Raw genomic sequence first — 110882 nt, 5'->3', positions numbered from 1 at the left:
TTTGAAGTGTACATCGACATTTGAAAAAAGCCATAATTTTTTATGCAGATATATATGGTTTCTGTTTCAATCACTCTAACGTCAATTCATCATCACTAGAAAAATTTTACAATTTTGTTGCAGACTGCAAGCATCATGTCTTCAAGTATCTATCCTCTTCGCATGTTATCTTTGCTGGTGAGTTTTTTAATCCGTTTCCTTCATTTTTTTTATAATCCAGTTCAAAAACTAAATACCCATTGCTTCTGAGGATGTAATATATGGTGTCCATTGATGTGACAGAAGCATTAGCGTGGGCTCAGTTGAACATAGAAAATGGCTTCCTCGGTAAAAGTCGTCTTACCTTCTTCCTTTGTACATTTCAACCTTAGTTAAGAGAAAGTGATATGTAAGTAAGTGTGTTCATATATCCAGCTCTTGAAGGATTATGCTGGCAAATACTCCGGTCATACGAAAATACACATTCAACAACACATAAAAAATAACGGTTGTGTTTTTACTTTTAACACGTAGCTTAAAAAATCCGTTCATAGACAACTGTTTCTTTAAAACCGTTGTCTTTGATATATCTACGACAACGGATTTTGAGCATTTTTTTTGGGCTACGACAACGGCCGTTGTATATGAGCTGTTTTTTTGAGGCTACGACAACTGTTTTTCTTTAATATATCTACCTATAATTTAAAAACTGCATCTACATGGTATTTTCTTTAATATTATCTACATATTTATTTCTGAATCTTCTGATTACAAATGTTATTTATTAAGATTTTATATGGCCATCTTTTTTCTAATGATGCACAATATCAATTTATAATATTATTCAAATAGTACAGATTAAAGAACAGGTAACACCCATAAAACAATTATTTAGCAGCAAGAACCAAGAAAAAAATATATAGGTACGATAATACATGTTTATTGCACGAGGAGTCTGACAAATATTGAAACTAGAGGAAACCCTTTTGTTTGCAGGATTCAATTGCTCCATCAAACATTTCTTCAAGCCCATTCTCATATTTGAATCCTGTTTCCAACAGCTTCTTTGAAGAAAGGCCAGAGATTTTAAATGCTTGAACATCTTTCCAACAACTGCATTCATATGGTGGGAAAATTGTAAATTTGATCATTTATGTTCGTTTTTTTGTGATTTTAGTAATATGTATCGAGATTTCAGTTTTGGTCCATTATTTTTTTTTCAACTTTAGTTTTTTTAAAGGAGATGATTAAAATTTTCAAAATGGTATGAATATAATAGGGGATGGATTAATTAAACTTACTCAGGAGTGGGGATTTGAAACTGAGGATATCTGGATGATATAAACTGAGAAAGCTGATGAATCGTGAATTCAACAGCAGAGCAAATGTATCTCCCCTTGGCATTTGGGTACTCAAAAAGATAAATATGGGCTCTAGCCACGTCATCCACATGCACTAAACTACTCTCCATAATCATCGGATAATGATTTTTGTCACCTACAAATCAAACAAAAAAACACGATATATATGTGTGTGTGTGAATCTTTCATTAATAGAAAAGATAATCTTGAAACTATATATGCTTACAGTTGATACTTGATAACATACCAAAGATTAACGCCATGGATATGTTGACTGTGTCAGGGATCTGAGGACAGATAAAAGGGCCCGTAACCCACGTAGGATTCAAAATCACGACATCGAGCCCCTTATCCTCGGCGAATTCTTGCACAGCTCTCTCGGCCAAGGTCTTGGTCACAACATACGCCCCTCCAAAACCTTTCACACTTCTGACAAATTCTACGTCCGTCCAACTACTCTCGTCTATAATGCTGACAGCATTTTTGTTGAAGACCACAGACGAGATACTCGATGTGTACACGACCCGTTTCACGGTTTTCGAGTCAAGGCATGCCTGCAGAATGGCCCGCGTTCCATTCACGACCCGTTTGATCTTTGCTTCTTCGGGTTCTTTCTCCTCGAAGTCTAGCGGGTGGGCCATGTGAAAGACTCCGGTGCACCCTTCCAGGGAGGCTGCAAAGGTTTCAGGATTGTCGAGATCGGCGTTGTATATGTTGAGCCTCTCGGATGCACCGGGGAGGGTTGTGAGGTAGCTGATGTCCCTTTTTTTCCCTGCAAAAGCAGTTGAGATAGCTAGCTTGTTGAGTGATCACTCTAACCGCATTTTAAGTTCCAAGTGATCAAGATTATACCAATATAATTTTTTAGGCTTGGTTGATATATACATGAATGTTATACACATGATCATAATAATAGTGAGAAAAAAAAGAAGAAGCAATTCGATGGGCTGCTGAATCTGATGATAGACCTGGATGCATCCGTATAGTTGCATTGACGGAATAGCCATCTTCAAGAAGCCTTTTGACCATCCAAGATCCAAGAAAACCCGTTGCACCCGTCACACATATTCTACCCTTCTTTATTTCCTCTCCCATTACAAAATTTCTCCTTTCAATTTATTTTCTTTGATCTGTAGTAGCAACAGAGCCATCACTCGGTACTTAAATAAGTTCCAAAGCTGGTGGGGGCTGTGCATGCAATCATTTTAGATCTCCCCAACTGCATCCATTAATCAAATTAAATCTGTGTCATGAAAGAAGTCCATTTACCAAGAATCCCTTTCTCTTAGTGTAAAGAGGGATATCTTTAGATAAATCTCCCATCTCCCATCGTAATAAACGGGACGTTGAGTAACTCAGATTTACGTTCACTACTCTCACAAATGCATTATTAGTTTTAAAAAGCTTGAAACTTTAAACAAGTAATCCAAGAGGTAATTAATGGGACTTAATTGAGATGCTCACATGCACATGCATATATAGTCTTCGTAGACCAGACTAGCTAGAAAATTTCTACGATAATTAAATTTATAGTTGATTATGGGTTAATCACTAGATGCAAGATATATATTTTAATTTGTTGGAAGAATGAGTATTACAAATTTTTCAAAATGTCATTATCATAATTATAGTTTTCTGATAAACAAAAAAAATAACCAATGCTCAAGCCTGTTAAATTGTTTCGTGCCAACTTTGCTTTCGGTCACTGTTATCCAACTGTATACTGTGCTTGTCATCATTAATATTCTCTTATTTATTAATCGTTTAAACTTAATTCAACTCGACTACCTAGTTAATTTACGTTTTTTTTTTGTTTTGCAGAAGCTAGTCTGAAATGGATATTTATTCTTAAATATTTTTGATGAATTTCTTCTTTTGCTTATATTATTGATATATTTAAATATAAAATTTTGTGTTTCTAAACTAATTAGATTTCCTTAATTATTTGTTCTTTCTAGATAATATTGTGATAATATTATTGATGGGAATGATAACTCTCCAAATATTTTTATTAATATTCAAAAGATTTATAGTTGTGCATGATTTATTATGTCTTGCTTTAGCATTAAAACTTTATTTGTGTGGTTAACTAATTAATTTCGCTACATGTTGTGGCATATCCACTACAATTAAAAATCCGATATACACAATCAAAATATTTTTCTGAACTTTTATGTTAAACAAATCAACTCTCATAATCTAAGTTTTAACTACTGATTTTTTTTTTTACCACGATAACTTGTGTATTTAATTCGACAAAATAATAATTAATTTCCGTCTTTCCTAGAAATCTAATACTATGTTCGTCTATATATTTTGGTTGAATTTTCTTTCATCTGTCTCACTTCTTTTTCTCTTTTACCGATATATATTTGCCTTCCAACAATTTTTTTTATCCAATTAAAATATTCATTAAACAAGAGTAAAGCCAGAATTTTTTACTAAAATTTACATTTTCAATAACTTTTTAAATCGGTGTGAAAATACACACAAGCCTAAATATATGATACAGATGGAGTAACAATTTTTTTAAAAGAACTTTGATAAATTTTCTATGTAGTTCTTTGACATTGCTTGGTTTATTTTGGGTTTCAATTCGGGTTAGTCGGGTTGAGTTGAAGCAACAATATCACAAAAAAATCTTCAAACCGAACTCGACTCGAACTTGAGACAACCCAAAAACTTTAAACCCAAACTAAACCGACCAACTTGATTTTATTTTTTACTATATAACGTTAATATATTATTCTTTTATTTTTAACAAAACAAGTAAATAAAAATATTAAAAAAATCAAAACACATAACAACAAATGATCGCTTAAATATGATAATTACGTCTCACTAGTTTAAATTTAAAATTTAAGAGTCTAATCATAATTGTCTAAATTATTGATTAATCCATAAAAAAAACAATTGTTTAGAAAACTTTAAAACGTCGTCACAATGAAAATTCATGATATCGATATAAAATAAAATTCAGAGTTAAAGGTTTCATTTTTAATTAAATTGATGTAGCAAAATATATGGAAAGAAGCTAACAGTGTGAACAAAAAACTTCAAAATTTGGCAAGCTGAGCAGCTTAGACCTTTAGGAATACTATTTCTGAAAGTGTTTCGAACAATTCCTCTTTCGTTCATCACTTCATTCAATTTATTATATTGTTTCAGGTCGGGTGGAGCCGTGGAGGTAGAAGGAAAACAGAAGGTCGGGGACTTGGGCTAATGGGTTGGGGCGCTTATCCTTAGTCCTAATTTTTTAAAAATATAAATGGGTCGGTGGGTTTGGGTTTACTGATAACCTGATCTTTAATTCAGGTTAACCCAAAAAAAATTGGGTCAGATTTCGAGTGCGAACCAATCTGACTTGAACTCGAAAACTCTCAACCCTAGTATTTTCGGATCGACTCGTTTGCTTGAAGTTCTAAAACTTGTACTGGGCTTATCTCGACTTAATTAGTTTTCGATTTTCATATGTACTGGGTGAATATATTTTTCATTAATTACTTTAAAGTCTGAAATTTGTGGTTTACCAGATGTTTGATGCAGCCCCGAAATATTGCTGTTGCTTTGGGTCTTTTATGCTACAGCACCGATTAGATTTACATACAGTTTGTTGCCATGCATAATTAAGAAGACTATATTCAAAGAACAGGAAAAGCCGCGATTTTGATGAATGAAAAGAAATACTTTCCAGGGAAACAAGACACAAATTCATGAAATACAGTGACGAGAAGCATAGATACCAAACCGGGCAGCGTAACGATGAATACGTACAAGTTTTGCTTCACAGTTCAAAAAAAAAAAAGTTCGCATTATTACAATTAATTATTGAATATATAATTTTTATATTAAGGCACCAAATCTTGAACATATCATATATCCTACTGTCTTTTGAAGATCACGAAGGAAATATTTGAATCATGATGAACTAAAGGAAACCCTTTTCCTTACAACATACCGGGAGAATTTTGCTGATATAATTAGGTCCTTCAAGGAACCGAAGGAAGCTCTTACGCCCAAGAATGAACATCTGGAGCGTGGAATTTATAAATGACCCAATTATGGGCAGAACGGGTGGCCTAATTGTAGGCAGTCCAACAACACATAACGGTGGAACCCAGACTCTGATACCATGTTAAGATTGGAACTTAGACCCAGCTCAACCCCAAAAGCTAGCTAAGGGAGGAGAATTGTCCGAGCCAATATATGCAACTCACATGTTATTATCCTACCGATGTAGGACAATTAACAAAGTAAAACACAAATACAAAATATATAGTTACTATGGAGCCTAAGCCTCTGTCCTAGCCCATGCATATCTTCACTGAATCAGGGAAATGAGAACTGATAAAGGGGCCATGTATCCATGACGGGATCACTGTCACAAAATCCAATCCATGGTTCTCTGCAAATTCAGTAACTGCTTTCTCTGTCAGTGTCTTTCTTATGACATATGATCGATCCCACTGAACCTCGTAAGCTTCTGATAAGTCCCACATCTCTCCAAGAATCCTCGTCTACAATACCAGATTCTTGCCATTGTGTTTTAACTGTTGATGCACTCGAAGTGCAAGCTTGTAAAATGACTAAGACACCATCGATGGCCCTTTTGGTCTTTGTTTCTTCATCTTAATTCTTTGCCTTCTAAACCTAAGGCAGAGCGACGTGAAAAACTCCGGTGCATCCTTGGATGGCGGGTGAGAAGGTCTCCGGTTTCTCAAGATCCGCGTTGAAGATTTGGAGCCTTTCTGATGCGCCTAGAAGATTTGTGAGGTAGCTCATGTCCCTTTTTCCGTCTGTTGCATTCAAATTATGTTAAGTTGGTGCCAATAATAAGCATTCATGCGTCATTAAATATGGATTTAGTTACAAGTTTTGGTCCATTAAATTGCAATTTTTTCCATTTTTAATCATTTTTCATCGCAGTATTGACGTGACATTAGACACATTAGCAATGTTCGTCGCAACGTTTAGCATTTTTCGGTGAAACATATTCATTTTATGATACTACGTCAACATTCCGATGAAAAAGAATTAAACCCATAAGAATGTAAATTAGTTGACTAAGTTTAAATAATTGACAAATAACATGCTAAAAATATAAAACACGCAAGCACTAACCAGGAATTTTCATCAGCGTGGACTAAAATAAATATAAATCAATATAAATTTTCTTTGATAAAAAAATCATTCTAAAAATAACATTATAATCAATAACCTACATTTATTTTATTAACAAAATTAATTGGTGACAATCAATGTGTCAATCAACTTAAAAGATGCAAAACCAAAAAAAAAAAAAAAAACCAAAATTCAATAACTAGAAGCATAATATACTTGTCAAGGAAAAATATAACAAATAATGGCTTTATGTAAAGATGGAACAATTAAATTTATATAACAAAGTATATTTTCTTTTTAAATAAAATTAACATATAATCCATCACATAATTATAAAATTAGACCAAAAAAGAATATATTAAAATACTTTATGATACATCAGAAGTAACATGCTATTTTGTTTGTGGAATTAAAAGTATTCTGAACTGAAGTAACTTTGATTCCACCAACTTGGGATGGTGGAACTAACTCAAAAATAAATACAAATTAAAGCCGGTTGGTGTCACTAATTCGGGAAAAAATAAGTTACAAACTCATGCAACAGATAAATTATCCCCATTTTACGAATTGTCGATTCGAGATCCTCGTACCAAATACTAAAATAAATTGTAATTATGACATGTATACGGGACAACATGCCATGCAACATCTAAAACAAGTGGGTTTTCAGTTTTTATGTGTAAATTGTATACGTAAAAATTGAAGTATTATTTTTTTAGAGGTCGCAAACACTTGTTATAATGTCATATCAACATATTGCAATTTTAGTATAAAAGTTTTTTTTTGGGATATTTTTTTCGAATAATTAGTTTTACTGTAATAAATTTCAATAAAAAAAATATGTGTATGATCAACATTTCAAATAAACAAAAAATTAAATTTTTATGCGTAACACTTTTTAGTATACACAAGTTTAGATTAAACAAAATATATATTTGTCACAACTTGTGAATATATCGGCTTAAATAAATGAAAATCGTGATTTTATACTTACAAAATGGAGTAATTTTATACCTGAAAAATGTAATAAAACAACTCTGGAAAGTTGGTTGATTTTTTTTTTTTTATTACAATACACACGGAGAGAAGGATCGAATCAGGGAAATCGGCTAATCCGACAGAGAGTGAGACCATTGAACCACAAGCCCGGTTTCAGAAAGTTGGGTGATTTGATTATCAAATTAGTCAAATCTTCTGGATGCAGTTCCATCGCACAAAGGAGAAAATGTCAAGCCATTTGATTCAACAATTGACCACGACTTTAATAATTTCCCATGTAAAAGAGAGTATTGATCAACGATAGTGGGCGTGATTTGGTTTTAATACAAGGCAAAAATTTGTGTGAGTTTTACTGTCGTATTTGTGAGATGGATATTTTGTTTGAGTTACTCATGAAAAAGTATTACTTTTATGGTAAAGTATTACTTTTATTGTGAATATGAGTAGAATTGATCCGTCTCATAGATTATGATTTATGAGACGGTCTCACATAAAATCCATTCTTAAAACATAAGCTGTGTGAAAAAAGCATGTGCAATTATTAACGACGGGTTACACACGTTGTATGTAATAAAATATAAATAATATGTATTTTGCATATTTTGTTTCTAAGATTTTGATTCAGTTATAATGTTTATAAAAGTAAATATGATATGAGATTTAGAACAAAATTATGTTAAAAAAATAAAAACAATTTTAGAAAGTAAAGATTATTATTTAAAGATAAAAAATAAAATGATGTCGATCGTGAGACGAAAGAAGTTTGTATACGATGTTTAACTTGTATAAAATAGTATAGATATAAAATTTGAATAGGAAATAAATTGTAAATGTTAAGAAATATTTTAAAAAATATCATAAATTAATTAAAATAAGAGAACAAAAACACAATTTAATTCTGAAATGAAACAAAAAAATAACCTGAATTTCCACTTGTTTATTGTCTACCAACTAATATTATTACTTGTTAATAATAATAATCAGATTGGTTAAAAGTTTACAAAGGACTAATCAGTATAATTTGTTTGAAATTTGACCCAAACTACCAACATATTGCATAATTGTCCCTCTTCTTTCCTTCCAATTCTCCCAATTTCATTCCTGGGTACCTCCATTTTCATACTCTCCACGCGGAATCGATTAACCCTAACTACTCCCCTAATCACATCACGTTAACCGATTCAATAACCAAGAAGACTTTTTTGTGAAAATCTTGATTTTTCTCCCTTTTTGTAATTATTTAATTGATTTATATTTCGTATAGATCTGGTGTAGTGATGGCGTGGAATGTATTCAAATTCTGCACCGCTCTCCGGGGTCTGGGTTCGATCATGATTCTATTGGTTCTTGCCGTCGTTGGCGTCTCCTATTATGCCGTGGTGATCACAAATTACGGCCCGGCGCTTGCCGCCGGAGGGCTGGATACGCTGCAAGCTTTGGCCGTGTTGATCTTGTTTCATTGTTTGGTAATTTCTTGCCTGTTCTTTGGAGTTTTATCTGTTTTTGTTTTTGCATATGGAAAGTCAGCTTCTTGTTTACTCTCTTGCACGACTTTTTGGGAAATTGTACAGAGTTTTGTTGTGCTTTGTGTTTTCCTGGAGTTACATGTTTCTTCTTCTCATACTTCACTTTCGTCAAATTAGACCGAAGGTCCCGTGAATGTGGATTTTAGCTTAGTTCTTCAGATTGAATTACACTCTAAATAGTTGGCATTATAGGAAATTCTGCACTGTTCTTTCATGGCTGTGGCTTACGTATATTATAATTTTATTGGTGGTTGGTTTGGTTGGTTATTAATAGAAATTCAGCTGTTGTTCATCTTGATGTTATTGTTTGTTGTGAGCCCTTAATTTTGGAAACGTAATGTTGATAGAGTAGCTGAAAACGTATGCAGTTGTTTTCAATCTTCTCAAGATATATCTATTATTATCTTTGTTATCATGTGTTAATTTGATCATTTCCGTTTGTTACTCATACATATAGAAATCAATATGTGTTTGGATTGGTTGATTTGAAAATTTTAGTGTCAGTGCAATAGTTTCAAAAACTAAGTGATGCAAGAATGCTAGGTTTTAGCTGATTAGTTAAAAAATTGTTGGATGATATGATGCAATATTGATAAGCAAGAAAGCTGATTTCTTCAAATGCTCAATGCAGTTAGTAATGCTATTGTGGAGTTATTTTTCTGTTGTTTTTACGGATCCTGGTAGTGTGCCTTCAAGTTGGAGGCCGACAATGGATGAAGAAAGGGGAGACTCCGATCCTTTAACCGCATCAGAATTTCAATCCGACTTCGAGAGTAGAGGAATCCGTTATTGTAGAAAGTGCAATCAGTTAAAACCACCAAGATGCCATCACTGCTCTGTTTGTGAGTTTTGTTATGTAGTTCCTTGTGGCTATTGCATTCTTTTACGTTCTGTTTCCTCGATTAATGAGTTGTTGATATTTCTATTTAGGCGGGAGATGCGTACTAAAAATGGACCATCATTGTGTATGGGTTGTCAATTGTGTTGGGGCATTGAACTACAAGTATTTCCTTCTCTTCCTGGTATGATCAAATAACTTTGAAAGAGCTAAATTGGTTGGTTTTCATTGGTCTTGATGATTATGTGTGATAACTAACAGATTCTGTATCTATTTGTTTAAAATAGTCTTTTCTGGGTAATGGAGTTTTCTTGTGTATGTTGATCTGTTTGGAACATGGTATTGATTCTTATCATCTTATGTGTAGCATCGGCAGCAGTTATATTTAACCTATCGTCATTGATCTTCTCCGTTTCTTTTAAAATGAATATGCTCTCAGCTTTTAAAAATAGTTCTATGGTTTTATATTTATACTTATATTGACCAGTACTGTAAATCACATCAATGACCGATGATTCTCTTGTGATGCAGTTGTACACATTACTCGAAACTAGTCTCGTTACATTGTCGTTATTACCTCATTTTATTGCATTCTTCAGCGATGGAGATATTCCTGGGACTCCAGGAACTCTTGCCACAACTTTTCTTGCCTTTGGTAAGACCACATTTCCCTTTCTTTCCCATTAAATGCTTAAGGAGCAATAAATTTGGCTCTGTACGATGGGGTTGAAGCAGTGCCAGCTCCCCTTCCAATGCTTTGCTGTATTCTGCTGATATTTTCTACTTTTCACATTTTGTAGTATTAAATTTGGCATTTGCGTTGAGTGTATTGGGATTTCTGATCATGCACATATCAATGGTGGCTGCCAATACCACGACCATTGAGGTACTATAGTTCATCTGTTTTCACAATTTGACTTTGATGATTAGTGATGCCTTTATTCTTCTGATTCAAAATTTTATTGGTACACATTGAATATGTGTTCAAATATCGAAACTTCGTATATATATTCCTGGGTTCCATTGCATGGTTTTAGTTCTTCCAACAAGTAGAGAGATGAAGATAGGAGTAAATGGTCTACTGAAGTGATCCTTTCTGAGACTCTTGTTTTATGTCGAAAATAGCTGATGCATTCTACTGGCTTATATTAGGCATATGAGAAGAAGGCCACTCCGAAATGGCGCTATGATCTTGGACGGAAAAGAAACTTTGAACAGGTTGGGCATGTTTGGATTTTAACAATCATAAGAGTGCTTTCAGTTTCAGCCATAATTTAGAGCTCTCTCAATAACCACATTGTTTGAAATCTATACGAGCTGTTTATCTGTAGCAATTGTTTTTCTTTCTCAAGGAAATTATTTGGCTTTCACCACATTTTATTTCGTGCTCTTGTTCATACATCTTTTTTAAGTAACCCCGTAATGTAAATAGGTATTTGGGACGGACAAGAGATATTGGTTTATCCCAAGTTACTCTGAAGAAGATTTGCGGCGGATGCCTGCTCTCCAGGGTCTTGAATACCCTTCGAAACCAGACATGTCTCCACAAGAATTTTGATAATGATCACACAATCATACATCCATCTAAGTTTACAGCAATGCAACTAATCCAGGACTGGGACAACCAGTAAGCTTACTCTCTGCCGAAAGTACATTAAGAGACGGACAAACATGAAGAAAATTCGGCAGATGAGAGATGATTTGATGATGTTGGTGAGGATATTTAGATTTTGCTATCATGGCAAGAAACCGGGCACTGTAAGATACAAAACGTTCCAGCTCGTTGGCGGCTTTGGATGTTATTTAAAGGTACAGATTCATTTTAGCATCTCACAGAAACTTTATGGTGGTATATTGTTGGGATCTTGTACTCTTAGTCTCTTATGTAATTTTGTTTGTTAATGTTCTCTGTTTTGAACAAATATCATGTAACACTTAAATTCAATCTAAAAGCTAAAACTTGACATTTTCAAAAGCATCATAGCATATTGTTATCATGGTTCGCTGGCAGTCGTGGAGGCTGTCACCGAGCTTACTGTTCATCTTGAACTTTTCTGGTACGGTTGGTGGGGACTTTTTAAAAGAATTTTTCTAATAAAAAAAAAATTGAAACTTGGAAGCATATTAATGAAAAAAATTGGAAATTTTGCAAGTAAAAATAAAAAAAATTAAAACATTCCGCGACCGAGAAGGTGAACCACGCTAATTATACAGGCTGTCAAAGGTTAATGAGAATCGGAAGAATCCAGGATTGGGGGGACAGAAATCGTAAATATTTTTTCAAGTAAAATATTTGGAAGACGTTAAGCTTCCCGACACGTTCATATTCTTATGTTCACTTTTCAAGTGCATACAAACAAAGCGAAAGAACACCTCAGTAATAATTCACTTGGCAGGAAGCAAAGGACAAGAAATTCAGAGGGGACGAAGACAGAAAGCCTGAGCCTGCCAAATGAGTACTCGTGACCAAATTTGAAAATTTAAAAAAAGAATAATTAAATGGTAGCTTTTATGTTAATTCACATCCAGTTCTGCCAAGGATCTGGTTATCTGGGTAACGACTACTCACTCAGGCTTCTGAACTTAAAAAAATATGATATTACAAGAGAAAGGCCTATAATGCTTCTGTTTCTTGGATAAATATCAGCATTAAGAAAATAGTCCCCCCACTTTAATGATAAAATGAGTACAAATAATACAACAAGCTAAGTCAAGCGAGTGGAGGCAACTCCGTTCCATACTGGTCTAGGATTTCACAAGCAACTTAAGTCAACTCATGGCTGATACAGAATGCATGCAGGCATAAAATATGTTGCGTACTTTGCCATCAGCAAAAAATTGGTAAAACTAACTTCTTTTGGAGTGACATGTTTGATCAAGAGTTCAAACCAATGCCATCCAGTTCTTGCATCACAGTTCCAATGTCTGGCCTCTGGTCAGGAAACTCGTTTGTGCAGAGAAGTGCGACTTCTCCAAGCCTAGCTGCCTCAGATTCCTTGAACTTTCCAGCAAGATTTGCATCTATGAAGTCTTCGAATCTTGATAACTCCGCCCCGTGACAGTTCAACTGTGAGATTCTGCTTTTTCCCGAGAGGATTTGAAATATGATCATACCGAAGGCATAGATGTCGCTCTTTTCAGTGAACCTGCCTGTGGTGGTGTATTCGGGAGCTAAGTACCCCAATGCAGCACTACCTTTTAACGTCGAGAAAACTATGTCATCTGCTAATAGGTTGTGAAGGCCAGAGTCCGAGAGTAATGGGTTGTAGTGCTCATCGATCAGGACTTTCTCAGCTGATATGTTACGGTGAACCAATGTTCGTTTGTTATTCTTGGTTCCATGCAAATACTCGATACCTGATGACAAGAACACAAGTATGAGATATAGCATAAAGATCAAGAACTTTTTAACAAAAGATGACCTGAATAAAAGCTTACCTTTGGCGACCCCTTGAATTATAGATTTCCGAGTGGCCCAACCAAGAACGTTCCCTTTATCGTCTTTCACATCGAGATATTGCAAGAGGTTCCCGTTTGAAACAAATTCATATATGAGGAAGCACTCTCCCCTCCCCTTGGAACAACAAAAGCCTCTCAACCTCAGAAGATTTTCATGTTTCAATGACGTCAACAGCTTCAACCCTTTGAGAAATTCAGTTTCATCGGACTTGCAACTAATCTTTGAAATGCACTTGATAGCAACTGCAGATCCGTCCCTCAATATCCCTTTATACATAGCCGAGAAGCTACTCTTCCCCAATAAGTTTGTCTCGGAGAAGTACTGAGTTGCAGACTCCACTGCATCCAGAGTGAACACGTAGCTTTTGAGAATCTCCTGAGAGAAACTATTTCCATCTTCTCGCTTAGCCAGAGGATCCCAACTGTTGGAATACTCGAGACTAATGAGAGGGGATGCAGTTCTCCTGCAAACATCCTTAACTTGATCAGTACTTAGTCGAGCTTCGCCAGAATCAAAGGCACTACCGATTTTCTGTTTCCTGTGACGATACCATGAAAGTGTGAAAACAGCAACCACCATCGAAGCAACGATCAATCCAATAACTATAACAACAGCTGCAGTAGTATGAGTTCTCTTGGACTGATTCAATCCATTTGGTAGAACGTTTGCCGACTCCGGGATATCTTTAGATGGAATACGACCAGTACCAGGCCCAAATGGCTCAGGTTTACTGGAACTTTTACTATAATCAGAACAAGTCTTTAATGAAGAAAAATCGATCCCACACAACCCTATATTATTTGCATACTGGAAACCTTCATTCAGTCTCTTCAGTTCTTTGTTTTGACATACAAGAAAATAAACAATATCATTAGATCACACTATAACAATAATCATCATTTGATAACTGCAAATCTCAAGATCAAGAAGGTACCTAGAGGGACAATGCCAGAAAGAGTATTATTTCTGATGTCAAGAACTTTAAGCAACGGTAAATCCGCCAATTTAGATGGGATCGAACCGAAGAGATTATTGAAGCTCAAATCCAACCTAGTCAAAACCAGTAAACCCCCTAGACTCGCCGGGATAGCACCCGTTAACTTGTTGGACTGCAGAGCAAGAACACTGAGTTTTTTTAAAGAGCCAAGCTGAGTGGGGATGTTTCCACTTAATCTATTGTAGCAGAGTTGCAACACTGCATAAATATAGAGAAAAGACGAGGCAAGTTATAGCTTGATCACCGTAACTAAATGCGGAACTTTTTACAACTCGTGAGAACAATCTAAAGCTAAGTGGTGAAAGCTACGGGACCATGACTTCATTCTCCATTGTTAATTAAGCAGATTACAACCGCCCCCACACCTCTCAAAGACCTCAATATATTTTATCGATAAATGATAAAGCCTTCTTTTAAATAAGAATTAACCTTGAAACAAAACAGATCAAATAGCAAAGTTTTCTACTTTTGCTGTTCACGTGTCTCCACCCAACATACGCTAATACCCAAACCACAGAAAAAATAAAATAAAATATGATTAAAAAGGAAAGAAGAAGAAGAATAAAATAGCCAATTAAAGAAAGAAAAGGATCCAATATTATTTATTTCCGACCAACTCTAGTACTGATATTTACATTCAACACACAAAAATCAAAGAGAAACACACTTCGCTGGAGAAAAAATAAAAAACTGGAAGACCGATATATGTGTATATCAATTAACTTTCTCTGGCTACTGTCTGAAAGAAGAAAGGAGAGAAAAAATAACCCAAGAAACAACCTTGTAAGCTGAACATAGACCCAATCTCCGAAGGGATATGACCAGAGAGATTATTAACGTTGAGATACAAATCAGAGAGGTCAGTCAAGTCAGCAAGCTCCTTAGGTACAACCCCATGAAGTTCATTGAAGTGTAAGTACAACCCAGTCAAGTTCTTGAGCTGACCAATCTCAGGTGGTATTTGACCAGAAAGTCCTTTTCCTTGCAGCGTAATGTTAGCCACTTGACCGAACTCATTACATGAAATCCCTTCAAAGGATCCATCGCAGGGACCAGAAGTAGAGTTTATAGACCACGAAGAAAGAACAAGATTTCGAGGGTCCAATGAAGCTTTGATTGTCATTAGAAGAGGTAAAGAAGTGGCGTAGGTGTTAGAGTTAGCTGGTTGGGAGTTTGTGGGTGGCAAAAATAGGAGAAATGTGGAGAAGAAGATGATGAAAAGGTAGAGGAGGAAAGCCATTTTTTCTGTGTTTCGAGAAAGCTCTCCCCTTTGCTAGGAAATGGACAGTGAGAGAGAGTGTGTACTTGTCGATAAAGATCGTTAATTTTCGGTTTGAGCTGCTAAAGTTTGAACCTTTCTTGGATCAAAATGGGATGATCTTGTTGAAAATTTGAATAAAAATTATGTTATATATGAAAGGAGAATGTTTTTTGGCTCTGAATATTTTAGAGTTAGTTATGTTTCATTATTTTGAAAATATTTTTAATTTTTTATATTTTTGAATTAATTGAAAACTTTTGGTTCTTCGTATTCTTGAGGTAATGAGAAGATTAATCTTGCATGACTCTTAATGTGTATTTTGGGACTTATAAACAGTGTGTTTATTTCCTCATTTCAAACATATGTAAATGATTTTTACAAATACTCAAGATCTTAACATTCTCTTGTATTTTATATTGTTAATTTTTAATTTGGCATCCGTTAAATTTTGGTCATAAAGTGAAGGTACATTCAGTTTGCTGTAGTAGTGTCTTGTGCTAAATCACTGATTGTTATGTTGTATCCTAAGAAACAGACGTCCAAGACAATCCTCGAAGCACATAACAAATCTATTTGAAGTACATTGTACTTCGTACACGTCTCGATTTGGTTTATTTTAAACTTTGTTTTATTGTATTTTCTTCACAATTTAATTTATTGGTCTTTTTACAAAAATTTATTATATTTTATCGTTCATTTTCAACTTTGTTTTATTGTATTTTCTTCACAATTTAATTTATTGGTTTTTTTACAAAAAATTATTGTATTTTATCGTTCAATGTATTGTACAACAAGTAAGATATTTGAGGTTTGGAACATGGGTTGAGCTTGTCCTTGGCCTGGTTCCCGGACCGGAGAGAAGAGGCTAGGGTGATAATAGGATCGAGAGATCTTTGAGTGGGGCAGATTTTGGAAATCTTGGTTACTGGGAAGTCCGGTAGTCGGTCGCCTTGAGGCTGCCTTTTCAACACGAGGAAATCTTCTTCGGTACCCATGTTTGATGGCAATTACAGAAGTTCCCTTAAAATTTTATTATTGGCAAATTGCACCTTGAAGTTGAGTATTTTGACATTTGACCTCGAAGTTACATCTAAATTTCACAACACACTCTAAGATTGTTTTCTTAAGCCTTGAAAATTGAAAACTATTTTACTTTTTAAAGTTGTATGGAAAATTTGTTACAATTGATTTGATAAATCTGATATATCATCTCACACTTGATACATTAATGTTAAATGAATTATAAATCATCAGTATTATTAGCTTTTATAATTCAATAATCGATAAAATATCATATAATATGAACTCATGAACGTGTTTAATACAAAATGCTAAAATAATATACTAATTGATTTACAAACGAATGCACAATTACTAATGGAACTTTTGAGTTATTTCAGTTATAATTTTAATATAATGAAATAAATATATAGAATATCGAGTTTACTAGAGGCGGGAGAGCCCTCTGTCTCGTTGTAAGGGGTGCTTTTGACAATTACCCATTTTTGGCAATCGTGGGTCCCTTAAGTTTGTTTGTTTTACAATTTGGTCCTCTGGGTTTCTTACTGGCTGAAAGAATTAGGGTGTGTTTTTCTTACAGTTTTGGCTGAAACTTTCTGACACGTCCGCATGAGGCACGGGCCTTCTGAAGATTTTATTATTGATGAGCGATGACCATGTCTCAAAATTGTTTAATTAAAATAAAAAATATATTTTATTTACTTCATCTATTATATATATATATATATATATATATATATATATATATATATTTTCTTTTTCTTCATTTATTTACCAATCTCAACACTTTGACCAGTCATAACTTCACCGTCATAAAAAATTAAAAGTAAATATATGGTTGAAAAGTTCTCGACTAGAGCTATCTTTTGGTACCAATGTTGATCATTAATGTATATGATTATGAATTAAGGGATTTCCAAATTATTGAGATGTATGATTCAAATATTCAATAGGTTGATGTTTTGGAATCATTAAAGATATTGTTGAAATTTTAAGTGTTAATTCTTGATTTAAAATTCAAAGTTCTAGAAATTAAGAAAGTTGATCACTTGAAAATGAGTTTAGTGCAATTTAAAGTTAAAAAAATATTTTACGGCGAATTAAAGTATACGTGATTGATTTTAAGCATTTTAATTGAATACTTGAATTTTATGAATTTAAAGTGCTTAAATAGTTGAAGTTGAAATATTTTAATTGAATTTAAATGGTTATGAGATTAGTCATAATTCTATGTTAATAAATTATTATTAGAATAACAGATTCTCACATTCACTAAAATAACAGTGTCAGATAAAAACTCATAGCCCTACTAGCCCAAAAACTAGTCGAGCTCGCGATCAGGCTCGCAAACAAATTAGAATAAGTTTTTTATCGAACTGAGCTGCGAGTAACTCGCGAGCTTCTTGTTCGTTTACGTCCTTAAATGTATCCATGTCTATCATTGTAAAAAAGGCGGTGGATCGAAGACAAAATTACCTTCACATATAAATCCAACTATATATATTTTTCCAACTCGAAGGCTCTTTTTCTAGGTTGACAAGCTCATTGTTAGATCATTTTATATAGTAAATAAAAGGTCGATGAAAAATTTTGGAGATTGGTCGAAATTATAGAAAAAAATTTGATTAGATGGGTTTGGATATGATAAAAGGATTCAGAAATTAATACAAACTATTTCAATTTTGGAGAATTTAAAATAAAATGATTAATGATCGATGACTTGTATCTCATTTAACATCAAAATTCAAGTTTGAAACGAGATTTTGGGTTTGACACCCAATTGTAACAATGTCCTCTCTTCCAGCTGAAAAATGATTAAGGCGTATACTTAAAACGGCCTGAAAGAATTTGTAATTCATAAGTATCATTAATTTTTAAAACATAATTCATAATTGTTATATAAACATAAAAATGGGTTCAAATTATAAATTCTTTTAAAAAATAAATTAAAAAGTTTCTTGATTTCACATCAACCACACTGTTTTTCTCGTACCCATTCCACAGATATTCAAAAGTTAACGCACCAAACGCTGAACAGTTGTTTCAGATATGTGCTACACCAGTTGAGTTCTCCAGTAAATGATGGAATCATAATTGAATTGTTTCATTTTCATAAAATAATAATGATTGAATTGTTTAATTTAAACTAAAAAAAATTACTTCTTTGATTTTATTAATGAAGTAAAACAAAAGTGCGACTCACAACTCACAAGCTCATTAATTTTACTTATATTTTATGAATAATATAGATTGAGTTTAGTTTATAGAAAAATCATATGATATGTAGGTAAACACAACATTCAAAAAATTCAAAGACGATTTTATCATTATTGATTATATAGAATTCTACATGATATCGGTCCCGATTTCGATTCCGATTCCACGACGTTATTTGCAATACAAACTTGTCCGTATTTACGATTTTTTAAAATTAGAAAACTTTAGTGTTTCTCTAGTATTTTGAGTATCATATAATTTTGTGTGTATTCCCATGATGTTGAAATGGTAGTCCACCACATTTAGAAATCCATAATAATTTAGTTTAGTCCTTCTTGAGGAAATGGCCCCAGAAGAGAGTACTCCCACTAAAAGAAACCAAAAGAGCAGCACCTGGGGGCACCAATCTTTCAGTGTCATTTTGTACTCTAAAAATGTAAAAGTTTGGCAGCGATAGATGGGAAGTATTTTCACAAGCTCTACATTCAATTCAGCCATGATTTCATACTTCTTGCCATCATTTTTCAGTCCATCTTTCCTAAAGGATCAAGTAGGATCATCGAAAACTAATTTCAGGAACAAATCTCCGAAGCCTTCTGGTACGTTGTGCAACACTTCTTGATCATCTAGTAGAACTACATTCATTGCCTGTGATTTATCAATCGACAATGACATTCTCTGAAGTATAACTGCATTACATGATGTTCTAGGCATCCGGTGATTGTCGTTCCGTTCGGAGCCATCACAAATATTCATGTGTAAAAATCATCACACCAAGTTTCTATCATGAATGTTCTCATAAGATGATCTTTTTTTCCACCACCGCACATGTATAAACTCAAAACATCAAATGTACCTAAATATGCAACCCTGTGCTTCCGTTGTTGGTCCAAAATCATAGGAGTGAGTGACTGACTGAAGAGCAACTAATCAACCAACATAGATTACCATTTATTGGAGAACAATTAAGCAGTTAAAAAGCTGGCATGTGCTGTGTACCGCCAAAAACAATATGGAAAATAAATTACTTCATCAATGATAAATCAACCAACAAAAAATGGTAATCAATCTAAATGAAGTTTGTAACATCAAAATTATCGTGTGCTACTTTATTTAAAATCGAATTCAGATTATACACGTCCATGAGTCAGCAAATCGCTCTATCAGTCATGAATTATACAAATTATATAAAACTACAACAATTACAATCCCATGAGTGGAAAAAGGAACACCAGGGGAACCAATGGTCACCAAATGGCAAGCGCAAAAGCTTCTTCACCATGAGAGAGGAATTTCCTCATTATATCACACTCGAGACTTGTGGAAACAAGAGAATCTCCAAGAAGGGAAATAGCTTAAAATAATTGTAAGAATCAAAATGAACAAGAATGGAATGATCCTACCGCACAATTGAAAAAATCGTATTACTGTGCGCTCTTCTTCCCGTTAGCATAGTAACTGAGGTACCATCGAACGAATTTCTTTAACCCTGTCTGAAGATCAGTCGAGGGTTTATAACCAAGCTCTTTCTGAGCTAAGCTTATGTTGGCATGCGTAAATTGTACATCACCATTCCTTGGCAACTTCATAACCAACCTCTTTGCCTTCACCTTGAGTAACCTCTCCAAAATACTCACAAGATCCGAAACTGGTACAGGGGATGTGTTTCCCAAATTGTACACCCGCAGTTGAGCCGGCCCCTTCTTCTTGCCACCACTGCCGGTACTTTTCTCTGCCGTATCCAATGCACCCAGACAACCCTTGGCAATATCATCAATGTAGGTAAAATCCCTCGCCACCGTTCCATGATTTGCAGCCTCAAAGATTGGGATCGACTTCCCCTTCAAAATATCCCTAGTAAAAAAGAAGTATGCCATGTCCGGCCTACCCCATGGTCCATAAACAGTGAAAAATCTCAATCCAGTAAGCGAAAGCCCATATATATGATTATAAGTATGTGCAATCTCTTCACCGGCTTTCTTAGTTGCAGCATACAGGCTCGCAGGCTGATCAGTCTTGTCCCTCTCGGAAAAAGGAACCTTAGTATTCAATCCATACACAGAACTACTCGAAGCCCACACGATCGCTGGCTGCGGATTCGCATTCTTGCAAACCTCGAGCAAACTAACTAGGCCGGCAATGTTGCTATGTACGTAGGAGCTAGGATTCTCCATTGCATAGCGAACACCGGCCTGCGCAGCCAGATGCATAACATGAGTAAAGGGCACAATATCAAAAAGCTTCTTTAATAGGGCAGCATCATTGATATCACCCTCCACAATGTACACCCCGGTTCTGTCTAAAAGTGCTTGTCTAGCCCTCTTCAGGGAGGTATCATAATAATCATTGAAATTATCCAGCCCCAAGACACCGTCCCCTCGCCGTTTGAGGGCGGAGGAGACATGAGTGCCCACAAAACCAGCAGCCCCTGTAACCAAAACCGAAATCCCATTTCTAGACCTGATTTTAGCAGAGGCCCTGACCCTCTTTTCAAAGTTAGGGTCACCATAAGAGCTTCTAAGGGACCTTCTAGAGAGATCTGAAGGAACAGGGGATGAGGAAGAGGGTGATCTATAGAAGAACAAAAAGATCAAGCCTAGGAAAACAAATGACCAAAAAGCGAGCTTGGCCAGAGAAGAATGCAGCCTCACCCTATTGTACGGAGACTTATCCATCTTGAACTTTCCTGGGGTTGAAGGGCCGCTGTCAATGTGCTTCATCTGTGACATTAACCAACAAAATAAAAAAACTCGAGATTCGACGAGTTCCCGCGACCAATTTCCCTGCCTTCGCGGTCTATCTGCTGGTTTTCTTGGATTTTCTTGGAATCAAAATCAACGAAGAGGGCCTGGGCGTAAAATGAGCAGCTAAAGTGAATTTCCCCCCTTCAAAATTTGATAAATGCAGCTTCTCAGGAATGAGGATTACGTACCTAGAGATGGTGGTGTGGAATAGTTCTAAACTTTATTCATGGGGAATCTTTGGTTTCTTGTAGAAAATGTTTGGTGGTGGCGGTGGTAATTGAATATTTTTTTTTCCTTTTCTTTTCCCAAAAAAAAAAATCCCACCTTCCTTTTCCTACGATTTTCCCATTGGAAAACAGATTTGAAAGTTGATGATTGAATAAAAATGGTGATTGGAGAGAGGGCGAAGAGATTTCTAAACGAGAGGAGGGAGCGAAATGCGGTCTCGAGAAAGTTTAAAATATGTCAAAACAAGAGAAGAGTGGACTTCGGATGGATGAGGGGTTGTCTTCCAAAATCAGTCGATTATTTTCATTTAATCCACGTGCAAAAATTTATGCGAAATGGTCATAAGAATCGTATTTTATGAGACAAATCTTTTATTTGAGTCATTCATGAAAAAATATTTTTTTTATGCTAAGAGTATTACTTTTTATTGTTAATATCGGTATGGTTGACCCGTCTCACAGATAAAGATTCGTGAGATCGTCACACAAAAAACTTACTCTAATCCAAATTGAGAATTTTATAATTCTAATTTCTCTTTTCATGTAAATTTCTTTTACCCAAACTCACCACTTTATCGGCCCCATCTAATTATTTTTCAAAATCAGTTTATTAAACTACTTTTAAGATATGATAGGTCTTGCTAAACATCTAGTCAAATGCAAGATATACAGCAAGACATTGGATAATTCATTTTTTTATAATGCGGTAATTTCAAAAGATTTTTAATTATTAGCTTTGATTGGTAGTAAATGTAAATTTTTCCACATGGCCTTGTTTTAACTAATTTATATCTCACAAATACTTTGTGGTATTAGCTCACGAGTCAATTTTGTGAGATAAATTTTGTATTTAGGTCATCAATAAAAAAATTATTATTTATTATTATAAATATGATTAAGATTGATTCGTTTTATAAATAAAAATATGAAAAATCGTCTTAGAAAAAACCTATTATAAATAATTAGTGGGGTTATTTCTTATTTAAGATAGAGATTTGCAGTGTGAATTTGAGGCCCATTTGTTGGAGGTGGTGTGGTGGAGAGATTTTGGGGGTCATCATGAGGGGTTCTTAATTATCATGCCATTGGATTGTTAAGTGCATGAGATTTGTTGGGATTTGTTTTTTTTTTCCTTTTTAATACCTTATTACAATAATTCATCAATTGAAATGACGGAAATCATATAATATTTCCAAAATCAAAATTTTTTATTCAATTATGTGTACATGTCGTACCCAAGCTTATGCATTATATTATGATTTATGAGCATGTATTATTAGACAATATCACGTGAGACGGATTGACACGACTCATCAAAGTAACAATTTTAACATAAAAATAATATTTTTCATTATTCTGATTGAAAATAAATACACCTTTCTATTGATTTTTAATAGATAATAGTTGAAATCTCGAATATGTCAGTCAATACACACCATCTTGGAAACTTCGTCCATCAATTCCACCTGATCATAGAAACCCCATTTGGAGTTGAAGTCAAAACCAAGGAAAAGAGATGCTCAGCAAATGTTTTGATATAAGATTTTCATGCGATAATCTGGTGGAAATTATATATTTTTATTTTGAATTAGAATATTATTCTTGTATAAAAGTACATCAGTGTGACATAGAACGAACATAACTATTAGAGATTGCATAAAAGTAAATCAAAAGTGAGGTATTAGAATTTATGAAATTTACAGGTAGCAAAGGCACTAATTCTCATATATTCATGTAATGGTACACTAGCACGCAGTTAGGGGCCATATCAATTAATATTTGGATAAAATAGAGGTGTGATTTTAAATGCTTGTAGAGTAGCAAAGAGGAGAAAAAGTGGGTTGGAGGTGTCACATTTAGTGTGTGTGGTTACAGCGCATACAAACTGCAAAACAGGTCAACAGCCTTTTTCAAGAACCGCCCATGTCCCATGTTATTAGATTTGTGCTTGTGAAATTTTTGTTCTAAAAATTGTAACAGTTTTATTTATTAAATGATCTGCACTGGCTGCTCTGCTCCTCTCCCATGTTTACATATTCCTACCCTGTGTGTGATTTTCTTTTTTGGGTTATGAACCGTCGATTATTTGAAAATATTGGGAAAACAAACAGAATTTTTGAGAAGCCATTTCACTTTTGATTATCAAACAAATTGGAGACTTCGAGGGAAAGGTAATTAGCTACTTGCAAGTAATAGTAGTAATATTCAAGAATTAATGATTAAGAGCATATGTCACACACATCAAACAACATTTTGTGATACGTTTCATTATTTGATTAATAGTGAATCATGGACATACACTGTAAAATCTACAAGCAAGGCTCTATAAAAAAAATTTATTACACAAAAGTGACTTCATTTTTTTCTGATATCACAACAATCTCAATACCTTAATGCACATTCGAACACAGTTTACTCGAAAACTAGGGAAGATTCCCATCGTCTCTTCCTCACATCAAGGAGAGATTACTCTATCTTTCGAATAATCGTGAACATACATTTTTTCAGTTTCAAAAAAGAAAAAGCTTCTCAGTGCTGTGAGAAAGTAGCAAGAACGTCGAAATAATTGGGGAATGTTTTGCGAGTGCAACCAGGGTCTCTTATTGTGACCGGAACATCAGCACAAGCGGCCAGCGAAAAGGCCATGGCCATCCTATGATCGTCGTAAGTATCGATGGCGGCTATATTTAGTTTCTCCGGTGGAGTAATCACACAGTAATCTGGGCCTTCTACAACTGTTGCTCCCAACTGAAGTTCAGAACAAAAAAGGGAGAAGACATCAAGGGGCCGCTTTGTATATACTGCTTACTTATTTCAGACTTAAATAAAGGTGCAAGTTGATGAGAGTTGAAAGCACGAAGTGAAAGCTAGAAAGCGAAGAACCTTTCTAAGTTCTGTGCATATGGCTATCATTCGCTCAGTTTCTTTCACCCTCCAGCTAGCAACTGCAAACATATGCATAAAAAGATTGGCTTGCTTCCTTTTGTTCTTTGTTTTTTTAAATAATAACGATCAAATACTATGCTTTAAGTTGAGAGTAGTACCATCTCTTATAGCAGTCGGCCCATCAGCGAAGAGTGCTACAACAGCAAGAGTCATGGCGACATCTGGCATTTTATTCATGTTGATATCAATGGCACGTAAATGTTTCCTTCCAGATGAATCACGCGGAGGGCCTTTAACAGTGACACTATTCTCGGTCCACGTGACTTCTGCACCCATTTTTTCAAGAACCTCGGCAAATTTGACATCACCCTTCAAGAAGAAAACTTTGAAGATAAGAAGTTACAAAAGATCACTTCGTAAGAGCATAATTCCTCCAAAAAAACTTGGCATCATTTTATAGAATGCTGTCAAAAATCAACTCCATACGTGGATAAGATGTCAAATAGACCTATGCAAATTTCTAATTTCACATATAGCACAAAAATGCGTGAAAAGTGGAGACTTTTGGAGCAATAGGTACCTGTAAACTACTTGTCCCACAACCTTCAACAGTAACAGTTCCACCACTAACAGCAGCACCAGCCAAGAAGTAACTGGCACTTGAGGCATCGCCTTCGACGTAAGATTTTCCAGGAGACCTTGTGAAAAATTTGTCTTTACACTTCCATGATGCTAAGTTTCTCGAAGCCTTAAAAACATTAGAGTATTGGGACTTACTTGTACTTTTGACCTCCACGAACCAAGAATCTGTCCCACTCATCACTGTGCTCAACAGAGACACCATACCTTTCCATTAACTTAATGGTCATCTCCACGTACGGAACCGAAATTAGTTTGTCCATTATCTCAATTTCCACATCGCCCAGCGCCAGTGGAGCTGCCATGAGAAGAGCAGTCAAGTATTGGCTACTAATGGATCCAGAGAGTTTCACCTGCCAAAAGACAGATTAAACCATCACAAATCCTAGTCCAAGAACAGTATACCTTCTCCCCCATTTCATTTGGACTAGAAGACTTCTGCAGAGCCAGGACGAACTAATAAGTATATAAACAAAGCTAACAAAACAAGGAATCGCTTCTGAGAAAATATTCCCAATATCCCATTCACTACAAATTATTTTCATAAACCAAACTCAAGAACATAGTTCTTGGCCCTACACTAAGGGCTTATCCCTCACCTGTTACCAAACCAGGCTTACGTTTCCCCTCCCAACTTTCATATCAGTAATCATCATCATAATGCCAACTTCTATGAGAGACACCTCACTGACAAAAATGAATAACAAAAGCAACTCTAGCCTATAGGACCAATCTCATTGCAGAGGAATTGGAATGACAATAAAATGATATAACATGGTGTCTTCTTTCTTTTTTACTGGATTGTTGAGTAAATTCATGTAAGTTATTTTGGATAAGGAGCTAACTGCTTATCAAAAAACTGAATTGAGAAAGAACTGGAGTACTTTTTCTTCTCCTCTTTGACTTTCATAAAGATTGAATTCGGAAATAAAAAATCACTGCTTCATTTTCTCTATAGAAATATGGATCACCAAGTGGGTATTATAAATTTTAAATCACCAGGTAATTTGATTGAACATCTTTACATCTTCCTTTCCTGGAGTTAATGGAGGATAGCAAATTGGACTAATGGCTGAAATTTTGGATGGAAGGTTGATTTAAAGGGAGTAAAATGACATATAAGAAAATTTTGGCAAAGACATTCTCCAGAAATAACCCATTGAATATTCTTTAAGGCATCTAGCGACTTACTCTTCCGTGAATGTGCAAGTTATAACTTTGCTTCAGCCTTTTTCTCTAGAGTTTCATTCAAAATAATTAACGAGGCAATCAACATGCCTTGTGTACAAGCCGATGTCACATTAATCTATCTATTGAAACCAGCCAGAAGAGCTCTTTAAAGGAAGTAAGACACACCTTTCCACCAGGAAGACCTCCCTTCCCAACAACACGAACCGGGGGACAGTTCGTCCCCAGGAAGCAATCGACCTCTGCACCAAGCTGTTTAAGTCCAGTCACCAAATCACCAATTGGTCTCTCTCTCATGCGAGGAACTCCATCAAGGACATATCTGAGAATCAACAGGATATTTTGTTGGTATGAGCTAATATTTGGCCTTAAAAAGAATCATGAAATAGTGCTCGAGGACCATGGAATACATAAGAAAGAATTAACAAAAATTCATTTAGAATACCTTGCATTTCCACCAGCAGCAGTAACTGCAGCAACCAAAGGGCGCATAGCTGTTCCTGCATTTCCTAGGAAAAGTTGAATTTCCTCTTTGGCATCTTTCGACACTGGAAATAGACCACCACATCCTTCCACAACCGCTCGCTGATTTGCTTTATCTTCTTCCACATTCAGTCCAAGTGTTCTCAAGGCACCAAGCATATAATGGATGTCATCACTATTTAGTAAGTTGTCCACAACAGTTGTTCCCTAGAAAATCATGTGTATTGTGTAACGCGAGCTCGTGTAAGAATATTGATATAGAAAGGCATATAATACTTAAATAATCAATTATAAAAAGCGTGCATTAAAAAGAAATATGGAATGTGGACAACCAAGAATCCTGGAATAATGTTAACAGAAACAGATGAAATTGAAAATGGGCATGGTGTAAAATGTTGATAAACTGACAAACTTAATAAGGATACAACCAAATGTGTAAAACAGTTTTCCAAACCTTAGATTCTGGTTCTCAAACCACAGATTAAAAATTGTGTAATCCTGAATCAAGTAAATGGAATGAGGCTCAAGCATACATATATGAATGTGTGTTCTCATCTTGTCAAACAAATTTTCCATAGATCGCAATTCAATTTATTTCCAATAGTATCCTTACCTCAAGTAATTTCATTAGAATTCTCAACTCCAAATCAACACTTCTACGGCAAATGCATATATTTTGAGCTAACCACTACCATTGCATATTTACGTCCATTTACTCTGCATTGAAACAAGTTCATGTGTAATCTAAAAATATATCCCATTCTATCGTTTTCCTATGCAACTATTTCACGTTATAGCAGAAAGTTTATCAAAACATTATTCCATCCAAGAAATGTATCGCCAGCATACTCTATAAAAACAGTGATTCTCATAGAGGTCCATAAAAATATACACAATGAGCAATCCCCTTAAGATATCTCAATTTAAAATAGCTGCATGCAGCGCATACAATGCATTTTGGCATGTAAATGTTTTTGCACAAACTGACAAAAGCACAGATATATCGATAAGCACTATATCACATCAAGTTCATTAGCAGTTACAAAAATGTATATCACACGATTGTACTTGGATCAAAGAATCCGGACATATTTGCCTGCAATAACATGAACCTCGGCCTCATAGTGTATTGTACCTAGAGAGGCATTTTGGGCCTGGATTTTAAATCTTCTCAAGACTTGTGAGGCACAGTACACAGCTGATCCAAACCTCGTGTTTAAGATAAATAAAAATTGTGGAATCTTTCTTTATCAATGTTACTCATATTCTTTATTCTTACATAAAGCTGCACAGCATAGAATCAGACGAAGAGTTGGCATTCTCAATTCGCACAACAGATTTTTTTTACCCATATTCATGCACAATCCCACAAGATTCACACTTCCATAATCGCAATATGACAATACAGACACTGAAAAACTGAGAAAAAATTAATAATCATATACGTACGATGTAGAACACACCACAACATTACCTCAGAGAGGGCAGCAAGAAGTAAAATACGGTTAGAGAGGGATTTGGATCCCGGTAACTTGACGGTACCGGATATTTCTTTGATCGGTTCCAACACAATTTCCGGCAGCGTTGACTGCTTCTCCGCCGTTGCAACAGAAGCCATAACCTTTACAGAATTCTTCTCTTGAACTGTAAAGACTGATTTTTTATCCACAGCCCATGAATAATTTGACGGGCTTTTCAGATTCTTTGCGCCAAAAAACAAGGAATTCGAAGTTGCAGCAGAAGGTCTGGCATTAATGGTGGAGAATCTTGGGGGAAGTTTGTGCGCCATGTTGCTAACGTGCGCCATTTCTCTGAAGAACTATATTAGTCTCAGCAATCTTGATCGGGAAAAAGGCGTGGAGTTTTAAAACAGCATTTTCTTCCTAAGGAATATATATTTTTAATTCAGAAAAAATCCCACCTAATTCTTCTTTTTTTTTTTTTTTTTTTAATGAAATTCATTAAAAAAGGTAGGTAAAAGAGGGTTAATTACAAATACACTGGGCAGCCCCAGGAGAATCAAAAGGAACAATCTCAAACTCAACAACAAAGTCTACAATCATTAAACATCAACACCCATATTCTCAATCAGTATCCGAGAATGGCAACATGTGTAAATAATTTGGCAGGCTTCTTAGTACGTGGATCTGATCTTGTTGATTATCCCCTCAGCATTCGGCACGACATTATCGAAGATTACCCCATTCCTTAAATTCCAATATGATAAACTGTTGCCGCAAGTGCCACACACCTCATCTTGTTAAGTTTGAGCTTCCACGATAGACACCCCTAAAGGCCGATAGAATGGCTGTAGGAGTTTTCATCATTTTACGCATGTCGAGCCATGATCTTATAGAATTCCATATTGAAGAAGATATATCGCAATTAAAGAACAAATGAACGACAGATTCGTCAGAGGCTTTGCAAAGAACGCATGATCTATCAGTTAAGAAACCCAACCTGTCTCGAGTAAGTAATTTCCGATGGGCAAATAACCACAAAATGAATTTGTGCTTTGGTAGAATACACTGTTTAGATAACAGCGGTTTCCACGGCCACTTTGTCCACCGACCAACAAAGAAATCATAAGCTCCAGTCAAGCCTTTCGAAGATCCAAACCACTTGTTCAATACAGCAACCGACGCCTGTTTAGAGCCATGTGCCATAAGGATTTCATCACGAATCTGAATAATATGTTTGATGAGAGGCGATTGGTCATTTGTCCATTCCCAACTCCAAACATCATTATAATGACTGTACACATGATTCACCCACTTTATCCACAGACTGTCCTTCTTTAAATGAATGTTCCAAAGCGTTTTAGCCAACAAAGCTTTGTTCCATGCCTTCAAGTTCTTCAATCCAAATCCACCCGCTTCAATCGGCTTACAAAGAGAACTCCACGCAATTGGAGGGTGTTTGGTAGGCCAAACAAAGCTCCGACAGATTGAGTAGATCCTATCAATAATACAGCTTGGCAGAGGCAGGATAGATAGCCAATAACACTCAACACCTTGAACAACTGACCTGATAAGCTCAAGCTTCCCAGCATAAGACAGAGACTGACGCGGCCATGATGATATCTTATTCGAGATTGCATCAACTAGGATGTGATAATCTGCAGCCCGCAGGTGCTTGGCAGCAAGTGGCACACCCAAGTATCGAAAGGGTAGGTCTCCAAGAGTGATGAAGGGTGTGCGCAGGTTAAGATTCGAGTGTCATTGTGGCAAACTGGGTCGTTGAGATCCAATTTGTCTCACCAAACCTTTAAATTATTTTTCTTAAAAAAAAAACACATGCGTACATATTTGTGTGTGTGTATATAATATATAACTCTGGTTATTACTTTATAAAATTAAATAAGACATGAAATTCATAAAAAAAATCTATAATTATGAATAAAAATTTTAAACATAATCTACATACTAAATAAATAATAATTTATTTAATATAAAACACAAGTATTTTTATTTTTTGAAATAGTAAAATTCAAGAACAATATTATATACATTAATATCATGACTATTTACTTGTAAATATGGATTTCTTTTAGCATTTACTTTCGGTAATATCAAATATCATGTGAAGGGTAGATTTGGATATAGGAACATCAATTTTCTAAATTGTGCTTTTTAAAATATTTTTATATTTGAATGCATTATTAAATTTTTATCGCAAATTACTTGACTAAAAACCATTAAAAACACCAAGTTCTGAACATATTTTTAAATAGACGTTCAAAGTTTTGTAGCTACACAGGTCGAAATAGCCTTCAAAATGGGCGACTCGGCCTTAAGGTCTTGATAAATAATAATATAAAATGAACATCATCTGATCTTGATCGAAATTGACACTTGAATAAATGCAAAGAGTAAGTGGCAACAAAAAAAAAATGTGGATAACCAATATTAGAGTAGGTCTTTTGTGAGACGATCTCACGAATCTTTATCTGTGAGACAGATCAACTCTACCGATATTCACGATAAAAAGTAATACTCTTAGCATAAAAAATAATATTTTTTCATGGATGACCCAAATAAGATATACATCTTACAAAATACGACACGTGAGATCATCTCACGCAAATTTTTGTCCCAAATTTAAAACATAATCCACCAAAAACCACATCTTCCAACACACACCTTCAACTACCACATACTAGTTTGATGGATGGATCCCTCTTGCATTCATTGTGTGGCCCCTATCTCTATTTCAGGGGTATGATATGACTGACTCTCTCTTGTTGTTCCATTTAGACTACAAATTTTGCTACTTGATTTCACAAACCAACAAGAAACACATGACAAATTGTTGTTTTCACAGCAAGAAATGTGGTTCCAGCTTCAATGCTAACTCTAGCAGTTACCGCGGCGGGCAGAACACTTTCCATCAGATTGTTCCCAAGAAACAAAGGAGAGACAACTCTTACTTTTTTGCCTTCACTCTCTAAGTTGATCACCAGCCTTTGCTGCAATTTCCAACTCAGAACCAGTTCCAATCAAAATGACATCAAGCTCGTTATTAGATGAATTGTCAGATATGATGTAGCCTCCTTTTTCAACACTGATGCGATCCTAGTGAAATGGGTGAGCTGGGTCGGTTGATCCACCGGATCGAATCAATAATGTTGTTCAGGAAAATGAGCACAATAGATGGATCTGTGAGCTATAGCTTCCACTGTGACCTGCAGACAAGGAGATGAACTCGTGAATGGGCGCCGGAGGGGTGTCCGGCGTGACCACTCCGATGCTTAAGTCAGCAGGGTACTCAAGCAATAAAACCAATGTAGCCAAGTGATGGCTGTGATATTGGTGTGAATGAATGAATGTGTTAAATGTTCATTAATATCTGAACGAAGGAATAAATGCAAAACCTGGTATTTATAGTGGAGGAAATAATGATGACCTCGTTTTTCGTGCTACCTACTAATTATAGTAGGGCGGCTGACTGTACCCTATATCCTGATACGTCAATTCATATACTAGTCACATCTCGTCTATCTGATTTTGTCAACCCATCGGCCTGGTGTCAGAGATATGGCAGTCACCCACACCTTATTCTGCTAGTATACTCGAGTGCGGTGCTTATATCGAGGTGGCCCGGGTAGAAAGTTCTCGGGAGATTACAAGAGCCCGGGCCTATGACTGCCCGGAGAGTAGAGCATGTGCCTTCACCTGCCCGGCTCCAGAAGAATCCATCTATAGACTCACTCGGATTTGGGAATCCATTTGATATTCCGGGTCATCCATGACCCGGGCTCTTACAGGGGTATCATCACACATCCCTTAAATAGTCGGGCTACAGTCATACTCGTTGTCCCGATCAGTCATGCTTGGATTCCCAAAGAGATAATCAATCTTGTTCTATAAAAGCATCGGGGGCTTCATGTCTCCTAGAAATGAGATGAAATGCCGGAGTCTCGTGTCTCATGGACTTGAGATAAGATGTCGGAGTCTCGTGTATCATGGACTTGAGATAAGATGCCAGAGTCTCGTGTCTCATGGACTTTAAAATAGATTGTCGGTGCCTCATATCTCCCAGACTTAGGAATGGTCGAGGTGCGGGGCCCCGAGACAGGTTTGAGAACCCTGGGCTTCTAAATAACCAAGATGCGGAGCCTTGGGCCGGGGAGCATGTCTCAGGACTTCGGAATGGTCGAGGTGCGGAGCCCCGAGCCAGGGTACGGATCCCTGGACTTAATAGATAACCAGGGTGCGGAGCCCTGGCCTTCATAAATGGTCGAGGTACGGAGCCCCGAGCCAGGGTACGGATCCCTGGACTTAATAGATAACCAGGGTGCGGAGCCCTGGCCTTCATAAATGGTCGAGGTACGGAGCCCCGAGCCAAGGTATGGATCCCTGGACTTAATAGATAACCAGGGTGCGGAGCTCTGGCCTTCATAAGTGGTTGAGGTACGGAGCCCAGAGCCAGGGTACGGATCCCTGGACTTAATAGATAACCAGGGTGCGGAGCCCTGGCCTTCATAAATGGTCGAGGTACGGAGCCCCGAGCCAAGGTACGGATCCCTGGACTTAATAGATAACCAGGGTGCGGAGCCCTGGCCTTCATAAATGGTCGAGGTACGGAGCCCCGAGCCAAGGTACGGATCCCTGGACTTAATAGATAACCAGGGTGCGGAGCCCTGGCCTTAATAAATGGTCGAGGTACGGAGCCCCGAGCCAGGGTACGGATCCCTGGACTTAATAGATAACCAGGGTGCGGAGCCCTGGCCTTCATAAATGGTCGAGGTACGGAGCCCCGAGCCAGGGTACGGATCCCTGGACTTAATAGATAACCAGGGTGCGGAGCCCTGGCCTTCATAAATGGTCGAGGTACGGAGCCCCGAGCCAGGGTACGGATCCCTGGACTTAATAGATAACCAGGGTGCGGAGCCCTGGCCTTCATAAATGGTCGAGGTACGGAGCCCCGAGCCAGGGTACGGATCCCTAGTGACCTGCAGACAAGGAGATGAACTCGTGAATGGAGGCCGGAGGGGTGTCCGGCGTGACCACTCCGATGCTTAAGTCAGCAGGGTACTCAAGCAATAAAACCAATGTAGCCAAGTGATGGCTGTGATATTGGTGTGAAAGAATGAATGTGTTAAATGTTCATTAATATCTGAATGAATGAATAAATGCAAAACCTGGTATTTATAGTGGAGGAAATAATGATGACCTCGTTTTTCGTGCTACCTACTAATTATAGTAGGGCGGCTGACTGTACCCTATATCCTGATACGTCAATTCATATACTAGTCACATCTCGTCTATCTGATTTTGTCAACCCATCGGCCTGGTGTCAGAGATATGGCAGTCACCCACACCTTATTCTGCTAGTATACTCGAGTGCGGTGCTTATATCGAGGTGGCCCGGGTAGAAAGTTCCCGGGAGATTACAAGAGCCCGGGCCTATGACTGCCCGGAGAGTAGAGCATGTGCCTTCACCTGCCCGGCTCCAGAAGAATCCATCTATAGACTCACTCGGATTTGGGAATCCATTTGATATTCCGGGTCATCCATGACCCGGGCTCTTACAGGGGTATCAAACACCTTCAATGGAGGTTCCAGAAAGCTGTGCTAGCTTTTGTCGAGACAGGGCAAGGACTGATGGCTTCTTCCGATTAAGAACAGCCACCTTGTATGCACCAGCCGTCTCGTTGCCATCAGCTGGGCTGAGCATCAATATGTTAGGCATTGCTCGGAAACTTGCCACATACTCAATTGGTTGATGAGTCGGTCCGTTCTCTCCGAGGCCGATTGAGTCGTGGGTCATACCATAAATAACTCCAGCTTCACACAATGCGGAGATCCTCATGGCTGCTCTCATGTAGTCGGTGAAATCGCTATTTGAACACTGGTTTTTCACACACTCTCTAAATTTTTATTTTTAATTTACTTTATATTAGTTTAAAAAAATCACAAGATTTTGGGCTGATTTTCGTAAAAAACAACTATGTAACTTTACGTAGATGAAAAACTGGAATGAAATCTTCCATTGTGATTTTTCTGTTATGTTGTTCTACATGTTAATGGTTTGAATAAACAAATAATTAATTTTTTAAAATAGAAATTATGAAGTTTAAGTTACAAATTTTTTACCCTATAAAGAAAGAGGTTAAAATCGAGGTTTATATTTTAATATAAAAGTTGCTAAAAACTGATTTTATACTAGTCATCTACCTATTATAGATATTATCTCACGAGGTGTTATTATGTGTAGTTAGTCACTAAAATCATTAAATATGAGTGTCTTCATAATTACTTAAAATACAAATTTACCATAAATCATAGAGTTAAAAAGTGAAAAAAAATTACAAATTCTGAAAAATTTAATTAAATAAAACATTTGTCATTGAAACCGAGATTTTTCAAAAAAAGTGACATATGAGAGAAAGATTGATAGTGGCTTTTTGTTGATCGACATTGTTTACTTCCCATAAGTTTGAGAGTTTATATTTATGTGTATAACTAAATATATATAACAGTAACATTTATAAGCTAAGTTGAGTTGTGTGTTTAAACTAAAAATGAGTGGGTTTCATGTGAGACCGTCTCACGGATCATAATCTGTGAGACGGGTCAACCCTACCCATATTCACAATAAAAAGTAATACTCTTAACATAAAAAGTACTACCTTTTCATGGATGACCCAAATAAGAGATCCGTCTCACAAATACGACCCATGAGACCGTCTCACACAAGTTTTAGCCATTAAAAATATATCTATTATGAGACGGTCTCACGAATCTTTATCTGTGAGACGAGTCAACTCTACCGATATTCACAATAAAAAGTAATACTTTTTGTATAAAACTAATATTTTTCATGGATGACCAGAATAAGAGATTCGTTTCACAAAATATAATCAGTAAGATCGTCTCGCACAAATTTTTACTTTAAATTATTAGGTTTTCACCAAAAATCCATTTCTATTAAAAGAAAGAATTATCAGGATATGTGTTTAGGCATAATGCAATAAAATGTTTGAAACTATTTAATTATATTAATTTATATATATATATATATATATATATATATATATATATATATATATATATATATAATCACAAAATAGAAAGTCATTGGAAAAATTATTTTTACTATATTTAATGTTTTTAAAATTAAATAAATGCGTGTTAGTAAATTTATTTATCCATATTTATTTTTCATAATTTATGTATTACATTCACCATACTATTAATTTTCTGCAATTTTCATAAGAATAATTATTTCTACTTTTTATATAATAATAATAATAATAATAATAATAATATTTATAAGGTGGCGAGGTCTTGAATCTCGGTGCCTACGATTTTTTTTCTCGATATTTCGATAAATTTATTTATTTTTCGTATTATTTAATTATTATCTAATATTAATTTCGCTTTAATTTTAATACTGTGTGGAGTGATGGCCGCGAAATCTTTGTCGGAAAAAAAGATTGTCTTGCCCGCGAAGTCACTCTGTCCTCCGAACTGCGGCAGATTAACGCCTCAATTGCCGGCGGGATCCCGAGCAGGTAGCTTAAAGCTTGTCGATTTATTTTAAGTTCTTTTTACCGCTTACTTTACATTTTTAATCGGAAGATGTGAAAAAGGTTCCGTTGCTTTCAATTTTTTTTTGTTTTCTAGGGTTTGCCGATGACGAATTTTAGAGTTTATATATGTGTGGTTAGAGGCGATTTTTCTTTTACTTACTTTGATGCTGTATATTAAAATGAAGATTTTGTTTAGTATGTGTGAAGCGAGGTTTAGAAACGGTTGATGGAAGTTTTACATAAATGCTTAAGTTCAGGAAGAGCTGGTGATGTCTTTCACATGGTATATTCATCGGTGTTTTCTGCATTTGCTTAAAAATGGGAAGCAATCATCTATTTTTATTGAATTCTCTAATGTAAAACTTCATCTAATTGTGATTTTTAAGTGGGGTGTGATTTTGATTGGCCGGAATTGAAGTAATGTTTACATGTGATGCTATTTATTTACATCGATTTTATCTTTCTTTTCTATGGCTAATCATTTTTTTGCCCGGGCTATCTTTGAATTGATTCTTGGTTTGCAGAGTATAGGACAACAGCTTAGTGCATTGGTGATTTGCGTGATTTTTTCAGTGTGGATGGAAATTTGATTTAGGAAAATTGTCAAGTCTGTTGAGAAAAGTTGAATTTATAGTCAATGGCCGCTGGTACACATTTGGAAGTATCTGAGTCATTGAATCTCCATGTTATTCACTTTGAGTTTTCCAAATTGTTGTAGATGACAGAACTTCTTTTCACAGTAAGAATATTATGTGTTGTGTTGATTGGAAGTTTTTTTGTCAATGGAAGACAATAGTTTCTTTGCAGTTTAAACCAACATTTTGCATCATAAGTGATTGCAATTAATCAATCAACAATAAAAATCATTTAAGCAATTCTTGGATATTTGTTAGCCAGGTAGATTTTCCCTAGTGTATGGGAGGAACTTCTTATATTCCACCCAAAATGCCTCGGACTCTTCTCGGTACCTTTTAAGCTTAATGAACCTTGACCTAACACCATCAAGAATAGGAGACTCTCTTCAATTTTATTGATGTCTATTATGAAGATTAAACGTGGGCTATTTCTCTCATGGATTAGCAAAGAAGATGAAACATGAATGTTACCATTCTAAATGTCTATACTCTTGACTCGTTATATCCCAATCTTCCATAATAGTCCTGAAGTGTTGCAAAGAATCATAAATCAGAATATCAAAATTTAACTTTGGAAATGTTACCAAGTAAGTGAGAGGTGTTAATGATGCATCAGTTATTCAGTTTACTAATATTTGTTTACCCGCTGAAGGTTTTGGTTATAGGCTAGTGGGCGGGGTGTATTAAATGATTCTTTACTAGAGTTCATGTGCTAATTAAATAACATTTCTTCGCGTGTGTAATCAATTAAGTTATTACGCCCCTGGACACATGACATTACTGGTTTTATTTGCATGTTGGTGAAACACACACAAACATACTTATATTATACATATCCAATAGACGTGCATGTGATCTCATGAGTGTTATTCTTTTTTCACATTCTTTAAATTCTCGTTGGCTCTTGAAGTCTTGTTCAGAGCAAATACAAGCTTGCACTCTTAGAAAGCTGTTATTTCAATGCTGATGGTGTTGTTTCACAGTATCGGAGTGGGACATGCCACTTGAGCTTGACTGTTTTTTACCATGATTTTGTCTTGGTCCTGTTCAAGCATTTCTGAGATTCAGTTATATCCCGTGTAATTAATCTATATCTATATTCACATTTCCTTCTACAGTACTTACCTTCTGTGAAAAAGTATTTTGGTGAGTTTTGCCATCACCAAAAGAAGATATGCAACACACTGGTGCGAAAGATACCCAACTTCGTGAAAGTAGCAACCAAAAGGTTCATCCCCAACCAATGGAAGAGGCCACAAATCAAAATCCTGAAGCTATGGAAAACCTAGTATCTAAGATGTTTACAAACATATCCTCTCTGAAGTCAGCTTACATTCAACTTCAATCTGCTCATACTCCTTATGACCCTGACAAAATTCAAGCTGCCGATAAACTCGTAATATCAGAGTTGAAAAATTTATCCGAACTCAAGCACTTCTATAGAGAGCACAACCCCAAACCAGTCTGTGTTTCCCCCCAAGACTCCCGGCTAGCTGCTGAGATTCAAGAACAGCAGAGCTTGTTAAAAACATATGAGGTCATGGTGAAAAAGTTTCAGTCTGAGATTCAGAATAAAGATTCTGAGATCCTTCAATTACAGCAGCTTATTGAAGAGGCTAATCAGAAGCGTGTAAAACTTGAGAAGAACTTAAAGCTCAGAGGCTTGTCAACCAAAGAATCTGAAGGGGGTGGTGATGAAAATAGATATTCCTCATTGGAGTTGTCACCGGATCTTTTCAAGTCAGCGGTGGAAGCTGCTTCTAGGGCCATTCACGACTTTTCCAAGCCGTTGATTAACATGATGAAAGCAGCTGGATGGGATCTTGATGCGGCAGCAAACTCCATAGAGCCAGATATTGTTTATGCAAAGCGAGCTCACAAGAAATATGCCTTCGAATCTCACATTTGTCAAAGAATGTTCATCGATTTCCAAGACAAAAGCTATTCCATAAAACCAGAAAACCCGCCAGAGTTCTCAAATGAAAGTTTGTTCCAGCAGTATCTTACCTTGAGGGAAATGGATCCTCTAGATGCCGTATGCCAGACTCCAGATTCAGCTTTTGGAAAATTTTGCCAGAACAAATACCTCATACTGATCCATCCGAAAATGGAAGCTTCATTTTTTGGAAACCTAGACCAATGGAATTTCATAATGGGCGGTGGGCATCCTAGGACTGCCTTCTACCAGGCTTTTCTGAAACTTGCCAAGTCAATCTGGCTTTTGCACATGTTGGCACATTCTTTTGATCATCCCGTCAAAATATTTCAAGTGAAGCATGATAACGAGTTTTCAGAAGATTATATGGAAAGCGTAGTAAAAAAGTACATTACAGAAGACGGTGATAAAAAACCTAAAGTCGGTTTGATGGTTACGCCGGGCTTTTGGATTGGTGGTAACGTGATCCAGTCCCAAGTCTACCTTACAGGTATAAAGGTGACTGAATGACCTTGTTGACTGTTCCGAAATTTTGGAGCATGTATGTATTTCAGTGCTTCGTCTGAGTTTGTTCTGTATTTTCGTCTTGTACGATGTTTTATTGCGAGAGTGTGCTTTTATCCTCTTGGCGGCATTAAAGATTACAGGAGGTTGTAAATGGAATTGGGAGAATGTCATCCCATTACTTACTACTCTTTATCAGCAGATCATCTGGTTTTATTTCGATTTCTATTGTATTATTTACATTAGTAATCGCATGCACATGGTTGACCAGTAATCAATAATATTCTGCGTTATAGTAACTGACTTTAGTTAAAGCTATGTTTTTTTTAAAAAAAAAAACCAAAAATATCATTCTTCTTAAATTACGAAAAATTCCATTTTACTTAATCAAATAAATCATAAAATTAATGAATGTGTATATTTGACATACCATGATAAATTATATATATATTTTATCTTTATTTATATTTTTAAATTTTAAATGATCATATCATCTCATAATTTTTAATAAAATATATAGAATTTTCACGAATAATTATTAACCACAATTTTAATATGCATATACGCATCACATATAAATGAAAGCTAATATTTAATAATTACATAATTGTGATCCAAATAATAATTAAAATATAACAAAATAATCAAAATTTTGAAAAAAAAATTAAAGTATAAATATACAGCGTGTACACAAGAATGCAATATAATATATAGGGATAATATCTATTTTCGTCCTTTTCGTTAACCGCTTTTCCCATTTCAGTCCCACATGATTTTTGACTGCGTAAATAATCCTTCATGTTTTCAAAATATTCCCGAATTGGTTCCTACCGTCATCCCAAAGTTAAGGTTAACGTTGACTTGACATTAGCGACGGTTTAATATAAACCGTCGCTAATTAGCGACGGGTTTTCAAAACTTCGTTGCTAATTAGCGACGGTTTAATATTTTCATAAAATAAAAAAAATTAATTTTAAGAGAGAAAAATTAGAGTAGGTTTAATAGACAGTTTGCGACGGATTTTACTATAACCGTCGCTAATAGCGACGGTAAAATTATTAACATTGAAGAATAGACAGTTCAGCGACGATTTTTAATAAACCGTCGCTAATTAGCGACAGGTTTTAAAAACTTCGTCGCTAATTAGCGACGGTTTAATATTTTCATAAAATAAAAAAATTAATTTTAATAATTTTAAAAAAAAACTTAGAATCGGACTCTGCTAACAATATTAATGATCTTAACTAACACTTAAAAATTTACAAAAAATTAAAGCGAAAAAGTTTACCCTAACTCGAAACTAAAATCGTGTAAGAGAAAAAAAATTTAAGTGTTGTTAAGTGGTGTGGATGAAATGGAAAGAGAGTATTTTTATAGACAGTTTGCGACGAGTTTTGGTAACACCGTCGCTAATAGCGACGGTAATATTATTAACCTTGAAGTATAGACGGTTTTGCAATCACCGTCGCTATTTTACCAAAAGCATAAAACAAACTGTCTATAAATATACTCTCTTTCCATTTTCATACACACCACTTCACAACACTTAAAAAATTTTCTCTTACGCGATTTTAGTTTCGACTTAGGGTAAACTTTTTCGCTTTAATTTTTTGTAAATTTTTAAGTTTTAGTTAAGATCATTAATATTGTTAGCATAGTCCGATTCTAAGTTTTTTTAAAAAAATTTATTAAAAATAATTTTTTTATTTTATGGAAATAAAAACCGTCGCTAATTAGCGACGAGTTAGATCATCGTCTCTAATTAGCGACGGTTTGTAAAACTCCGTGGCTAATTAGCGACGGTGTAACAAACCGTCGCTAATTAGCGACGGTTTAATATTTCCATTAAATAAAAAAAATTAATTTTAATAAATTTTTTTAAAAAAACTTAAAATTTATTTTTTGAAAATAGAAACGGCACTAATTAGCGACGGCTTTTGAAAAACCGTCGCTAATATTTGCAGTTTTTCACAAGTCAACGTTAAACTTAACGTCAGAGTAACGGTATGGACCAATTCGAGAATATTTTGAAAACATGAAGGATTATTTACGCAGTCAAAAATCATGTGGGACTGAAATGGGAAAAGCGGTTAACGAAAAGGACGAAAATGGGTATTATCCCTAATATATATATATACAAAAAGAACATAGGAGCATGAGCACACCGACACACATTCTTATAAACTATAATCAATTGTGGAGTTAATTGAACTTAGTGATGAATGATGTCGTAAAGTGAAAAATGAATTAGAATATAATTTTCCTAAAAAATATGATGTTAACATAACATTTGCTTTTTCACTTCGTAAGTTCAATGGCTCCGAAAATAGAAAAAAAGGGCTGGCACAAAGAAGTATCGTCTCCTTTCATCAATTTGTAAAATGTATTCAGTCATTCAATCTATAATTCATACGGTATCTTACAGAGGTTGTTCCAGTTCCAAACACAACGTGTGTGTGTATATATATATATATGTTCTAAATACAAAATGTTAAATCGAAAACCTGCCGGCTGGTCACAGACATGAGTCCTGCCTGGCATTATTTTAGTCATTCTGGGGAACCAAGGAAAAATCCGATAATGAAATGAAACACACGAATACAACGTTATAAGCTCGGAGAACTGGGCGGAGGGAAGATCATAAATTAATTGAGAAGAAAACAAGGGTGAAATAATCGGTTTTTGGATCAACTTCAATGGACTGAGCAGACTATGGATTTAGCCAGGTAAACACGTTGGGGGACGAGGGGAGACGTGCCGTCAGAACTTCGACTCCTGTATCTGTTACCTGTAGTTAATTCGCATGAAGGGTAGTTTGTTAATGTTCACAAGCGTGAGCACGCCTACACACACAAAAGAACGTCTGATTACCAGAAGAGTGTGCTCAAACTGAGCACTACGTTTGCCATCAGCAGTTGCAGAAGTCCATCCATCAGGCCACATTCGATCTCGCCAAACGCCTGTTGGGATTATTTATATGAAAGCAAAGATTTAAAATTGCTAAGACAGGGAAATGTCTTACGACAGCAGAGATGGAAAGGAAAAGAAGTCATATCAACTTATTTTGCCAACAAGATGTTTACCTGAATTAATCATGGGTTCAATGGTAAAGGTCTGGCCAGCCTTCATTACTCCAACTGCTTTATTTCCTGCTCAGGTTAAGAACCACAGAGAGACAAAGGGACAACAAAAATATAATACAAGAAGAGACCAGCGATACTCGTTCTGCAAAAAGGTGTGGTCTTTCGAAGAATATGGTACAAAAATTTTAATTCTGGCCAATTGGCGGCCCTGGCCTGAAGTAAACAGTAGGTTATGGCAAGTCCACCGTCAATGAAACTATAATCAATCACATCTACCATTAATAGGAATAAAAAAAATAAACCCATCGCCTGGAGGATACTTGCATAATGAGGTATATTCGGAGCGCAGTGGAAAAGCTCACCAATACCATGGCCGCAATATGATTTCACCTAATATCACAAATACCATGGTCGGAAATAGGGAAATGTTAATACACACATTGAACCTCAATGGAAAGAAGTTCATAAAGAAATGATACATCTCACTTACCACGGAGAATCCTGACATAGAAGCATGCCTGTTAATAATCTCCCCAATTTCACGAAATCGTACACCAGGTTTAACTGAAAAGGGGAGGAACAAGCCATGGCAATAAGCATCATTAATACAAAAACAACATAAAAGAGGGATTTAGAGTAACTCAAAATCATTGCAAACGATATGTAAAAAATTTCTTTCGAACATCAAACAATCAACCAGTAAACAAGACAGAAATTATGCAACAACATTGGAGGGAGATATGCAAGTTGTCAAATGAAATTCTAAAGCACACAAACCATCAGCAGCAATAATGGTTAACATCACAAGACAGAGTACACACTTACCAATTGCTATTGCCTTCTCCAAGCATTCATATGTACATTGGACCAGCCGTTGAGATGCTTCATCAACATTACCCACAAAGAATGTCTCATTCAAGTCACCTGCATAGGCAAGGAATAACAATGCTTGTTTCTGTAGAGTAAAGAAATGGCAAAACTATCAACATTGAGTATGATATAATTTTCACTTACCATGTACCCCTTTATAGTACACAGTTACATCAACATTTACAATATCACCATCTTCTAATTTCCTGAGCCAGCAAAAAGATCAGTAGAGGTGGCGAGAGAACAGATATAACACTCTGGTAGAAGGATGATGATGATAAAGCCATGTAACTAGGGCTTTTGAATAGAATTTGAAAGAAATTATTTCAAATATTTATTTTCTTTAGATAGCACAGTTTTAGCTCATAAACAAGGGAAGAAAATTTTAAGCAGTGAGGAAGTAACAAATAGCAAAAAAAGAACTAAAACAGCAGCACGGATGAGCTTCAAACGCCACCTTTAGCGGGATCAAGAATTGGAAAAACAAAAGATATAAAACGGCAGCCCAAACCAAAATTTGGTAGCAAGAAAATGAAAAACTTTCCATGAATTTACGATCGAAAATTGTATAAGGAGGTTCTTCCACGAGTGAAGAACATACCTTGCGTCTGGAATCCCATGACAGATAACTTCATTAACAGATCTGAAACAAAATGAGTAAAATTTCAACTTATCGGAATTAAGAGTCAAAGAACACAAAGAAACAGAATTTCAAATGAAAAAATACCTACGTGCAGCAAGACTTGGGGAAGAAATGGTAATTTAATGGAGATGGGTATCCTCCTGCATTGAGTAGATTAAAATGGTGAACATTCTCTGCCGTTAATAAGAAAAACTATTATCTGCACAACTGGTGGCAAAAGGGGAAGCCAGTGGAACTAGTAAAATATAAAATGTTTCTATTATTATTACATTCCACCATCGAACCCCCAAAGCGAGTTCTAGACAGTTATATAATTAAATGTGGTATACTGACTACCAAGACATTTTAACTCCAAACAAGAAGGTTGAGAAACCTGATATGCATGATCAAACATCACACCAATTGAAAGACGCTACATTTCCTTCTGTAATATTATAAATTAATGAAAATGCAGGGCATGCTGATCATACCAGCAGCAACTGTCGCTTCATGAACCACTGCATCAATTTCATCAGTTGTAATTCCAGGTCGAATGATTCGAGCAGCCGCATCCAAAACTTCCCTTCCTATCTGGAGATAATAATTAAAAAAAAGCATCAAGAACTAACATTAGAATAAACTGCAGTAGACCTTAATTTGTGAGCTTGGTCTTTGTTATAATTCATATACTTGATGACTTGTTACATGTGTGGAAAATTTCAGACACCTCTTGTATTTATTTCTCATCAACCTTAAAGGCCTAAAAGATGTTTTATCTAATCACACATGATGAAAAATGCCCCGAACTGGTTATTTTCCCTATTTCCTTGACTGTTTGTTTCTTTGAACTTTCATTACCAGCCTATGTTAATGAAGCTCTACGAGACACGTTATTCATACAAAAAAATGAAGACGAGAACTGTTATCCTTATACTGGATTGAGCAACAAAGAAGCTTACTCGGCAGGTTTCCCGCATTTTCTCAATTTGATCAGGAGTCTTGATCTTCGGGACATGGATCATGATAAACAGTTTGTGTTCAGTCAAATATTTATTTAGAAAAACTAACCAGAACTATGGACATAATGAACGATACCTCAACATGATGCTGCAGATCACTGTTAGGTTCACTTTTTGGTGTTCCCTGTAAAGGTTTGAATAGAGGACTGTTATTGCAACTCACAGACAATAACACCATTCGATTTCAAACACAAGCATGCTGTTCTCATAAAAACTACATTTGATATACTTGCGGCATAAATACAAAGATCAACTCTCCGGAGAGTCAAAGCTACTTACATCAATTGCCCAGTCAGGTTGGTCTATGTGAGCAGGTACGAGGCGCCTTTTTGATATTGGATACGGTCTTAACGATCTGAAAGGAAAATAGAAACGGTTTCAGGGTAACAGCTGAGCATGACAGTTTACAATAAAAAAGAAATAAAAATGAAAGGAAAAAGGCATCCATGGTGTAAGAAGCAGCGAGCAAAGCACATCAAATATTGCTAGTTGAAAAGCAGAGTGCTTTGCATCAGAGAAACTCAAGGATAAGCTACGAAACATACAGCTGAATTGACAAAAAATTTGAACTTAATACCCTTTTTAGTAGACGAAAAACCTATAAAACCATTTGATCGTCAAATCAAAGCATAAATGAAGTCAAACATGAATTTTGACCGAGTTTACGAAGAAGCTACAAAAACAAGACCATTTAGAAAACTTAGCTAAGAGTTGAAAAGTCCTACTGCAAGAAAAATGTTTTAATTTATTGAAAAAGAATAATGACAACTGAATCACCTGCTCCTCTAAATAAAAGGAACATTTAAAATCACAGAATAAGCTAGTATGAAGTCTGTATACAGATTTAATCAAGCCAAATAAATAAAGTAACAGCTTTCACGGTCTCCTTACAAGAAATATTATCTCCACTGCATGTTATCTTCTAAAATATTAAGCTAAAAACTCTAGCAGACAAAACCAAAATCTAAACATGATTGAGGTAAATTCCCTCAATTTCCAATTGAATACAAAACCTGAAAAATATGACTAGTAACAGCATACCCAGTCCAGTCAAAATGTGGAATCTTTGGTGAACGAGCTTGCCCTTTCCTCAAGCAATAGAGCCAACCATCATTAGACAAGCCAGAATTTTGTTCACTGGGATTTTCAAGTCCCGGGGAAGACAACTTTGCTTTCACATGAACAGATTTATGAGAACTCCAAGATTCCTTGAAACAATCTTGAGAACTAGAAGAAAAAATATTTTGACAACAAAGAGTCATTAACATCAACAACAATGGCATCAAAAGGGAATTGAGTTAACAGTAAATCTTTATCGTCTTCACGGTTCTTTTTTGTTATCTATCATCTAATCAAACAAGATTAAGAAAAATCAAGGCAGTCACTTCCACTAAATGATGATAACATTGAGGCATTGTAACATTTAAGTTCAATATATTATGATAATACATATGCCTGAGACTGAATCATTAACACTCTCTTAACCGTTCCCCAACGATATATTAATTCTTGACTTTCTAATATCATTGGGTTTCATTGGGATCTGAACGGTACTTCTGTAAGTTATTCATCTTAATATCCTGCTTTTATTTGAGTCACAGTTATTTAAACCCACCCTCATGTCTAAACATAAGCCAAGGCTCAGCAGTCAGCAATTCAATGATTTTCACCATGAAATTCACACCTTGATGCATATTAAAGGCTCAAGGAGCACACACATTCAGCACACCTTAAATGTAAGGACTGTACATCCAAAGTGAATTGAAATATAACAATTTTTCGTTTTTCCCCCATAAACAAATGAAAAATAATTTTATTGTTCTTCAATGGTTCGTAAAGTAGATATTGGCTGATATGTCACGAAAATACTTATTCCATACAATATTATGTCCAGCCCCCCCCCCCCCCTTGATAAGGCTTATCGTGCCCAGTGCCTAAGTTATGAAATACAACTGGGCTCTAATAATGACTATAAAAAGTCTTGCTTAAGTCAGCAATACCAAATCTAAAATTTGAAATATTCCATAAGTTTCATTTTGTTAAGCAAGACTAAATTTATGCAAATCAAAGTAACTAACCAGAAAGCAGCACCTTCACGAGGGAGCTTTAGTTCAACGCACTTTGGGCACCTGCAAATAGCAATTATTCAAAACCTGCTCTCACCAAAAGCAATCTCACACATACTGGCACCTATATTAGCAATTTATCCTTCTAGAGTTCAACAATCACCATATGTTGTAATGCAATTTCGAAAGGTGCAAACATACTTCATCTTCCTTCCGCCCCAACAAGAACAAAAGGGATTAAATTCTGTATCAAGTAATTTTCAGCTTGTAAAACTCGAGAAGATGCAGAAAATTGGAAAATAGAATGGAGAAAATTTGATCAGGTAGCTAAATGACAAATCCATCTCTTATTCTTGCTATTTATAGCTGTGACGCTTGTTCACAGCCACGTACAAGTGTAACAAGTGTAGTGCAAGTGACGAACAAAATACCAAACTAATCATCACTCTGTCAGATTGCAGAATATAATGTATGCAGCCGAAGTAGTTCATCTACATAAAAAATGTACCAAAGGAAAGAAAAAGAGTAACAAAAATCAGTGACGATCTTGTTCCAATCAGCCAAAAATTAACCAAATTACCCCGCCTATCATCAGCTTAAAAAGTTCGTTAAAGAATAAGCTCGATCACATGACCAATCAGATTATTGTAAGGAAAACAAAAAACAACTCGCGCTCAAAGATTTAACCATTGAACTCCTTCAACGCCACGCCCCAATTTCAACAAACACAAGTAACACACGCACGCACACGATCAAGATTGAGTTCTTATTGTTTCTGATTATTGTAAGGAAAACAAAAAACAACTCGCGCTCAAAGATTTAACCATTGAACTCCTTCAACGCCACGCCCCAATTTCAACAAACACAAGTAACACACGCACGCACACGATCAAGATTGAGTTCTTATTGTTTCTGACACAGTCATTGTGTAAATCTCAACCCGTTACAAGAAAGTTGCAGAAACACTAAAAAGAACTTGTGATCACATACAGCAGATGAGAAGGCTTGCCGCATTTAGCACATGATGAGGTTGTCGTCTCCACCGCATCCGATCCACCCGCCATAACTCTCTTCTCGCTGCATCCAGTAAAAATTCGTCAGAAAAACACAAGCACCACACAAGTATCCTTAATCTCGTCCAAATTTCGCTAATTCAAAGATAAAAATATAAGTATATAACAATTCAATACTAAAATAACAACCTTTGCTACAGATACCGCGACCGTCGATTCAATTAGACAAGGAAAAAGCTGAGGTTTATTGAGCTAGGGTTTTCTCTGGAGTCTGGCCTTTATTTAAGAAGCATCGTAAAGAAACCTACATATTTAATTTTATAAGTATTTTATTTACCAAAAAGTCTACTAAAAAAAATTAAATTAAAAGTATTTTATTTACCAAAAAGTCTACTAAAAAAAATTAAATTAAAAGTATTTTATTTACCAAAAAGTCTACTAAAAAAATAAATTAAAAGTATTTTATTTACCAAAAACTTTTCTAAAAATTTATTTATTTTTTATAAAATTGAACACTCTAATAAATAAAAAACAATTTCGTTTTAAATTATTTATTATTTATCGACTTAAAAATAATAACATAATTATTTGAGGGGCTCATTTAAAAAATGATTTTATATTGAGATTAATTTAAAATTCACGACAATGACTGAAAATAATTATTTGATATTTGAAATTTATTTTCAAATAAATTATACAAACGAACTGATGAATTTATCATTATAAATTTGAAATCCCTAATTTCAAATTAATCATTTCAAGTGCGAATGTGTCATCCTTATACAAAAGCAGACATCAACAAACAAATTAAATTAGGGTCAATAGACGAAGTATTGTATAGTAGAAGATTTCTCCTTTTTTTTGTCTATTTTAGTTGAAAATTATTTCATCATGGTCTGTGATGTATGTTATTTACTATAAATATATAATTATATTTTATTTTACAATCAAGTAATTTTAAAATACGTACGAACTATAAATATTTATAGTATATTATTAATATTTAATGAAATTAAACCACCAAGCATAACTAATTTTCAGTATTGATACTCACGGGAAATCTAGGGTCCGATCCCAACGAGCGTCACTAGTTCAGACGTGGGCTTTAAGATGACCCTGAGCCTGAAATCAAGAAAAAGACCGTTAAGAGGGGGCCAGGAGGGTGTCCTGGCGTAGCCCCTCCGACGCTCAAGTCAGTGACTGAGGTTATATGGGGGGAGCAGCTAAGGGTGCTGCTGAAAACAATATTGAATTTTTTAATCATACGCTCAAACCTGGTATTTATAGGAGAATACCTGGGCCCTTGATGGGCCTGTCTTCCACCTGGGCTTGGGATGGGCCAGGGGTGATGGGCTCATCCATGGGGTATCACCAGTCTCCCCCTCCCGAGTCGAACTGAATCGCAGGTTCAAAGTTCGATTAGTCGTGCTGTCCTCGGGTCACCGGGTGCAAGTTGTGCATTATCTTTCAGTCATTCGTCAGTCCCCAAAAATTTGGAAACAAATCAAATCGTATTGCAATCTTGTTATAGTTTTCTCTTCAATTCGTTCACCAGCTCTCCCCACCCACGCCCGAGTCATCGCCTCGCTACCCTCGCCGAAACCCCATCCAAGCTCGCCCAGCCCCACGCATCCAAGCGCCCAGCCCCGTGCGCCGCGCTTCGCCATCCTCCCGCTCGCTCTGCCGAGCGCCCTGCCTGCGCTCGCCCAGCCGAGCCCCCTTCCCCTCGTCTCCTGCCGAGCGCCCATCCGAGCCCCTCGCTCGCCCAAGCACCCAGCCTCGCGCGCCGCACTTTGCCAATCCTCCCGCTCGCCCTGTCGGGTGCCCTGCTCACGCTCGCCCAGGCCCACACGCCCGCCTCGCCTGCCTCGCCGTCTCCCTGCCCAGCCGAGCTCGCCCAAGCCCACGCGCCAGCTCCTCGCCACGCTCGCCCCTCGCCTCCTCGCCCCCTCGCCTACCAGCACCTCGCCCAAGCTTCGCCCTCGCCCCCTCGCCTAAGCTCGCCCAGCCGAGCCCACGCTCGCCCAGCCGAGCACTCGCCCTCACCGAGCGCCACGCTCGCCCATCCAAGCTCTCGCCCGGCGCCCCCAGCACGCCTGCTCTCCCAGGCAAGCGCTCGCCCCCTCCGGCGCCCCCTAGCACGCCTCACGTCATTCCACCCTCGCCCAAGTGCGCCTGCTCGTCCAGCGCCCCCCATCTCGCCTCGCACACCCGCTCAGCCCGCAGCCACCCGCTCGCCTCTTCACGCTCGCCAAACGCATCGACCGCTCGTCCAGTACGCAGGTCGATCCCCGTAAACTCTGCTCCCCCAACAACTTTCGTTATCGACTAACCAAAAAAATGTTCTTCCTCCCTAACCCTGCTCCTCTGCTAGACGATGCCTTAGCAGGAAAATTTGATTCAGCGCGCCCACCCTCTAACTCCTCTGCTAGGCGATGCCTTAGCAGAAAAATAAAATAAAATTAATGCCTCCACCCTCTAACTCCTCTGCTAAGCCGGGTCTTAGCAGGAAAATAAAAATTCAACGCCTCCATTCTCTAACTCCTCTGCTAGGCCGGTCCTTAGCAGGAAAATAAAATCAATGCCTCCACCCTCTAACTCCTCTGCTAAGCCGGGAAATAAAAATCAACACCTCCCCCCTCTAACTCCTCTGCTAGGTCACACCTCAGCAGGAAAATAAAAATCAACCACCTTCCCCCGCTAACTCCTCTGCTAGGTGACACCTTAGCAGGAAAATAAAAATCAACACCATCACCCTCTAACTCCTCTGCTAGGTGAGACCTCAGCAGGAAAATAAAAATCAACCACCTCTTCCCTCTAACTCCTCTGCTAGGTGATACCTTAGCATGAATATAAAATTTAATTCTCCTTCTCCACTCTGCTCCTCTGCTAGGCGACGCTTTAGCAGGAAAATAACAATTCACCACCTCCACCCTCTAACTCCTCTGCTAAGCCGGGTCTTAGCAGGAAAATAAAATTCATCAGCTCCACCCTCTAACTCCTCTGCTAAGCCGGGCCTTAGCAGGAAGATAAAATTCAACGCGCCCACCCTCTAACTCCTCTGCCAAGCCGGGCCTTAGCAGGAAAATAAAATTCAACGCGCCCACCCTCTAACTCCTCTGCTAGGCGATGCCTTAGCAGGAAAATAAAATTCAACGCCTCCATCCTCTAACTCCTCTGCTAAGCCGGGCCTTAGCAGGAAAATAAAAATTCAACATCTCCACCCTCTAACTCCTCTGCTAGGTGACACCATAGCAGGAAAATAGGAATTCAACACCTCCACCCTCTAACTCCTCTGCTAAGCCGGGCCTTAGCAGGAAAGTAAAAATTCAACTTCTCCATCTAACTCCTCTGCTAGGTGATTCTTTAGCAGGAAAATAAAATCAACGCATCCACCCTCTAACTCCTCTGCTAAGCCGGGCCTTAGCAGGAAAAATAAAATTCAACCGCCCCCGCCCTCTAACTCCTCTGCTAGGTGACACCTTAGCAGGAAAATAAAGAGTCCACCTCGTCATCCTCTAGCTCCTCTGCCAGGCGACGCCTTAGCAGGAAAATACATATTCTCCACCCTCACCCTCAAACTCCTCTGCTAGGCGACACCTTAGCAGGAAAATAAAATTTTTCTCCTTCACTCTTCTCCTCTACTAGGCGATGCCTTAGTAGGAAAATAAAATTTCTCTCATGCCCTCTGCTCCTCTACCAGGCGATGCCTTAGTAGAAAAATAAAATTTTTCTCCTTCCCTCTCGTAATACAACAACATTCATGAACCAGAGTTTCCATCAGTAGCACCCCCCGAGATTATATGAATCATTCCTCTCGTAGGATGGTTATCCTCATTCATTCCCCCCCTCGGTTCGACGGGTCCCTGAGGAACATCTTGACCTCGACCTTCCCCTCTCTGCTCCCCGACCCTCTGATTTATCCATGGAGGGCCTTGACCACGTCTAGGAGACGAGCGAGACCTCTGTCGACTCCTGGATGAGGATCCTTCTCGTCTATCCCGCGAAGGCAATCTAGCACTGCTCTTAGCCCTTCGCGACTTCTCCCAGCTCTCCTCGGGCTCCCTCACCTCCGTCACCTCGTCACGACTCCTATCCAGAGGAACATGTGATGAGAATTGTCTTCTGCCCCTAGCTTTAATCTCCTCTCTTTCCCCTGCGCCCCTCTTCCTTCCTCCTCTCTCCGCTCCCTCAACTCCACTCCTCCCAGGTCGCTGCTCCATTCTCTTATGCCGCTGGGCATCTTCAAGATTTATATATTTCTCAGCTCGAGCCAACAGATTATCATAGCTCGACGGAGGCTTCTTGACCAGCGACTTGAAAAACTCCCCTCCTCTAAGTCCCTGGGTAAAGGCACTTATCATGATGTCAGGAGTGACCGCTGGTATTTCCAACGCTACGCTGTTGAAGCGCTGGACAAACTCCCGTAAAGTTTCACCCTCTTGCTGTTTCATTACAAACAAACTCAAGTAGTTTTTTTGGTGCCTTTTGCTACTAGCGAATCGGTGCAAGAAAGCAGCTGAGAAATCCTCAAAAGAGCGTATGGAGTTGGGCGGCAAGGAATTAAACCATTGGTGGGCTGACCTCACCAAAGTGCCCAGAAACACTCTGCACTTGACTCCATCTGAATACTGATGCAACAGAGCTGTGTTCTCAAACCTCCCCAAGTGTTCTTCGGGGTCCGTATGTCCATCATATTCTCCAACGTTTGACTGTCGGAAATTTGGAGGAAGCCCCTCTTCCAAAATGGCGAGGGAAAAAGGACTTCCTTTCTTGGGGGCTGCATCTCTGTTTCCCAATTGCTGCCTCAGCGTCCGTATTTCCCTCCACATCTCTTCCATCTCCGGATTCTCCTCACTTGGGCGGGGTCGCGTCTCCTCCACCCTACTCTGACTTCCCTCCACATTCTCCTCTCGCTCCTGGCGAGCGGTCTGATCTTCTGCAAATATAGACTCTTGATTCCTCTTCATGGCCTCATCCACTATCCGGGTGATAAATTGACCCAACTGTTCTAGGGTCAAGTTCCCCACATTCTCATTGGGACGGGGTTGCTCGACCCTTGCCTCGTGAAGGGGCTGCTCGGTTCTTGTCTCTTGACGAGGTTGTTCCTGTCTCGTCTCAAGATGCGGCTGTTCCTGTATTGTCTCAGCACGAGATGGTTCAGGTCCTCTCCGAGGACGTGATGATGCTGAGGTAGCTCTTCCACTCCCTCTCTTACCTACCATATCTACGTCTTAACTCAAACTTCCCACAGACGGCGCCAAGTGATACTCACGGGAAATCTAGGGTCCGATCCCAACGAGCGTCACTAGTTCAGACGTGGGCTTTAAGATGACACTGAGCCTGAAATCAAGAAAAAGACCGTTAAGAGGGGGCCAGGAGGGTGTCCTGGCGTAGCCCCTCCGACGCTCAAGTCAGTGACTGAGGTTATATGGGGGGAGCAGCTAAGGGTGCTGCTGAAAACAATATTGAATTTTTTAATCATACGCTCAAACCTGGTATTTATAGGAGAATACCTGGGCCCTTGATGGGCCTGTCTTCCACCTGGGCTTGGGATGGGCCAGGGGTGATGGGCTCATCCATGGGGTATCAAGTATGTTGGTGATTTTTTTTTATAATTTCCAAATACCATTTAAATATTCAATTTCATATTTCACATTTCTCTTTCAGTATTATTTTATCAATTATCATTTTAATTTAGAAATTGACAAATTTCTTTTTTTTTTAAAAAAAAAAAACATATTATATTCTCGCCACGAATACGATGGGCTAGTGTATAAATATATCACTAGGAGTCTTGGAAGCCATAAATAAAATCTTATTTGGACATCACAATATTTAGTTTAAAAACTAAAATTCTTCCTTTTATATATATACAGGGTGAAGTGAATATATGTTACACCGAGAATTGTATTTTCGGTGTGTTTGTACAAGTTCGACCGTTTATCTCATCGTAAAATAAAAAAATATTGATAGACCTCATATTTTTTTATTTTCAAATAAGATCTGCAGCTGGTTGGCTGAGTTACCATGATTTACCTCCTCTCACATTCCTGTCGGGCCGGAGGTGAGGGGCGCCTAAGGTGAGCGATTTCACCTTTTGGAGCAATGATTATAAGCTGACTAGCATTGGCATCAAAATCAATACTTACCCTAATTATTTTGATGTCTTTCTTAATTTCTCCCGCCATTTCCATTTATTTCCATGCGGCAACAAAAGCATGGCGTAGTCAACTCCATACCCAAAACCTTGCGCGAGTACTTCTTCACAAAACCATAACTACAAGCTTCCTGTTAAAGAGCAAACATCACTTCTTCAAAATGTCGAGTCAACTCGCATTAGACCGATGCTTTCACGCCCTAGACAACCTGTATTCCTTCGGTCCCAAATCTCGCAATGAAGGCGAAAAGGCAGCTTGGGAAGATTTCATCGAGATGTATGAGCTCGCAATCCAAAAAATCAACAAGAGCCGGTGATCCTGCCCTTAATCATGGAAAAAAACGTCAATATGTTGCTTAGTAACACACTAGGCCACTAGCCTTGACTAATAATGGAAGTGGCGGAGGGTTTAGGGGGACAAGTTACAAAACCGGGTTCCCACCGTGGGTGAAGCCGCATGACCGGAAGTTGCTGCAGTTATCGTCTCCTCAGGTAGAGTCTCAGAGGCTCAAGATAGTTCCGGCAACTACACGACAGTGAATGAGGGTGTTTTAGAAGCGGGGAGGCGAATCAGAAAGGGAAGATATGTCATATTGTCATTTATGTAAGGAAGGTACGTACAGGGAATATGCAAATATTGGGTCTGGTTTGGTAAACATCACGTACGTCTTTAGGAGATGGCAATGGGAAGACTATCATCACTGGAAACATAAGCGCCGGAGGAGTAATCACCACTTTCAAGACGGCCGCACCTCTAAGCAAAAGTGATTTTTCAATAAACTAATCTCGCTTCAAGTAAAGCATTTTCTTGAATATGAAATACTCGGCATGTAATGTTTTGGTACTCGAGTCTAACAAATTAAAAATATTTTTAAAAAGTAGAACTTTAATATAGTCCGTAATTTGAATCTCTAGCTCCAAATCCATTCATCCGAGTGCAACAAAGTTTGAAATATTTGATTATAAATAATCAACCAAATTGTGACTCTTAAAAAACTACCATACATGATACATGTAAAGCTATAGTTGGAGACGGATTCATCGCTCGAGGCATCACCTTCAGAATATCGCCCGTGCCATCAACCTCCGGTCAGATCCGACCGCTATGTATTCTACCAAGGCAGCTTTGATGGGTACCAAGACACCCTCTATGTTCATTCCGATCGACAATTTTATCGCGAGTGCGATATATATGGTACAGTCGATTTCATATTCGATCAATCTGCGGTTGTGTTTCAAATTTGCACCACGTATGCAAGAAATCCGCCCAACCGAATAAATACTGTGACCGCTCAGGGCCGAGTCAACCCCCGACAAAACACCGGAATCTCCATTCATAAATGTCGGGCGACGGCTGTTGAGGATCTAGAATCAGTTCAAAGCTTGTTAAGATTGGAACTTGGACCTAACTCAATCCCAAAAGCTAGCTCAAGGGGGGAGGATTGTCCAAGCCAATATATGCCACTCAAAAGTTATTTATCCAACCGATGTGGGACAATTAACAAAGCTCCGTGAGGACCTACTTGGGCCGTCCGTGGAAGATATCCTCACTCACGGTGTACATGAAAACTTTCTTGGATAGTTTGATCGACCCGGAAGGTTGGATGCATGGGATGGGAGCGTGGATTGGATACTTTAAATTATGGAGACTGGAGAGTATGAAAATTCGGGCCGGGTTCATCCACGGGGAGTGGGGCCAAATTGAAGGGTTCCCGGGTTATTGCCAGTGCATCTGAAGCATCAAATTATACGGCATGGAAAACTCATAGGCAGAGAGTCACACTGTTTATTCTACACTCCAATTTATGTTACTTATGATTTACCTTCTACTTACTATAGAATTAAAGTTATTGGCATATTTATTTTCGTGAGACGGATCGACCGATCTATATTCAAAATAAAAAATAATAATTTTGAGATTAAAAATAATATTTTTTAATATCAGGTCGAATAGAATATCTTCATGACAAAATATATCTGTGAGACGATCTCATAGAATTTTCGTGTCTATAAAATGGAGTGTGTACAACAAAAATGATGTACACATAACATCGTTGAAAGTTAATGACAATATTATCTTATAAAGAATACGTGCACTAAAACTACTTCTGATTTTTTTAAAAAATAGAGCTTCTTACAACACGAAAACCAGTGCATGGTTTTCAATCTCAAGCTCAAATAGTTGACAACTGATTAAAACTTGAAATAATAGTAGTACCGATCATGATCAAACTCAACATGAAATAATTCTCGACCAATTCAAAGGATATGTTTTGCTGATATAATATCGGAAAATTATATGCTACGCGAGGCCTCATAAAATATCACATGATCAAATGAATAGTACTTATGATCCAAGAGAGCATGAAATTTTCCTATAATATCTACTCATCGAGCGAGAGTACTATTCTTGAATATTGGAACGTTTCAAAAAATCCGTGCCTATCTAGCTATCCCGCATTTCTCCAAATTTGAAACCTAAAATATAATGATGCAAAATGGGGATACAGATAATTAGTGCGTGTAGGAATTGGCTTTCATCCCAAAATATTGATAGGATATGCTTCAACATGTCCGTAGCTGAGGAGGACATTTGTGGTGCTCAAATATTCATTGGCTTCATATTGGAACAAAAAAATAGACATACAAATGAAGGGAAAATAAAAATAAAAAGAAGAAATAATATTATTAATAATAATAATAAAAATAAACCTTAAGAAAACAAAGATATTCGAACTATACAATAATTCAAGTAAGTGGGAAAAAATCAGCCACGATTATGGTAAAATACTGTGAATCAAACCTCAAAAATTCGAGAAAAAATTGGGAAAAATAAGAATTTTATAAACTAATTAGATATACATGATATTGTTGATAAAATTAAAAAATCCAACATTTATGAGTGTGTGTCTCGTTAACCGATTAAGATCCTTTTGGATCTCTTGCGCACCTGCAACTTCCGGGTATATCGAACCGCCTGGATCTGGGTCTGGACACTCTCGAACTCCGAGATCCGACAAGGTATGGTTATCCCACCCTGATGATCAAACCCGTATTCCCTTTCGGACTCTTTAAGCAAATCCACAAACAAAGGGTGATTAATAAACACTACGGGCACCAACATCCTCTGAGAATCCCCATCTTGTTGACCCACGTAAACCGCAATATGCCCTTTAGGAACCTGCACGGGTTTCTCCAGCACCGGGTCTCCACCGACCCGGATGTATCCCCGACCCGCATGATGATCATTTCTTGATGCCATTGCCAGCGCTTTTGTTCTGAGGTGCTGTGTCCAGTTAATGAGTCTTGATACGACTTTGGATGCTTCAGTTTCAATCGGGTTTAGCCGGAGGTACGTTTCAGACGAGTGCTTTCGCCTAAAGAACCGCCGGAAAAGCGTCGTCAGACGGTGTTTGATCAAGAAACCACGTCTCCTGCTCATGATGTTTCTTTCCCTGTAAATTTAACTTTTCTAAAACCTTGGCCAGATATATAAATAATGTAAAAATGAATCTATTCACAGAAAGGTTATAAAATTATATTTTTTTTTCTGAGAATACTAGGAGAAAGGCCAAGGGTCATCTACGGACATGGCTAAACGGAAAGGAGCAAGGCTGAGGCAGACCTCAGAGGGAGAGAGAGGTATGTTATAAGACATGATTCCACGCTAATATATATATTCGAAGGCTGAAGGTGAAGAGGATATATAACGTTAAAGCTTGATATACTATCATGCATCATTCTAGAAATAAAAGTTAGACAAAATATATCTTCCAAAACAATATGTCGTAAGCAAATTCTAATAAAGTCAAGATCATCCAAACAAAATATTAAATTCATGTTTCAGATCAGTACATATCCACATGAATATTTCTCGTCTTGCAGTTTTGGAAGCGAAAATATTGATGAAATTTGCATAATCGATTTTCTCAATTATTTTTTATTGATCGATAACATAATCAAGTTATTTAGTCTTTTTTGAAACATAGTTTATTATAGATAAGATTCGAGGAACTTCAACTTGAAAAAACACCCTTTGGCATATGCAACTTTTGATGGATCACAAAAAAATTTGCAGTCAAATATCGAAAAATCACCTGAAACGGATCGATAAACAGAGAAATTAAGCGATAACGAACTTGATTGTCGTAAAATAGTGTAAGATTTGGCTGAAACTTACGAGAGATATATTTCGTATTGATTATCGATTCTTGTTGAATGTTTATGAGTGAGATTAAAAAAATAAATGAATGACGATATTTCAAGTTTTCATCATGAGTCGCTATTCATTAATCATTATTTATGGGATGAGCTGATAAGTTAACAATATTTTACTAGAGTGAATCGTATGTGAGACCGTCTCATGGATCATAATCTGTGAGACAGGTCAACCCTATCCATATTCACAATAAAAAGTAATATTCTAGCATAAAAAGAAATAATTTTTCATTGGTGACTCAAATAAAAGATCCGTCTCACAAATACGATCCGTGAGACCGTCTCACACAAGTTTTTGTCATTTTACTATACTAATAATTTTTTTTAAAAAAAAATTGGTTCCCCCAAAATTTGAGGACGTGAGATGCTTGTATCATATTTTATACCACGAGTCCGGACGTGTAACTAAATGAATTGATAATTGCAAAGTATTGAGTCGAAAGTGTAGAGAATCTGAGAAGAGCATGAGTATTATATATACATAATACAGAGATTAATGACTTTGAAAAGTCGAGTAAAAATTTGGTGCATTTTTGTGGCTAATTTTGGTTTGGGGTTTGAAATTTACAATGAATGAGGTGTAAGCTTAATTCTGATTAATGGATGAGATATTTAGTATTCAAAATTGGGGGCTGAAGCCTAAAGAGTTGGAAGGAAGCAACATAAAAACAATGAATATGAACATTTAAACTCTTGTGAGATGATTTTATTTGTCAATTTTGTTAGACGGATATTTTATTTGTATCACACATGAAAACTATTACTTTTTATATCAAAAATATTATTTTTATTGTCGTCACGAATAAAATTCGTAAACCCTTTTATAAAAGATCTACTCAAATACGAACAACGTCATTTAGTTTTTTGAAAAACAATTATACAATACTTGAAGATAAAATGGTAAAATATGGTAATTATATTATGTAAAACACTTCTTCAAATTCATTTCGAAATTGAAAAGATGATGTATATTGTTTTTGTTTGTAATAATTATATTTTTTCGATAGAAATCAAGTTGCAAAAAATAAAATAAAATATCATATTGAACATGTCAGAAATGTCGACGACATTTACGACAAACGAATGAAAAGTCTCATCTTATTTGACTATTCATTCACATATAATAGTCATACCCGACTTGCTCGTAATAACTAGAGTGTCCATTTTCTCAAGCACGAGTCCAACTCGATTTCTCAAGTGTTTGGCCTCATATTTTTTTAAATTTAAAAATAATTATTAATTAATTACTATGTTTCACATAAATTTATTATAGGTTACATACTTTATTTCAAAATTTAAATTATTTATTTTATTTTATTTTATTTATTGTGACCTGATCATACAAATGGTTATCGAGTCCATAGAGTATGAATATCACAACTCGGAAAGAAGTACGCATCTTCATGTCAATCAAAATTGTCAAAAAATTCATAATGTTTATTAAATAATCTCTTGTTATATTATATTAAAACTTAGTTGTGGAAAGTAGGGGTGTGCGATCGGTCTATTCGGGTCGGTAACCGAATAAACCTATTGTCGATTTTATTTTTGAATAACCGAACAGATCGAAATATTCATAGAAATCGAATTAATTGAATCGATTTTCTAATCGGTTTTTTCGGATACCGACCGAAATATATAACCGATATTTTTTTAAAAAAATGAGAATTTTAATACAAAAAAAATGGAGAGCTTATAAATAACAAGAAACATTGAACAAAAAATATCAATAACAAATAGAAATATTGAAGATAAAATCATTGGATAAATAAACATCCTTGTAATGTATAAAAAATTGGGCTTCCTTCTAATATATTTTTAATGTCCATATACAATTTAAATTAATATATATTATATTGGTTAAGTCGGTTTAACCGATTTTTTCAAATTAAAACCGAGATCGAACCAAATTAACCGAACTTCCGAATTAACCAGAAATTCTGTTCGGTCGATCAATTTGATTTAATCGAAATTTTGCACACCTCTAGCGCACAGAGGGGGAGCCAGAAAATAGAGGTTAGAAAATAACAGGATTCTAAAAAAAAAGGTTAGAAAATAACAGGATTTTAAAAAAAAATTAAGGAGTCAACAGCAAATATTAGAGAGAAAATTGAAAAAAAAAAATTATGAATAATATTTTCAGACTTTTAGTCAATAAAATTTAAAAATTGAAAGGGCCGTCGTATCCACTGCCTCCCAATGGCGCCGTCACTGGTTGCGGGTACGTAGCTACCACAATTAGTGTGTTTAATTATGCTGTACTGACTACTGACTATTATTTATTGCTGTAATAACAATCGTTGGAAATGGTTGTTAAATTGCATTGAATAGAAAACAAACATATTTCAGCCACTATAAATTTTTATGACTTGGAAGCAAGACGTGTGCGTGAAACAAAAATATTGACACAAGTTTAAAATAGGAATATATCACCTTTGTTCTTTCTTTCTTTCTTTAATTTCTTTTATCTATTTATATTATTGTTTAAGAATTTCATAAATCCAATGATTCTGTCCAAGAATTATATCATATATATTTACAAAAGTCGAGATGAATGAGCATTAGATAATAATTGTAGATCGGATGCATATCGTTTTGTCAGATACTACATACAGTTATTAATAATGATATAACTAAACTTTTTCAAATTGTAGAACAATGAATTAAACAAAAGAGGAATTTTGATTATTTCTCATTAGAGAGAAGTATCATTCCAAATATAATAACTTTATATTTTAGTTATATTTTAGTAACTTATTATAACATATTAGTAGTATAACTATTCTGTTGTCATCATCATATATAAATTGTCATGATTTTGAACACGTACCCATATTTTAGCCTCTTTTTTGAGAGTTCAGGAAAACCCGTCACCGCTATTTGTAAGTGTACACTAGATGAACTCTCAAACTGACTTTATATTGATACATTGTTATATCTATGTATTTTTCATGAATTTAAATAAGATAAAAAGTTGAAGAATATTAATTTAGAGGCAGACATGTTATAATAGGAAATTTAGGACTAGAAATTAACATATTATAATAATTTCAATTTAAGTCTACTAGTGAATATTATCTTAGAAAAACATTAAAATTTCCAATTTTCTAATGCAAATCAAGCAAAGATAGAAGCCTGTTTAGTGTGTATAATCGAATAAGCAGATTAGGCCCACCAGAAATTAGAATTGGGCTCCTTGGATACAGCCAAGCCCGACGGCTATAGTACACTCGAAACCAAATGTTCTTTTTAACATTTTTTTAAAAAAAAAGATTTCATCAAAAAATGAAATAATATATCTTTTAATAAAGTAAAAAATATATATTATTTTTCTTTTTTTAAAAATTTAAAGCAAAAGGTATTATTTTTGTTTGCTCAAAAAAGAAAGTACGATATTTTGAACTTTTGAAAAATTTATGCCTTTACAAAAAAAAAAAAAATTAAAACTTTAACCAATTTTTTTTGAAAATGCTTTTATAAAAGGCAAAAAGCTGTGTGAGACGATCTCACGGATCGTATTTTGTGAGATATATCTCTTATTTGAGTCATCCATGAAAAAATATTATTTTTTTGTGCTTAGAGTATTACTTTTTATTGTGAATATCAATAAAATTGACTTCTCTCACATATAAAGATTCGTGAGACTGTCTCACAAGAGATATGCTCTTTATAAAATTAGTTACTTTTTATTGTGAATATCACTAGGGTTGACCGTCTCACATATAAAGATTCACCGTCTCACAACAGATATACTCATTATAAAATTAGTAATTAATCTTAAATAGTTGTTGATGCAAATATTTTATTTTAGTATATAAACTCGTTTCTTATTCAGGAAAAACAACTTTTAATCTGATTCTTAGAAATTAACACTCGCCAAAGTTAAGGATTAGATTATTTTTAAAAAAAAAAAAAAAACAGTTTTATGACTTTATCCATATATACTGATTTTTTTTTTTTTTTTGGAAATTAGAAAAATTCGTAGCCTTCATTCCCTCGTGATTTACTCGTGGTCCAAACACAACCAAAGAAAGAAATAAATTTTCTGTATTAATTTTGATTGTTTTACCTTTTCGTTCCATCAATTTGTGAAAATTTAGCTCAATATATACCTAATTGCTTGATACAACCAAAGATTTAGAAACATGAGTATGGGGGATTTTATCAATATTCAACCTTCAGAACTGAAGTTCCCAGGCAAGTAAATTGCTGATTTTTTTTCCTTTCATGACATTTTTTGTTTGTTTCAATTCTACAAATGAAACATGGATTGTAAAGATGCTAGCTTTATATGAAATTCTTGTTAGTTTTCAGAGATTCGTTTAAATGCTCTTTGTGTTATTTGTTTACATTCAATGGAATCATTGCCAATTTATTGGAATGACTATAGAAAATTTGCTTTTTTTTTTCGTAATTTGATTTTTTAATTTTGAAGATGAGTTTTCGTGTGTTTTGATGCTTTTGATGTGGCCTTGTGAATAAAGTTGAATCGAGGAAGCAGAGCTCATGTTCAATGCAGTTGGCCAATAAGACCGATCAGTTTATTGCATTTAAGGTAATTTTCATTTTAATTCAGAACGACAAGACCTGTTTGATCCTTTGATCAGATATTGGGTATAAGTTAATTTGCGATCTGAATTTTGATTACTGCTTTTTTTTATTAAAAGGTCAAAACAACCAATCCCAAGAAGTACTCGGTTCGTCCGAATGCTGGTATAGTTTTGCCCAATTCTGTGTGCAATGTCACAGGTGAAAACCATTTGATCTTTCTGAAGATATTGTTGGTCTTACGTTTTATCTTTTTGAATTTTGTATGTCTTTTGTTTTTCAAAATCTTTGTGCTTGTTTCTTGTGTCCGTTAGTTACTATGCAAGCGCAAAAAGATGCGCCCCCAGATATGCAATGTCGGGATAAGTTTCTTGTGCAAAGTGCTGTTGCTCCTAATGGTTCAACGAACAAGGATGTCACTCAAGAAATGGTGGGTTGAGTTGGTTATATAACTGATGGTATTTAAAGCAATAGGCCATTATTTTTATGCCTGTCAGTTTTATATCAGTTCAACAGGGAGGATGGTAAGGTTGTTAATGAGTTTAAATTGAGGGTTATTTATATCCCTGCAAACCCTCCCTCCCCAGTACCCGAAGGAGACGAAGAGGGAAATTCTCCAAGATCATCTTCTGCCGAAGAGGAGATTAGAAAGTCAGCATTGTCTGAGGCTGTAAGTGTGCTTCAAATATTTGTTTGTGTTTACCTCTGCCTCAGCTATGATCAAATTGTTTATTCCAGTCACTAAATTCAGGTTGCAAGATCGTTGAAACAATCAATGGGAAATTCATCATCTTCCGAGGTGGCTTATATTTGTTATTTTCCCAAAAATATCATTACATTGTAATATATTTGAAAAATTGTCTGATGTTTTCTGCTCTTGACTTATGATGTTTGTGAGGGTGCTAGATGTTGTATCATGGGAAATATATCTATCATAAATGTCTAAGGGCCTTTATTTTCGGACTGTTTTTGAAATATAAGTTCGTGTACAATTAATGATATAATAAGATGCACTAGAAGCATCAAGTTATTGGCCATTACACTACACCTAACAGCAGAAAATATCAATAAAAATTTGATTAGTCACAAGCCATGCATTTTCTGATTTATTTTTCCTACAAAACTTTGGTTTTACCCATCTTAAAGGAAGTCTGGAAACTTAATATAAACTCACTAAATTCCATCTAAGAAATACATAATGATTTAAGCAAGGATTTGAGCTTGTATTGAACAATGTCAGTTTTAGAGTGCATTGTTTCTGCTTAAGTGTTAGATAATTAGAAGGGGTGAATTAGGTTCTTTGCTTAGTTTATTTTTTTTGAAATGATTCTTAACACACTAATTGTAGCTTGTCCAATAATGAAAACTCTCTGCAGCATGTAGACTGTAGTGGCCCTTTAGTTGCGTTCAGTGCTTGAGTCCCTCACGTGTTGGCAGTGGACGTGCCCTGTAATAATCCGGTGCTCAGATCATGCTTTTTTTGCTTGATCCCCCTGATCGTCTTGTATGCCTAATGCTTTACAAGTTTATTTTTTTATTTGTTTTTGGATGACTTGTGCGAGCCTCGATTTTTTAATTTTGATAAACTTGGTGACAAAAAATAAATGCAAAATATACATGTTTTCTTTACGTAAAATCCATCTCAAGGACCTATGGAATAGGTGAAAATCACATGGAAACTGTAAGTCCATAATTACCCGAGATTCATCCAGACATGTGTTGCAATTTTTTTTATACTATATACATCTTAGTTTGAATTAAATCAAATTAATTCTGACTAAATGAAGTAGATTATGAAAAAAGTAAAAGATGAAGCTAATCAATTCAACATACTTGAAAGGTTATTTACGGGTGAAATTTGATCCTTCTACATGGTTAGTCGCTGCCCTTTTTTATTTTAATTAGCACCTTCATTCTGAATGATTGAATAGTTGAATTTTCTTCAACAGTAAAATGTCTTTGCTGTCGGTTTTCTTGTAACTTCTTGTGATGATGTTTGTGATTTAATTCACAATAAAATATCTCTTTCAGGCATGGGCTGCTGTCTCCAAATTGAATGAGGAGAAAGCTTCAGCTATTCAACAAAATAAGAAGCTCCAAGAGGAATTGGTAACAAGTTTCTATCTTAGCAGTGTCAAAGCAATTAGTTGACGTCTGTTGATATCTTACCTAATGATTTAACCCCTATTGAAAATTGTTCGCATGACAATATAAATTTCACAACTTTGCTTATTATACACGTTGTGCGCTTTACATAAACCATGAGAATGTGCCCTTGCATTTTAACCTTCTTCAGGTTGAAAAAATGAGATTTATAGGAAATAGTTAGATGATATCATGTTTTGTATTTCTTTTGAGCAACATATTTTGTTATTTTTACTTTTGTTATATCCATTATTATTACATGTCGTGGATTCAAGCATGTGGGAAATTTATATTGCCGATGTGGTATGCTTATTGAAGGTGTGTTTTTAATTTTTGTCATGCTAATCATCATAATCTTTTTGCCAAGTACACTAACTGAATATATCAGTGAGAATTTAATCCAAATGTCTTCCATTTTTCGTAGTCAAGATCAAATTTTGTAGCAGGCTTGAGCTCGAAAGTGAACTACTTTAGGCTTGAGTTTGGCTTGACTTAGTTCTTTATGTCTATATATAAGTTCCATGAATAACCAATCAACGTAAAATTTGAGCAAGTCCATCTGTTTCAAATCTGTTAACAATTATTCACGCACAATCGTACCTTTGCAATTCAACATTTTTGCTTTAAGTTTAGCCTTTCTCTGCTTCTTTGGACAGGAATTGTTGAGAAAACAGACCAGACATGGCCAAGGTGCTCCTGTCTCAACCATTGTAGTGCTGTTCTGTCTCTTGCTTGGTATTTTGTTGGGATACTTCATCAAGAAATAAGAGCCAATGTAAGAATCCATTTGCGCGACGGTATGGCTATTCAACTACAATTTCAATAGTAAGAGGCTTGGGATTTTGTCCGTCCTTTGAAAGATTTTTAAACAATTTTTTACGACCAAATTTTGGAATCGATACTTGAGAAATGAGATTGTAGCTTGCTTTGTAGTAGTGGTGAGTTAAATTTACTTCACCTATTCCGACTTCAGCAATAAAGAATTGAAACTTTTGATTGCAATCGGTTTCCATTTGGGTTGTAAGTGTAGCCAACCTCTTATTAAAGATATGACAGAAATAAATAATAGAAAAAGAGCTTCAGTACAAAGATCTTCAGTGTTGCTCTCTTTAGTTTGAAATATGTGGCACACATCCATTATGAAAATCTGATTCATATAACAGATGATGAATAAGCGATTTAAGGATGTTGCGTTAGATATGAAGGGATTTGACAAATAAAACTTGTGATCCATCTTTATATAAAATAGTTTCAATTTGTCAAACTTCTGTTTTTAACTAGCTTGCTGGTGTTTTTTTTTCTGATTCCGCGAACAAAAAATTAATAAAAACATGACATCGCTTCTTGATTATCTTTGCATGAACCAATTGAATAAATATAACGAGAAGGATAATGGCATTTCATACAACAAAGATACCTCAACTTATATGTAATCCAAAGCCTACATATATAATGATTGATAGCAAATTAATCAGCAGTACGAGATTATTTGATGGCATTGCCCAGTTTCCAGTGTCAGCCTTCCAAACACCATAGCTTACTAAAAATTTAAAGAAAAACAAAATTAGTCGAATAAGACTGAATTGACGATAAAAAAATCAAAATTTCAAAAAAAAAAAATCATATAAAACCAAAAATACGGTTATATCTTAATAAATTATGTCATATTTAAAAAATTGGTTATAATTAACTATTGAAAAATATAATCGTTTTTTAGTCAATCAACTTGTGTCTTTAGAAAGTAATATATATATATATATATATATATATATATATATATATATATATATATATATATATATATATATATATATATATATATATATATCAAAACATGCATCACTCAATCCATAATCCTGTTGACATGCTACAATATAAACCAAATTAATGGGCCAAATCATATATTATAGGTATTAATCACAAAAACAATCTAAGATGAATTCAAATCATGCCAATCACAAAAATGAACATCTTTTCGGCTTCAACACAATCCATGTGCCAAAAATCAACCACAAATTTGAAAATATCAACTTCGAACAAATGTGACCCCAACTCCCTTATCCTAAACCCCTACAAATACCAAAGTGACACAAACCAATCAGTTGATCAATTTGCTAGCCATTAGGAAATCGGCCAATCCAAGAAAATGGCATTTTCAAATCCATCAATATATATTTTCATGATACTTAACATCATCATCTTCTTCTTCTCTTGTGTTTCATCCGACCACGTGCCATGCCCACCAAAAACCCCTATTCCATCGACCCCGACCAAGGCCACTAAGTGCCCCAGAGACACCCTTAAGTTCGGCGTTTGTGGAGACTGGCTAGGGCTCGTGCACGAGGTTATTGGAACGAAGCCTAGCCCGGAATGTTGTGCAGTAGTCGAGGGTTTGGCAGATGTTGAAGCTGCATTGTGTTTGTGTATCGCTATTAAGGCCAATGTACTTGGACTTGTCAAGGTTAAAATACCAGTAGCATTAAGTTTGGTGGTCAACTCATGTGGCAAGAAGGTTCCTCAAGGGTTCGTTTGTCCACCATAATTTGGCTAGCTAGATCTGCTCATTGAACCTGGTTTTTTATTTTTTTAATGTATTTTAATTTGTTGTTATTCCAATGAAATGATTTTGCATAATATTGTTTGAATTAATTTCGCTCTCTCCTTTTTACTTTTAGAAATGTAATATATATAATAAAATACGTTTATATATATATCTTTTACTATTTATTAAAGTTAAGCATCTAATATTAACTGAATGGTGTCTTGGTCTGTTTTATAAACTACCTATTTTACCCTTCACACACACCACGTTCATAGGTTTCCTCCCACCAAATCAGACACTCTTCTTCGCTCCCAAACCAAGAGCCGCACAAAATCAGTGATTTCCCGTTTCTCCTCTTCTTCAATTTCAGAAAATTTGTCAAAACGTGATGAGCCAGTGGCATGCCAGCATGATGTCTCTTATCCAGAGGGATATTTGCCTCGAAAAGCTTTGAATACAGGTTCGATAGACATAGAAAACACGAAGCCTGCCAAAGATTTCCCGTATACCCTCGACCCTTTTCAGTTGGAATCAATCAAATGTTTAGACAATGGAGAATCTGTCATGGTATTGTTTTCTTTAAATTACTGGAAATTAGATAGATTGATGTTAATATTTTGTTCCTGTAGTGACCCGTTCCAGAATCACCTACTAATTGAAAACTAAGCATGCAATTAACTTAATAATTACTAATCAGAGATAATAGCGGAAACAACTAACAAATGATAGTTATACAACCCAAACGAACTCTAGAACAACTCAAAATAAGGTAAAGAATATCTGGTACAACCATATCGAATCAAATGATACCGAAACTAAACCAACCGGCTACTCAACGTCCTCCTCCTGCTCCTCCGGAACCATCCAACCTGAGACCTGCCCCGAGGGAATGGGGTGTCCAAGATAAACAAAACCGAGGACGTGAGCGATAAGAACGCCCAGTACAAAAGTATGAGTATACAGACCTATATGAAATGCACATGCTATGATCATGATACCGGGGTAGTCAAGAAACAGGAATCACAAAAGGATCTCAACAATGCTCAGTCTAGAGGCGCCAAGTGGATAGTGCCGCGCGGTCCAACCTCTGGGTCACTGCATCCACTACAAGACAGACGTGGACCTAAAATGTCCCGGACCACCGAAGCCCTCCCGACCCGTCGGCCACTGTGTACTCTCGGTGTCCATGCGTCCACAAGACAGGGCTGAGCGGCCCCAAGATATAGCTTATCTCGAAAGAGATACAGCTCAACAGCAAAGGCTATCTCGAAGGAGATACGGCTCAACATGAAATGCAACGTGCAGTAATAAACGTGACATAATAGCATGCATCATATGACATATATCAATGCACCACATAATCATGCAACACATATATGAATGTATACTCAACCAGGATATCTCGGATAGTACTTTCGTACCTCTATCACAGCAATCCTAATCCACTGGAACAACCAGACAACAGGTCTAATCCAAGCCTATTCATCAAGTGAAAACCATCACTAAACTTATCTACCAGACTTAACTAGATAATCCTGAGATAAATACTGATAAAATTCCAAACCTTCGTCCGTCGCTAGCCCGCTGATGCCGCTAGCTCCCAACTAGAGCACAGCTCTGCTACAAGACCAGCAGCTCCCCGCTAGTGCCCAAATCTCGGAACAAGACTAGAACCTGTCAGAAACGACTGAAATGCTATGGAACTCTCTGAATTGGCGAGTCAAAATGAGGAAATCCGACCACTATTTATAGGCCATGTTCGGATCCTCCGAACACCACTTCGGAACGTCCGAACGCTACGTGTCCATTGGCTCTTGACAGCTCATGATCGGATCCTCCGATCATACACTTCGGACCGTCCGAACATGCACGTGTCCAGCTGCTCTTGACACCTCATGATCGGATCCACCGAACCTACACTTCGGAACGTCCGAACTCCCACGTGTCGATCAACTCTTGACACCTAATGATCGGATCCACCGAACTCACTTCGGACCTGCCGAACTCTTCGGTGCTTCCGAACCATCTTCGGACCTTCCGATCATGATTAATCACCATTAATCCGTTAATTACCCAATTCGGCATTCGGGCTACTACATTCTCCACCCCTTAAAAGATTTCGTCCTCGAAATCAGGCTTAGAGAATGAACAAAACGAAATAACAACATCGCTATTATATCTCAATTGTTGTTGAATACAACTGATATCTCGATTATAATTGAAAAACACAAACATATACAAAGCAAAACTCAAAAGAGCTCTGGATGTTCTGAACGCATACGACTCTCTAACTCCCAAGTGGCTTCTTCAGTGCCTCTGCGCTGCCACTGTACTAAGACAAGAGGAATGATCTTATTCCGCAACACCTTGTCTTTGCGATCGAGAATCTGAACTGGTCGCTCCACGTAAGACAAATCTGATTCAAGTTGAACTTCAGAGGGATGCAAGATGTGAGACTCATCTGCTACGTATCGTCTCAACAAAGATACGTGGAACACATCATGAATACCGGACAAATACGGAGGTAATGCTAACCTGTAAGCTAAATCTCCCACACATTCTAGAATCTCAAAAGGACCAATGAATCTCGGAGATAGCTTACCCTTGAGACCAAATCTCAAAATCCTGCGAAAAGGCGAAACTCGGAGAAACACTTTCTCACCTGGCTGGAAATAAAGAGGTCGCCGCTTGGTGTTCGCATAACTAGCCTGTCGATCCTGGGCAATCTTAATCCTCTTCTTGATTACTGCAACTTTATCAATAGCCTGCTGGACTAACTCCGGTCCCTCAACATGTCGTTCACCAACTTCGTCCCAGAATAAAGGAGTACGACAACGTCGCCCATACAACGCCTCAAATGGTGCCATACCAATACTACGATGGTAGCTGTTGTTGTACGCGAACTCAATCAAAGGCAAATGATCCTGCCAAGCGGGTCCGAAATCCATAACACAGGCTCGCAACATATCCTCAAGCGTACGGATAGTCCTCTCTGACTGACCGTCAGTCTCCGGATGATAAGCAGTACTCAGACTCAGTGTAGTATCCAAAACTGACTGGAAACTACCCCAAAACCGTGAGGTAAAACGAGGATCTCTGTCACTGACAATACTGACAGGCACTCCATGCAAACGTACAATCTCCTGAATGTACAATCGAGCCATACGATCGAAAGTGAAATCCCGGTTATAAGACAGAAAATGAGCAGACTTGGTGAGTCGATCCACCACTACCCAAATAGCGTCACTATTCCTCGACGATAATGGCAAGTGAGTAATGAAATCCATCGCGATATGCTCCCACTTCCATTCAGGAATAGGTAGATTCAACAATAATCCTCCAGGTCGACGGTGCTCTGCCTTAACCTGTTGACAAACAAGACACTTGGAAACAAACTGATAAACACTGCGCTTCATCCCTTTCCACCAAAATCGTGTCCTCAAGTCTTTATACATCTTATTACTTCCTGGATGAATACTCAACTTACTTCGATGAGCATGAGATAAGATCTCCTCCCTCAAATTATCATCTTCTGGTACTACAACTCGATTAGATAAACACAGAAGACCATTAGACTGATAATGGAAACCGCTATCTCCACCCGCTAACCGAGCTAATCTCTGAGTCTTGAGATCAGACATCTGAGCATCTCGAATCCGAGCGAACAAGGCTGGCTCAGATAAAATGGTAGCAACACGAATGCTCTCCATACCTTTCCGATGTTTGAAATTAAATCCCAACGAACAACAATCCTGAATAGTACTAATCATAGCACTGGTCTGAAGTGCAGAAACTCTCACTTTGCGACTAAGAGCATCAGCTGTGAGATTTGCAGATCCTGGATGGTACTTGATCTCGCAGTCATAATCTTTCAACAAATCCATCCAACGACGTTGCCTCATGTTCAACTCAGCCTGAGTGAACAGATATTTCAGACTCTTATGATCAGTAAAGATTTCAAACTTAACCCCGTACAAGTAATGACGCCAAATCTTCAGCGCGAACACAATAGCTGCCAACTCTAGATCATGAGTAGGATACTTCTCCTCGTGAGATTTCAGCTGTCTGGAAGCATAAGCAATCACATGACCGTTTTGCGTCAACACACACCCTAAGCCTTGAGAAGAGGCATCGGTGTAAACACTGAAACCATCAGATCCTGACGGTAACGCCAAAACAGGTGCAGAAGTCAGAAGTCGACGAAGCTCTCTGAAACTATCTTCGCACTCAGATGACCACTCAAATGGAACATCCTTCCGAGTAAGTTGCGTCAAAGGTCTAGCTACCTGGGAGAAATTCACGATGAAGCGACGATAATACCCTGCTAGACCTAGAAAACTACGGATCTCAGCCACCGTCGTAGGTCGTGACCAATTTAGCACTGCCTCAATCTTGCTGGGATCCACAGAAATTCCTTCCTTGGAAATCACATGACCAAGGAATACTACACGATCAATCCAGAACTCGCACTTACTCAGCTTAGCATACAATTGCTTCTCGCGAAGAATCTGCAACACAATCCTCAAGTGCTGGACATGCTCTTCCACACTATGAGAATAGATCAAGATATCGTCAATGAAAACCACCACAAACTGATCCAGAAAATCTCGGAAGACTCGGTTCATCAGATTCATGAACACCGCTGGCGCATTCGTCAATCCGAATGGCATAACTAGAAACTCGTAATGCCCATAACGAGTACGAAATGCAGTCTTGGAAATATCATCATCTCTGACTCTCATCTGATGATAACCTGATCGCAAGTCGATCTTGGAGTAAACAGAAGTACCCTGAAGCTGATCGAACAAGTCATCAATACGGGGTAATGGGTACTTGTTTTTGATCGTCACCCGATTCAGCTGGCGATAATCAATGCACAACCGCATCGATCCATCCTTCTTCTTGACAAACAAGACTGGAGCTCCCCAAGGCGAAACACTCGGGCGAATATAACCCTTATCAAGAAGATCCTGCAATTGCTGCTTCAGCTCTCTCATCTCTGACGGAGCCAGACGATAGGGGGCACGAGAAATCGGTGCAGTCCCTGGCATTAACTCAATGCCAAACTCCACCTCTCTAACCGGAGGAAAACCAGGAATCTCTTCTGGAAATACATCAGGAAATTCACAAACCACTGGAATATCCTCTATACCAACACTACCTGTGGACGTATCAATTGTATAGATGAGGTAGCCTTCCCCGCCCGCCTCTAAAGCACGACAGGCTTTCAGAGCAGATACTACTGGCATCGGAGGTCGCGCTCCCTCACCATAGAAAAACCAACTAGAGCTCTCAGTCGTACGAAACTGAACAAGCTTCTGGTAACAATCCACAGTAGCTCGGTAGGTAGTCAAAATGTCTATCCCCAAAATACAATCAAAATCTTCCATCTCCAGAATCATAAGATTCGCAGTCAACTCGTTACCCTCAAAATCTAAAGGACAACCCATCACTAGACGCTTGGCTAAAACCGAATGACCCATCGGGGTAGAAACAGAAAGAATGACGTCTAGAGAAACATACGGTAACTTATGACGTTTAACGAATCGTGCAGAAATGAATGAATGAGATGCTCCGGTATCTATAAGAACAAAAGCAGGAATACCGCATAAACAAAAAGTACCTGCTATGACTCTCTCGGTCTCGTCTGCAGCCTGATCCTGGTTCAACGCAAAAACTTGACCTTGGGCACGAGGTCGAAGATTCGAACTACCCACTGCCTGACCCTGCCTCCTCTGCTGAACAGTCGCCTGAGATCCAGAATCAGATCCTGCTCCACCTCGCAACTGAGGACAATTCTTCTTAATATGCCCCATCTCTCCGCACTGATAACAAGCTCCTGCGGCTACTCGGCATTGCTCCGATGGATGGTTCTTCCCACAATGCGCACAAGACTCCTTCTTCTTACCAAAGCGGAAAACACCGCTAGATCGAGATCTAGATCCAGAAGAAGACGAACCAGATTTCTTGAACGACTGAGATCGAGGCCTCAAAGTACTCGGAGGTCTAGAAGAAAGAATAGCCCTACCACGCTGGAGACTGATCTCTGCTTGACGACACCGGTTCACCAACCCATCGTACGAAGTAGGATTATCACAGACAGTGACTCGATCAAAGATCTCCTGATTAAGGCCCTGGAGGAAATGATCATACTTGGCCTCAGAACTGCCACTGATATGAGGAGCGAAGGGTAATAACTCAAAGAATTTCTGCTGATACTCATCAACAGACATACTCCCCTGCTTCAGGTTCAAGAGCTCAATCGTCTTGGCCTGGCGAAGGGCTGGAGGAAAGTACAGCTGCATGAACGCTGCACGGAAATCGGCCCAAGTCGCTCTACCCTGAGACTGAACTATCGGCGCAGAAGTCGATCGCCACCACCTGCGAGCACGGCCCTCAAGAAGAAAACTAAGGGTCTCCATCTTCTGCTCATCGGTGCACTGGAATGCGCGGAAACAACTCTCCATGCGCTCTAACCAATCCTCCGCATCATCGGGAGTCTCACCGCCAACTAAAGGCTTAGGCCCCATCTGCATGAAACGATGCATATCGAAACGCCTAGGACCATCCCGACGATGACGATGCTCATGGTGACGCCTAAGATCATCTTGGTCACCCCATCGACCTACACTCCCCTGACTACTCCCGTCATCAAAATGGTCAGCCATCGCTACAAGATAGAATAGGGAAAAATGGTCAACGGAAATCCCAAAACAAAATCTATATCCCAAAATCCTACGCATGCTCTGATACCATAAATGTAGTGACCCGTTCCAGAATCACCTACTAATTGAAAACTAAGCATGCAATTAACTTAATAATTACTAATCAGAGATAATAGCGGAAACAACTAACAAATGATAGTTATACAACCCAAACGAACTCTAGAACAACTCAAAATAAGGTAAAGAATATCTGGTACAACCATATCGAATCAAATGATACCGAAACTAAACCAACCGGCTACTCAACGTCCTCCTCCTGCTCCTCCGGAACCATCCAACCTGAGACCTGCCCCGAGGGAATGGGGTGTCCAAGATAAACAAAACCGAGGACGTGAGCGATAAGAACGCCCAGTACAAAAGTATGAGTATACAGACCTATATGAAATGCACATGCTATGATCATGATACCGGGGTAGTCAAGAAACAGGAATCACAAAAGGATCTCAACAATGCTCAGTCTAGAGGCGCCAAGTGGATAGTGCCGCGCGGTCCAACCTCTGGGTCACTGCATCCACTACAAGACAGACGTGGACCTAAAATGTCCCGGACCACCGAAGCCCTCCCGACCCGTCGGCCACTGTGTACTCTCGGTGTCCATGCGTCCACAAGACAGGGCTGAGCGGCCCCAAGATATAGCTTATCTCGAAAGAGATACAGCTCAACAGCAAAGGCTATCTCGAAGGAGATACGGCTCAACATGAAATGCAACGTGCAGTAATAAACGTGACATAATAGCATGCATCATATGACATATATCAATGCACCACATAATCATGCAACACATATATGAATGTATACTCAACCAGGATATCTCGGATAGTACTTTCGTACCTCTATCACAGCAATCCTAATCCACTGGAACAACCAGACAACAGGTCTAATCCAAGCCTATTCATCAAGTGAAAACCATCACTAAACTTATCTACCAGACTTAACTAGATAATCCTGAGATAAATACTGATAAAATTCCAAACCTTCGTCCGTCGCTAGCCCGCTGATGCCGCTAGCTCCCAACTAGAGCACAGCTCTGCTACAAGACCAGCAGCTCCCCGCTAGTGCCCAAATCTCGGAACAAGACTAGAACCTGTCAGAAACGACTGAAATGCTATGGAACTCTCTGAATTGGCGAGTCAAAATGAGGAAATCCGACCACTATTTATAGGCCATGTTCGGATCCTCCGAACACCACTTCGGAACGTCCGAACGCTACGTGTCCATTGGCTCTTGACAGCTCATGATCGGATCCTCCGATCATACACTTCGGACCGTCCGAACATGCACGTGTCCAGCTGCTCTTGACACCTCATGATCGGATCCACCGAACCTACACTTCGGAACGTCCGAACTCCCACGTGTCGATCAACTCTTGACACCTAATGATCGGATCCACCGAACTCACTTCGGACCTGCCGAACTCTTCGGTGCTTCCGAACCATCTTCGGACCTTCCGATCATGATTAATCACCATTAATCCGTTAATTACCCAATTCGGCATTCGGGCTACTACAGTTCCAGTGCTAGATTTTGTTCAAAAAAATCTAATCGAAAATTTCAGAACCTTCGAAGTCAATTATATGATCGTCAATGCCGGATCCACGAAGAGTGAATTATCGGTGATGGTAGACCGCCGCAACATACGGTTTGTTTGGATCTGAACTTGGATGATGTTCAAAGGAAACGGTTGTTATGGTGGATTATGGGCACGAGGAAGAGGGCAATGTCTCCTGAAGCTGAGGTATACATTTGTAAACGTACTGAAAGGTAAAAACGGTTTGCTGTCTACTCTCCGTCAGCGGACTTTTCTTCTTTCGCGTATTCTCCATGACTCATATCCTTCCATGATTTTTCTCCCTTTTTCCAAGAATTCAACGTTTTTTCTTGCATATTATTCCCCAAGTTTTTCGCTCTGTATGATTTGGATCTGTTGGTTTTCTTGCTTCAATGATAAAAGATTTGATTAAAAAAACTAATATGGTTTTGAAGGTGATTCGCATACGTTTGTGCTGAACCGGTGTTTACTTTTCATTTTTTGAGTATTTGTTCATCTGGGAATTCAATTAATCTTGATTTAATTTGTGGAATCTTTTACTATTTTTTTGTTTTTTTGGGTATTTTCTTAACTGGGTTTCACGTGGGAACCAAAGATACCGTGATAGAGAAAGGGCTCAAGCTCGGGGTACTGGTAAAGGCAAGCAAAAAGATGACGGGTTGACACCTGAACAGCGCCGCGAAAGGTATTTTTATTTTCTATGATTTTTAAAAATTTCAAGATTCGATTTTTTTTTTCATAGAAGGTTAGATGTTTTGATTATGGTCTGAGTTTCCACCATACTTTATTTTTATAGTTTTTGTTTAGATTTAGGTTCATTAAGCATTGAGAGTGGAATTTTATTCCAATTATGGAGTGATTTGGTCAGTTTTGATTTTTTTTATTCCCCCATGTCTTTTTTATGTAAGTTGACTCTGTCAGTGTTTGAAATTGGCTCTGTAATCATGGATTTGGAAATCTTAATGTAATGCTCTCCAGTTTGTGTGTCTTTGTTAATTAAATATAAACAATCCGAATTTTGTATGTAAAGCAGAGCCTCCAAGAATACACTAAGCCATCATACCATTTTATAATCGATGTTTTGTCTCTATTTTCACTCCATGATCCTTCAATGTATTTTTTTGTTGTTTTGAAGAACTTATTTAATCATTTAGTAGAGGTTATACTTCACATTAGTTTTGATAAATTATTATTTCATAGCAATAGGTATTTATAATGTATCTGTGTGTGTTTACATAGTGACGCAAAGGCGCTTCAAGAAAAAGCAGCAAAAAAGGCGGGTCAGGCAGCATCAGGAGGTGGTGATACTGGAGGTAATAGCAACAAGAAATAGGATGCATCCTCTATTGATAACTTCCCCAATTTAATGTTTGATGCTATGTCATTGTTATCCTTTCTCAATAAGATTGTAAGAGCCGAATTTATACAGTTATTATATGAAAGATAATGGGTTGTTGGGAAACATTGTCTCTTTCCTATCTCGGTGAATTCACTTTTTTTTTAGTTTCTAAGATGATTTTGATATTTTGTTTGACGTAAGTCGAAGGAGTTTGATATCTTCATTAAGAGTGTGATTTATAAATTTGACAGTCAGTGTTAACTTTTCTACTGAAAATATATGTGATATCTTCATTAAGAGTTTGATTTATAAATTTGACAGTCAGTGTTAACTTTTCTGCTGAAAGTATATATCTTCATCAAGAGTGTCATTTATAAATTTGACAGTCAGTGTTGTTAACTTTTCTGCTGAAAGTATATGTATTACGTTCTATTCAGCAGTTGGCTCGCAGTGTTTGTAAATTATACGAGAACATCTGGCCATTTATGAGATACAATATGGAATGCTTGATGAAAAGATCTAGCAGAGTTCTCATGTCAAAATCTGAACTTTTAATGATATTCTCATATTTTTTAGACAATTTTTTGAATATTTGTTTATTTATTTTACGTTGAAGTTCACATTAGATGATATTAAGGCTTCAAAAAATATGATTTCTTTATGATCAACACTTATATCATGTGAGGTAACAAATTGATTTTGAAATATTTATTTAAGTTTTGGAATCTCTTGCTTTGTCAGTGTTGTTAACTTTTCTGCTGAAAGTATATGTATTACGTTCTATTCAGCTGTTGGCTCGCAGTGTTTGTAAATTATACGAGAACATCTGGCCATTTATGAGATACAATATGGAATGCTTGATGAAAAGATCTAACAGAGTTCTCATGTCAAAATCTGAACTTTTAATGATATTCTCATATTTTTTAGACAATTTTTTGAATATTTGTTTATTTATTTTACGTTGAAGTTCACATTAGATGATATTAAGGCTTCAAAAAATATGATTTCTTTATGATCAACACTTATATCATGTGAGGTAACAAATTTATTTTGAAATATTTATTTAAGTTTTGGAATCTCTTGCTTTTTATGGATCAAGTACAAATTTTTTTACAGTCATGGTGTGGTAAACTCATGAAGGTTTAATATATCTGCTTCATATATTCATAACACACGCAACGTGTGTGCCTCGGTGGCTAGTATATATATAAATAGACACACACATTCGGCCCAACATAAAAGCTTTGGTCTCATGGACTTTGGGCCTAAATTTTAGTGTTCGAGTATAGTCATTAAGCTACTCATATTTTCATTTTTTTAATTAAAAAAACGTGCACAAACCATATATATTAATTTTTGAAAAAATTTAAATTCAATATTCCTCTATAAAAATTTCTGAGTCTAACTCAAATTTCTTTGACCCCATTTTCCCATAAAAATATCAATAATAACCATGTTATTCATTTGAACAAATAATTGCAGCCCAACGACATTAGTATTATTACATAATTAGGTCTCAAATTCCAGGGGGAAAAAAAAGCTATATCAACCAATAATAATTAGGAAGACAATAGAGATGAATCTAAAAGAATAAGAGTAAGTCTCTTGTAAGACCGTCTAGTCATCTCTACCCATGTTTATAATAAAAAAAGTGATACTTTTGACGTGAAAAATAAATTTTTTTTACGAGTGGTTTAAATAGGAGACATGTCTCACAAAATTGACCTGTAAGACCGGCTTACGAGAGCTTTTGTGAAAAAACAAAACCAAGTTCAATTATTTTGTAAAGGGTGTTGAGGTTTCTTGTACATGTTAACGTGTATCTGGTTAAAGATTTGAATGGGTACCTTGTGATGAGAGAAAAGAATTAACATCCAAATTATCACAATTTTTTATCCGTATTTCCAATTAGTTTGTATCATAGAATCGTGAACCTAATTGTGAAATTAAAGTGGTTTCTGGTCCCTTATTAATATAAGAAATACACACACACACACACACATTTGTTGTATATAATATTCTTTAAAATATTCAAATTTTCTCGTAGGAAGTATTCAATATGTCGCTTATTAACATATTGCATGTGTAATACAGAGAAGATATTAGAGATAATTATTTTTTAAAAGCACCGAATTATGAATGGAGGGGACAATTATATATATAATTTTCATATTTGTCTTCACTAGGAAACAAATCTTTTCATGATTTGGGACGCATCCTTTGATTTTTCTTCGATATAATATAATTTAATATTTCTCACGGCATTTTTATTATTTAACCATCACCGAAGCTTCATTTTATTTCGTAAACTCATTCGAATAATCGAATTCTTTATGATGGCCTGTCATCATCTTGTAATATACACTACAAGAAAAACGCTAAATGACAACGGATAAATTAGGGTGAAAAACTGATGTTGTAAGCAGTATTGTTAAAAGTCAGGACAACGACAACGGTGAAAAATCGTTGTCGTAGACATCAAAGACGACGGTGAAAAAATGTTGTCGTAGGTCTTATAAAACCGTTGTTAAAGACACTGTGGTTAAAAGGGTGCGCTCAAAGACAACGGTGAAAAACCGTTGTCATAGACATCTAAAGACGACGGTGTTTAGTGAAACACCGTTGTCGTAGCATTGTAAATCCGTTGTGAAACAAAAACTTGGCGACGGTTTGCATAAACTATTCTGTCGCTATTAGCGACGGTTTTATATGTCCGTCGCCCATTAGCGACGGTTTGTATTATGATGCCCGTCGTTATTTAGCCACGGTGATTTATGATTTCCGTCGCTATTTGTTTTCGTAAAATAAAAAAAAATTTACGGTTATAATTCGATAAACCTAACAAAATAAACTAACAATATTACTAAATTAATATATTTATAATCTTTAACTTCAAATTTAAGTTTAAGAAAAATCGTAGAGAAAACGTGGAAGAATAAAAAATTTGAGAAGTTAAACTAAGGAAATGACTTAGAGGTGTGAAAAAAAAATGAACTATAACGCGGAATATTTATAGACATTTGTGCGACAATATAGATAAACCTGTTGCTATTAGCGACGGTTAAAGTATAAGCCGTGGCTAAAGTAAATCGGCGACGGTCCGATCTAAACTGTCGCTAAAATTAGCGACGAACTGTGGGGAACTGTTGCTCAATTTGCCGACGGGCATTTAAAACCGTCGCTAAAATTTTACCAAACAACCTTTTTCCGAAAACCGTTGTCTTTAACCAAATAAAACACTAAGAAACAACAATGTTTTAAAAAACCGTTGTCGTAGTTAAAAAACCATCCGAAAGACAACGGTTTTTGAAAAAACGTTGTTGTAGCCCAAAAAAAATCATCCAAAAGACAACGGTTTTTAAAAACCGTTGTTGTAGTCTAAAATAAACCGCTTATAGACAACGGTTGTTAAAACCGTTGTTGTAGCAAAAAAAAAAGCTCTAAGACAACAGTTTTTTAAAACCGTTGTTGTACAAAAAAAAAAAAACGCTCATAGACAACGGTTTTTAAAAAACCGTTGTCGTAGACACATCAAAGACAACGGTTTTTAAAAACCGTTGTCGTAGACACATAAAAGACAACGGTTTTTTAAAAATCGTTGTCTATAAGCGGGGTTTTTTAGGCCACGACGACGGTTTTTGTTAAAACCGTTGTTAAAAAAAAAAGACAACGGTTTTAACACTATGCCAAAAATCACTTTTTACTTCAGATATTATCTGAAGTAATAGGGTACTTAAGTGCCGAAGTATATGGACGTGAAGTAATAGATGTACCTTTTACTTCGCATAATACCCGAAGTTGTAGTATTGAAAATACTGAAGTCTTTTGACCGGTTTTGGGAGGAAAACCGGTCCAGAATTGGACCGGTGTCGAAGTAATAAATGTGTTTTACTTCATCGATTATAGTGAATAATGAAGTAGTATATTATATAACTTCCTCTTAATTATTATTTAGCGACGGAATTCATGTTAAAAACCGTCGCTATTTGGCGACGGAATTCATGTTAACAACCGTCGCTATTTTGCGACGGCAGTTATGTTAAATACCGTCGCTAGTGTGCCACGGAATTTATATCAAAAACCGTCGCTACTTAGCGACGGGGTTCATATGTGTTCCGTCGCTAATATGTTAGGTAAAATAAAAAAAAATTTAATAAATCTGTGTTATGAATTGGTGCGGTAAAATATAAAAAATTTAATAAATCTGTGTTATGAATTGGTACAATCGTGTAAGAGATAAAAATTTTAAGTATTGTAAAGTGGTAAAATCGTGTAAGAAATAAAAATTTTAAGTGTTGTGAAATTGTAAAATCGTGTAAGTGATAAAAATTTTAAGTGTTGTGAAGTTGTAAAATTGTGTAAGTGAGAAAAAAATTTAATTGTTGTGAAGTGAAGTGGAAGAAATTGGAGAGAATTTGTATGTATTTATAGAGAGTGGTGGAAGAAAATAGAGGGAAAAATAGGCGGGATTGAATTTTTTTGAAAATAGCGACGATTTTAGTAAAAAACGTCGCAACATTTTAAATCGGCGACGGTTAAAATGGAGGGAAATATATGCGGGGTGGAATTTTTTTGAAAATGGCGACGGTGTTTTTTAACCGTCGCCAAATTTTAAATCAGCGACGGTTGACTTTAACCTGTCGCTACTTTTAGCGACGGTCAAATAACAACCGTCGCTAAATATAGCGACAGTTTCTAAAAAACAGTCGCTAGTTTTAAATATGCGACGGTTTTTATTTGACTGTCGCTAAAATTAGCGACGGGTGAAATTAAACCGTCGCCGATTTAAAATTTGGCGACGGTTTAAAAAACCCGTCGCATGTTTTAATCTTTTTAATTCATTAAGACGTATTTTCATTATTTTTTACTTCATCAAAATTGATATGCCGAAGTAAAATATATAAAAAAAAATACAGTAAAGCCCGTGTTTTTAAACATCCGAAGTAAAATATATTATTTTACTTCGCTTGTGTTATTAATGAAGTTATTGGTAATATATTACTTCGTAATTTATTTTTGCCGAAGTAACGCCTGGCGAAGTAAAATGTCATTTTTCACATAGTGTAATAAAAACCGTTGTCGTATGAGTGTTGTTGATTGAAGTTTTTGTTGTAGTGATAAAGACAAAACTAGCATCAATATGTTGTCTGAAAAATTAAACTATTCTTCGTGACCAAGTAAAACGAATGGAGATTAAATTAAAATTAGGGAACGTGAATTATCAAGTTAACAATTTATACGTTCTCTGGTTATATATTAACGTGGAGTTGCATGCATTAATATCATTATTTAAATGAAATATAAACAGTACCATAATCTTCGTCAAACAAGAATTTCTCCAACTAAAAGTCAATAATACGAAAGCAGTCGAATCACGAATGAATTACAAGTATGTGTAGTTGTTCTAACTATCGTAAATACGTACACTAATTCAACTAACACACACACACAAATAACTAACTCTCAACATCTTTCTGTCGTTTTTTTCGAAATATCTTCTCAGTCATATCACAAACAGTGGTGATATAGGGACGGTTCGAATTGTAAAGAAAATCGTTTCTTTCTTCCCTCTATCCTCTGATCTCATTTCTCACAAAGAATTGGTCCAAATGTTGAGATGCATGCAAGAATTCACGTGTCACTCTCTCTTCTTCTTCTTCTTCTTCTTCTTCTTCTTCTTCTTCTTCTTCCCTCAATTACAATTCCAACTCCAACTCCAACTAGATTGCATGTGCTTGCTTTACGTGCAAGAATTTTTCTTGAATTTTATTGTTTTTTGTTTTTTTGACACGAAAACTTTAGTGAACTTAATCCAAATAATTTCGAGATATATACAAAATTCAAAAACCACTGGATATCCGATATCGAAGAAGTGAGCAAACCCTCTCTACGAGCTAAAAAATGTGCCGCACCATTGGAAGACGATCACATATGATTGAGAGAGATTAAATTCGTAAGCTGTAGCAAGGACCTAATCTCCGACACTATAAGTCCCACTGATCCAAAGCTCGACCATTGGATTTAAAACTGCCCGCACCGCCATGCTGGAGTCCGAAAAAATACATACATTGACCAACCCTAGACGCAAACATAGCTCCATTACCACAACGAATACCCATAAGTTCCGCACCACCTACACCACCAGGATTGGTGGTAGAGAAAGCTTGTGCGCCACAAACCCGCCCTGATCATCGTGCATGCACCTGCATCCCAACGCTATATCTGTTTCTGGTCGAGTGATACCTCGACATCCAATCTGAAGTAATTTTGTTTCTTAACCATTACTTACACATGCATGTATAAAATATCTACCATATGGAGTTGTCGTTGGTTAATAAGCTTAACCTCTATTCTATTTAATTCACACTCGAATTTTCGTTATTTCTACACTAAAACATCACGACAAATTAATTCTCAATTTCTAAAATGATAATTAATTTTAAAATAATTACGAGTTTTATGTATCCTGGACAATTACAGTCAGACCAGGCGCCAATTGCTTTGAGACATATCTCTGACCGTCTATCTTATCTTCTGACGAGATCTCGTACGTTGATCTGCCTCGTCTAGTGTCGCAGCGGAAGCTGATGTGTGAAAGTACGGAATCGCCCTAACATCGATAAGCGAGGCAACGTGACAGTAAGCTGCATGTGCAAGGACAATTTTGGGAGGCAAGAAAGGACGCAGTTTCTGCCACTTCAGCTCCCCATGTTTTGTTGGTCCCTGTTCAAAACCACTCGACCAACTACGCGCGTGTATCCCTTATTCCAAAATAAATATAATTTTTTTAATGAACTAAAATAATAATACAATATTTAATTTTATTTTTAATTCCACGAACTCATTTAATCGCTAAAGAAATAAAACGATTGGAAGCTAAAAACAGTGCCAGGTCATAAGCTAATTAAAATGGCATATATTTTACATAGGACTCGTAATTAGACAATTTGAAATTCTTAATTATTGAATCATAACATTATTGCCTGATGATTTAAACAATTTACCAATACAAAATCATATAATTAAGGTGCATTATTGTCACATACATCATTGAACTAATGCACTGATTAAATAAATACTCATTTCATTATTTTTTTATTTATAAATAAATTAAGATTGTCTATGCTTGTATTGATGGATTTAAATTCATGAATTTCAAATTAATATATTTTGGTTTCACAGAGAGAATTAAAACCACAAATTTCAAATCCGTGTTGCGTTGATAAGGGTGAAGTTCAAGTTCACTTAATTATTATGTCATTTGAAATTAATTCAATTTTGTATTACTAATATATAAATAAGTAAAATATGAATTTAAGATTTAATCTATTATTTCATTGTAAATAATAAATCTAATTAAAATTCATTAATTTGAAATTCATATTAATTTTCATCTCCTACAGTGAAAAATATTATTAAAAACATATAAAACTTATAAGATTTATTTATTTTTGTTAATATAAGACTATAGTGTATATACATCTCTTAGACAAGTAAGTTATTTTGTGTGCATATATATATATATATAGTACATTTATCTATTTATATTTTATATGGAATATAACAATTCAAATATTATTTATATGCATTTCTGAATTGAGTGGATCATATATTTGGACGTCGGGACCGAATGATAAAAGGAAATTTCAGTTCTCTAAAATGAATATTATATTATAATAAAAAGGAATTTTACCTGAGGATATAGTGCGTGACACGCGTGGGGGTTGGGTGTAGCTGTAGAAACGCTAGCGAGAAAGATAACTACGTCTCAGACAAGCCTCATAAATAAATAAATTGACTAAAAAGGGGCGAAAGAAAGATAAATATTATATTATTTATAATAAAAATGAAAAGTAAAGAAAAAAAGGAAGAAAATAGACGAGAGAGAGAGAGGGATGGATGGATGGATGGATGAAGGGGGTCACTTACTGCTTTTTTATGTTGCACGCATCCATGGCAGAAAATGCAAGGTAGGGAAACTACTCCTTCAACTAGAGGAGGAGAAAAAATAAAAAAAGGAGAATACTTCAGGCCCCCCGCCGGCCCATCCAGTCTATTGATTTTCCCCGAGAGTAAAAAGATTTAAGCTAGCAACTGCAAATTTTCACATTTTGTTACGAGTATATACATACATACATGCATGCATATGCTTGTTTGTATGTATTCTTGAGCTTCCGGAATTTGGGAATAGTGTTTGATGTGGTTTTGTTGTAAAGATTGGGATTTTCTTGAAATTTTTGGGCTCTGTGGTCTGTTGGTGGGGTAGTTCTGATGCTTTTTGTTGTAAAAGCTGGAGGAATTGAAGGAAGTGGTGGATATTAGGTGTTTAATTTGTTTCGTAAATGAGGGGGATGCCCTTACCCTTTGATTTTGAGGGGTCAGGGGTGTTAGATTTGGAGCTGGTTGTGGAGAAAAGAGGTTTTTTTACTGATTGTGGCACCCTTTCGTTGGATTTTTTCAAGAAAAATTGTTTCTTGGATAGTGGTTTTGTTGAGCCCACGTCTGTCCTGGATTCTGCAAGGATTTCTAGCCGGCCCACGTCTTCCTCAACCCTGTCTTCTTCTTTCTGTGGCGGTGGTGGCGGTGCCGCATCTAACGACACGGCGGGGGTGGTGGCGGGTTCGGACTCAAACCCATCTCCCAAGTGGCACCAAGATTCGACTACTGCCACCAGCTCCAATGTCGGACGAGTTGATTCCGAACTCCTCCCTATTCCGACGTCTCTTGATACCGGAATCGCCTGCGGCGGCGGTGTGGGGAACGCGGAGAAATGTGCTATGGAGGATTGGGAGAGTGTGCTGTCGGAGTCCGTCGCCGTTTCTCCGACTCAAGAACAGTCCATTTTCCGGATGATCATGGCGGATGCGGAGGACCCTGGAATGGGGAATCTGAATAAGGTTCTTCAATTTAAGCGGTGGTGGCAGTTCAGCTGCGGCGGAGTTTGAGTTCACTGCGGGGTTTGGAGCTGTGGATCAAAGCTTCGGTGGTGACCAATTTGACGCACAATTTATGCCGACATTTCAAAATTTCCCCAATAGTAATAGATCCAATGCGGAAAGTGTTGTTCTGGCTTCTAATGTCCCAAGTAACTATAAATTGCCTCCTAGCTCGAAAGATCTTATGCATCCTTCCGCAATATCCAACAATCTTGGAGCTGCAGGTTTGCATCATCAAGCTGCATTTGATTCTTGTGCAGAAATGAAGCCTCCCATTTTCAATCCCCAGCTGCTGATAAATCAGCAGCAAATTCAGCAATCTCAGAACCCCTCATTTTACTTACCTCTAACTTTTGCACAACACCAAGAGCAGAATCTTTTTGTGGCTCCTCCTCAGGCGAAAAGGCTCCACACGGGTTCTATTTGTGGTGCCCTCGATCCCCGTGGCCAAATGTTGAAAGGTTCTTATGAGGATACAGGCCAACAAGAGTTGTTCAATAGTAGACAGCAGGCAATTCCTCATCAGATTCAATTACTTCCCCAATATCGGCAACATAGGCCAATGGGTTCAGGGCAGAAGCCAAAAATTGTCGGCGGGGATGAACCAGGGCATAGCCTCCAGCAACAACAGCAGGCAATAATCGACCAGCTGTACAAAGCGGCTGAGCTGGTCCAGACAGGGAATCCTGTACTCGCGCAAGAGATATTGGCGCGGCTCAATCACCAGTTCTCTCCTATTGATAAGCCTTTTCATAGGGCTGCTTTTTATTGCAAGGAGGCGTTGCAATTGCTCCTCCAAACTAACAACAATATTGACCTGTGTCCCACCAGTTCTTCCCCGTTTAGTCTTATTTTCAAGATCGGTGCTTATAAGGCCTTCTCTGAGATTTCACCCCTAGTACAATTTGCGCATTTTACTTGCAATCAAGCCCTCCTAGAAGCCTTTGACGGATTCCATAGGATTCATATTGTAGATTTTGATACTGGGTATGGTGGACAATGGGCCTCTCTCATTCAGGAACTAGCACTAAGGAACGAGGGCACACCTTCTTTGAAAATCACTGTACTTGCGTCACCCTCAACTCATGAGCAGATAGAGCTCGGGCTCACTCGGGAAAATCTCATTCATTTTGCTAGTGAAATGAATCTAGCATTTGAGTTCGAGGTTATGAGCATCGATTCTTTGACTTCTGGTTTATGGTCTCAGTGTTGGCACACATCCGATAGTGAAGTGGTTGCCGTGAATCTTCCAGTTGGTTCCCTCGTCAATTACCAGTTACCGGTTCCTTTAGTCCTTCACTTTGTGAAACAATTGTCTCCAAGAATTGTTGTCTCTGTGGACAGAGGATGTGACCGAACTGATCTTTCATTTGCCAACCATATGATTCATGCTCTTCAATCGTATTCCAACCTTCTAGAGTCGCTGGATGCAGTTAATATGAATGCAGATGCCATGCAAAATATCGAGAGGTTTTTTATCCATCCCGGGATCGAAAAAGTTGTAATGGGTCGTTTTCGTTATCCTGAAAAGACACAGCATTGGAGGACTATGTTTCTATCTTCGGGCTTTTCCCCATTAACATTCAGCAATTTCACCGAATCACAAGCCGAATGCCTCATAAAGAAAACTCCCGTACGAGGATTCCAAGTAGAGAAGAGGCAATCGTCGCTCGTTCTTTGTTGGCAACGGAAGGAGTTGATCTCTGCTTCGGCTTGGAGATGCTGATGGGATTCTTACTTCTGCTTCATGAAGAAGGTGTCTTTCAAGCCGAAACTCACTACTTTTGACCCACTGAACTTTAATGCATTTCTTGCCTGAGTTTCTGCATAACTAGTTCACTCTTTGGCTTAGGCAGATTGTTCCCCAACTTTGGGAAGGAAAAAAAGAGGTACATTTTAAGTACTGGATGTTCTAATATCATAGCTCTATTATTCAGTTTATTGCGTTGGTTTTTGTTGGTTTTAACTAACCATACACTGGATAGTATTTATGAAACCAGGAGTCGAAATAACAAAATAATGTAACCCTTTGAATGAAATTGTGTTTCAACTGCATATTAATTAGTTCAAGAAAATCTTGATTTTTAGCCTGTTCCCTGAATTGTAGTTCATTGCAGTTGAAATTTTTGTGGTTGATTGCAAAAGTTGGCACAAATATTTTGAATCGTTAGATCTGCATAGCAATGGGATTTCTGTCTCTTTCAGTAATTTCAGATTATGTATTTTAATGACTTTATTATATGAACATAGTACTTGTTTTGCGGCTTTTAATGATGTTCTGGACTGGTTTTTTTTTTTTTTTAATGAATCAGTCGTGTTTGATTGAATGGCAGTTAGTTGTATTATAATGACGTAGTTAAGGGTCAATTAGTTTAATAATGTGTGTCCTAATCAAATCACATGGGGCCTCGTGATTAGTTCTGCCTCGTTATTCTATTCATGACTTGGATGGCTGTTTTTTAAGATTGCTTGTCTAAATGAAATGCAAGGTTCAAGTTGTTTTGAAGTATTTAAGTATAACTTGAAATATAGACAGTTTGCTAAAGACCTAAACCCTAAACCCCAAAACCGTTGCCATCAGCGACGGTTTGCTAAAACCGTCGCTTATATTAATCGGCGACGGTTTATTTATAACAGTCGCTATTATAGCGACGGTTTACAATAGCGACGGTTTGATGTAAAATAAACCGTCGCTATAATAGCAACGGGTTTTAATAAACCGTCGCTAAATTTAATATGCGACGGTTTTAATGCAGACCGTCGCTATATAGCGACGGTTTATTAAAAACCGTCGCTCATATTTCCGTTTTTTTCGTCCATCAACCACTTAAACGAGCCGAGCTCGAGCTCGAGCTCGAGCTCACGAGCCAGCTAAACGAGCCGAGCTCGAACTCGAGCTCACGAGCCAACTAAACGAGCCGACCTCAATTTTGAGCTCACGAACCTATTATCGAACATGTTCACGAGCTAACGAGCCGAACATCATTAATCTCAAGCTCGGCTCAACAAAATTGTCGAGCCCAAAATAAGGTTCGGGCTCGGCTCGATAAGTTTAACGAACGAACTTTTTAACGAGCCGAGATCCGAAAAACTCGCGAAAAGCTCGGCTCATTTACATCCCTAAATATATTATTTTACAAGCCTACTTTTCAGTAATTTAACAGAGAATTTGGCAGAAATTACTTGTTAAATTAACTCATTAGGTACAAAACAGTTGCCCTAAACCAAAACTTTGTACAAAATATTCAGTTGTCTTTTTTTTTTTTTTTTTTTTTTAAATTGAATAGTTTAATTTGAATCTGGTCGTTATTTTCATGTACTAAACAGTTACCCTAAACCAAACTAAATCATGGGACACGTTTGATGATCAAATATAATGTCGCTATTAGTTAAAGAGTCCAAAATAAGAAGAGAAAATTTGAATCTTTGTTATTTGTGATTTTGGTATTTTATATTATAAAATTTTAATTTTAGTAGTATATTTTGCCAATTTGGTAATTTTAATTTTATCCATCAAGGATGTCGTGACTCTACTTTCGTCGGTGTCACTACATCGGCATCATATCGAAAAATGATTAAAATTATTAAAAAGTAAGAATAATGAACTAAATTAAGATTAAAATATGGCAATATAAATGATTAAAATTACAAAAAGATAAATATATAGAATAATTAATGAATTTTTCAAAAATAATATTTTCATATTTTACGTTCTTGGGAAATCTTTATTCTAATATTAGTGGTTGTGTACATTCTATTTGTCACAAAGAGGGGCAATTGGGATTAAAGTAGTGGTTGTTATTATTATTATTGTTATTATGGTACTAAACGAGGGAACCAACTTGAATGATTGACAGCCATTACTGATACTTGATGTCTACGCTCGTAAAATCGAAGAATATGTTTTTTTGTGAGACGAGTTAAGCTTACTGATATTTATAATAAAAAATAATATTATTAACATAAAAGTAATATTTTTTATGGATAACTCAAATAAGATATGTCTAACAAAATACATCGTCTCACACAAGTTTTTGTCAAAATTGAAAAGAGAAATTTTACAAACTTCAAAATTTGTCGGTAAGTATAAATTTAATGTATCTCATTTTAATTTACGAAAAGTCACAGTTGTCTCCCTCAATTTAAAATTATTTTAACCATAACTTGTAGAAAAACAAAAAAAATCAAAATAAAAAAAACTTCAAATTGGCCTCTTCTCTCGCATTAAGTTGTCTCGATTCGATTGAATTTTTTGACATGGAGGCATTGGTTTGCTAACTGATCGGACTCAAAACATGCTAAATTATATGGTCTAATTACTTGTTTACGCAGTTTTTTTCCGCGTTCGAGAATCCCCTCCATTTTTCCCCTCCCTTTTCATGTTCCAATTGAACACTTCCTATTTTTTGATTATTCATATTATTTCATCAAAACATTCAATTTCTACATAGAATAGAGCATGTGAATCATTATTTTCAAAAGTTGGTTCTAATTCACTATTGCTTAGTGTAAGAGCTTTCTAATCAACCAACTTATGTTTTTTTTAATAAAAAAAACTAGAAAATGTGAAAAAAAAACATTTTACGGAACAAGTTTATATGAAACCGTGTAATTTCCAAATGTGGCACAAATTAAGACAGGTCATATTCACGTTGACCGAATGAATCTGACGGGAGGAAAAGCAATCGAGAAATTGAAGAGAAGAGATAAATATCCCACAAAGCCAAGATAAATATAAACTTCACACATTTAATGATTTCGTTGAATAAAAATCAAAGATGGTTTAATTTAAATTATTTTACGTTCATGTCGCTTCCAATTTTTGACATATAATTGACTTGATATTCTATCATTAGTAGTTGAAACCGATGTTGTGTTTGGATTGCTTGATTTCAAATCCATGAATTTCAAATACAATTTTGTTTTTTAAAGAAGTAAGATCATAAATTCAAATCCACTTATACATGTTTATATAGTAATTCACGTCAATAATATATGATGATTTTCAAGATCATCCAATACAGATATAATCTGAAATTCATTATACTTTATATTATTAATATATAAATAAATAAGACGTAGATGTAAGATCTAATAAACAATAAAAAGTATAATCTAATACACGGATTTCAAAAAAAAAAAATATATATATATATATATATATATATATATATATATATATATATATATATATATATATATATATATATATATATATTGAAAGTAGATTCTAAAGGAGGGGCACTAAATATAATGTGAGTGTCATGTAGATATGTAGGAGCACTAAAAGGAAAGGAGACGCTTTATTAAAAAGAAAACCCCTTCGATGCATGGAAAGTATGCAACTTTCTCGTCAAGGAATTTAGAAAGTAGACGGACTCTTTTGTGATGCGTAAGCTGCCTCCTACGATTGTGGGATTTGGGTTTCTTATTTTACAAAAGAAAATTCAGATTTGCTCCAACAATCCACAAAACTTTGCCAGCTTTTGTCTCGTACTAAGATATTATTGTTATTACATATGCTTTCTATAGGAATATTACAGCTGAATTATTGATCCTGTATCTAGTAATCGATTGAGTAATTAATTCCTCTATGATGGGATCAATATCCTTGATCAGTCATGCATAAATATATAAGTATCGACGACGCGGTATTTTCGAATACGTATGTGTATATGTATTGAGCATCTCCAAGGCAAAAGGGCAGCTGCAGCATAAAGTAGTAAAGCCGAAATGAGTGGTTATACTGAAAGTTGTGTTACGTACACGGTTGTGAATGCATGTGAGTGTGCCAAGAAGCCAAATCTATCTATCTTCTTCGCTCTTGATATCTCTCAAGAATTATTAATGTTATTTTCCAGATTCTTGGACGGGAGTGGGGACAAGTCATTCAAGCAGAAAATTTAATGGTGGCTTTAATGGAAAAAATTTTATTAATTTTTTTTTGAAAAAAGAAGTTATACATCAAATGAGGGAAAGTGACTTTTTTTTTTTAAATTACGTACTTCCACCGCTTATAAACTACGCATTCCTTCCTTCCCACACATATTTAACTTGCGCTTTCTTATGCATACCAATCCCAAAAGTAAGCACTTATGAATCGTCAACATGCCACTTGTTGTAGGACCCTTAACATACATACATACATATATATATATATATATATATATATATATATATATATATATATAGATAGATAGTTTTGATATGTTGTACACGCACCGTGAACACTTATGTAAACATTGATGAAATGACACTCACCTATTGGATGTGATGAAAATGATAAAAAAATATATACGGTCAACGTACATAATATCAAAACTATATATTACATGCATGTGTACTCTCGTTTTTGTCATGGGTTTTTCTCATCTAACTCCTAGACCCATTAATTGGAGTGTTCAAAGTTTAATTTTAACAACAAAAAGCAAAGTTATTGGACAAGTCGAAGGCTAATTTCTTTATGACTAACCTCCCTAGAAATGAGGTCGGGACATCTTTTCTAATTTGGAAATATTTGTTAAAAATATGTAAGAACGATTCAATTAAATATATTTAATGTTAGAGTATAACCCCAATAAAAACAAACAAACAACTCTATATGCTTGCTACATTTTTGGTTTGTCATTATATATTTCGCTTAAATAAAACGAAATTCTTTTTTGGCATCATTGTCTATATATGGCGATGCTTACCATTTAAACACTAGAAAATACGTTACTGATTCGGGTTTGTTTTTTCCCTTTCGAGTAGGTTTTCTTATCCTTGAAGTGGATTGTCCACTTCTTTTACAAATTATGCCAGGTTTAATAGCAAAATTTATTGAAAAGAAACATAGATTTCTATTTAAGTAGTGGTCTTAATATTTTTTTTTTAACAAGGGATAGCCTTTAAAGTGACATATTTGTGTGGAACATACGTGAAATCGATATATATGGGACGGCGGAAAGACTAAAGAAGTGATGATGACTCGTGGATGGATTGCTTCGTCTCATGCATAGTGGTCACCACACACTAGGCAGGCCATCCTTTTTCTATTTGGATTACATGTTCTTGGTGTTAATTGTCAACTAAAATGCCTACCTACCACGTTGAACCTTTATTATATAATATATTTTAAATGATTCTATTATTATTATTATTTTTTTATTTTATATATTTATTAATAATTTTAGAAAATAAATATATAAATTTTGAGTGAAACAATTGAAAATATAATCTTGACCAAACATTTGAAAAAATAATAATATTCTCATGTGCTTGGAAACAATCAAAACACTCAAATATAATTAGAGAATATCATTTTTAAAATTTAAATTTAACCAAAATTATTTCCTTCAAAACACAAATACTCAAATGTATTTGGGGAAATATATTTTTAAAATAAGATTTAATCAAAATTATTCTGCAAATTTGTGTGTGATCTCGCCATTGACATCGTACGAAATGATCATTAATGTGAATCTATTAGCTATGCGGATAATTTAATAGAATCTATTAAATATGCAAGACAGTGGTTGGCGACACAAGTACCCAAAACACCAGAAAACGATATCAAATATTTCTTAGATTTTCTCGTATCCCTGCTTTACAATTTCACTTCAACTCAATCGACCTACGCCAGTAAACACCAGAAATATTCAAAAGCCTGAAAAAAATACGTTCAAAAAATTCTCCTTAACTAACAGAAACATCCACGTCGAACCCAACTGCTACAAAATGAATACATTCCGTGACAAAATACAAAACCCCATCAAACCCATTTTAGGCACGTTTTCTACAGTCAAACAAACAGCCAAATAAAAAAAAATGCTTCCACGGAAACGAATTTTGTTTCATCATCCTAAATTTGTAACTAAAGTATAATGTAGACCAAATATGCATGGGTTTACATTCTCTTCAAAAGATACCCCAACAGAAAGCCAATCAAGCCAACAATGATAACATACACAAAAGGGACACCCCCATGGCTTCTACTACGTTGCCGCCTCAACAGCTCCTGCACAACATCGCAATTGGTTCCATCAATTCGTTAATTGTACGACAAAAGGCAAATCGTAAATTTTAAATCTTTAAACAATGCAGAAGAAAATGCACCATAAATAAAAATGTAGCTCAACATATTCCTTAAAAGGACAAAAGGTTAAACGTACAAACCATTTAAAATAGTATGGAACACCATATGGCATATAACAGCTGGAATGTCTCTAAATGCACAGTACCACCAAATAAACAGAATACTATAACAGAACTACACTACATTCTCATTCGTGGTTATTTTGCCAAACAAAAACCGCTGCCCCCCCCAACTACGCACAAAGTATCCAAAGGCAGACAACAAAGAGTACCAATTCTTGCAGCAGCTTGTTATGTTGCTGAACAGCGTTCCTTTTTTCTTCGGCCAGCTTAGAAATAAGGGCCTTACCCTGCAATTGAAAAATAATTAGTCTTACGCTATGGATAATAATCTTCATAAGAAGCCACAGTTACACAAAAAAGCAACAATATGTCGGACAAAACATAAAACACGTTGCTCTAAATCGAGGAACTCTCCACACACTGCTGCAAATAGAAGATCATCAAATTTGACTGAAACAATGAAATGAACTTGAAATTTTTTCAGCAATCTTTTAAACTTTATATGCTTAATCATACGTTTATGATGCATGAGCAAAACAGATAAAAAGATTTAGCTTAGATGCACCACACTTTTCTATTTTCTAGACCACATCATCCATAAAATGGAATAACTAGTATTTTATAGCAATCATTCGTTCTTGTCTCTAACCAAGCAAAAACATTATAAAGAAATCACTGTCACCTTTATCATGTCATTTAACCAACAGGAAACACCTTCCGCCAGTGTTATTTTCTCAAAAAACAGAGGGAAAATCATAACATTTCAAAGTTTTCCTTTATCTAAGTTCGAAATAATTCATCATCCAATAAAAGTCCATGGAAACCGTTTCTCGTGGATTAGCTTTAGTCAAAAAACCACGACATAAATTGCTTATTATTGGTATTCAAAAAAATAATCTCCATGCTAATCGGCCACAAAATAATTAAACTAACAAACCTAATATTTTAAGTTGGCTTAAAAATGGACAATCCCTGTCAAAGGTATCAACTCTATAAAGAAAATCATGAAGACTTCTATGTATGTTCTTTCTTTTTCTTCCCGAGAAAAATCAAGCATCTTAATCCTTTTCCCCAACTTAATACCATACCATCTACACTAGCAATTAATATCAAATGTACCAATGGTAACGAAGCAAAATATTCTTCCTTCATATGTGCTGTAGCTAATAGCATTGCAGTACACCATCAATATATGGATAAACCAAATCCCTTAATCCATTGTCATGGATTACATATCACCGGGGTCATGATGATAGCTTTGACCCGGCACTGTTCCTAGTTTCTGGGTAATAACAATCAGTTGCAAAAGGTGAGATTTATAACCATGTATTGAACAATAAGATGGATTATCAGTAAAATGATCTGGTTCTTTTTAACAAGTATAAAGTGTTGAAGCAAAAAGTTGATGCGGTCGTCATTCCGGGGGTTGCATGGTGGTGGTATGAAAAAGGAACAAGAAAAGATGCAAAATGATCGGAGAAGAGGATATTCATTCCTTCTTAATATACAACTACATCAAATGACATATTGACAGGTGTTAAAGGATTTGTTTTGCCGTTGTGACAAATATAGCCATATAATCATAGATGCGTGTAGAAGGATCCGCCTTTAGAATGAAGAATGCTCTCATAAAATATTGTGGGCTAATGGGCTGAATACATTTTAACCTTGAATCATGAGCTTGATGTATCCTGAACCCCAGGGCTGGTGTTCTCTGTTGAACTTGATTCAATGTGGGCCCAACCATATCACTTTACTTAAGAGGACAACTGCTTGCTAGTGTACTTAACATATAGACGTGTCATCACAATTAGCAATTATGGTCTATCCTCACACCATAGTAAAATGAAATCTCTGAAATTAAATTAAATCCCACGAAAATTTGGAGAATAAATTTGCCATGAAAATGAACTCCAAATTTGCCGATGGATATGAAAAAGGAAACAATGAATTCTTCGAATTTCACAATGGATACATTGGAGATGACGATGGAAGGTGTGGTGAACCGTTTACAGAGAGAGGAAAGAAGATATTGAGAAAGGTAATATTTGATTAAAGAACAAAAACTTGCAAAATCAAATGGAAAATATAATCTATTGTCCCTATCTATTAAATCAATGGACCAAAGAACTCAATAATTATCAAGTAGTACATCTCAATCACCAGATCATATTTTATATCAACTCAAAATATCAATCAATCTATTGTCTCATTGCTGTTGCAAAACACACTCTAAAGTTTTTCCAGAATTGTTAAGAGGATTCTCTCAGGAGTCACTAAATTGCCTAAATAAAAAGCATAATATCTGGTGTACCCCCCAAAAAAAAAGCACAAAAATGACATCAAAAGCAGATCATCAAAATTTAGCCATAACAATTAAAGCCAACATATTAATTGGTGAAGATATCCCTAAACATGTGCCAACATACAAATCTGATATCTCTGCACGTGTGCAAACATACAAATCTCAACAATAACTAAGAAATATAAAAATCAAATAATGAAAAGTGTAGGTTACATCCTCTGATGTGCTCTCCTGTGGTTCAACATTTGTTTTTGACTTCTGCAGAGTCATTAAAGAAAACAAGTGTTAACTAACATTAATGTACATTAATGTGCTTACGTTAAGTACAGCTACACCTAAAAAACAAATAATGTTCAGTTTCACATCACATAAAAAACGCACATAGTTAGATTCGGAAATCTGATTCACATCCCCATCCTCTGACACTGAAACCCTGGGCGAGGATTCATCCTCTGACCCTTCTCTAACTGGTGAAGAAGGTCGCAGGGGTGGTGGAATATAGCTGACCTTCAACTTGCATTCTTCAACCTGATTTCCTGATTCCTTGTCGAACTGTTACACAGTTGTGAACATAAAATTACAGTGTGTTACAAGTAAAATAGCTCTTGCCGGGAAAGTGAGTGTTATGACAAAAATGAAATAAATTACCATTTCAGGAGCGATGTCCTTCGCCGCAATTCGTGCGCCCGCCAATACACACTGAAGGAGAAATTTATCCCTGCATTGCATGTCTGGGGGAGCCTCTTTTTGGGCTTGCATCGTAACTGAGAAGGAACAACTTCACCAAATCAATTTGAATTTACCAAGTTGCATGATAAGATAAATCTTTTCCAACGCTCAATTCTCCAACAACTTTCAATCCACGTGACAAAGAGACAAGGAAATAACAAGGCAAACATTAAATCATCGTTTATGTGTATCACCGACACACACGAACATGAGAGAGAGAGAGAGAGAGAGAGAGAGAGAGAGAGAGAGAGAGAGAGAGAGAGAGAGAGAGAGAGAGAGACCAATAACTTCACAAGCAGAGTGAGGCTCAACGACTCCAGTATTCGGTCTCACACAATACTTCCTTGGGTTTGTGGTCTTCACCTGAATATTTCCACAAAATAGGACAAAATCAGGCACTTCAACTCAACAGGTCCATATTTAATTTTTCTTTCAGTATTTCTCAAATTGAAGAAAACAATGGTACCTTGAACGCGACATGAAGATCGGAATTGTTGGTTAATTGCATGGAACACGAGATCTGCTTCTTCAATTCAACTTCTTAGAAAACACGAGTAAAAGTAACTCAATCGAAAACACAGAAATTGCTTTAAAACACATATAAACAAACAGAACCAAAGCAAAGAATTTCAACAACAGTTAAGACGAAAGTATTCCAAAAAAGCGGATACGTAAAAATTCAGAATAAAGGTAACGGACACAGCACATAAAAAACTAAAAATAAAAATTACATGGAAATTGAAGTTCGTGAGGTTCGATTTGAAGGAGGTCGCCGTCACTCATTTTTAAGGCGGTTTCGGATCCTACCGTGGAATTGAATTACTCCGGATTCCGGCGGAGGTGGAAAATAAAGCAGGAGCTCACGAAAGGCAAAGGAGAGATCTGGTATCGGTTCCTCGGAAATCTTCCATGGCTCTTTTTCAGTGGGAAACGTGGAGTGTGAACTTTCGCTGAAGAACTAGAGTCGCGTTATTGGGTGTTAATGTCGCAGACTAAGTGCGACAATCTTTTGTCCAGAAATGCGACACTTGTAAATTTTATCAAGTTTTTTTTATAAATTATATCTTCATTAAATTATAAAAGTTCACAACCATAAATAATTATTTTTTAAAAACAGAAAATAAAAATAAAATGAAATTATAAAAAAAAAACTATTTAATTAAATAAATAAAAACTATTTATAAATATATTCATTTTCCATAAATATGCAAAATATAGCACGCAATGCCTACTTGTTTGCAAAAAAATTGGGCTCCGTTTGTCCTAATAACTCCAGATTTTTACTTCCATACTACTCATATTTTCCAAGACTAATTGGAAAGTTCCTAAACTTTTATATGTTTTGAAATATCGTTGGCTTGTTGAAATCATTGCAATGCGAATCTACCGGTCCATCACTAGGTGATTTACAGGATACTGATCTTGAAGACGATCATCGCGAGGACGTCGGCCAATTTGTGGGTTTCTAGCTAGTTTGTAGAAATGATGCATAATGGCCTACCATGGCATGGCCAGTGAAAGATTGTCAGTTAGCTCTATGATGAGGCTCTCTCAATGCTCGGGCCGAGAAAGAGCATAACCTTGTCCTATAATTAATCCTCAAGTGAACATGCATGAAATAAAGAAGTTTGAAGGTCTTCATGATGTCTGTTATAGTCGTAGCTAGCGAATCAGGATATTTTACAGTTGATCAAGCGAATCCAAGGAAGAAGTACTTGTTTTTTTTACAAATAAGAAGCATAAGATTGAAGGGATAGAGAAAGGATAACCTAGTGTGTTTTATGGCCTATGTAGAATATTAGATTGACACTGGTGATAAAGAAGTTGCTTCAAGACTTGACGAGGCATCAATTTTTTTTCTAACCATAGATTACCAAAATGCCTGTACCTGGGTTGTAGCATTATGCCATTAACTTATAATATGGTTAATCTTTTCAATGGTTTCAGGGATTTCTGTGTCGACGCCATCAGTTTAATATGCCATCATTTCCAGGATATATATGCAAGATCCCATGATGCTTTCTTTCTCCTTCACTCAGAATCTTCGCTCCTAAAGTAAGCGTCATACTAGTCGAGCTGATCTTTTTCTCTTGCGGGAACTTCCTTCGCCTGCTATACTATACATGTTTGTTTATCTATAATTGACTCCAACAAAATCAGAGTCCAAATAAATAAATTAATACGTCAGTACGTGATATATTTTTAATTTAAACAAACCAAAATGTATATTTATTTATACATAAAGTCAGACACCGGTGTCCACTTTCTTCCAAGAAAATGCCTAAAATCATTCATAATGATGATGGTGTCACCATGAGTGGACTTAAATAGAATGACCAGACAACATTTTCACATTTTTTTTAAAGTCGTCCCATAAATATTGAAGCTTCTAAACCATCGAAATGGCATATATGGTCCATCTAATTTCTGTCCTTCGAAATATGTGTGACAAAAAATCGCAAGTATCAAACTAGATTTTTTATTCAATCATATGTAATTTGAACATACTCTAGCGGATGTAAATTTGAAGTTTTCAAATAAATGATAAGTAATTAATTCATTTTTTTTTATTACAACACGAAAACGCTTTTGCGACTCTAGCACAAACTTAGACATCAAACGCTCTTTCGTGTCGCTACGCTACAGCTAAAATCACTTGATTCGTTATCGTTTAAAATACGGTCTCACTTCATTAATCTTTGTACAAAATACAGTTTACCCCTTGATCCATCAAAACCTTCACTTTGCCCCCCCAAAAGTCAACAACTTGTCAAGAGTATTCTGTATTGATCAAACTGTCAACAGAATCTTCGGTTTTAATGTAAATGGACGAATTTTATTTTTGAATTTTTTAAGCCACATGTTCAATAAAAAATATAGAATTTTTTTTTTTTTTTGAGAAAGTCGATTTATACTTAAAGTCAAAAGTTATATATTTTTTCTCGTCTGCAAATTGATCTAGTGAGATTATCTCATAGTCTCACATTAATTTTTGTAATTAAAAAAATAAATTGGATTATATATTTTTAAATAACAAGATTATCCTTTGAATTTTTTTATTTTATTTTTAAAGTCGCCATTGAAAAGTAGTTGAAAGAAATTGGGATTGGAGCCATATTTGAAAAAGAATTGAATGTGACTTTAACTTTAGTCACTAGCCCTGCATGAGCCTCATTTTTTGGTCATACACAACACAACGTTACTTACTACTGATTACTGAACACACTATATTCTTTTGCTGTGGAACCAGACTTTTTCTTTGCTTTTTTACCTGCCTTTTGTCCATATTAGGCAAAGAAATTAATTCCCTGAACCAAATAAAAAACTGTCCTTTGCTCAAATTATTTTTATGTTCTATACTTTTAATTACATAAATAATCAACATAATCAAACATTCAATTTATTTATTTTCTTAAAACTATTCTGCCAAAATTTAGGAAACAAAACCAAAGAAGGGGGTGTTGGAAACAGACGACTTTTTCACCAACAGCACACTTTTTATAGTGTTTGATTATTTTATTATTCAACTAAGATTCTTCTTTTTTTTTCCCCTCAAATTCAAGAACAATTAATAAATTTTTTGTTTTAAAACTTTATCAACCGCTCCCGGATCCATCCGCCGTAAGATCCAACAGAATGCCACACAGTAAGGGGATGAAGAAAACCATTTTGACAAAATCAATGTGATAAAACAAACTCGTTAACATAACTTTAACCACTAAAGCCGATCATTCATGCCAAAAAAAAAAATGTAAGTTGAAAAAATTAAATATAACTGATAAATGGTGGTTGAACTAATTATGCATCAGAACTTCGTCATCAAATGAAGCAGGAAGATTTAAATCTATATCGAAACATTCACCATTTCTTGAAAATGGCTTAGCAGGACTTGTAGTTGTCGCAGTTGCGGCAATGAAATGAGTCCTCTTATGTCCCCCGAACGCCTGTCCTGATGCAAACACTCTAGGACAGAATGGGCACGCCACCGTTCTCTCCAGCAGTGCGGCGGTCGGCTTCGGACCACCACTGGAATCTCTGGTGTTAACTCTGACTACTTTATTATGGCTAGCCCTGTGCCCACCAAGAGCTTGAAAGGACCTGAACAACTTGCTACAAATCTCACATCTGTAGTACTTTGCTCTAACTTTATTCTTCATCACTTTTTCTTCACAAGAATCAACTGAATAATCATCTTCAAATTTCTTTTCTTTTTCTTCCGTTTGATATTCGATTTCATCCCTTCTCCGTTTGTCTCTTGACAACATAATCAAACAGTGGGCAGCATCTACTGATGAACTTAAGTATTCAGGATCTGAAAATGGGGGAAAAAACGGATCGATTTTAATTTTTTCTTCATCAACAAAAAATCCATCCATCCGGATCCTGTTTAAAGTAGAAATTCTTGATTGTCCCACCATTTCAGATCTTGTGCAAATAAAGTGCTTCTCTGTCTCACTTTCCTTGGGAACAGAAAACAATGAACTCAACAACCCACTTTTTTCTCCCGCCTCTTCTTCTGATGAAGATGAACGGAAGTTCATCGTGTGGGATCTCATATGCCCTCCCAGAGCTTTTCCATTAGCAAACCTCCTGAAACAAAGCTTGCATCGGTGATTATCCATTGTGAAAAGAACCAGAAAAGTGTGTAAATCCTTCACGGGGTCTACGGATGCGTGTGTTTATATATGTTGAAAGTGCTCGAGTTCCTTTTATTCTCAAAACTCTGAAGTACAGTGTGTGTGGGAACCATAATGAGTAGGTTAACAAGCATTCTTCCACCCCCGTGGAATCTTTGGATATATATATATATATATATATATATATATATATATATATATATATATATATATATAGTGTGTGGGAACCATAATGAGTAGGTTAACAAGCATTCTTCCACCCCCGTGGAATCTTTGGATATATATATATATATATATATATATATATATATATATATATATATATATATATATATATATATATATATATATATATATATTCCTCTTTAAAAATTCTGCATATATGATTTGGATTTATTGAAATTTTTTGTATTCGTGAGAAAAATCGATCAACGAGACACCGAATTATACAATATCTCACCATACTAATAGCTTTAAACTACGGATATGTTTAACTAAATTATCGATATTGACTAGAAAAAGAATTTATTAAACTCGATTTTTAAAAATCATATCATAGATAGAACCATTTGTATCATATCATGATCAACTAGATTTTTAGGATTAAATGTGATGTGGTAAACAAATAATATTAGTCGAAATTAGAGGATCCAATTAATGATCAGCCGATTCAATTAGAAAGATGTCACTCTAACAACTCCCAAAAAATATGTTTGGTGTGTCTTCATCTGCTTTACGAACAAACGTTAAAAAGACACCTAGAGCTACTAACGAACTTGAATATAAAACGAAAATATAGCTTGAAAGTGTTAATGCACGCGACTATTTATAAATTTCTTTGCGATCTTCAATTTGAGAGCCTGGTTTGGGTTTAATAACTTCAATTATAACCCCACAAATAATTGAATAGATACAAGACACAATTTAATTCATTGGCCATAATCCATCAAAATACTTGTCAACGCAAATAACTCTGTCTTATCAAAATCAATATTTCAAGAATGGGTACTTGCAGGCATGCGAGTCATCGGTAGAGATGAAAATTTTCCTCATAGATTCGAGGCTCCTGCGTGGAAAAACCAAAACGAGGCAGATTTGGTGGGCTTCTCGGGTTCGGAGGTTTTTTAAAATCCCGGCATGATATCGAGACATGTACGAAGATACTAGCCTCCATTGCCATCCCTAGTCATCGGGCCGCTTGACTAAGGAAGATATAGGAGATGTGTGAAGGCTTATCAAGTAGTTTCAAGTGGTATTTCGGACAAACTAAAATTATGTAGTAAAATCCAGAATGTTCCAAGTGTATATTTAATATATAAATTTAAATACTTAAGAAAATTAACCTTAATTCATTAGTTCACAACTTTGTTGGTGGGATGTGAAGTGTCCCAACAATATATTAAGTATATTAAGTGCATGCATCATTAACATTCAGCTGTTGCATTGAATGGTTAGGATATGTTATAATTCTATCCTACATCGGGTGAGATACTTCCTTACTTTTTTTTTTACGTGTGTCTTTTTTTTATTATTATTATTACATTTCACACTACTTTAACCAAAAATGACTAATCATTAAACTAATTTCGTTTAATGTATATAACATGTGTTATATCATTATATTATTATTATTCTCAAAATTTAAAACTTAATATTTTATATTTAAAAATTACTTGAATTTTTTTTTGATAGTAATACTTTTACGTTTGAGGTTTGAGATTTTCATTTCTATTATTCTTATTTTTGTGGTAGAATCATATGCAATGTAAAAAATCAATATTTTAAAATTTAATTATTATAAAAATTCTATGTTCTACCCATTTATAAACGCTAATAAAATTATTGTAGCTATTTTTAAATGCTACACATGTATATATTATTTAGTAATAGGGAGTAAATCTCCGGAGTAGGATAGAATTGCCCATTATAATTCAGTGTAGTTGAGTTTTCTAGTTCCGATTGAGATTTGGGGACGTAAATGCCGTTTTGTAAGGGCAAAATCCAGGACTGGGTCCTTTCCTTCTACGTGACTTCTAATTTTTTGTACCACTCTATTTTCATATTATTCAATTATAATTTAGTTGATGTGGGAAAAAATTAAGGTAAGTACTGGTCGTCGAAATTATTTTTTTTTTTTTTGCGACATAATTTATATTTTCAGAAAAAACATTTCAATTACTCATACTAAAATAAATAATAAATAAAAAAAAGGAGCCTCGGACTTGTTAATTTCTTTGGTTTATTTGCATTTCCAAGGTAGAGTAGAAGTAAGTCAACAAAAATAGGAAATGATCAATTCTTAGGAGAGAAGGCAAAAAATGTAATGAAGACCAGAGTCTAAGTCGTTTAAATTTATGAATCAATAATTTTATAAAATATTGATTAATGGCATTTTTAATAACCAATAAAAATATATTTTAGAATTTTGATTGATGACTTGAGGCTGATCGAGTCTACTACTCTTGGATGACTGGCTATATATTCTTCTGTATAGGACGAAAATTCGTGTGGATTGTTGTAGTTTTGGACGCGTTGAATACTTAATCGTTGATGAAGAGAGTTAGACCTTGACCTAGAATAGTTTAATATGTGCATTTTTTTTTTTAAAAAAAAAAGTGAAGCAGAGATTTGATGTACTTTATGGCATAGTTTGGATATATGGAATAAGAGAGGGTTTGATAAATAATCCTCTTTATCCCATTTTTGGTACCTTTTTAAAAAGCTCATTATAATATCATAGGCCCTTGATAAATATTTTTTTAGAAGGATAAAATATCCCTAATAGAAGGTGTGATAATTTTAATTTAATGATAAAATACACTACAAATGACTTAATTACCCTCAATTTATAAATGATTTTTTTTATAAATCTATGCTAGTAGATAGAAATTAAAATCAAATAAATATTTTATTTATTTTTATATATTATATAATATGATAATTATATAAATGAATTCGAGATAATTATATAAATAATTTTTATAAATCTCAATAAAATTATTATTATCACTCGATTAACCTTAAAAATTGATATTTGACTTGACTCAAAAAATCAAGGGCTCAATTATCATATTATATAATATATAAAATTAGGTAAAAATAAATAAATCATGCAAGTAATATCGACACATGAACAGATAAAAAATAAGAACTCAAGCAACAACTTTGAAATTATAAAATTTATTATGATAAGGTTAATTTTGTCATTACAATCTAATAAATAAATTTAATCATCTATACCAAACATTAAATATAATATCATACATCTTATTTATCCTTAACTTATCATTATATTATATATCACATGTTTATCCTATCATGTATACCAAACTATGTCTATATTTATAATGATTCAGGTCATAATATAAACATAGATAGATTGTATTTGTATAACTTTAAACAACGACTTCTCCTATCAATGTTATTTCGAACGATTTTATCGTACAAAGTTTGTCTAATTTAGTTTATTTGACTAACGTAGTTCACAAACTATTGTGTTAATTTGAAGGTGTCACTTTATCTAAAAAAATAAATAGGTGGATTTATGATTATAGTGACAAATGATATGTGAAAAAGTATATAAATTTTTAAAAATAATTATAAAACAATTTTTTTATTTACATACACGAATGTGATCGCCACCGTTGATCAACGACACCAATAAATTTAGATCTTTGGGTCCACATGTTCAATCGAGGACATGGGGCCTAAGGCAAGCCTAGAATTTTCCCTTAGTGCTCCTCGCACCGCATCAGCCACTGTGGCCGGACTTAGCTGCTGCCCACATTGCCTTTATTTAGGTTCAATATGCAATGTAATAATGGACACTAAACATTTCCTTTCTACCAAGTAATTTACCAAAGTTATCTAAGCACATCACCGCCACCTATGGATTCCATATGGATAGTTTGGTCAATTCAACGAATACCGAATTGGAGAGTTTTCAAAAATTCATTATAGCTTTTTTATTGAGTGATTCATGAATGGACACTTTACATGACACGTTGAATCGGAAAATATTGCAAAATTAAGTTTTTGATTCAAATATTTTGATTATTGTTAATCGAATCATGACTTGATTTTTAATCGGAAATTTAGATTTGATCTGTATATATGTGGATGACACCAAATTCAAAACTTAAATGCATCGAAGAATTTCGTGATATTATTAATTACGCTTGATCTCAATAATTCCTAATTATTGAAGGAATTGTAAAGATGAATCTACTATTTTATTTGAAGTCAAAAACTTGTCGATTTCACGGATCATATTTTGTGAATCGGATATCTTATTTAGATCATTCATGAAAATGTATTACTTTTTATACTAAGACATAGTTTGGTACATGAGATAAGAGAGGATTGATAAATAATCCTCCTTATCCCATGTTTGGTATCCTTTTTAAAAAGCTCATTATAATATTATGGGCCTTGATAAATAATTTTTTAGAAGGATAAAATATCCCTAATAGAAGGTGTGATAATTTTAATTTGATGATAAAATACACTACAAATGACTTAATTACCCTCAATTTATAAATGATTTTTTTATAAATCTATGCTAGTAGCTAGAAATTAAAATCAAATAAATATTTTATTTATTTTTATATATTATATAATATGATAATTATATAAATGAATTCGAGATAATTATATAAATAATTTTTATACATTTCAATAAAATTATTATTATCACTCGATTAACCTTAAAAATTGATATTTGACTTGACTCAAAAAATTAAGGGGCTCAATTATCATATTATATAATATATAAAATTAGGTAAAAATAAATAAATCATGCAAGTACTATCGACACATGAACATATAAAAGAAATATGAACTCAAGCAACAACTTTGAAATTATAAAATTTATTATGATAAGGTTAATTTTGTAGTTACAATCTAAATAATAAATCTAATCACTCTTCTTAAAATAATACCAAACATTAAATATAATATCTTACATCTTATTTATTCTTAACTTATTCTTATATTATATATCACATGTTTATCCTATCATGTGTACCAAACTATGCCAAAGAGTATTACTTTTTATTATGAATTATCGATAGAGTTGATCCGTCTCACAAAATACCTACTCTTATTTGAATTAGCGATCTACGTCTTTTGTGAGTCACCCGGACCAAAAAAGGTGTGGGGCCATGAGAATCGAAACAAAATTCTGACATTGGTTAAAATTTCTAGTCTTAAACCTTGAAAAATGCTTAAAACAATTTGTTTAAAAAAAAAAGACTCCTTAAAACATTTTCAGAAATATATTTCAAAAAAAACCTCCTTAAAAACCTGGGAATGCTTAAAACAATTTTTTTTTAAGACTCCTTAAAATTCCTGGTCCTAAACCTTAAAAAATGCTTAAAAAAATTTCTAGTTCTAAACCTTGAAAAATGGAGTCGATTTTTCACATCACTCTTGGATTTGAGCACTGATAAAGTAATTCTGAACTATTTTGAAACTTTAGTTTCAATAATAAAACTTAACAATTTATTTAATTATTCAGCCTAAATTTTTTGCACCATGAAAATGGAAAAGCGTAATATTGGGGCCTTGTGTGTTACACGGCCCATTTTAAATTGTCATTTTGTGCCCGTTAAAAGCATTTTCCAATACAAAAACTTTTAAGACCCAAATATCAAAGGGAGATGCCAAATTTTGGGCCATTGACGTACGGGAAACTGCCGTTAGCTTGGACGTTAATGTCGGTTATTGATCATTGGTCATTGAAATAATCTCACGTGTTTGCCTCGTTACGACGGTTAAAGCTTTGAAATTGGTACAAACTCCACGTGGCCGTCGCATTCAAAGTTAAAACAGAGAAGCCGTAATATGGTAAGGCGACGATTAGGGTTTGCAATTTAATCTTAATCGTAAGTAAATTCTTTTAAGATAAATATACTTAAAATTACAAAAACTTAATAATTTTTTAAGAATAAATAGAAATTTGTTTGTTGCAATGTCTTCATCATCTCCCAAATATATTTTATTTAATTTGAGATTTTGCAGCAAATATTTTGATTGAAGTTGATATATTAATTAATTATAAGATATATAGGAAATGATGCAAATTTTACATTCAATTACATACGTTATTAGGGCATTGTTCTGCATATATAAATAGTTAGTAAGATGAAGCAACTATTATAATTAGTCTGGAATCGATTAATTTGTCGAGGGGATCTCCATATATCAATGGATATAATTATCTCAATATAAACATATATTTAAGGGTTTTTAAAAAGATAAATTTGGATTAAAATATAATCTTGTTAGCAAATTTGTCCTCCAATTCACATGGCTTTTGTTGCCAACAGGAAGATCGACCAGGACTAATTTCAATTTTTTTAGTCTTTATTTATTATTTTTGTATATAAAAAAAAAGCTAACTGAACAAAACTTGATCCGAAATCAAATAAGCGTTTCTTTATTGGTTATGGAAATAATGAGTTTGGTATTTTTATAGGATAACTAAAATCGGAAGATCATTCATAGTATAGATGTGATCTTCAATGAGAAAATATTATAAAAAGACAAGTCAAACATTGGAGCTGGAAATAAATGTTCTGAAGTCAAGAAGACTGGTGTAATGTAGTTGACAAATATTCATGTGAATGAATCGAAAATTTGTGACAAGAAAGATGATCAAGAAGCAATTGCACAAAACGGTGACCCGCAAACTCCCGCGATTGAACTTAAGAGATCTTCGAGAACAATTAGACACCTTTGCACTTTACTATATTTTGCTGACGGACAAGGTGAACCGGATACCTATAAAGAGGCAATGCAAAAATGATGATTCAACCAATTAGAGTTACCCTTAGAGAAGATGAGATGAATTTACTATCATCTCAACCATACGTGATAGTTGACAGAACTTACGCAAGACAAAAAGATATCGTCTAACAAGTGAGTACACATGTTAAAAGAAGAACATGATGGTAGCGAACGATACAATGCAAGATATGTGAAAAATGTTCAACAAAAGAAAGACATTGATTACACTGAGATTTTCTTTCTAAAGATTAAGTCAATCACTATCAGGACTATACTCGGATTAGTGGCAGAAGAAGATTTACGTCTCGAGCAATTAGATCTAAATACGACGTTTCTTCATGTTGATCTAGATCAAGAAATTTATACGAAGTAGCCACATGGCTTGAAGTATGAGGAAATGATGTGTAAACTTAAGAAGTGCTTGAACAGTCTCAAACAAGGTCCATGACAATGGTACAATAAGTTCGATAGATTCTCGAGTAAGAATGATTTACTGAAGTGTTAGACTGATCATTATTGTTATGTAAAGAAGCTTAATAGCTTTTATATCATTCTACTACTACTATATGTAGATGATATGTCTGAAGGAGATTGACAAACTCGAGAAAAAGTTAACACAAGAGTTTGCTACCTGGAATGAAGATATTTAAATATCATGTGAATGAAATCTTGTAGTACACATACTCTTATTGACATTTCCAAATCACACCAAAGCAAAATTACACTTCTATCTTATTTAAGCATGAAAAGGTAAATTTATATTTAAAAAAATTAAAAAAAAAGTGTTAAAAATAAAATTTATAAATGTAATCTTAATTTTTTCTTAACAATAGTAAATTATTGACGCAAAATCTGTCGTTTGCTGACGTATAAATGATGAATAAACTTGTGTACATGTGAAAGTTAGATGAGTGTCGGTTTAACAACGTTTGGTAATGATTAATTATACTACTTTTAAAGTTTTTTTATTCACTTAAGTTGCGTGTTTACGATCCAAGTTTTGGAAGTTTAGTGAAGTGGGCCTAACAATATTGTTGTTGTTGTTGTAGTTTATGGAGTTTTTCCTAATTAATATGTTTTTAAATTATTATGTTAGTTCAAATATTTACTCAAGATCGACCAAAAGATAACATATATGATTTTAATATGATAAAAAAATAGTTTTTAATTGATAGATTGTTGCTTCTTCAACGGCACCGCATGTACTCCAAAATTAATCTTTTATTGTGTGCATTTTATTTTTATAAGAGCAATTATATATTTATGTGGGGATATTTGGGAAAATAGACTTGGGCAAACTTTTTTTAAAAAAAATAACCCTCCCATGTAATAAACAAATACACTACTGGAGGCTATTTTTTTTAAAAAAAAGTTTGACCAGGATTATAAAACAAAACAACCATTATCTCTGTTTCTAAACACAAAGTGGGAAAAGGACAAAATCTTTAAGTTTAGATATAGAAAGAAAAAGCCAAAAATTCACATTCTCTCTGTAATTTATATTGATCCCATTAATTAAAGTTTGAATCATCCCGTGTTTCAATTTGACTCAATGTCACAAAGTATAAACTTTGCTAAGTTTAAATTTTAAAACACAAATGCAGATAAAACTAAAGTTTTTGTTAGAGAAAAAAATTCTCCAATATATAATAAAATTCAAATTAATTTGTTTTGATAATATTTACACATTTGTTTATATATAAGAAAGACAATAATTAATGTAAATCTTACAAGTTAGGGTTTTTTCTTTTAAAATTCGCGTCGCACAGATGAGATCGCGCTGGTGTGCTGAAGATTCTGTCGTGCATCCCTTTTTTCCTGCCTTGTGCGCGGGTGCCTTGCTGCTCGCGTGCGCAATTCTTCCCAGGTGCGCGGCTGGATACATGTCCGTATATAGTTTATTTTTTGTGTAGTTCAACTCAAAACACTTATTTAATCCATAATGTTGAAAATATTAAATTTGGTTAAGGAAAGTTAATTATTTTTGAGAAGTCGTTTGCATAGAATTCAGTTGCGAAGTCATACTTTTTTAATATATAATATAATATAATTTTGGGTGTTGTTTCCTCATTCTATTACACTGATCAGATAGCGACAAAGCGGAGTTAACCTCGGAAAAAAAAAATGAAGTTTGTTAATTAAACAAATTAAAGAACCAATGGAAAGGGGGACAATATAATTTGTATAATGATGGAATCACTGGTTTAATTAAAAATTTAATACATGATTGTTTCTTCATAATTGATGACATTCTTAATTAAATGATGATTTTAATTAAATAAATTATATGAAGGAAGAACATAACTTGATCGTGGAGACATAATTTGTTGGAAAGATTCTGTCCAATTTCAATTAAAATTTTGTAATAGCATTTAATTTGGAGCGTAGCT

The 110882-nt window shown here is 35.7% G+C and overlaps 14 protein-coding genes and 2 long non-coding RNA genes across 24 annotated transcripts; 6 read left to right on the top strand and 10 right to left on the bottom strand.

Annotated features, from left to right (window-relative positions):
- Window positions 1–794: 794 nt before the first annotated feature.
- Window positions 795–2579, bottom strand: LOC140810575 (vestitone reductase-like). The gene is made up of 4 exons (XM_073168417.1): window positions 2309–2579; window positions 1588–2112; window positions 1281–1476; window positions 795–1092 (listed from the first exon to the last, which is right to left on the bottom strand). The coding sequence occupies exons 1-4, from the start codon at window positions 2433–2435 to the stop codon at window positions 951–953; spliced, it is 990 nt and encodes a 329-aa protein (XP_073024518.1). The 5' UTR covers window positions 2436–2579; the 3' UTR covers window positions 795–950.
- A 3065-nt stretch (window positions 2580–5644) lies between these two features.
- On the bottom strand, window positions 5645–6474 carry LOC140810485 (vestitone reductase-like). The gene is made up of 3 exons (XM_073168335.1): window positions 6462–6474; window positions 6006–6136; window positions 5645–5857 (listed from the first exon to the last, which is right to left on the bottom strand). The coding sequence occupies exons 1-3, from the start codon at window positions 6472–6474 to the stop codon at window positions 5645–5647; spliced, it is 357 nt and encodes a 118-aa protein (XP_073024436.1).
- Window positions 6475–8511: 2037 nt separating this feature from the next.
- Window positions 8512–11700, top strand: LOC140809676 (probable protein S-acyltransferase 14). The gene is made up of 7 exons (XM_073167375.1): window positions 8512–8926; window positions 9618–9828; window positions 9917–10008; window positions 10356–10479; window positions 10625–10710; window positions 10977–11042; window positions 11257–11700. Exons 1-7 carry the CDS (start codon window positions 8738–8740, stop codon window positions 11380–11382), a joined length of 894 nt encoding a protein of 297 aa, XP_073023476.1. The 5' UTR covers window positions 8512–8737; the 3' UTR covers window positions 11383–11700.
- A 699-nt stretch (window positions 11701–12399) lies between these two features.
- Window positions 12400–15643, bottom strand: LOC140810680 (G-type lectin S-receptor-like serine/threonine-protein kinase B120). Its single transcript, XM_073168551.1, has 4 exons — window positions 15062–15643; window positions 14219–14479; window positions 13263–14120; window positions 12400–13181 (listed from the first exon to the last, which is right to left on the bottom strand). Exons 1-4 carry the CDS (start codon window positions 15519–15521, stop codon window positions 12700–12702), a joined length of 2061 nt encoding a protein of 686 aa, XP_073024652.1. The 5' UTR covers window positions 15522–15643; the 3' UTR covers window positions 12400–12699.
- A 4214-nt stretch (window positions 15644–19857) lies between these two features.
- Window positions 19858–22014, bottom strand: LOC140809738 (UDP-glucuronate 4-epimerase 3-like). The gene is made up of 2 exons (XM_073167453.1): window positions 21712–22014; window positions 19858–21627 (listed from the first exon to the last, which is right to left on the bottom strand). Exon 2 carries the CDS (start codon window positions 21506–21508, stop codon window positions 20204–20206), a length of 1305 nt encoding a protein of 434 aa, XP_073023554.1. The 5' UTR covers window positions 21509–21627; window positions 21712–22014; the 3' UTR covers window positions 19858–20203.
- A 1932-nt stretch (window positions 22015–23946) lies between these two features.
- LOC140809251 (3-phosphoshikimate 1-carboxyvinyltransferase 2) lies at window positions 23947–28881 on the bottom strand. 2 transcript variants are annotated; one of them, XR_012113087.1, is made up of 9 exons: window positions 28421–28881; window positions 26909–27153; window positions 26632–26785; window positions 25414–25628; window positions 25217–25334; window positions 24795–25005; window positions 24634–24695; window positions 24140–24498; window positions 23947–24073 (listed from the first exon to the last, which is right to left on the bottom strand). XR_012113087.1 is itself a non-coding variant. In XM_073166807.1 (8 exons), the coding sequence occupies exons 1-8, from the start codon at window positions 28751–28753 to the stop codon at window positions 24280–24282; spliced, it is 1557 nt and encodes a 518-aa protein (XP_073022908.1). In that variant the 5' UTR covers window positions 28754–28881; the 3' UTR covers window positions 24079–24279. The 2 variants fall into 2 exon arrangements, 1 of the variants encoding a protein (XP_073022908.1); XM_073166807.1 differs by lacking the exon at window positions 23947–24073 and having other exon boundaries at window positions 24079–24498.
- Window positions 28882–35812: 6931 nt separating this feature from the next.
- On the top strand, window positions 35813–39294 carry LOC140809453 (protein GRAVITROPIC IN THE LIGHT 1). Of its 3 annotated transcripts, none has more exons than XM_073167080.1 (3): window positions 35818–35965; window positions 36180–36266; window positions 37737–39294. In XM_073167080.1, exon 3 carries the CDS (start codon window positions 37793–37795, stop codon window positions 39062–39064), a length of 1272 nt encoding a protein of 423 aa, XP_073023181.1. In that variant the 5' UTR covers window positions 35818–35965; window positions 36180–36266; window positions 37737–37792; the 3' UTR covers window positions 39065–39294. The 3 variants fall into 3 exon arrangements, with proteins under 3 accessions (XP_073023179.1, XP_073023181.1, XP_073023180.1); XM_073167079.1 differs by having other exon boundaries at window positions 36078–36266; XM_073167078.1 differs by lacking the exon at window positions 36180–36266 and having other exon boundaries at window positions 35813–35965.
- A 2111-nt stretch (window positions 39295–41405) lies between these two features.
- Window positions 41406–48036, bottom strand: LOC140809555 (methionine aminopeptidase 1A). Its single transcript, XM_073167218.1, has 17 exons — window positions 47921–48036; window positions 47709–47795; window positions 46731–46781; window positions 45694–45879; window positions 44932–45007; window positions 44729–44776; window positions 44593–44637; window positions 44125–44224; window positions 43743–43794; window positions 43613–43654; window positions 43156–43217; window positions 42967–43065; window positions 42632–42705; window positions 42462–42531; window positions 42142–42207; window positions 41930–42018; window positions 41406–41846 (listed from the first exon to the last, which is right to left on the bottom strand). Exons 2-17 carry the CDS (start codon window positions 47780–47782, stop codon window positions 41769–41771), a joined length of 1212 nt encoding a protein of 403 aa, XP_073023319.1. The 5' UTR covers window positions 47783–47795; window positions 47921–48036; the 3' UTR covers window positions 41406–41768.
- A 5807-nt stretch (window positions 48037–53843) lies between these two features.
- On the bottom strand, window positions 53844–55269 carry LOC140809897 (uncharacterized). The gene is made up of 3 exons (XR_012113192.1): window positions 54513–55269; window positions 54323–54417; window positions 53844–54210 (listed from the first exon to the last, which is right to left on the bottom strand). It is a non-coding gene; the product is annotated as an uncharacterized lncRNA (long non-coding RNA).
- Window positions 55270–55399: 130 nt separating this feature from the next.
- LOC140810790 (auxin-responsive protein SAUR36-like) lies at window positions 55400–57572 on the bottom strand. Its single transcript, XM_073168682.1, has one exon. The coding sequence runs from the start codon at window positions 57331–57333 to the stop codon at window positions 56806–56808; it is 528 nt and encodes a 175-aa protein (XP_073024783.1). The 5' UTR covers window positions 57334–57572; the 3' UTR covers window positions 55400–56805.
- Window positions 57573–62086: 4514 nt separating this feature from the next.
- LOC140809000 (vesicle-associated protein 1-3-like) lies at window positions 62087–65804 on the top strand. 2 transcript variants are annotated; one of them, XM_073166431.1, is made up of 8 exons: window positions 62088–62306; window positions 62594–62664; window positions 62777–62858; window positions 62972–63087; window positions 63166–63327; window positions 63409–63456; window positions 64689–64766; window positions 65459–65804. In XM_073166431.1, the coding sequence occupies exons 1-8, from the start codon at window positions 62255–62257 to the stop codon at window positions 65567–65569; spliced, it is 720 nt and encodes a 239-aa protein (XP_073022532.1). In that variant the 5' UTR covers window positions 62088–62254; the 3' UTR covers window positions 65570–65804. The 2 variants fall into 2 exon arrangements, with proteins under 2 accessions (XP_073022533.1, XP_073022532.1); XM_073166432.1 differs by lacking the exon at window positions 63409–63456 and having other exon boundaries at window positions 62087–62306.
- A 1084-nt stretch (window positions 65805–66888) lies between these two features.
- Window positions 66889–67451, top strand: LOC140809001 (putative lipid-binding protein At4g00165). Its single transcript, XM_073166433.1, has one exon. The coding sequence runs from the start codon at window positions 66949–66951 to the stop codon at window positions 67342–67344; it is 396 nt and encodes a 131-aa protein (XP_073022534.1). The 5' UTR covers window positions 66889–66948; the 3' UTR covers window positions 67345–67451.
- An 8137-nt stretch (window positions 67452–75588) lies between these two features.
- On the top strand, window positions 75589–77687 carry LOC140809618 (uncharacterized). The gene is made up of 3 exons (XR_012113139.1): window positions 75589–76303; window positions 76858–77211; window positions 77279–77687. It is a non-coding gene; the product is annotated as an uncharacterized lncRNA (long non-coding RNA).
- A 7139-nt stretch (window positions 77688–84826) lies between these two features.
- Window positions 84827–87767, top strand: LOC140809074 (GRAS family protein RAM1-like). Its single transcript, XM_073166550.1, is given in 2 exon segments — window positions 84827–85869; window positions 85871–87767. Coding segments are annotated over 2 exon segments (2319 nt in total). The 5' UTR covers window positions 84827–85299; the 3' UTR covers window positions 87620–87767.
- A 5763-nt stretch (window positions 87768–93530) lies between these two features.
- Window positions 93531–98077, bottom strand: LOC140810971 (vesicle-associated protein 1-2-like). Of its 5 annotated transcripts, XR_012113369.1 has the most exons (9): window positions 97798–98076; window positions 97533–97603; window positions 97348–97429; window positions 96986–97101; window positions 96719–96889; window positions 95272–96595; window positions 95152–95241; window positions 94242–94482; window positions 93531–93892 (listed from the first exon to the last, which is right to left on the bottom strand). XR_012113369.1 is itself a non-coding variant. In XM_073168909.1 (8 exons), the coding sequence occupies exons 2-8, from the start codon at window positions 97572–97574 to the stop codon at window positions 93782–93784; spliced, it is 645 nt and encodes a 214-aa protein (XP_073025010.1). In that variant the 5' UTR covers window positions 97575–97586; window positions 97798–98077; the 3' UTR covers window positions 93531–93781. The 5 variants fall into 5 exon arrangements, 2 of the variants coding, with proteins under 2 accessions (XP_073025010.1, XP_073025009.1); XR_012113368.1 differs by having other exon boundaries at window positions 95152–96595; XR_012113367.1 differs by having other exon boundaries at window positions 94242–95241.
- A 2584-nt stretch (window positions 98078–100661) lies between these two features.
- LOC140810970 (zinc finger protein ZAT9-like) lies at window positions 100662–101834 on the bottom strand. The gene has a single exon (XM_073168906.1). The coding sequence runs from the start codon at window positions 101686–101688 to the stop codon at window positions 100861–100863; it is 828 nt and encodes a 275-aa protein (XP_073025007.1). The 5' UTR covers window positions 101689–101834; the 3' UTR covers window positions 100662–100860.
- Window positions 101835–110882: the final 9048 nt, after the last annotated feature.

This window comes from Primulina eburnea, chromosome 13 (genome assembly GCF_022965805.1).
Source record: "Primulina eburnea isolate SZY01 chromosome 13, ASM2296580v1, whole genome shotgun sequence".
NCBI classification, from domain to species: Eukaryota; Viridiplantae; Streptophyta; class Magnoliopsida; order Lamiales; family Gesneriaceae; genus Primulina; species Primulina eburnea.
This window is presented reverse-complemented; position numbering and strand designations above follow the sequence as displayed.

What these genes read in the sequence shown, in the direction of transcription:
- LOC140810575 (XM_073168417.1), bottom strand. Translation starts at nt 2,435, where the DNA reads ATGGGAGAGGAAATAAAGAAGGGTAGAATATGTGTGACGGGTGCAACG. An exon ending in AACTATACGGATGCATCCAG is followed by an intron (nt 2,113 to 2,308) that starts GTCTATCATCAG and finishes CTGCTTTTGCAG; the next exon opens with GGAAAAAAAGGGACATCAGC. An exon ending in TTTCAAATCCCCACTCCTGA is followed by an intron (nt 1,093 to 1,280) that starts GTAAGTTTAATT and finishes ATATGAATGCAG; the next exon opens with TTGTTGGAAAGATGTTCAAG.
- LOC140810485 (XM_073168335.1), bottom strand. An exon ending in GATGCACCGGAGTTTTTCAC is followed by an intron (nt 5,858 to 6,005) that starts GTCGCTCTGCCT and finishes CTGGTATTGTAG; the next exon opens with ACGAGGATTCTTGGAGAGAT.
- LOC140809676 (XM_073167375.1), top strand. Translation starts at nt 8,738, where the DNA reads ATGGCGTGGAATGTATTCAAATTCTGCACCGCTCTCCGGGGTCTGGGT. An exon ending in CCAATACCACGACCATTGAG is followed by an intron (nt 10,711 to 10,976) that starts GTACTATAGTTC and finishes GGCTTATATTAG; the next exon opens with GCATATGAGAAGAAGGCCAC. An exon ending in GGAAAAGAAACTTTGAACAG is followed by an intron (nt 11,043 to 11,256) that starts GTTGGGCATGTT and finishes TAATGTAAATAG; the next exon opens with GTATTTGGGACGGACAAGAG.
- LOC140810680 (XM_073168551.1), bottom strand. Translation starts at nt 15,521, where the DNA reads ATGGCTTTCCTCCTCTACCTTTTCATCATCTTCTTCTCCACATTTCTC. An exon ending in GTCTATGTTCAGCTTACAAG is followed by an intron (nt 14,480 to 15,061) that starts GTTGTTTCTTGG and finishes ATATTTATGCAG; the next exon opens with TGTTGCAACTCTGCTACAAT. An exon ending in AATTCAAGGGGTCGCCAAAG is followed by an intron (nt 13,182 to 13,262) that starts GTAAGCTTTTAT and finishes TCTTGTCATCAG; the next exon opens with GTATCGAGTATTTGCATGGA.
- LOC140809738 (XM_073167453.1), bottom strand. Translation starts at nt 21,508, where the DNA reads ATGTCACAGATGAAGCACATTGACAGCGGCCCTTCAACCCCAGGAAAG.
- LOC140809251 (XM_073166807.1), bottom strand. Translation starts at nt 28,753, where the DNA reads ATGGCGCACGTTAGCAACATGGCGCACAAACTTCCCCCAAGATTCTCC. An exon ending in CGTGGAGGTCAAAAGTACAA is followed by an intron (nt 25,335 to 25,413) that starts GTAAGTCCCAAT and finishes ATTTTTCACAAG; the next exon opens with GTCTCCTGGAAAATCTTACG. An exon ending in TATGCACAGAACTTAGAAAG is followed by an intron (nt 24,499 to 24,633) that starts GTTCTTCGCTTT and finishes TCTGAACTTCAG; the next exon opens with TTGGGAGCAACAGTTGTAGA.
- LOC140809453 (XM_073167078.1), top strand. Translation starts at nt 37,793, where the DNA reads ATGCAACACACTGGTGCGAAAGATACCCAACTTCGTGAAAGTAGCAAC.
- LOC140809555 (XM_073167218.1), bottom strand. Translation starts at nt 47,782, where the DNA reads ATGGCGGGTGGATCGGATGCGGTGGAGACGACAACCTCATCATGTGCT. An exon ending in TTCCCCAAGTCTTGCTGCAC is followed by an intron (nt 43,655 to 43,742) that starts GTAGGTATTTTT and finishes ATTTTGTTTCAG; the next exon opens with ATCTGTTAATGAAGTTATCT. An exon ending in CTATGTCAGGATTCTCCGTG is followed by an intron (nt 42,532 to 42,631) that starts GTAAGTGAGATG and finishes TTGTGATATTAG; the next exon opens with GTGAAATCATATTGCGGCCA.
- LOC140810790 (XM_073168682.1), bottom strand. Translation starts at nt 57,333, where the DNA reads ATGAGCAGGAGACGTGGTTTCTTGATCAAACACCGTCTGACGACGCTT.
- LOC140809000 (XM_073166431.1), top strand. Translation starts at nt 62,255, where the DNA reads ATGAGTATGGGGGATTTTATCAATATTCAACCTTCAGAACTGAAGTTC. An exon ending in ATCAGTTTATTGCATTTAAG is followed by an intron (nt 62,665 to 62,776) that starts GTAATTTTCATT and finishes TTTTATTAAAAG; the next exon opens with GTCAAAACAACCAATCCCAA. An exon ending in AGGATGTCACTCAAGAAATG is followed by an intron (nt 63,088 to 63,165) that starts GTGGGTTGAGTT and finishes GTTTTATATCAG; the next exon opens with TTCAACAGGGAGGATGGTAA.
- LOC140809001 (XM_073166433.1), top strand. Translation starts at nt 66,949, where the DNA reads ATGGCATTTTCAAATCCATCAATATATATTTTCATGATACTTAACATC.
- LOC140810971 (XM_073168908.1), bottom strand. Translation starts at nt 97,849, where the DNA reads ATGAGTGACGGCGACCTCCTTCAAATCGAACCTCACGAACTTCAATTT. An exon ending in ATCTTCATGTCGCGTTCAAG is followed by an intron (nt 97,430 to 97,532) that starts GTACCATTGTTT and finishes GGAAATATTCAG; the next exon opens with GTGAAGACCACAAACCCAAG. An exon ending in AGGAGAGCACATCAGAGGAT is followed by an intron (nt 94,320 to 96,550) that starts GTAACCTACACT and finishes TTTCAATTGCAG; the next exon opens with GGTAAGGCCCTTATTTCTAA.
- LOC140810970 (XM_073168906.1), bottom strand. Translation starts at nt 101,688, where the DNA reads ATGGATAATCACCGATGCAAGCTTTGTTTCAGGAGGTTTGCTAATGGA.